Source organism: Capra hircus, chromosome 13 (genome assembly GCF_001704415.2).
Source record: "Capra hircus breed San Clemente chromosome 13, ASM170441v1, whole genome shotgun sequence".
Classification (NCBI taxonomy): Eukaryota; Metazoa; Chordata; class Mammalia; order Artiodactyla; family Bovidae; genus Capra; species Capra hircus.
The window spans coordinates 79,316,681-79,460,859 of record NC_030820.1 but is presented as its reverse complement, the minus strand read 5'-3'; the positions used below and the strand labels follow the sequence as shown (position 1 = coordinate 79,460,859).

The 144,179-nt window shown below is 46.8% G+C and overlaps 1 protein-coding gene across 3 annotated transcripts; it reads left to right on the top strand.

Moving 5' to 3' along the window:
- ZFP64 (ZFP64 zinc finger protein) lies at positions 58,619-134,371 on the top strand. Of its 3 annotated transcripts, XM_018058047.1 has the most exons (9): positions 58,619-58,829; positions 61,781-62,020; positions 75,508-75,669; positions 77,231-77,293; positions 81,275-81,526; positions 120,796-120,945; positions 121,088-121,150; positions 130,485-130,736; positions 133,123-134,371. In XM_018058047.1, exons 1-9 carry the CDS (start codon positions 58,784-58,786, stop codon positions 133,812-133,814), a joined length of 1,920 nt encoding a protein of 639 aa, XP_017913536.1. In that variant the 5' UTR covers positions 58,619-58,783; the 3' UTR covers positions 133,815-134,371. The 3 variants fall into 3 exon arrangements, with proteins under 3 accessions (XP_017913536.1, XP_017913535.1, XP_017913534.1); XM_018058046.1 differs by lacking the exons at positions 120,796-120,945; positions 121,088-121,150; positions 130,485-130,736; positions 133,123-134,371 and adding an exon at positions 87,796-89,711 and having other exon boundaries at positions 58,621-58,829; positions 61,787-62,020; XM_018058045.1 differs by lacking the exons at positions 120,796-120,945; positions 121,088-121,150; positions 130,485-130,736; positions 133,123-134,371 and adding an exon at positions 87,796-89,399 and having other exon boundaries at positions 58,621-58,829.

The following is a 144,179-nucleotide window of genomic DNA, read 5'->3' as shown; positions in this document are numbered from 1 at the left end:
AGATTAAAGATTTTTAAAGAGAAAACTAGAAATGTTTCAAGGTTGACCAATAGAGGAATATTTGCAAAAATTTATGCTTGATCCATTGTTTGTAACAGCAGAATACTGGAAGAACATGAAATGATTATTATTAAATAAATAATCAATTTGTATGAGATACCACACATTACAAATAATAAAGATCTATGGTACTGATATGGAAAGACATACTGGATGATAAGTGGAAAAAAAAAAAAGGAGCTTACGGAACACCATATGTGGTATAGCCAGCAAGTGTGTGTGTGCATTTGTGGATATGAGGTGTATTGGCTGGTTAAAGATTTGCACATCCACTACAGTGCGTGGATTCCCACAAGGGAAGGGCTTTGGCCTGTCTCATTCACCAACATAGTGCCTACATCTCCATATCCATGCCTGGCACAAAATAGAGACTAAAAAATTACTTGTTAAATGAATAAAGGAGTGCGCATGCGCTAGTGCAAGCTAAAAGGTGTGCATTAAGGGATCCAAAGGGAAGGATACAAACCAAGTGCGTGAAGGATTAGAGGAGAGGGATAGGGACGTTTATGTTGATCCTCTACACTCTTGGAGTATTTTTTGAATGAGTATCTTTCAAAAGGATTTATCAGAAAATCAAAAGGATTTCAAGGTATAGTAAAACTGCAAAATGGAAAGGCATGTTGTGGCTCCCATTTGCCATTTTTGTGTGAGTATAGGGTCTGTCACTCTGTAGGGTCTCTTCCGTCGTGCCCCATTTTCCCCTTTCTCGAGTTCCCGTTAGAAAAGGGTGGGTGAGGATGTGACGGGCAGGAGGTAGAAGGAATAAGTTGCTCCCCTAAAGCTCCTGTGGCTGTGCTCCTGGGGAGCTGACCTCCGCGCTGTGGATTCTGACCTTGTGAAATACTCAACAGGAAAAGACCTGAACAGAGCCATCAAGGACAGCTCAATCAAGGTGTCTGACTGTCTGCAGCAGCAGTCGAGAGAGCGGGGGAATGGATGGACATGTTAAACATTAATAGAGAGTATATTAAAGGACTTCCGGTTTAAAATGGCGGGTTGAATTCACCCGTTTATCTTCTCGCCTCAAAACCTTGCTACCCTGACAGTAAAGGGACTCTGGAGCTATAAACTCCGCAAGGACAAAGGAAGAGAGTGGAAGCGCAGACGATGACAGGAGAGAGAGGTCAGCCAACTTTTGAAAGACGGAAAGTGAATGAACCAAGTGATAATTGACTGGGTTCCAGAACCTTCCCATTAACCTAGGACTCTCTGCAACCCCATGGACTATAGCCTGCCAGGCTCCTCTGTCCATAGGATTTCCCAGGCAAGAATACTGCAGTGGGTTGCCATTTCCTTCTCCAGGGGATCGTCCCAACCCAAGGATCAAATCCGCTTCTCCTGTGTCCCCTGCATCGCAGCTGCTGAGCCATCAGGTAGTATTACTTCAAAATACGAATCAACATTCAAGCATCACCATGTATTTGAGCAAAGCCTCTAAAATAAAATTCAGGCATGTAAACAAACGGGAGAAAGGAGGAGCTCTAAGAAAATAGACTGTGGCATGCAAGAGAAAGTTATCAAATGTTCTGAAATACCTTCAGCAGATTATAGCTTTCATGAATAAAATGCATGCAACAATAAATAACTTTTGGAAATTGAAAGATAGAGTGCAATAATTAAAAATTCAAATGATTTAGAAGATGATAGTGAAAATTCTCCCGGAAAGTAGAACAAAGGGGAAAAAAAGAGATAGATGATGAAAAGAAAATATTAAGAAAATTAAAGATACAATATCCAAACAATAGGTGTTTTTTAAAAACAGCAATAAAAATTAGGAGTGAAAAAAGGGGAAATAATATTTAAAAATTATCCAGGAAAAATTCTAAAGCTGAAGAAGACCAGCTTCAGGAACCCATTAGTTACCAGCTCCAAAAGTGAGACAAACCAAGTTACATCATCATAAAATTTCAAATCCTAAAAATTTTGCAGAGAGAGATTGTAAAAGTATCATCGCACATCACAGTAGCCATGATGAAACCTGGAAGAAAATACATGTCTTCAAAATGCTAATGCAAAAGTATTTCTTTCTGGTAATTTCATAACTAGCCAAATTATTACTCAGGAATAAAAATATTTTCAAACTTGCAGTCTCTCAAAAATTGAAATATCAGACCCCCTTTCTCCAGAAAAAGGGAGAGTTTTTTCTTTTTCTCCAGATGCAGGGGGTACATCTGTCTAAGAGTGAGACCAACCAGAGGGAAAAAGAGAGGGCATTGGGCGGGGAGATGGAACCTTGCTGTCATCCTGTGAGCCCTGGACCTGGAAGTGAGGAGAGTGTGGGCATGGGGCCTGACTGCAGCGTTTGGTTCACTCTGACCAGTGCAACCCCAGTTATTAACGGAGCCCTTGTCTCTCTGCCTCATTCATAAGTTTTTCTGAATTGTGCCAAGCAATGTGGATCTCTCTTCTTCCTGATCATGAGTCATCTTTGTTTATAATATTAAACCAGTGAGGCACTTCATTTCTAAGGTCTTGCTTCCTTTGCCTGTAGGTTTTGTGTTTCTCTCCTGCATACAATCCTGTCCTTCCCAAAGGGTTAGTTAAAGCTCCTCTTGGACAGAAAGGGTGAGTTCCTGGATCCACCTCCCCCTCACAGCCAGTCGGCCACCAAGTTGACTCTCGTTTCCGCTGCTTGCTCCTCCCACCTTCTCTCACTGAAATCCCTGCTGATCTCCTTGCTTTCAGATTCACTCCTCTCGGATCAGTCCTCCACACAGATGCTTGGCCATTCTAGAAGGGCAGTCGGACCATGACCTTTCTTCCTGTTTGAAACACTTTGACTGCTCTCGGTGGTAGTGGAGCACAACCCAGCGTCCTTAACACATCCTGCAAGACCTGGCCCCGCGCCCCACCTGAAATCACTTGGAGTTATTTCATACCCTGTGACTGCAAACCCCAAACCCTTAGCCTGGTGTGCCCACCCCTTTGACATGTTCCCGTGCATCCTTCTAGAACCAGCACAGATAATTCCTGCTCTCTGAAATTTCCTCTAGTCCTTCGCTCCCCAAACAGGGACTGCCGGTTGCCTCCCCTAATATCTGTCCTCTATTAGAGCATTTACCATACCTTTTACGATCTCTTGTGACATGGCAGCTTCCCACACTAGGTGATGAGTTCATTTCTGTGCCCCCAGATCGAGACAGGCTCTGTCCTTGGTGGATAATAAATACTTGGTGACGGATCAGTGAGTTCTCTTCTAGAACCTACTTCCTAGCACATTCGTGGAAATACATCTCAATAGGTGTTTAGCAAAATAAATTGAAGCTTCTTTACTCTCAGTAGGGTGCATCTGTTGGCTTCATCTGTCCCACATCTACTCCTCATCATCCTGGTGCTAGAATGATGAATTTTTTAGGAAACTATCTCTCCCGTGGTCTCTGCCGCCTCTCCCTTGTCTTCCAGCTCATGAAAGCTGACTATCAAATTGTTAGCAATCTGCGAAGTTATTGGAGATTGTGCAGGTAAGTTTGAAATCAGCCACAGTGGGAATGTTTGCACATAGAAATGTAATATATTCAGAAAGATTAAAACTAACACATCTAAAGGGATTCCATAGATATCATTACTTAAAGTGAGTTGCTCAGACTCTTTGCAACCCCATGGACTATACAGTCCATGGAATTTTCCAGGCCAGAATACTGGAGTGGGTTGCCATGCCCTCCTCCAGGGGATCTTCCCAACCCAGGTATCAAACCCAGGTGTCCCACATTGCAGGCAGATTCTTTACCAGCTGGGACACCAGGGAAGTCCATTATCTTAGGATGAAGCTAAAACAGGTTTGGGTTTTGTTTTTTTTTTTTTTTTTTTCAAATTTGTCCACTTCAAGGAAAACATTCAGTAAATATACCCATCAGCATTCTTGATTGCAAGCAACAGAAACCGAGTTTGGTTATCTTAGCGGAAGTTTTATTTGTTGGCAGGAAATCAGGAAGTCCCCCCAAAGACAAGAAGACTGGAAAAATGAGCAGGAACCAAGTTATGTCAGAGGAACCACTTCAAGGTCACTGCAGAGGAATTCTACCTCTTGTTAAGACACTATTCTCCAAGTGCCACGGCCACTGCTGCTGCTGGACATTTCTGCCATTGGGCTCACAACACTGTCCCAATACTTTGCCACCAGTCCTCACTAAGGGAACTGCTTCTAGAGCCCCAAGGTTTAAGTGCAAAAAGGTATGAGCCAAGCCAAGACACCCTGAACAACAGGTATCCCCACATTAGTGGGGAGAGGGAAGGAGTACTTTCTGCTGCTGCTGCTGCTAAGTTGCTTCAGTCGTGTCCGACTCTGCGACCCCATAGACAGCAGCCCGTCAGCCGTCCCTGGGATTTTCCAGGCAAGAACACTGGAGTGGGTTGCCATTTCCTTCTCCAATGCATGAAAGTGAAAAGTCAAAGTAAAGTCACTAAATCGTGTCCGACTCTTAGCGACCCCATGGACTGCAGCCTACCAGGCTCCTCCATCCATGGGATTTTCCAGGCAGAGTACTGGAGTGGGGTGCCATTGCCTTCTCCTATAGGGGGTCTCAAATGTGGCTGCTCCTTGGAGCCATCCAAGGAGCTTTACAATATGCTTCTGCCTGATCCCACCCTGAAGGTTCAGACTGCATTGGTCTGGAGTATGCCATGGACATTCGAGCTTTTAAAGCTGGCTAAGAGTGGGACACAACTGAGCGAATTCACTTTCACTTTTCACTTTCATGCATTGGAGAAGGAAATGGCAACCCACTCCAGTGTTCTTGCCTGGAGAATCCCAAGGATAGGGGAGCCTGGTGGGCTGCCGTCTATGGGGTCGCAGAGTCAGACACGACTGAAGCGACTTAGCAGCAGCAGCAGCAAGAGGTTCGATTGTGCAGTCTAGGTTGAAAAACACTAGGCTAGGCCGCCTGACTTTCATAGTGGGCAATTTTCTTCACTGAAAGGAGAATCGGCCTTATCTGAGCCTCTTGCCTACATTCTGCAATTGATTTCCTTGCTCTCCTTATATGCTCTCGTGCTAATGCTGTTTTCAGCTCTTTCAATTATGCGATTTCCTTATCTTTATACTATTGAGAATACCTTACAAGATTTCTTAAACAGTAACTAAATTTATCTGCCTGTCATTTTGTTTTCATTATCCATGATAGCAATCTCTCGCATAGCTGATGAGAACATATCAAGTGATTGGTTTTAAACAAACAAACAGAAATCCACAGAGTCAACATTTATCCCAAGGTGTATAGGATGCGTGTTGCTTCGGTGGCTTTGGCGTGCTCTGCATCCGATTCAGGCGTTCACTCTGGCCCACAAAGACTTCTCCCCTGAGCCTCAGGTTGGTGGTTCTTATCTACTGCTCCCCTCTTATCACAAAGACTGGTGTGCTGTTTTCCAGAGTGTGTTGCTGTGGCCCAAGTTTTGCTCCATAATGAAAGCAATAATTCTGAAAACATGCCGAAGGAATAAAGATGCGTGGTAATTGTCAGAAGTTCTTCATTTTGAACTGGAATTGCTCATCGTGGTTGACAGTTGATGGCTTTTAGCTGTAGAATGCCTATAAAAATAACAAGAATTTTAACAACCTAACTTCTATCTTGCTTTCAGATGAGCTTATCGACAAAGCAGGTGTGGATCCATGGAACACACCTGAAGAGATCAAACTCAAAGCTGTGGTGAACTGCAGCTGTGACTCTGCGTGGTTACCCACTTGGCTCTCTGGGTAGTGTTCATGCGTTTCTGCTTGCCACCACCTGCCCCAGAGTTAAACTCGGATGATGCAACTGGCCAGTCCTCGGAGATTCCTCTAGCCCAGAATTTCTCCCCCTCAGAATTCCTGATGTTTTGAGCAGATGTGTATTCATCATGGCAGGCGCCATGGGCATTGAAGGACCTTCAGCCGCATTCCTGCTCTCTCCCGGTCCACACAGTGAAATAGCACACGTCTCTCCCTGAGCTGTCAAGACCAGAACAGCTCTAAGCACTGCCAAATGTGCCCTGGGCAGGGGCAAAATCGCTGTCAGTTGAAAAACACTCTTCTAATCCTTACTGAATATTAGAATTACCCTTGACGCCATCCCAACGGAATCAGAATCTTTGGGCACGGACCCCAGGTACCAGCATTGGAAAAACTACCCAGGGGTTTTAAACCATAGCCCAGGTTGAGAATTTCCATCCTAAAGCAACTGGTCTAATATTGCTATAGAGCTTGTTAAAGTCCTTCTCAGATATTTTTATAACCGGGCCCTCCACTTAGCAACACATGAGCAGCTACTACGCAGAAACAATATTAGCTATAATGTCAAGTACCATCTCATGGAATTTGCAATTTAATGAGGTCATGAGAGTGTGAGGGAAATAAATTGTTTTTCATGTGTGAGTACGTATGGAAAAATACCTAGAAAAAAGACCTAAAAGAAATGAGAAATGAGTGCTGATCTGTGGAAGGAGGGCAGGGGAGTTAATAGACAGGTGGGACCTGGGAAGCTCATCAGGGGTGAAGAGCCACACGACCTTTGAGAGGACAGGAGAGGGGTAGGGCATTGTGATTTTTTGAAGAGCCCGTTATATTTTTTAATGAAGAGGATTATGAATACTACAATATATGTTCAGCACTGATCTTTTTTAAATACCAGCTTCATTATAACACACACACCATAAAATTCACCATTTCAAAGTGTACAATCCAGTGATTTTTAGTATATACACAGAATTATGCAATCGACACCACTATCAAATTTCAAAATATCTTCATTACCTTAAAAACAAACCCCATACTCATTAGTAGTCACTCTCCATTCACTGCATCCACCCCAGTCCCTGGCAACCAGTAATCTGCTTTCCGTCTTAGATTTGCCAATTCTGGACATTCCGTATCAACAGATTCCTGTAATATACGGCCATTTGTGTCCAGCTACCTAGATAGCATCTGAAAGCAAAGCAAAATGAAAGGGAAAACAGAATCTCCCAAGAGGCAGTTTAGCCTAGAGCCCAAGAGATAGGCTTTGGCACCAGACAAAATTTCAAATTAAATCAAGTCCTAACCCTTTAGCTATTTGATCTCAAGCAGACACCGTTGGTCGACCCCCCAACACCCTTCTCAATGTCCAACTCTCACCATAGAGACTGGAAAGTCTAAGTAGCATTGTCCCAGGTCCTCCAGTTTTGCCAATGGAAAGTCTCAGCTCCTAGGAAGGAGATTTCCTTCCACGGTTAGAGACGTACTGGAGGAAAACACCGTGTCATTTGTCCTCTCCTTCGAAGGACGTGTGAAGGCAGGAAGCTCGGACACACGGCTGCCATACTGTGTCCATGAGGGAAAGGCTAAGAAGATCCAGAAATACCAGCCTAGATTCTGATTCTGTTGCTACAGGTCCGGTAGCAGCAACTGTCTTCTCAGTGATTAGTTATGCCTGGAAAATAAGCCTTTGTATGTCAAAGCTACTGTTACTTGGGTTTTGGTTACTGGAAGCATCAAATTACTGCAACAGGAAGTTACTTCACTTCTGTGCACAAGTTCACACATTGGGGCAGAGCTCCCTCGCCTGTATCTCAAGAACCCACTACCATTTGTTGAAAATTGGTTTCCTTTTGGGAGTGTGTCTTCTTTGGGGAAGCTCATGGGATTTGCATTTTGTTCTCCCTTTGCTAAGATATGAGCCTGTTAGTCAACCTACACTCATCAGAAACCCCTCCTTGAAATTTGGTTTCTGAGATGGAAAGTTATCAGAATCCATTCTTCCCAGTGGAAGCTCAGTGACTAATGAGTCTGTTCCCAGCACAGGGCTGATCCTGTATTTATCCATGCATGCCTCCATCCATTCCTTCTAAAAATGTATTTATTGAGCGCCTAATACGTGGCTTCTCCGGTGGCTCAGCTGGTAAAGAACCTACCTGCCAATGCAAGAGACGCAAGAGACATAGGTTCGATCCCTGGGTCAGAAGGATCTCCTGAAGGAGGAAATGGCAACCCGCTCCAGTATTCTTGCCTGGAAAATCCCATGGACAGAGAAGCCTGGCACTCTGCAGTCCCTGGGGTCTCAAAGAGTGGGATACGACAGAGTACACACACACGCAATTTAATAGGTGCCAGTGTGAGGACATGGAATTAAACGAGACAAATTCAAGTAGTTTATATCCTAAATAGCTGGTGAAAAGTGAAGTCACTCAGTCATGTCCGACTCTTTGCGACCCCATGGACTGTAGCCAACCAGGCTACTCCATCCACGGAATTTTCCAGGCAAGAGTAACTGGAGTGCGTTACCATTTCCCTTCTCCAGGGGATCTTCCTGACCCAGGGATCAAACCCGGGTCTCCCACATTGCAGGCAGACGCTATACCATCTGAGCCGCCAGGGAAGCCCCAAGTAGCTTATGTCCTAGGACTATAAACACATCCCTGTCTTATATAACATGAGGTGGTGATGCGGCTGTGAAGAAAAAGTAGACTGAAGGGGATAGATTGTGAGAGAGATGGGGAAAAGGTGACTTCTAGTTTGGAGGGTGATCAGAGAAGGCCTCACTAAGGAAACTGAACAGAGAAGCTCTGGCAAAAGTGTTCCTGGCAGAAGGTAGAGCAAGTGCCAAGGCCCTGAGGCAGGAGCCTGCTGACTATATCTGAGAAACAGGAAGGAGGAAGTCAGCGTGGCTGGAGCAGAAGGATGGAATGGAAATGCGATTGATGAGCAGGCAAGGGGAGAGCCAGGACCCAGATCAGATCGGATCAAGCCACTCACCGAAACATGAGCAAACCGCTTCACCTTAATCCCTCTGGCTGCTGGATGGCGTAGCCTGAGAGGGGAAGGCAGGGAGGGCCAGCGAGGCGATGGCGGTATTTCCGGCGAGAAATGATGGTGCCTAGGATCAAGGTTGTACCCGTGGGGTGAACGGGAAGTAATCAGATACCATGCCTATTTAGAAGGTAGAGCTAACCAGGTTTTGGTAACTGGATATGAAGCATGAGAAAAATGGGAGAGGGGAGGACAGTTCCACCCTGATGGGCTGAAGAGCCATTTGCCGAGGGTGAGGACCACAGGAAGGACCAGATTTTCGGTAGGCAGGATGATGACAGACATGACGAGGAGGTCATTGCTGTGGGCCTCCTGGGGCTTCCTCGTGGAAAGTCTAGTCCCTCCGCTTTCCCACCATTCAGAGCTTCCAGCATCCTGCCAGTGATTTGGCTGAAATTAACCAGAGTTCGCTTCTATTATTTGACACCAGAACCCCTTAACTGATATAAGGGGCTCCCTTGGCCCTTGAGTGTTAGCACAAGAAACTAAACCCCATTCTGACTGTGGGAACATGTGTTCCGAGCAACAACTAACAAATTCACAAATGAACTTCGGACGCCACCCACTTCTCAGCAGGAGGCTGACTTCCTCTCCCAGTGTCTCTCCTCAGAGAGACAGCTTCTGCCAGTACAAGGTGGGGAAGTGTCAAATACTATTAAAACCTGATTGCTAATTCAAATGCGATTGCGCTTGATATGCTTGTCATGTAAAAGTGTGCAGTGTAGCTTAATAAAATTGATAGAACCCCCTTTGAAGATATTTTTGTCACAGAGGCACTTAATAAGACTGTTTCCATGAGGCTCCTCTGCCTCTTCAATATTTTGCTAGTGACACATGTGAGTGAACTAGTCCAGAACCTAGCAAGGCATGTTTCCCAAAGAATGTTGGAGGGGAAGGGGGAGTACTCAGATTCCTCCTTTTTATTTCTTTTCGTTAGGAAGTTCTCTACCAACTGCCTGATGAAACGGTTCATCTGGTCACTGGGAAACCAAATCAAAGCTGTTTTGCTTCAGAATCAGACGCGATGAATAAATAATCCACAGAGGTTGCTGTCACTAACTCAAAAATAGCTAATTATAAACACCAAGTCCAAAAATTAATCTGTTCAAGGAAATGTTTCTTTTCTTCCTGCCAATGTCCAACAAGTGTTTTCAGCCTGGGACCCAAGAGAACCACAGATTCCCATTCACTAGCAAGATGGTGGGACTTGACCCCCATCTTTGTTTTTCATTTGTTTTCCCATCTGATACTTTAAGTTGATATACTATAGTTTCCTTCTTATTCGATTCAAAATTTTTTCTGGTTTTTTTCCCCCATGTGACATGTGTGATCTTAGTTCCCAGACCAGGGATCGAACATGCGCCCCCTGCAGTGGAAGCTTGGATCTTAACCGCTAGACCACCAGGGAAATCCCAGCTCCCATGCTTGGATGCAGCCAGCATGGAACAGAAGTAAGCAACTTCTTTGTGGTAAAGCTGACCACCTTTGGAGGGATACTGACCTGAGTTCAAAGCTGGGTGGTCTTGGGAAAATTCTGTCCTCCTGGACACTCAGTTCCGCTTCTGTAAAATAGGGATGGCATACTACTGCAGTGAGAGGTGGCGCTCTCTTGAGTGTAAGTGACAGGAACTCCTGTTCAAATGGGTTTAAGAAAAAGGAGATTAACTCAAATATTTGAAAATATTGAAACTAGAGCTGGCTTCTACCCCAGTCACTTTTGGGAGCTCAAAAATCTCATCAGTTCAGTTCAGTTCAGTCTGTGTCTTGGCTTTGCCCTCCACTGTATCAGCTTCACACTCAGGCTGACCAGCTCCAAATGGGGGGCAGGATTGTGGCCGGGAGCTCCTGGCTTTTGTATTTTCTAATGAAAATTAGAACACCCCTCTCCAGCCATTTGAACCCTGGCCCAGTGTCGTGTGTCCATCCCTAAGCCTGTCCCTGAACCAGTGATGCTCTGTTCATCCAGAAACCCGCGATGGAGCCCTAAAGGGGTTGGTGCTGCTCAGAACACGTGACACGTGGGGAAGATGCTGTTCCCCAGAGGGAGAGTGTGTGCTGCCCAGAAGAGCTCGTGCCATGAACCCAAAACCTGGTAAACGTGCATCCTAGATTCTGTCAGGGGAGATGTTTCAGACGCAGTTTATTAAAATGAAAGCTGAAAAAAGACAAGACTGGGAAACAGGAAGTGATTGGTGCACAGCAGCACACACTGTCTAGAGCCAGTATCTACTTTATTAGGACCATCAGGGCGCTCAAGAAGAAAACACTGGCCTAACGCCGGTGTCAGTTAAGAATTACCGTGGTGCAGGGGTGATGGAGATATCTTGAAACTAGACAGAGACGGTAGTTGCACAACACTCTGGATGTGCTAAATTCCCCTGAACTGACCTCACTTTAAAGTGGTTACATGAATTTCACCTCAGTATTTCAAAAGAATACTTTGGGCTGCAAATAAGAGAAAGCCTTAAGTTACTGACCTAAAAAAGAAGAGATTTCTTCATCTTATACAACAGGAAGTCCAGAGGTTTATAGACCAGAGCTGGTCAACGAAGCCCTCAGACCTTCTTCCTGCCTCATCACTCTCAGCGGAAGGCAGTGATCCCCATGGTCACAAGGTGACTGCTTCTCCTCCAGGCCTCACATCTGTATTCCAGATGAGAAGAATAAAGATGGCAGAGGGGCAAAAGGGGGAAGGTAGGAAGGGAAACTGAAGTTTTACAGAAAGGCCGGCTTAGTCTTCCCGACGGGAACCGTGCTCGTGGCCGCCCCTGCTGGCGAGGGAGGTGGGAGAACAGCGCGTTTACGTGGACACGCTGAGCGCTGAGACGGAGTCGGAGCCTGTTGACAAGGAAGAAACGAGAACAGATTGGAGACAGCGAACATTGCCTTCCGGTGCGCGCAGCAAAGCGGGGCTTGCATAGATGTCAGTGGACAGAAAAGGACCAGGGTGTGGTATTGAAATTCTGAAAACAAAAGATACCGTCCTCTATGCTATTACCTCTGAAAGCTCACTGATTTCTAAGTGTGAGATTAATTAGGCTTATTTTTAGTATTAAATACAAACTGATTGAATAGGGGAGAAATGAAAAGGTAAGCGAAAGAGACCAGTAATCCTCTCACACCAATCACTTGCCTTTTTTCTTGTCTTGTCTTTTTTCCCTTTTCATTTTCATGAACTGCATCTGAAACAGCTACCCTAACAGAATCTGGGATGCAAGTTTACCAGATTCCAGGTGCACTGCCTTCACGTCCCCCACAAAGAATCGCTCTTTGTAGAAGCTTGATTTTTCAGTCCCGGTACCTCCGTGTGTCTTGTGTTCACGCAGGATGTTAATGTACTGAGGATGACTTCTCAGTCGAGGTACAATGAAAACGTGAGAAATGGTTTTAATAAAGAGGGTTTGAGAGGGGTCTCGGGGGAGCAGAGGAGGGACGTGGTGTGCATCCAGACACTGAAAGGGCAGCAGAGGGCTTTTCTGGGGATCCAGTGGGGGGCAGCCCGCCTGCCCGCGCAGGAGATACGGGCTCGGCCCCCGGCCCAGGACGCGCCTCAGGGCAGCTCAGCCCGTGCGCCACAGCTCCCGAAGCCCACGCGCTCTGCAAGAAGAGAAGCCCCTGCAAGGAGAAGCCTGCACGGCACGGAAGAGCAGCTCCCTACCCCGCGCCCCGCCGCAACTAGAGAAAGCCCGCAGCAGCGAAGCCCCAGTGCCACCACAGAAGACGACAGCGGAGAACACGCGCAGAGTCCATCCTTACTCATCGTGGACCTGCGTCGCCGGGCCGTCAGTGTTTAGCTCGCTACAAGAGACACTGGCTGTTGTATGACTAGATGTCATTTACATACCGTAAGCATTACACCCTGTTTGAACAGAAACGTCATTTTCTAATATGTTTCAGTTTTTTTCCTCGTGAAAATTAATTATTGTGCATTTTTGAAAGTCCAATAATAACGACTGAAGATTTCCTCACAGCCCCAACACACAGGGAAAAATCCTGATCAAACATCCATCTCAGGCTCATTTTTATACCTATTTCCACCAACATACACACATTTTTTAAGAACAGAAATGGAATCACACGGTGCTACTGGGCCGGGAACGTTTATTCTCCCGTCTCGCGTTTCCCTGAAGAGCGACCACAAGCACGTGGCATGCTTGCTCCCGCCCCCAGAGAAGTGAGTTGCTGGATTGACGGGTGATAGCCATTGGTCCACATTGCTCAGGTGGGCAGGCTAACATCCTAAAGAGCTAATTTGGAACCTGCTGCCTTTCTTCTCTGTCCCAGAACGATGTAACCTGAGGCAACAATCTTTGACAAGTGTAACTTTTCCCCGGGTAAGCTGTGCCCAGGTGGACATACTCCTAAAAACATCCTCAAAAAAAAAATAATTTTTTTTTCATCAGAAGTAAAGCTGACATTTTTATATCTCCATCTATCTGAAAGTCCTCTGGACTCATCTAATTATTTCCCTAAGTAAACTCCTAGACATGAAACTGCTGAATCAAGACACATGGACATATGAAGTTAGTTAGCTAGTTATCGCTAATTTCCTTCTGGAGGGAACTCTGGAATATGATTGAACCACAAATGTCTTATTTTTCACATCTTTATCAGCACTGAACATTTTAAAAAATCTTGCCCATCTCTCTGAAATAAAAATAATGTGTGATTTTTACTTGCAATTCTGTTATTACTGAGACTACATGATTTTTCATGTGCTTAGTATATTCTTTTTGAATTGTCTGAGAAATTAAGTTTTACTATTATAAAGCCAATGTCCTGATAAACCCTTGTTCAGCGTTAAAGTGTTAGTCATTCAGTCGTGTCTGACTCTTTGCAACCCCCTGGACTGTAGCCTGCCAGGCTCCTCTGCCCATGGGATTCTCCAGGCAAGAATACTGCAGTGGGTAGCCATTTCCTGCTCCACGGGATCTTCCCGACCCAGGGATGGAACCCAGGTCATTGCAGGCGGGCTCTTCACCATCTGAGCCACCATGTGAGACCACATCACCAGGGCCTCACGCACCGTCTTCTCTCAGTTCAGTTCAGTTCAGTCCAGTCCAGTCACTCAGTCGTGTCCAACTCTTTGCGACCCCATGAATCGCAGCACGCCAGGCCTCCCCTGTGCATCACCAACTCCCGGAGTTCACTCAGACTTGCGTTCATCGAGTCAGTGATGCCATCCAGCCATCTCATCCTCGCTCGTCCCCTTCTTCTCCTGCCCCCAATCCCTCCCTGCATCAAAGTCTTTTCCAATGACTCAACTCTTCGCATGAGGTGGCCAAAGTACTGGAGTTTCAGCTTTAGTATCATTCCTTCCAAAGAAATCCCAGGGCTGATCTCCTTCAGAATGGACTGGTTGGATATCCTTGCAGTCCAAGGGACTCTCAAGAGCCTTCTCCAACACCACAATTCAAAAGCATCAATTCTTCGGTGCTCAGCCTTCTTCACAGTCCAACTCTCACATCCATACATGACCACAGGAAAACCATAGCCTTGACTAGACGGACCTTAGTCGGCAAAGTAATGTCTCTGCTTTTGAATATACTATCTAGGTTGCTCATAACTTTTCTTCCAAGGAGTAAGCGTCTTTTAATTTCATGGCTGCAATCACCATCTGCAGTGAATTTGGAGCCCCCAAAATATAAAGTCTGACACTGTTTCCACTGTTTCTCCATCTATTTCCCATGGAGTGATGGGACCAGATGCCATGATCTTCGTTTTCTGAATGTTGAGCTTTAAGCCAACTTTTTCACTCTCCTCTTTTACTTTCATCAAGAGGTTCTTTAGTTCCTCTTCACTTTCTGCCATAAGGGTGGTGTCATCTGCATATCTGAGATTATTGATATTTCTCCCGGCAATCTTGATTCCAGCTTGTGTTTCTTCAGTCCAGCGTTTCTCATGATGTACTCTGCATAGAAGTTAAATAAGCAAGGTGACAATATACAGCTTTGACGTACTCCTTTTCCTATTTGGAACCAGTCTGTTGTTCCATGTCCAGTTCTAACCCTCTTCTCTCACTGCTCCTCAAGTGCAGCCCTCCCGGGATCCGGACTCAGAGTGGCAACAGAAACCGTCTCTGGCTGTCTTGAATGGAAAAGGACAGTTTATAGTGAGAGAATCTGCGTGAGGGACCGAGAAGCAGGCTGGAGGCAGCCCAGCCAGGAAGCTCGCCTGAGGCGGCCGTGCAGAGCTGCTTGGGGGACAGACATCCCCTTCAGCCTCAGCCCCTGAAGCCGGCCTCCCTGCTTCACCCTGCAGTGGGCTCTGGACAGCGCCAGAACGCCCCTGCAGCCGCTGCCTCCAGAACCTGGATGGGGCTCCCCTCCACTCACTGGAGTGCACTCCCCGGGGCGCCTGCAGGAATCTCAGGGTCCGCAATGGATGTCTGACTTTCGCTGTACGAGAGCTGCTGGGGAGGCTGGGACAGTGAGCTTTCTAATGACAGATGATGGGTGCTCACGTGTGGCGGATCTCTCATGCCTGGGAAGGATGCAAAAAGGGCTTGCGCTGCCAAAGAAATAGCAAGGGCCCGCCACAATTCTGGAGGAGCAGATCTATGTGTTACAGTGCCTTGGTACCTTCAGAAGCTTCCTTCTGCTCCATCCAAGTCAGACAGCCCAGAGTCCCTGCCCATCCCCCAGTATACCTATCATCCCACTGTCCCTCCCTCTAGGGTGTGCCCTCTTTCTTCCGCCTATCAAAGCCCTTCTGATTCAGGCTGCACTCCAATAAAAATTATGCTTAAAATATATTGCAAGATCTGAAGTTTCAAACAGTCTCTGAAAAGAAAAAAAAAATCAACTTGTCCTCTGCTTCCTTGTTGCTACATTTAGAAGACACTTGGACCATTCTTCTAAGAAAGAGAACTTTCTCCAGGATGGAAGACAAATCCCCTAAAACACACACCCGAAAACAGAGATTCTTATCTTCCTAATACTTATATTATTTTTTTAAGTTTGCTTAATGAACAAATAGAAACTTCTCCCTTGACCTGGAAAACCTGGAATCCACCCGGCTACCCCTTAGCACCATTCCGGCACGAGAACGTCGGAGCTCTAGGCAGAAAAATCACCTCACAGTGTTGACTGACATCTCAACAAGCGTAGAAAGCTGTAGCGTGTTTTGATAGGTACATTCCACATTTTTTACTTTCTCTTCACTACACCGGATGGTGCCTTCTAGAAATGGTGATCAGCCACTTGTATCTCCCAGACTGAGCTTGAGGAAAGAGGGTATTGTTCCCTAGTGTTACAATTGCATCTCCTTTTAACAGGCGATCGGGCCCTTCCCAGGTGCCCTCAGGGTGGTAGGGGGCCTCTACATCTGCTCTAGCCAGCTGAGCCAGGCTCTCTAAGGACACCCACAGTTGAGAAGAGTGGGCCCCCCCCCCCATCACAAAATATGCACTGGGGAAAACTGCTCAAATATGCCAGAATTAAAGCAGTGGTTATCTTTGGAAGGTAAGCTTATGGGATTTCTTTAAGTGGTTTTCTAGATTTTCTATGCATGCATTTCATTTTCACAGTAGTTCATCCACTCCAACTACTCACCTCCTTCCTCTTCATCTTCAGGGGTGGAAAGTCAGCCCATCTTTCAAGACCCACGCCGCCTCCTTCAGGAGCCCCCACAGCTGGGTGATCTCTCAAGTCAGCCTCTCTGTCTCCCCGGCTCCACTGTCTCTCACTCTCCTCGCTGGGATTAGGTTTGGCTATGTTCTCAGTTAACCCTGCCTGCCACTGCTGCCCTCTGTGAGCACAGACTCTGTTTTGTTTTGTTTTTTTTTTTTTCAAGCCATGACTGGCACAGTAGCTTACGTGGATCAAGTACTCAACAAATATTCAGAGTTGAATTCTCATTTTTTTCTTTAACAAAGGTTTACCTTATCAGATTAATGGTCTCAAATGACACTTCTGAGAAATCGAACCAGCTGGGGCACAGCCATATCCTTGAAGAACCAGAGCCTGAGATTTTTCACAAAATCCATACATGGAAGCTCAGAGGCTTTGCCACATTCTCACAAGCTTCGGGTGATCCTGGAAGCCCCCAAACTCCACCCCCACCCCCGTCGGAGATCCACTGAACATACCCACCAACACGGGCACCGAAGACATACAAACCAAGATATCTCCTGCAGAGCAGTGTGAACTATTTTAAAAATTGGATTCAGCCTTAATCTCTGAATATAAGTGAAAGAACATCCACAGAGACTATGGAATATTCTCCAGTGGTTATAAAGACAATGTTAGTTAAGGCTACACATAGTGAAATAAAAAGATCACCAAGACATATTGTTAACTAGAAAAAGCAAGGCATCAATACATAGGCTAAAATTCCACAAAAGTAATAAAAACTAAAAGTTTATTTTTAAATGACAGATACATATAGGAGATGTCTATAGTCTCTACATGGATATGTGAACAGTGATTATTTCTGGGGAAGGAGGAGAATTTTCATGAAGGGATAAAAAGGGATGGTAACGTATACCTCTGGGCTTCCCTCATAGCTCAGTTAGTAAAGAATCTTCCTGCAATGCCGGAGACCTGGGTTCGATTCCTGGGTCGGGAAGATCCCCTGGAGAAGGAAATGGCAATCTACTCCAGTACTCTTGCCTGGAGAATCCCATGGACAGAGGAACCTGGCGGGCTACAGTCCATAGGGTCACAAGAGTCGGACACGACTTAGCGACTAAACCACCACCACCACCGCCACCACCAACATATGCCTCTATGTTAAAAATTATGTCCTGAAATGATGACTGTTTGAATTCTTATGAAAATGTATTCTCCTACATTATATGTGCGATTATAAAAATAAAAAAGGATTGTAATTTTAGGACAAGTTAGAATTCCCAAACATGTTTAGATGAAGGCTTTTGTAGAACACCACGGGCATCAATTTATAAAACTTTGAATAACTACGTTTTGCTGGTCTGCATTATGTCGGTGTCGTTTTGAGTTATAGCCTTAATCTGTAGCAGCTAAAAATGTAACGCAGCGAAACAACTTAAATTGAGAAACTTTTATTGATTATTTTACTTTTCTGAATATTGGGGCGGGGGGAGTCATAATTTATTTTTAAATGTGTGGTTTCAAAAACACCAGAATCTCATACAGTTTGCTTTGAGAACCCCAAATCTAAGGAGGAAGGGACAGAATCTAGAAAAAAAAAAAGTAAGCCATGATTATCAGGGAGCTAAGACAATACAAGGTGAACAGACTGGAATCTTGAAAAACAAATTAAAAGAATGTCCTGGAAAACTGGCTTAGATAACAAAAATCACTCTGGAAAAAGAACAGCAGAATCACCCACCTAGACCACACTGCTTCTCTTTGTCTTTTCACAAAGGATCTAAGCAGACGGTATTAATATTTACAATAAATTTTCTTTGTGCAGCAACATATATAGAGAAACAATAGTCTAAAGACCTGTGGAACTGCAGTCATTTAAACTTACACCTTTGCTTCTATTGTAGCAGAGTACCATGGGGATTTTATACATATTGAAAGACTCAGGATCGTGTTATACTTCTTAAAGTGGAATTTCACACATATAAGCTGAAAATAAAACAATGTCTTGGAGAAAATTTCATAACATGCTCAACAAGAATTGTATCAGAATTCATAGCCCCGTAGTCATTTTTAAAAATTATTTTTACAAGAACGAACGTTAAATATGCAACTAAAGAGCACCCTCTAGTGGGAGATAGTGTTTGTACAAAAACTCAGAATTTGACCTATTTCCGGAAAATACTGCATCTCAGATTTGCTGTGGATAAAACAGACTATCCTTAGAATATATTGCTTCAAATCACAAAATTCTTTGTGAAATCACTGCATTTCACAATTCTTCTCTCCAACTATTAAATTAAATGCAATTGTCTATTCTTTAAAATATCTTGTTTTTCCTTGAAAGCGTATCAAGACCTAAAACCAACACTTTTTCCTATTAAAACACCTTCCTTTGTTTAGAAATCCTTGAACCTTGCAAAGGTGATTCCAAGTGAGTATAAAATGAGGACGCATTTGCCCCTCTTTGAAGCGTATCTCCTTTGGCCTTCAGTGCAAATCTGCTGACGCTGTCCTATGCCCTGATGCAGACAGTGATAACAACCAAATTAAAATCCCTCTTTGGGCAGAATTGAAAGGTGCTGAGGAAGCCTGCCACAGCATATTTCAGCAGAGTACCTGAATCCAGCCATCTTCATACAACCATTTACTGTGGTTTTTCCCTATTAGGTACACACACGTGAATGCGGAAAAGATTTGAAGCCCTCAGATGCTGAGAAGGTTGAACATATGACCCAAAAGATCAGCAACAGGAGTCTCACCCCCAAAAAAAAAAAACACCTAAAAGAAACACAGGTCACTGGCCTTGAATCTGGAGGGCATCTAGAGTTTACTCAGCATCTCACCCTCACAGGTTTTACCAGATTAACGTCCCATCTGTACAGCTCTTACCTTAATGTCTGTCTACAGTCTGTTTAACTTATTTAAAGACCAAGATCACATACCATAAATAGAAACTGACCACAAAATTAATTAAATCAAAAGAAAAGAGCAGTATGTTACATTCTAGAAACTGGGTTTTCTATTGGGGTTTGCTTCCTTCTTAATGAAACAGAGGAGATTGCCAGATAAGTGTTCAGGACAAAGTAACGCACCAGTAGACTTCCTCATCTGTGCTCCTGGAAGGACTGAGCAAATCAGGGTTCCGTGTTGCTGAAGCTGTGTCCATGTAGCACCGGAATCATCTCTCATTCTGGCAGCAGTCCATGTCCACGTTTTTAGGAGGCATTCTTCAAACTCTTGCTTCTCACATGATCAGAAAATAAAACTCAAGAAGGGAAAGTGCCTTGCCCAAGGCTGTTGGAGCGGACCTGGCTGTGCCTGCCCACAGTCCCTCAGGCATTTCCACCACAGTGCTCTCTAGGGCAGCTTCCCACTGCTAGCAGCCCGTCTCTCTGCCTGGGGGCTCCTTCCACGGGGGGGCCAGCCCACTCTGCTCAGGCACTCAGGGCTGAACCAGGAGTCCTGGAGCATTAGCATCCCAGGGGCAGTTCTCAACTAGCGACCAACAGGAACTGATATATAAATAGCCCAGCTCCCTCTCCCTCCTGTCCAGCAGGCATGCAGTCCGCTCTAGCTCCTAGGGTTCCCACGAGGGATGAGGCTCCTGTTACGCACAGAACTAACTTGTTTTATCTTGTTGCTTAGCCACTTAGTCACGACCAACTCTTTAGCAACCCCATGGACTGTAGCCCACCAGACTCCTCTGTCCACGGGATTTCCCAGGCAAGAATACTGGAGTGGGTGGTCATTTCCTTCTCCAGGGGATCTTCCCGACCCAGGGATGAAACCCACGCCTCCTGCATTGGCAGGCAGGTTGTTTGCCCCTGAGCCACCAGGGAAGTCAGCTTGCTTGAAAGCGCATCTTTTATTGGCTGTTTTCAATCCTAGTCTCACTGCCCCGTTCTTTATGGATGTTTCCTGGGGTCACCCCCCAGATAACCTACTTGCACTTGGTTCTGTATCTCAGGGTGTGCTACTGGGAAAACCCAAATTAGGACAATTAAGTAGCAAGTGAGCCATAGAGTCTATTTCTTAAGCCCACTTCCACTTCCTCTTCTAGGATGGTTTTGTCTGTCTCCTCTTCGCCATTGCTTCAAGAAAATTAGAGATACCAAGGGAACATTTCATGCAAAGATGGGCTCGATAAAGGACAGAAATGGTATGGACCTAACAGAAGCAGAAGATATTAAGAAGAGATGGCAAGAATACACAGAAGAACTGTACAAAAAAGATGTTCACCACCCGGATAATCACGATGGTGTGATCACTCACCTACAGCCAGACATCCTGGAATGTGAAGTCAAGTGGGCCTTAGAAAGCATCACTACAAACAAAGCCAGTGGAGGTGATGGAATTCCACTAGAGCTATTTCAAATCCTGAAAGATGATGCTGAGAAAGTGCTGCACTCAATATGCCAGCAAATTTGGAAAACTCAGCAGTGGCCACAGGACTGGAAAAGGTCAGTTTCCATTCCAATCCCAAAGAAAGGCAATGCCAAAGAAGGCTCAAACTACCGTACAATTGCACTCATCTCATACACCAGTAAAGTAATGCTCAAAATTCTCCAAGCCAGGCTTCAGCAATACATGAACCGTGAACTTCCTGATGTTCAAGCTGGTTTTAGAAAAGGCAGAGGAACCAGAGATCAAATTGCCAACATCTGCTGGATCATGGAAAAAGCAAGAGAGTTCCAGAAACACATCTATTCCTGCTTTATTGACTATGCCAAAGCCTTTGACTGGGTGGATCACAATAAACTGTGGAAAATTCTGAACGAGATGGGAATACCAGACCATCTGACCTGCCTCTTGAGAAACCTGCATGCAGGTCAGGAAGCAACAGTTAGAACTGGACATGGAACAACAGACTGGTTCCAAATAGGAAAAGGAGTACGTCAAGGCTGTATATTGTCACCTTGCTTATTTAACTTCTATGCAGAATACATCATGAGAAACGCTGGACTGAAGAAACACAAGCTGGAATCAAGATTGCTGGGAGAAATATCAATAACCTCAGATATGCAGATGACACCACCCTTATGGCAGAAAGTGAAGAGGAGCTAAAAAGCCTCTTGATGAAAGTGAAAGAGGAGAGTGAAAAAGTTGGCTTAAAGCTCAACATTCAGAAAACGAAGATCATGGCATCCGGTCCCATCACTTCATGGGAAATAGATGAGGAAACAGTGGAAACAGTGTCAGACAGTTTTTGGGGGCTCCAAAATCACTGCAGATGATGATTGCAGCCATGAAATTAAAAGACGCTTACTCCTTGGAAGAAAAGTTATGAGCAACCTAGATAGTATATTCAAAAGCAGAGACATTACTTTGCCAACTAAAGTCTGCCTAGTCGAGGCTATGGTTTTTCCTGCGGTCATGTATGGATGTGAGAGTTGTACTGTGAAGAAGGCTGAGTGCCAAAGAATTGATGCTTTTGAACTGTGGTGTTGGAGAAAACTCTTGAGAGTCCCTTGGACTGCAAGGATATCCAACCAGTAAATTCTGAAGGAGATCAACCCTGGGATTTCTTTGGAAGGAATGATGCTAAAGCTGAAACTCCAGTACTTTGGCCACCTCATGCGAAGAGTTGACTCACTGGAAAAGACTCTGATGCTGGGAGGGACTGGGGGCAGAAGAAGAAGGGGACGAGCGAGGATGAGATGGCTAGATGGCATCACTGACTCGATGGACGGGAGTCTGAGTGAGCTCTGGGAGTGGTGATGGACAGGGAGGCCTGGCGTGCTGCAATTCAGGGATGGCAAAGAGTCGGACAAGACTGAGCGACTGAACTGAACTGAACTGCCATTGCTTCCTTGTCCCAAGGTCTTTGGACTAACTGAGCCAAATCTAAAACCATGGTACCTTTCAGTTACAAGTGTGCCAGCTAGAAGGTGCCCAGGGCTGAGGAGTTTCCCAGAAGGTGGAACTTGCAGTGCAAAGTCCTGGGCAAACCAGGACCCATTGGTCGCCCGAGTCAGCAACCCCTTTTCCCTTGTGAAGGGGGCTACGGTTCTGAATTCAGAGACCCTGGCCTCCTATGTGTAACACATAGGCACAATCCATAAAACACAGCTCTAGTAATGAAGCGCCTGGTGTTCCCCAGGGCATTACAGACGGTAAGTCCGCTGCATACAAACCTTCCGGTTGCCAGCTTTAAAAGATGCAAACATGTTCACGTGTCCAGTCACGTGAGTCAGTTCACGTGTCTGGTGCACATTGTCACGCGTGTGCGCCCTCTACAAGTTGCTGTGCTTTTGTGCACTTTACTGTGTAGGTCATGCTAGTGGTAAAGAACCCACCTGCCAGCGCAGGAGACACAAGAGACGGGTTCCATCCCCTTCAGGAGGGCATGCAGCCCGCTCCAGTATTCTTACCTGGAGAATCCCATGACCTAGGAGTCCATTGAGCTACAGTCCATGGGGTCTCAAAGAGTCAGACATGACTGAAGCGACTTAGCACACACAGCTCACGCATAGAGTGTGCTGTTCCCTTTATTTCGTTCTCTTTATTTCGAGCCCAGGATGTCCAGAAGCCAGTGTAACAGCATAGGTCTTGTAGCTGGTACTGCTGTACTTTTCAGGATGTATGTGTTAGTCACTCAGTCATGTCTGACTCTTTGCAACCCCATGGATTGTAGGCCACCAGGCTCCTCTGTCCATGGAATTCTAGGCACGAATACTGGAGTGGGTTACTATTCTCTTCTCCAGAGGATCTTCCTACCCAGGGATCAAACCCAGGTCTCCCTCCTTGCAGGCAGATTCTTAACCACCTGAGCCACGAGGGAAGCTGTTCTATAAGATTAAAAATAGTTTCCTTATTCTTCGTGTGTGTTTTCTGTGTGCTATTTGTGTGAAAAGTGTTACAAACCCATCACATACAGTACTATATAGCTGATTGTGTTAGTTGGGTACCTCGGCTAACTTTGTTGGATTTGCGAACACATTGAGCTTAGGAGCCCACTCTGGGAACAAGGCTCAGTCATATGGAGGGGACTTGCTGCTCAAGTGCCATAAAGGATGGTTCTGTACTCCACTCAGGTCTACGTTTATCTTCTTGTGTATCAGGAAAAATTTAGCACAGCAAATATGTATGTTAGAGACATTCATGTCAAAGAGGATACTCAGTCATTTAAATTTACTTTTCTAAATGAGTTCATTAAATAAAAACAAGTTATGGTACACATTTTACACACTCCTGGCAAAAAGTCTTGTAGAAGTTTGTTAACTATACAGATAATACTAGAAATCATATATTTATACATTTTAAGTAAATTAAATTCACTCTTTTAATTTGTTAAGTAGATATCTTTTCAACTGTCCTTCAGTAGCCATTTCTCTTAACCTATTAAAAATAAAGGTTTCTATGTGTCAGACCCACAGACAATTGAAGCCAACAGTCTCTATCAGGTGGCAGAGAGATTCGATTCCTGAGTAACTGCTGGCTGCCAGTCACTGGACGATGAGAAAACACATAGGGAGCACTCAGGCTTGTGCCACGCGGTCCTTCATCTGATGGAGAGGGAGGCAGACTCAGCCCCCGCCCCTGGGGAGCTGACAGTCAAGAGGGTGAGGCAGACATGAGCTGAATACGCCCAAAATAAGTACGCAATTATTGCAACTGAGGCAAACAAGAAAACAACGTTCAGCAAGCTGTGTTCAGAGGCACAAGGGGAAAATGTATCTTTATTTTCTGTAACAAACCCTGGAGGTCGTGGGGTGGGCGGATGAGGAGACGTGCAGAAATAAAAATCAGAGCTCGCTCCTTAAGGTAGCTCTGTCTTCTGGCTTAAATGCAGCCTCTTTGGGTTCGAAATAGTGTCCTTCAAGTGAACCTCAAAGACGTGTCTCTGAAGCAGAGATCCACACTGTGGGAACGAACTATGGCCCTGCCACGCCCTCACCGTGAGATCTGGGCAAGTCACTCAGGCCCCCTGAGCCCCAGCTCCCAGTCTGTGAACTGGGGGTGGGGACAGTGACGCCTGCTCCTCACTCCAGCGGGGTAGTGAGAGAGGTATATTCTCTCTCCGTCAGAGTTCTTCAGTGGCAGGCAACAAAAACCAACAGGCCACTGCTGTTCGGCCAGCAAAAGCAAAAAGGAGATGTGCTGGAAGGAGATTTGGGAGTCTCCAGAATTTATGGGGGGGCTACAGAATCGGGTGTGAACAGAGGTCAGGACCGAGGCAGGAGCTCGAGCAGAACCACAGACAGGGGTCACTGCCTTTGGACCCTCTTTCCGTCTCTGAGTCACTTCACTCACAATCCAAAGTCCAGGGTTAAGAGAGTCTGATTTACTGACCCTAGTTCACTTGCCCACTCTCGCCTGCCCTGGAATAATAAGAAATTTCTACCTCTTTGGCCTCTGTAGTGGGAAGTGTGAAGGCTTTGATCAACCATGCTCATGAGGGAAAGATAATTTCTAAAAATGAAAACAGGATCCTGTTGATAGAGGGTAAAGTACTGGGAAAGTACAGAAAGATCACCGAAATGCAGAGTGGTGGCTATTCCGTTTTTCTTAGCTTTAGTGGAAGCCTTGTCTCCGCATCTGTGGCAGAGCGCGGTGGGGAGGGAGTATCTGCTCCCCTCAAGGGCTTCACACTCTTGTTCCCAGCGTTACAGCAAAAATACAGACACTTAATGGCAAACCTAGGCACTGAGTTTTGACTTATACTAAATCCAAATTCTTCTCCCAAAAGCATCAACCATAGATAGCAAAAAGATAAATAAGAGTATGTGACGTGTGAGGACATCCATGGGCTTCGTGATTTGTGTATGAAATTACTGATGATAAAAACACGGTCAGATTATCATGCATTTTCAAGGCAAAAATAGTGCGTCATGGGGTCGGATAAATGTGAGGCATGACCATTCAGTTGGGAAGGAAATCTTTTTTAGGTTCAAAATAGAGTGAATCATGACCGGACAGTCCAAGATCATAAATTTTACTATCATCATTTACAAAATATTACTGTTGAAACTAGGCCATTATGCAAAAAATACAGGTAGTTCCTCAAGAGAAAATACTTCAAACATTAATGTAAATAATAATGTTTTAAAGTTTAAAAAGTATAACCACGAATGCAAGAGTTATAGACATAATATTTGACTCTCTTTTTGTTTAAATGCTGTTCTAAGAAAAAATGTCTTCTCTTGGGCACATACATAAAGATTAAGAAATATTAGCAGATCATTTGTATATACTGGTTTTGTTTTTCTACCATAAAACAAGGAAAACATGCAGGACAAATTTTAAAATTTTTAATGCTTCGTCCAAATGATATGTTAAAATATGCCAGAAAGAAAATCTTTTTTATTTTATTTCTTGGCCACACCATTAGGCATGTGGGATCTTAGTTCCCCTACCAGAGATGGAACCCGCAGCCCCTGCCTTGGAAGCTCCTGAACCACCAGGGAAGTCCCAGAGATTTTTTTAAATAAGCAATAAGGTTAATACAGAAGTTCTCCTGCTTCGTCAATGTATTGAAGAAGGAAGAAGAGGGAAGGGAAAACGAAGGAAAAAAGAGAGTGAAAAAGAACAAAAAGAATGCAAATTTATAATGCTAAAAGAACCACTTTACAGCTCAGAAAATTCGTATTGGGTTACACCATAAATGCAACCATAAATGTGGTTTTAGAACCAAACTGGAGGAAGTCACCTCAGAATTTGTTGTTAATGTTCGACTGACAGCATTTGAATGATCTATTTCACAAACACCAGTTGAATTTCCAGATGATTCAACATTGCATGAGGCAAAACTATAAGAGGGACTTAGTGTTTATATGATATGTTACTATCAACATAATTATATCCAACATGTGACTAAATTTTGCCTACACAGTTAGAAAATAACAGATAACAAAAGCTTTTAAGAAATGCATATTTGTGTAAGTTCCATTTTCTATTATCTGTTGACACTGTACCTCACGTTCTAATACAGCGGTTGTTTTGAAGACACAAATTATACGTTAACTCACTATCCACCCCCCACCCCAATTTTACCCATCATTCAAATTCCAAGGCAGAGAAAAATTTCTGAATTGTAGGATTTCCTTTTCCTTCTGTTAATTTTTTAAGGCATTAGGGCACCTAACAAAAGAAAAATACAGTCTATGCATTTTACAGTTGTTTGCAAATATTATGTCTATATCAATACACATCAGCCAGTGTAGAAACCACAGCGCTTTATCTATAATGCTTTGACTGGAGGAACTGGCATAAGATTTGTTGAGTAAAATCTCCACGAAGAATATTACTCTGGGTAAGATTTGGTGTGTATGAGTTAATAAATTTTTTTGTCAGGCTGGCCCTTAGGATTACTCTTCTGTCTGAATTTTGGTTTTGTTTTCTCTCTGGTCTTCCCTCATGGAGTTGAACCTGGAAATAGCATCACTCTTCAGCTCGTTAGTTTGATAAACTGGCCTAAGTGCACAGCGACAATGGGCACCTCCAGCACAGAAGCTTTTATAGGTCTCCAGGGAATTCTGGAAAACACCAGGAAGTGTTTAGGTACTGAATCACAGCCAAGTATTCTGAATCTTTCATTTTTTTTCCTATGAGGATGTCAGCATTAAAATATAGAACCTGCTTTTCCCACTTGGTTTCTATTACTTGTAAAGCATTCAAGAGCTCATAGGCTAGAATTACTTCCTTCCCAGACAAGAGAACAGGCAAAAATTTGAAAATGCGTTAACAGTTCCTCTGCTGGTCTTCTTTAACATTTTTGAGCCAACAATATAATAAAAATGACTAAATACTAAACCTGAGCATTGAGCTTCTAAATCCATCATATTTTTATCATATTTATCCATGCAGTGTTCTCATCTTTGGTGGTTTAGATAATGCATGTTGAAATAAATTTCACACGGTAACTAGTGTGTTTTCAGATATGACGCATCCATCATCCGAATAACCAGGCAATTATGGCATAGCAAACCTTTGAGATAAATGATTTATTTTAAAGGTTGTTTAGGTTACAGTTAAAAATTAAGCTTTACTACAAAGGCAGGAAGAAATAAGATAAAATTAAGGTTTGTAAATAAGAATTTAAAACTGAAATTTGGGTGGAAATGACTTGTTGTTTTTTCTAATTAAGCACATGTATTATTTATGTTAGAATACCTCAGATAACCCTTGGCGGGGTGGGGGTGGGAAACGAGAGATAGCTGTATTTCCTCAAATCTTAGCTTATCTATCTTTGCCTACTGACTGCTTTAGCATTGTTAAAAAATCATCCCAACAATTGAACACTGAGATATTTATCTACAATCAAACAAGCAAAAATATAGGTACAAAGATGTTGAATGCACCAAAATGTAATATTAACAAATTGGAAACAAGTGTCCATCAATAGGGAATGACTAATAAATATTGATTAGAGTCATATAATTGGGATATAGAATGCTTTGCAGGCATTTTGAAAAATTGAGGCGATCTGTGTACACCAGCGTGGAAGTTTATGCATGACTGTGTCAAAGGCAAAAAGTGTTCTACATTCAGTAAGAATAGTAAGATGTCATTTTTAAATAAGCATGCATAGATATATTTGAACATTGCTTGCATTTTTACAGCAAGAATATATTATTTGCTCGCTTTGTTTTTCAAATGATTATTTAAAGGGTCTAGAGGATACCAGAAAACCTGTTAATAGTTGCTGTAGTGAGCATGATACAAGAGAGAAAACACTCACGTTTTTACCTGTGTCCATTTCACTCATCTGAAACAAAAGACCCCACATCGCTTTAAACAGGACTCAGTTTGTCTATGCACTGGCTCAGCAAACAATGAAAAAACATTTCATTTATGTGAGGTATAAGGGGATAATATTAGAATAAGTGCAAGTATCAGCAGCTAGAGAAGGAAAAAGACATGAATGTCTAATGAAAGAAACGTAAACTAGTAATAATCACAGTATCCAACATGGCAAAAAGGATATTTAAAATATTCCAGCTGACGGTAGGAACAGAAATCGGCATCACCTTCATAGAAAGCATGTCTGCATTATATAGCTTGAGCTTCACAAACATTTGTGTTCTTAAATCCAATATTTCAACTTGTAAAAATTTAGCCTAAGAGTTGATGCTAACAGCACCTCTTTAAAAAGCAAAGAGTAGGAAACAGCCTAAACATCTGGTCAGAGAGGATTAGATGACTTATTATTATTTTTATTAATCTTACCTTGATGGATTAGAACTAGGCATTGTTCCATTAAGTTCCAAGAGCTTAATGAACATTCTGTCCTGTACTCTTGGAACAATCCTATACAGTTTCTTTCTACTTTTACAGGTAAGAAAACAGAGACATGAGTTGTTTCATCACTTGTCTAAGATCTGCGGCTAGTTAAGAGGAGCGGAGGGGTCAGAACAGATGGACAAGCTGCCAAAACCTGTGTTCTTAACCAGCATACCCATCTGTGTTCATCTAATGGGATACAGGTGGCCATTAAAGATCACGGAATATCACTGATGAGGAAAAACACTCATGATTTCTTGCTCCATAAAAATATATAATTCAACATAGTATTTATAGTATGATGGTTCTTCAGAAGTGCACATTCACATGTAAACATAGAATTTTCTAAAATTAACATTTCTTTTTATATGAATAGAACACAGACACATTAGACATAAAAGAGGCTATTGTTAATCGTTCTGTGAATGCTTAATGACATAAATTGGTAAGCAAAAGTAGAAAAGAAAGAAAGTGAAGTCGCTCAGTCATGTCCGACTCTTTGCGACCCCATGGACTGTAGCCTACCAGGCTCCTTTGTCCATGGGATTCTCCAGGCAAGAGTACTGGAGTGGGTTGCCATTTCCTTCTCCAGGGGATCTTCCCGACCCAGGGATCGAATCCAGGTCTCCCACATTCCAGGCAGACGCTTTAACCTCTCAGCCACCAGGGAAGCAAAAGTAGAAGATGCTGGAATTCCCTGGCGAGCCAGCGGTTAGGACTCCATGCTTACACTACCGAGGGTGTAGGTTCAATTCCTAGTTGGGGAACAAGTCTCATGGTGTAGCAAAAAAAAAAAACAAAAAAAACTTTTTTTTTTTTAAATGCTAAGAAAATGCCCTGGGACTTCCCTGCTGATCCAGTGGCTAAGACTCTGTGCTCCCAATGCATGGGGACTGGGTTTGATCTCTGGTCAAGAAGCTAGATCCCTCATGCCACAGCTAAGACCTGTATAGCCAAATAAATAAATATTCTTTAAAAAAAAGGAGGTGGCGGGGGCCAGTGTTCACTGCGGCACTGTTTACAACAGCCGAGTCTTGGAAACAACCCGAATGCCATCGACAGAGGACTGGATAAAGAAGATGTGCTGTATGTTTACACACCTGGGAAGTCCACACACAGGCACGCAAAATATAGGGCTGCAATATATAAAAGCATTATCAGGGATCCTCCGAGAGATGAGATCTAATCTTTTTCCTGACCCTTGCAAAGATATTTTCCAAAGTTTTACAGTATAAATGTGGAACCTTAAGAAAAAATGTTATAATTAATACTTACATTTATATGCATAATAGCTTCCCTGGTGACTCAGACAGTAAAAAATTCACCTGCATTGTGGGAGACCTGGGTTCAATCCCTGGGTTGGGAAGATCCCCTGGAGAAGGAAACGGCTACTCACTCCAGTATTCTTGACTGGAGAATTCCACGGACAGAGGAGCCTGGCGGGCGTCCATGGTGTCGCAAAGAGTCGGACACGACTGAGTGACTTTCACTTTTCACATATGTAATGTATAAGTGAAGCAAGACAACAAAGCTTTTCTGTTGCACATATATTAGTATCTGTATTATGTTTGTAAAGTATGTTTTATTGGAAAATTCAAAATACACAATAGTCTGACATTCCGTAAACGCATTATCCAAATTCAGGAATCATCAAGAATCGGTAAGACTGTGCTGCACTTACTTCAAGTCATCAGGAAACAGCTCAGAAGCAGGGCCAAGTCTAGAATGAGGCAAGACACTCATCTCAGGTAAAACACTTAAGGAGGCAACAAAAAGGTCAGTAATCAAAATAATATTTTAATGCAATATTTTTTGCCTTCAGGAAAATCGTGCCAAATGTTACAACCTTGTAATTTCTGGTAAGAAACTTTGAAATACTACCATATCACAGGAGAGAGGAGTTTGAGAGCTAAACTTCAATCTGCCAGGGCCCTTGTCTACATCCACAGACCCCATTTATACCCACAATGTTTTTCACCAAATCCATCTTCAGTTAGGAAGTCTTGTGGGAATACATCTTTCTGCAGAAAGCGGTGGTGGCGGGGGCCCAGGGGGCCACAGGGCCCCGTGCTGTCTCTCTGGAGGCTCAGCTCGGAGTGATTTAGCCTGAGTTTGGCGTAAGATGGCCGCATAGAAGGACATGCAATCAACGTCTCCTGTGAGAACTCCAAAACTACAACTCACTGCTAAGCAGCCATCGACTGAAAAATGTTGGAGCCCACCAAAAGAGGATACCCCACGTCCAAGGGCAAAGGAGAAGCCCCAGAAAGATGGTAGGAGGGGTGACATCATGTTTAGAATCAAACCCCATTCCTGCCAGAGACACTCAGAAGGCTCAAACATACTTTGTGCGCACCAGGACCCAGGGACCCCACAGAGACTGAGCCAGAACTGCGTCTGAGTGTCAGCTGCAGAGGAGCGGCTCAGCAGTGGCCTGCCGCAGGGGCAGGGGCTCTGGGCAGCAGACCTGGGTGCAGTGTAAGCCCTCTTGGAGGAGGTCGCCATTAACCCCACCATAGAGCCGCCGGAACTTACACAGCACCGGGAAATAGACTCTTAGAGGGCACAACAGAACCTTGTGCACCCGGACCCAGGAGAAAGGAGCAGTGACCCCACAGGAGACTGACCCAGACTTGCCCGGGAGTGTCCAGGAGTCTCCGGGGGAGGCGTGGGTCGGCGGGGGCCTGCTGCAGGGTCGGGGGCAGAGTGCAGCAGTGCATCATGGGGCCTTTTGAAGGAGGTCGCCATTGTCTTCATTAGCTCCACCATAGTTTGGCCTCAGGTCAGACAACAGGGAGGGAACATAGCCTCACTCATCAACAGAAAACTGGATTAAAGAGTTACTGAGCATGGCCCTGCCCATCAGAACAAGACCCAGTTTCCCCCTCAGTCAGTCTCTCCCATCAGGAAGCTTCCATAAGCCTCTTACCCTTCTCCATCAGAGGGCAGATAGAATGAACACCACAATCACAGAAAACTAACCAATCTAATCACATGGACCACAGCCTTGTCTAACTCAATGAAACTATGAGCCCTGCCATGTAGGGCCACCCAAGACGGACAGGTCATGGTGGAGAGTTCTGACAAAATGTGGTCCATTGAAGAAGGGAATGGCAAATGACTTCGGTATTCTTGCCTTGAGAACTCCATGAACAGTATGAAAAGGCAAAAAGATAGGACACTGAAAGATGAACTCCCCAGGTCAGTAGGTGCCCAATATGCTACAGAAGATCATGTCCAAACTGCTGCACAATTGCACACACCTCACATGCTAGCAAAGTGATGCTCAAAATCCTCCAAGCCAGGCTTCAGCAGTACATGAACTGTGAACTTCCAGATGTTCAAGCTGGATTGAGAAAAGGCAGAGGAACCAGAGATCAAATTGCCAACATCCATTGGATCATCAAGAAAGCAAGAGAGTTCTAGAAAAATATCTGCTTTATTGACTACACCGAAGTCTCTGACAGTGTGGATCACGACAAACTGTGGAAAATTCATCAAGAGATGGGAATACCAGACCACCTGACTTGCCTCCTGAGAAAACTATATTCAGGTCAAGAAGCAACAGGCAGAGCTAGACACGAAACAACATGGTTCCAAATCAGGAAAAGAGTGTATCAAGGCTGTATATTGTCACCCTGCTTATTTAACTTATATGCAGAGTACATCATGAGAAACACTGGGCTGGATGAAGCACAAGCTGGAATCAAGATTGCCAGGAGCAATATCAATAACCTCAGATATGCAGATGACACCACGCTGACGGCAGAAAACGAAGAACAACTAAAGAGCCTGTTGATGAAAGTGAGAGAGGAGAGTGAAAAGTTGGCTTAAAACTCAACATTCAGAAAACTAAGATCATGGCATCCGGTCCCATCCCTTCATGGCAAATAGATGGGGAAATAGTGGAAACACTGATAGACTTTATTTTCTTGGGCTCCAAAATCACTGCAGATGGTGACTGCAGCCATGAAATTAAAAGACACTTGCTCCTTGGAAGAAAAGTTATGACCAACCCGGACAGCTTATTAAAAAGCAGAGACATTACTTTGCCAACAAAGGTCTGTCAAGTCAAAGCTATGGTTTTTCCAGTAGTCAGGTATGGATGTGAGAGTTGGACTGTGAAGAAAGCTGAGCACTGAAGAATTGATGCTTTTGAACTGTGGTGTTGGAGAAGACTCTTGAGAGTCCCTTGGACTGCAAGGAGATCCAACCAGTGCATCCTAAAGGAAATCAGTCCTGAATATTCATTGGAAAGACTGATGCTGAAGCTGAAACTCCAATACTTCGGCCACCTGATGCAAAGAACTGATTCCTTTGAAAAGACCTTGATGCTGGGAAAAATTGAAGGCAAGAGGAGACGGGGACGACAGAGGATGAGATGATTGGATGGCATCACCTACTCAATGGACATGAGTTTGAGTAAACTGCAGGAGTTGGTGGTAGACGGGGGGCCTGGCGTGCTTCAGTCCATGGGGTCGCAGAGTCAGACACGACTGAGCAACTAAAGTGAACTGAACTGATAAGAATGCATACATGAAAAATTATTCGTGTATAAATTATAAACTAAGTATAATCACAAAAACAAGAGAGAGGTTCAGTTTATATCACTTTAGATGATGGCAACGTATACTATCAAAAGTTTTAAGACTAAACTGGGAAGAATTCATTGAGGATACACATTCAAGGTAATACTTAGAGGATGAAGAGAAACACATGTCTTCTATGTTTAGCCCCATAGGTGTTCTGGCAAACAAACAAAGTTAGAAGAGGGTACAACCTTTATCATGATGGAGGAAAAAAAAAAAAACACCCTGCCCCTTCTCCCAATGAAAAAAATACCACAAAGTTTTCATGAACAGAAAGTTCTCGTAATACTGCCATTGACATGTCCTAGCCACTGGTTTGAAACCTAAGACATTGTCTGGTATTTCCCTAGAACTTATTGACCACCAAGTAACATATTTGGACAAAAAGGAAGCTCCTACATAATACATTTCAGAAGAAAAAGTAAACACCACTTCAGAGGTTGATCCTCAGCTCTGACAATATACTTAATATTTCCTTCACACTTCCCTCCAAATTAATAATTATACATATTAGAAAGGAAGCAGACAAATTACTATTTTAACATAATTAATTTGACATTTATTCATTGTTGTGAAATTATTATCGTCACACAGTCAAACTTTAACGTGCACATGTCAATAAGGCAGGCCAAGGATGAAGATTTTAAATAGTTTCAAGAAGGAAGAGAATTAATTTTTATGATTGTTGCATAAACACTGAGTTACGTGTCAAAGTAACACACGGAAAGAATTCAAATGGCTTTGTAAAATGGAAGAGAAGGAAAGCCATAATTAAATATATCAGAGAATGACTAACTATTCTTTCAAAAGAATTCCTTTGCTGAAGATTAGCAAACTTAGATTCCGCCAGAATGTTCCAAAATGTGCACCTTCAGTGGGATGGGAGATAACCATGATTCTATTTTAATCGTTATTTTAATGTGTCCTAGAAATATCACTAACATGCCAAGCCGGTGATACCCCAGTAGTATTGCTCATGATGAACTTTTGTTTTAAAGGAAGTTCTTATAAATGAAAATAAAGCTAAGCCACAGTGTAAGTACTGCACAGGTGAGAACACATGATGTGAGTACGTCGTGTCCCTGAGCATCTTTTCCCCATTTTCCTGCACACAGACTCCCGACAGGCACCTGCTTCTAACAGCCCCACACTTGGGCTCTTTCCATTTCAAGCTGCCCACGCCAGTCTTGCTTGGGATCAGGCAGACCTAGAGGAGAAGGCAATGGCAGCCCACTCCAGCACTCTTGCCTGGAAAATCCCGCGGACGGAGGAGCCTGGTGGGCCGCAGTCAATGGGGTCACGAAGAGTCAGACACGCCTGAGCGACTTAGCAGCAGCAGCAGACCTAGAAAGGTCCTGTGCTTCCCTAGTGGGTGAGATGGGAAAGAATCCCCCGAAATGCAGGAGACCAGGGTTCCGTCCCTGGGTCAGGAAGATCCCCTGGAGAAGGGAGTGGCTACCCACACCAGTATTTTTACCTGGCTACAGTCCACGGGGTCGAAAAGAGACTAACAGACACCGAAAAATGCCCTAACCAACCCCCTTCACTAATGACCAAATGCAAGGATAGAAACCTGCTTTGTCCAATAGAAACATAATGCGTCCCATCTCTGTCACTTGAGACTTTCTATTGGCTACTTTTTACAAAAGTAAAAATAAACAGGTGGAAATAATTTTGATAATGCACTTCAGTTAGTCCATTACAGCAAAAATATACCATTTCATCATGTAGTCAATGTTAAAAATTACTAGTGAGGTATTTTGCATTCTTTTTTTGGTACTAAGTGTTCAAAATTCAGTGTGCATTCCACACTTACAGTGCATTTCAATTTGGACTAACCGCATTTCAACGGCCTAGTGGCCACATGTGGGTCGGGGCTGCCATCTTGAACAGAGCAGATCTAGACAGCCGTTATGCGCTCAATGCTTGTGTCTTCCTGTTTCTCTCTCTCTCTCTCTCTCTCTCTCTCTCTCTCTCTCTCTCTCTCTCTCTGCAACGTGAGAATTCAGCAAGAAGACATCTACTTATATACAAACCAGATAGACAGCTCTCACGAGAAACCGTATTGGCCAGCACCTTGATCTTGGACATCCCAACTTCTAAGACTGTGAAGGACAAACTGATGTTGTTGAAGTCTCCCCAAGCTATAGCATTTTTATCACAGCAGCCCAACTGCCTTCAGTCAAACCAGTCCATCCTAAAGGAAATCAGTCCTGAATATTCACTGGAAGGACTGATGCTGAAGCTGGAACTCCAATACTTTGGCCGCTTGATGCGAAGAACTGACTCATTTGAAAAGACCCTGATGCTGGGAAAGATTGAGGACAGGAGGACAAGGGGACGACAGAAGATGAAATGGCTGGATGGCATCACCTACTCAATGGACATGACTTTGAGTGAGCTCCAGGAGTTAGCGATGGACAGGAAGGCCTGGCGTGCCGCAGTCCATGAGGTCGCAAAGAGTCGGACACGACTGAGCGACTGAACTGAACTGTCTCCAGAGGTCCCTGGTGGATTCAACCCGCATAACTTTTGGGGTGGTACACAATTCAACTCACAATAGAAACTGTGCCCTAAGCTATCTGTGTGCCTCTTTAAGTACTTCCCAGGTTGGAGGGCTTTAAGAAAAAAAAAAAAAAAAGTGAAATGTGTGCCAGAAAGGGGCTGTCATGAGGCCTCACGGGAATCTTCCTGGTCACTTCTGCTCATTTTTCCTTCCCCTTTTTACTCTAGGCCTGGTCAGCCAAGTATACTCACCAGAGTCATCCTTTTTTATACCTTGAGCCAAACATGCTAGGACACAGGACCAAGGAATGATGATGCCTTGAAGTGCTGAATAAGTTTTTTGGAAAAAACCTTATGTCACATCTGCCAACAAAAAAAGCGAAGCGAACGATGAAATCTCCGGTAAAAATCAAAAAGGAAGTCAGCTGTGATGTTTCAACCATCGAGTCATCTTTGCAACGTGGTAAAAGAGATTAAAGTCAGTGGCCATCCCTGTATAACTTTCTGCCTCTGACACCTCCTGGACGTGGCCTCATTAACACCAAATTTGTTTCCTGTGACTGTAGGCGCTTTCAGGAACCTTTTATGTACTGTGGTCAGACAGAAATGCTGACCCAAGGAGATCCCTGTTTCTCATACTTTTAGCTAAGTTTCTGTTACCGTAAAAGGAGTTTAGGGGCTTGGACGCTTTTTGAAAACCGCGTAAGTGATCCTGATGAAGAAGCTTGCTTTAATTCCGGCTGCGGGGTCCGCTTTAAGTCATCAGCTTAGTGAGCTGTTGAAGCACTCCACACCCACGTCTCCATCTCGGGCACTGGCGCTCGCGTTCCCTTGGGAAAGGTTCCCTTCGCTGCTGTACCGAACGACCACAAACCCAGTGGCTGCAAGCCTCACAAGCGTACTATCTCACAGCCAGGGAGGCCACAAGTCCAAACTCAGTCTCACTGAACTAAATTCAAGGTATTAGCGGGTCTGGCTCCTTGTAGAGGTACTAGAACCGGTTCAAAGGAGGAGCCGAACAAGCCAGGGATATTGAAGGAATGTGTGAAGAGAGGTGCACGGGTCTCCTAATCCTGCTGTGCCAAATCACCGCCATTCAGTGGCTCTGGAACACCAAGAGGGGACTTCCCTGGTGGCCCAGGGGTTAACACTCTGCCTGCTAATACAGGGGACAAGGGTTCGATCCCTGGTCCCGGATGATCCGCCTGCCACGGAGCAACTAAGCCTGTGAGCTGCCGTGATACTGAGCCCACGTGCTGCTGCTCCTGGAGCCTGTGAGCCCAGAGCCTGTGCTCCTCCGAAACAAGAGGGGCCCCTGCAGTGGGAAACCCATGCACCTCGGCAGAGAGCAGCCCCCACTAGACAAGGCCCGCGTGCAGCCAGCAAAGACCCAGCAGAGCCGTAAACAAGCGAACAAACGTTTAAAAACCCCTAAGCGGCTTGTTACCTTGCAGTTCTGGAGATCAGAAGTCCTAGAGTCGAGGTGTCGACAGGGCAGCGTTATTCCTGAAGGTTCAGGGGAAGAATCCATTTCCTGGTCTTTTCCAGTCTCTAGAGGCTGCCTGCACTCCTGGGCTCGTGGCCCCTTCCTCCATCGTCAAATCCAGTAGCGTAGCATCTTCAGGTCTCTCTCTTTCTCTCCCTCTTCTTCTGTCACCGCGTCTCCTCCCGCCTCCCTTATATAAGGACCCTCACGGTTACACTGGCCCCACCCAGACAGTCCAGGGTCATCTCCCCAACGCAAGATCCGTGATTTCATCATGCCTGCAAAGTAAGGTAACAGGTCCACAGTTTCCAGGAATAACGACATCTTGGAAGGGGAGGGCATTACTCTGACTACACAGGAGGAGAAATGGGAAATTAGAAACTGACTTGCCCCCAATACAGTGTCAGAGAAGGAAAGGTGTATGGAAGCTCCATCAACACACACTCCCTCTCTGAACCCCAGTCTCACCCCCACAGAGCCCAGGTCTAGGGGTTCAGATTATACACCTTTTAAGCCTTCCCTATAAAGAAAGCTGAGCACCAAGAATTGATGCTTTTGTTTTTTTTTTTTTTAAGAATGGATGCTTTTGAACTGTGGTGTTGGAGAAGACTCTTGAGAGTCCCTGGGACAACAAGGAGATCCAACCAGCCCATCCTAAAGAAAATCAGTCCTGAGTATTCATTAGAAAGACTGATGCTGAAGCTGAAACTCCAGTACTTTGGCCACCTTATGCGAAGAACTGACTCACTGGAAAAGACCCCGATGCTGGGAAAGATTGAGGGCAGGAGGAGAAGGGGACGACAGAGGATGAGATGGTTGGATGGCATCACTGACTCGATGGACATGAGTTTGGGTAAACTCCGGGAGATGGTGATGGACAGGGAGGCCTGGCGTGCTGCAGTCCATGGGGTCGAAAAGAGTTGGACACAACTGAGCGACTGAACTGAATTGAACTGAAACCTGCCCTTAAATTATTCACTAATTCATTTTTTTTAATTTAAAATGCAGATAGCGATGTTTTTCCGTTAAGTGTGCGATGCTATAGATGTTATCTCACATGTAAACTTGTGTAACCACCACCACATCAGGACACAGAAAGAGTCACGGTTTTACCGTCGTGAGGACCCTCTTGTGTGTGCACACGTGCTCCATCACGCCCAGCTCTTCACAACCCCGTGGACTGCAGCCCACCAGGCGCCTCTGTCCACGGGACTTTCCAGGCAACAAAGCCACAACAAAACCACATTTTAAAAATAAAGAAATAAATAATTGAAAAGAAAACAGAAAAGGAGAGGCGCAGGGCAGGAGTTCCACCGCCAGACGCTGGGGGGCCCGGACGAGAGCAGGGGCGACAGCGGGGACAGGAAAATCCAGAGGACAGGAGTCACTCAGTAATTAGACAGCCAAGATCCACGCAGTGGGTAGAAACAGACCCAAACAATAAATATCATCATTAAAATTCAGATTACAAAGGGACGAGGAAAGGTAGCTGAAAGCTGGTGGGAAAAAAAGACGAAATTTTCATCTAAAATTACAGCAATCATGATGGTACCAGACATACGATCATCAACAGGGGAAACCCAAGGATGTGGAGCTGCCTTGCGCCTTGCGGCCAACATCGGTGTGGTATGTAAACTTTCCGTGGGCTTCCCTGGTGGCTCAGATGGTAAAGAAAACGCCTGCAATGCCGGAGACCTGAGTTTGATCCCTGGGTGAGGAAGATCCCCTGGAGAAGGAAAAGGCTACCCACTCCAGTATTCTTGCCTGGAGAATCCCAGGGTCAGAAGAGCCAGATGGGCTACAATCCATAATATCACAGAGTTGGATATTAAGTTGGAAGTGACTTAGCACGCATACACGCACAATTAACAGTTGGCAGAGTTCAGTGCTAACGCAAAAATAATATATAAACTGTCTTTCAATAGAAACACACAAAATAAAGTTATGTACTGATGTGTTGATGAAACTATCACATCTAGGGGCTCAAAGGAACCTAGCTCTGTGTTTCTCCCAGAAACAGGGATTCGGTACTTGCTAATTCGGTGGTCATGGTGACTGCAGGACACACCACCTCCAACAACAAGAACCAATCAGAATCGTAGCTTGGAGTGTCTCTTTTGTTTTTGCTTTCTGATACAGATGGTGACCTTTCCTGTCCGTGTGCAGTTCTGTGAGTTTATTTACCTGCTGTTGGCTGTGCCGGGTCTTCGCCGCTTTGCGCGTGCTTTCTGTACTCGCGGGTGCTGCTCTGCAGCTGTGTGCAGGCTTCTCATCGCGGCGGCCTTTCTCGTTGTGGAGCACAGGCCCTGCGGCCGTGGTGCATGGGCACATTGCCCTGTGGCATGCGGGATCTTCCCAGACCAGGGATCAAACCCATGTGCCCTGCCTTGGCAGACAGATACTCATCCCCTGCACCACCAGGAAAGTCCAGGCCCATGAGTTTTAACACATGCATAGACAGAGGAGCCTAGTGGGCTGCCATCTCTGGGGTCGCACAGAGTCGGACACGACTGAAGCAACTTAGTATAGCATAGCATAGCACAGACTTGGGTGACCAGCGCCACAGTCAGGGTACCGAATATTTCCATCCCCCTCTAAATCTCCCTGGTGTTGTCCGTTTGTACTCACAGCTTCCCCTCACTCTTAGACCCTGGCCCTCACTGATCTGTTCTCCACCACCGTCGTTTTGTCTTTTAGAGAGTGTCGTACAAATGGACTCCTGCAACATGTAACATTCTGAGACTGGCTTCCTTCACTCAACCTAGTGTCTTAGGGATTCACCCAAGTACTGTTTTTGGTTTTCTTTTTCCATTTAATACTTATTTGCTTCTCTGGTCGCACTGGTTCTTGGTTGTGGCCCACGGGGTCTTTACTTTGGGTGCCCAGACTCCTAGTTTCAGCGTGTGGGATCTAGTTCCCCGACCAGGGAGGGAACTCACACCCTCTGCGTTGGGAGTGTCGAGCCTTAGCCACTGGGCCATCAGGGAAGTCCCCAGAACTCACCCGTTTTTGCACGTATCCGGCATTTGTTCCTTTTCCCTGCTGAGTTATAGTCTGCCCAGCCTAGAATTTTAAACTCAAATCAATGAAGTAGGAGGATACAGACCTTAAAATGTGCTTTCCTTCTTCTTTGTCATAGGAAGCTTCTATACCAAAAAAAAAAGTGGAAGGTCGGGAATAAACCAGGAAGTGAAGACGTAAGATCTGTAAAACCAGGGCCTCTGCCATGGGGAAGAAACGTAGGAAAGCCCCAGGATGACGTGAAGACGTCCTAAGACAGTAGCTCCTCAGCGGCTCCAGTCTGCATCGAAGGGCTTCTTCGAAGGGTAAAATCAATAGGAGTTGTCAAGGGTTTGAATTCATTGAGAAGAGATTTACATAACTGGTGGTAACTCATTCAGATGAATTAACACACACATAAGTAAGTAGATAGACAGAAAAGGAAAACTTTAAGCTCTAATGAAAACAAAGGTTGTGCAGAACAGGAAAGTTAATCAGAACATCCTATGGTACAGCTATGACCACTGAATATTTGTCTAAACATAATTACACCGCAGTTCCTTTGCAGTCTGGGAAATAGGAGTGGGGAGATCACTCTCACTGATAACAAGCCTTGCAGAATTATCTAGCTCTTTAATATATGTGCCTTAATAACACAGATGAAAAAGCTAAACTCAAAACGTTAGCTTGATGAAATAATTTTTTTCCTAAATCAGACCAGAGAGACAGAGAAAGCCATTCCTGATAACACCATCCTTGAAGTGGAAGTCATTTGTTCCCATCTTTGTTTAAAGCCAGTTCAAATTTGGATTTCTCTCTTTAACGACCAAAAGATAACGGACAAATACCCGAGCCGTGGACCCACCCTACCAGGAAGCACCGTGTCCTCATTCTGGTCCTCCGCTGAGCGGCCCGGATGGTGCGGGAGGTGCTGAGTGTGGTCAGGAAGGTGCTGCCCAGCTAGACGTCCACGTCAGCTGCAGAGCTCGCGGCTACCAACAGTGACCAGGGCATCCTGGGTGCTGGCGGAGCTCGTGTTCCTGATGCCCAGGAACACCGTGCCCCGGCCAACCAGCGTGGAGCTGGTGGGGGTCTGGCCACAGCTACTGGTGGGTTGGTTTCCAGGTATGCAGCGGTCCTGACCTGCCTTTCTATAAACTGGGCACTTCACGTCGTCCTCAGCTGTGGCCCTTTAGTGGCTGCAGACTCCCTGCAGGGGATTGCTTGAACCACGCCTCTGTGTCCTGCCAGTGGTGGTTCATCATTATTGTAAAATACATGATGTTTTACCTCCAAGTCTGACCGGACTTGAAAGCCATTTGTACTGCCACAAGAAATTCCAGCATTTACCAATGGCAGGAAAGGATATGTGTGCTGGCTGCTAGACCCTTAAAAAAAATGTTATTATTGGAAATTTCTGAAAGTTTGTTATAAAAATAGCATGTTTGCACACAGCTTCCGTGTGCGGACAGAGCTTGTCATGGCTGGCTCTTCCTGCGCCGGTAACCCAGCGCTGAGAACTGCACCGCACTGAACCGAAGTCGCTCAGTCTGTCCAGCTCTGTGCGACCCCGTGGGCTGTAGCCCGCCAGGCTCCTCTGTCCGTGGGATTTTCCAGGGAAGAATACCAGAGTGGATTGCCATTTCCTCCTTCAGGGGACCTTCCCAGCCCAGGGATCGAAGCTGCGTCTCCCGTATTGGCGGGAGGGTCCGTTACCACTAGCGCCAAATGTAACACGAATGTAACGCGACCACAGGTGGCATGTCGTTGTTCAGTCGCCCAGTCGTGTCCGGCTTTTTGTGACGCCATGGACTGCAGCACGCCGGGCCTGCCTGTCCTGCACCACCTCCCGGAGTTTGAGCCAGTTCATGCCCATTTCATCAGTGGTGCCATCCAGGCATCTCATCCTTTTTAATGAGAATCACAAAACATGATCCTCATTAAAAAGACAGGAATTGCATGGAGCCACTTAAATCGTAAATCTGATACACAGACTTTATGGATGCAAACTCAAGTTTCTCATGTAAAGAACCTGACATTTTGTAACAAAAAATTTTATAAAATTATAATCGTTAATTATTTTCTAAAACTTTCCATTTTATTTTCTATATTCTAAGGAAATAACATAAAGAAATGGGATTGATTTTCTTTTCCCAGCCTGCATATCAGTGCCTCAAAATTTCTGCCATTTGACTCCAGTGTGATAATAACTAAGTTATTATCATTTGAATGATCATGTACCCTGTTGTGAAAAAAGTTGGAGAGAACTGGCTGAAATCATTAGGACATCTGTTATTACAATTAATGAAAAGTCAGGAGGTAGGCAGCCTCAGAGTAGGCTCGATGGCTCAGTAACACCAGCAAAAACCCCAGGCTCTTTATGTTTGTTCTCCTCATGCCTCAGCACCGCCGCCAAGCCTGGCGTCCACAAGGTGGCTGTCAGAGCGCTGGAACCCAGGTCCACTCCTGAAAACACTCAGAGAAAAGAGGATAACGCTGGGAAGGAGGTAGGAAGGAACTTTCTCCTCACGTGCCACTTTCGGTTCAGAATGAGAAGTCTTTCTCAGAAGGCTCCAGATTTCCTCTGCCTCTTACTGAGCAGAGCTTAGTCACATGTTCGGGTGTGTGTGTGTGTGTGTGTGTGTGTGTGTATTTTAAGACACAAGCAAGTCTCCCACACCAGCTGGGTGCCCTGCTCAATTCCACAGGTAGGTAGTGTCAGATCCCACAAGTCAAGGGTTCAGTCCTGCAAGATGGCCTCGCCCTCTCCTTCAGAAGCTGGTGACAGGCCCATGTTGGCACCAGCTTCTGGCAGCAGCTGGGGATCTGCATGTCCCAAGACACGCCCCACCCCACCCCCGGCCGCTGCCTTGAGCTCCGTTAACCCTCTAGAGTCACTCACAGAACTCAAAGAACATTTTACTAATTTCTCACCAGTTTGCTATAAACGGTCACAACCTAGGAACAGCCGGGTGGAACAGGGCACAGGGTGAGTAGGTAGGAAGGGGCCCAGAGCCTCCCTGCTCCCCTTGAATTCCTGGCCAGATGTTCACCAGCCCGGACGCTGTCTGCAGCCTGTCCTTTTGGGTTTTCGTGGAGGCTCCCTTACCCTGGCAGTGTTGATTAAATCCTGGCCATTGGTGGTAAAACCAATCCGAGACTGCAAGTTCCAACCAGGGCTAAACACAGGCTGGGTTTCCCTGGCAACCAGCACCCTTGCTTAGGTGACTTGGGGTTCCCAAAAGCCACCTCATTAACATAACAAAAGACGTTTTCATCACTCTCATCTCTGAGGAAACTCCAAAGGGTTTTAGGAGCTTCAAACCAAGAAAGGTGGAAAACCAACCACACGTGTCTCATAAATCACAGTATCAGAGTAGGCTTGTCACTAGCGAGGAAACGAGTATTTTCCTGTATAGCTTAGACTGAGGCTAGGCACCCAGACCAAAGCTAGTCTTGACCACCGTAACCAGCCCAGGAGCTCCAGTAAACCCACTTCTGTCCATCTGCCGATAGGATTGCGGTGACCTGTGCATGAGGCATAACTGAGAAAAACTCCGCGTAAGACGCTGGCAGCCAAAGGCGTCCTAACTGAGACAGGCCACGACCAACCAGCACAAAACGCTCCCGGTGCCTCAGCTGGTGAAGAACCCGCCTGCAGTGCAGGGGACCCCAGTGTGATTCCTGGGTCAGGAAGATCCCCTGGGGAAGGGATAGGCTACCCACGCCAGTATTCTTGGGCTTCCCTGGTGGCTCAACTGGTAAAGAGTCTCCCCGTAATGCGGGAGACATGGCTTCAAACCCTGTGTTGGGAAGATCCCCTGGAGGAGGGCATAGAAACCCACTCAAGTATTCTTGCCTGAAGAATCCCCATGGACAGAGGAGCCTGGTGGGCTACGGTCCATGGACTTGCAAAGAGTCGGACGTGACTGAGCGACTAAGCACCGCACAAGTGCTAGGGCGTGGCCACACAGAGGGACCTGCAGGAAGAGGCTCACAGATCAGCCAAGATTTTAAAGAGCTTCTGTAGAAGGGGACCTTGAGCTCGTTCCAGTGGTCGTGTACTGTGAAGAAAGCTGAGCACCCAAGAATTGATGCGTTTGAATTGTGGTGTTGGAGAAGACTCTTGAGAGTCCCTTGGACTCAAGGAGATCCAACCAGTCCATCCTAAAGGAGATCAGTCCTGGGATTTCCTTGGAAGGAATGATGCTAAAGCTGAAACTCCAGTACTTTGGCCACCTCATGCAAAGAGTTGACTCATTGGAAAAGACTCTGATGCTGGGAGGGATTGGGGGCAGGAGGAGAAGGGGATGACAGGATGAGATGGCTGGATGGCATCACTGACTCGATGGACGTGGGTCTGAGTGAACTCCGGGAGTTGGTGATGGACAGGGAGGCCTGGTGTGCTGCGATTCATGGGGTCACAAAGAGTCAGACACGACTGAGCAACTGAACTGAACTGATCCTGATAAAGTGAGACACAGAGTTTCAGATGGAAACAGGACAGAAGGTATACAGTGCAGAAGCTTGGAGGAGCTTCAGGTAATTCAGGATGATAGAAGCTGTCTCTGCAATGGCAGCCCACTCCAGTACTCTTGCCTGGCAAATCCCATGGACGGAGGAGCCTGGAAGGCTGCAGTCCATGGGGTCGCTGAGAGTCGGACACGACTGAGCGACTTCACTTTCGCTTTTCACTTTCATGCATTGGAGAAGGAAATGGCAACCCACTCCAGTGTTCTTGCCTGGGGAATCCCAGGGACGGGGGAGCCTGGTGGGCTGCCATCTATGGGGTCACACAGAGTCGGACACAACTGAAGTGACTTAGTAGTAGTAGTAGTAGAAGCTGTCTCGGTCTGGATCACGTGAACATTTTGGTTGACAACTGGGCTGGGGGGAGGGGGGTGGCTGTGACTTACTTTATGTGGAGTCAGGGCAGTCATTCTCAAAGGAAGTCACAGAAAGAAGTAGTCTTGTTCTCAGAAGTAAGAAAGAGATACTAGGAAGACCAAAACAACAGCTCCTCCGTCCATAGAATTCTCCAGGCAAGAATACTGGAGTGATCCTCCAGGGGATCCTCTCAAACCAGGGATCAAACCCAGGTCGCCTGCATTGCAGGCAGATTCTCTACCATCTGAGCCACTAGGGAAGCCCCTAAATGATAACAAACTGAACTAAACCCTAGGTTCTCCAATCTCCTGGGTGATACACCATCTGAGAAAAAGCGGAGAATCCTTTCTGCGGCAGACAAGCTACTTGTACATCAAAAATACACCTCCTCCAGTCTAGAGGGTCCATATTTCCTTCAAGGAGACCCCCTTTCATAGACGGGAACACCCATCTTAGACTGCAAAGAATGAGAAATTAGTTTCTATGACTTTGAACCCTTGTATCTTGGAGACTGTTGATTTCAATAGCACACGTGGCCCTAACTAAAGTATTAACACTTCCTGGGACACCTTACTGAAAATCTGGATTATCAGCACAGTTGTCATATGACTACCTTCTGAATTGGCTGTGATCTTGGATGGGTAAAAAGCATTTAAAAGTAATAAACATTTCAAGATGTTTTTGTTTGTTTGGTAACTCAAAAAGAATATGCCATTGTCACTGGGGAGAAGGTAATATAAGAACTTACTGTTTTCACAACTTCTTATGAATCTTCAATGATTCCAAAATTTAAAGGCATTTTAAAAGATATTCAAAAAGATTTTTTTAAACATGTTTACCAACAGTTTTGGATTCTACAAGGGAAGGGTCTCAGTTTTGCACTCTGTAAAATGAGGGTTTTGTTGTTTAGTCCCAAAGTCATGTCTGACTCTTGCAATCCCGTAGACTGTAGCCTGCCAGGCTCCTCTTTCCATGGGATCTCCCAGGCCAGAATACTGGAGTGGGTTGCCATTTCCTTCTCCAGGGGATCTTCCTGACCCAGGGATCAAACTCTCACCCCCTGCAGTACAGGTGGATTCTTTACCACTGCGCCACCTGGGAAGCCCAATATGGGGATTGCTGCTGCTGCTGCTGCTGGGTCGCTCCAGTCATGTCCGACTCTGTGCGACCCCATAGATGGCAGCCCACCAGGCTCCGCCGTCCCCGGGATTCTCCAGGCAAGAACACTGGGGTGGGTTGCCATTTCCTTCTCCAATGCATGAAAGTGAAAAGTGAAAGTGAAGTTGCTCAGTCGTGTCAGACCCTCAGTGACCCCATGGACTGCAGCCCACCAGGCTCCTCCATCCATGGGATTTTCCAGGCAAGAGTACTGGAGTGGGTTGCCATCGCCTTCTCCAAATATGAGGATTAGATCAGTGATTTTCAAACCATACCATCATTTAGGGTTTCAAGATCTTAGCAAATAACTGATTGGAATTTTCTGTCACATATTAAAACCATTTGAAAACACACAAGCTAAAGTATTACCTGCTAATTTTTAACACACTGGGGACCCCAGCGAGCTGAGAGCCAACCCCAGCAGGTTAGCTCTTCGGCAGTCACATTTGGGGACAAGGTGTCTCCTTTGCCGTCGATGCGTTATGTCTGAACCTCTCTGAACTCGTAATTATACAGACTGTAACTGCATTGTTCTGTTTTGTTGGAGACAGGGGTTAACTTTGCTTTCCTTTGATTAAATTCAGAGGTATATCATAATAAGAGAAATGCAAATTAAATCTCTGACACAGCATTTTTTTTACCCACCAGATTGACAGAGATCAGAAACCTGATAACTATGTGAGTTAGAATGTAGGAAAGAGATGCCTTAACAAGTTACTGATGGGCATTCAAAGTGCCATTGGAAAGCATCAAAATTTGAAAGGCAGAGTTGCCCCTGGTGGTCCAGTGGTTAAGACTTCCCCTTCCAATGTAGGGGATGTGCTTCAGTCTCTGGTCGGGGAGCAGAGGTTATACATCCCTCCAGGCCAAAAAAAAACCAAAACGTAAAAGAGAAACAGTATTGTAACAAATTCAGTAAAGACTTTAAAAATGGTCCATATCCCCCCAAAAAAACTTTTTTAAAAACCCACTAAATGCCCATAGCCATTGACTTAGCAATTCTACCTTAGGAAATTATACTACGGATATACATTCTCCCCTGTACAGGTATAGATACAGATATAGATACTCATTGCAGCTTTGTCAATGGTAATAAAACCCTTGAAACAAACTAAATGTTCATTAACAGGGATTGTTTAAGTAAATTTTAGTATATGTATACACACAATGAAAAACTGAACTCTTCCTAAGGCAGGGAGGAAAATCTAGATTCACTTACAAGCGATATTTTCCAAACTACATTGTTATGCAAAAAAGCAGGGTGTCGAGTGTGGCTTACATTGTATTTTCATTTGGAAGAAAAAGAAATGGAGGGAGATATGTATATAGATCTGTATAGATAATACTGCTCTGAAGAACACCCCAGCAACTGGCGATAATGACTGTTTCTTGGAAGGGAGACAGGGGGAGCTGTGAGAGGCTGCAGAGGCACGCCCTTTTCATGACACACCTTCTTAGACTGTTGGAGCACTCTCGTCTTCAGACAGTAACCATACAAAAAAGTGAAAAACCTCAGGCGTGTGTGTGCTTGCTCGCATGGGCTCATTTGCGTGAAGCTGCTCTGAAAGCGCAGGCGTGCCACCCTCAGACGCCAGACAAGTCTCAGAGCCAGCTCTCATCAAAATGATTGGTTGTATAATCACCACCTAATGCCCAACAGGTTGAGTCTTGACTATATCCTATTACAGAAGGTTTCAGTGGTTATTTTAACCTTCAAGTGTTTCTTCGTTGACTTGTATGTAAAGATTATGTAAATCTTATGTAAAGATTGCAGGCCGTCGTTAAATACTGTTGGCAAATCAGTTCTGGAATATAAAAAATTTCCCCCTGGTCTGTTGCCAAGATTTTAGATCAGGTTTCACCGAGAAGGTCAGGAGGGGCTAGTTCGTGTCACCCATGACGTTTCTCCAGGCTTGGTGCCTGGAACTCCACGCCTCAAGACTCTGTTCCCGCACAGCTGGGTGTCGCCCAGGTGTGTGTGTTTTCAGCAAACTCCCTTGGAGATTTTAAGACACTCTCCAATTAAGAATCACCTGCCATGTCCAGGAAAGCCAGAAGAAAATTATAAGCCCTACACACCTTAATCCAAACCTTAAACCAGAGCCCAACCAGGAGAAGAAAGCAAGTCTGAGGATTTAAGTTAAGCTGACATCAGGAATTGATAGCTGAAAGGCCAAATGGGGATGTTTAGGTAACCAGAGATTATAGCATCAGCTGGAAGTCACCGGCCCATGCTCCCCAGGGAGGAAGCCGTATTTCAGAGACCAGGAACCAGAGTCCCTGCCTGAGGCCACAGTGGGCCCATCTGGGATCCGAGGCCAGAGCAGAGACGCAGACCCTGCCACCCAGAGGGGAAGACCTGGGCAAAGACTCCGGCTGCTTCTCCCGCTTCCTTCCACCCACTAGCAAACTCGACAGGAAGCTAGAAGCCCCGGAAGCCTGGAAGACAAGACAGGGGTCAGCTCCCCTGCAGAGCCAAGCAGGGGAGGCAGGGAAGCGATCAGACGACAAGAGGCTCGGAGCCAGCTCACCCACCTCGGGTAAATTTATGGGTGGACACTTAGGCCAGAATTTTCTGTAGTTCTTTTGAGAAATGGAGAAGTGGAGAGGTTGCTGACACAAGTACTTTTGAAAACCGCAAAGCCCTGGGTTAGCCATTCTTGTTAGCCTTTGTCTAGAAAAATAAGGAAGGCTATAAGGTATTTGCATATCAGTGACTACACAACTTAAATGAAATCTGTAATTTTTCTAGATTCTGTCACTGTACCACACTTCTGTCTGTATGTTTTACTGAAAAGGGAAAAATGCTTTCCTATAATTGTCAAAGATTTGCTTTAATAGTTGTCTTCCAAAGTAACCATGATACGAGTCATGCCATCCGTCCATCCATCATCCACCCATCCATCCATCTGTCTGTTCATCGTCCATCTATCCATCCCTTTTTAGATACCAGACACTATTATAGACGCTGGTGTAAGCAAGGAAGAAAATGAACAAAAGTTTCTGCCCTGAGAACTTCAATTTTAGTGAATTGTGCATGGTTGCTATAGGAAACTAAATCTGTTAAAATGGTTACTGTCAAAAAAATTTTGATCACTTGAAATTATAAACCATTTTGTTAGGACAAGGATATCTTTGCTTGCAGAACTTACAACAATCAAGCCAGTGACTGTGACCTCAGTCTTCTTGTTACGATTAATAAATACTGCCAGCATAAAAATAGTGTGCTTTTTAATTTATTTTTGGCTGCGCTGGGGCTTTGCTCCAGTGCACTGGCCCTTCGTCGCTGTGTTCAGGCTTTCCTAGGTGCAGCCGCGACCGAAGCGACTCAGCAGCAGCAGCAAGAGCTACGCAAGGCTCAAGAGTTGTGGCACGTGGGTTTCAGTGGCTCCAAGCATGTGGGATCTTAGTTGCCCAAGCAGAGATCGAACTCATGTCCCCCGCATTGGCAGGTGGATTCTTAACCACTGGACCACCAGGAAAGGTCCTATGTATTTTCTTAATAACTGAAGAAAGTATCTGAAAATCTCCTGCCAGAAATCACTTAAAGAAGGATAGAATTCTAATTGATTGACTGTAACATATGCAAATCTCCATTCTTCTTACAGTGTCGGTTACTTGTCCTCAAGGAGTCTTAACCGTGCTGGTCTTTTATCAGCCTTCCATGCAGATGACATTTATTTAACTTTTAGGAGACTCAGTTTCCACATCTGTAAACGAGTGTGACAGTGTCTACCTATGTGTTGTTCTAAGGATTAAATGACATAGCACAAGTAGCAGAAGTAATTCCAGGCAAGAATCCTGGAGCGGGTTGCCCGGCCCTCCTCCAGGGGATCTTCCCAACGCAGGGATCGAAGCCGCTTCTCTTATGCCTCCTGCATTGGCAGACGGGTTCTTTACCAACAGTGCCACCTGGGAGACCCACATACACATACAAACATACACAAAAAGAAAGAAAGGCTTTATGTAGATTCATCAACCGAAAAGTTATTTCTGGGTACTGAATTATATATGGGTTTTCTTTTCTTATATTATTGGGTTTTTTCTAAACTACTAACCAAGAACTTGTAATACACCTATAATAAATACATGTATAGGAAGAAAAAAAGAAATAAAAAAAGGATATTTTAAGACCTTGAAAAAAAAAAAAAACCACTGCAGTGACCTACAGTTGCGGTAGAGAAAGTCTGGCTGAGCATAGTAGCAAGTGGTTAATACGGAGCTGTGGAAACATACGTGAATTCATTCAGCAGCAACAACTGTACTCAGGTCTCATGTGTCAGGCCCTGTTCTAGGCTCCAGAGATGGAGGGTTAATGAAAGAAATCAGGCCCATGCTCTCCAGGAGCTTATCGTCTGGAGAGGAGACAGCAACAGGAAGACATAATAATAGCGGTAAATAGGATTTGGACTTCGCTGGTGGTCCAGTGGTTGAGAATCTGCTTGCCGATGCAAGGGTCACGGGTTTGAGCCCTGGTCTGGGAAGATCCCACATGCTGCGGAGCAGCTGAGTCCAGTGCCGCAACGACAGAAGCCCGTGGGCCTGGAGCCTGCGCTCCACGAGAGGAGAAGCCCCAGTGAGAAGCCAGGAGCCACAGCCAAGAGGAGCCCCACGCACTGCAACTGGGAAAAGCCTGCGAACAGCAGGGAAGACCCGGCACAACTAAGACTAAACAGTGTCTACACATTTAAATGGTGACTTCAGCTCAGCTCAGTCAGTCAGTCAGTTGTCCGACTCTTTGCGGCCCCATGGACTGCAGCACACCAGGCCTGCCTGTCCATCACCGATTCCCAGAGTTTGCTCAAACGTGTGTCCATTGAGTCAGTGATGCCGTCCAACCACCTCATCCTCTGTCGTCCCCTTCTCCTCCTGCCCTCAATCTTTCCCAGCATCAGGGTCTTTTCTAATGAGTCAGTTCTTCACATGAGGTGGCCAAAGGATTGGAGTTTCAGCTTCATCATCAGTCCTTCCAATGAATATTCAGGACTGATTTCTTTAGGATGGACTCGTTGAATCTCCTTGCAATCCAAGACTCTCAAGAGTCTTCTCCAACACCACAGTTCAAAAGCATCAATTTGTCAGTACTCAGCTTTCTTTATAGTCCAACTCCCACATCCATACCTGGCTACTTGAAAAACCATAGCCTTGACTAGACAGACCTTTGTTGGCAAAGTAATGTCTCTGCTTTTGAATATACTATCTAGGTTGGTCATAGCTTTTCTTCCAAAGAATAAACATCTTTTAATTTCATGGCTGCAGTCGCCACCTGCAGGGATTTTGGAGCCCAAAAATATAAAGTCAGCCACTGTTTCCACTGTATCTCCATCTATTTTGCCATGAAATGATGGGACCAGATGCCATGATCTTCGTTTTCTGAATGTTGAGCTTTAAGCCAACTTTTTCACTCTCCTCTTTCACTTTCATCAAGAGGCTTTTGAATTCCCCTTCACTTTCTGCCATAAGGGTGGTGTCATCTGCATATCTGAGGTTATTGATATTTCTCCCAGCAATCTTGATGCCAGCTTGTGCTTCTTCCAGTCCAGCGTTTCTCATGATGTACTCTGCATAAAAGTTAAATAAGCAGGGTGACAATATACAGCCTTGACATACTCCTTTCCCAGTTTGGAACCAGTCTGTTGTTCCATGTCCAGTTCTAACTGTTGCTTCCTGACCTGCATACAGATTTCTCAAGAAGCAGGTCAGCTGGTCTGGTATTCCTGTCTCTTTCAGAATTTTCCACAGCTTATTGTGATCCACATAGTCAAATGCTTTGGCATAGTCAATAAAGCAGAAGTAGATGTGTTTCTGGAACTCTCTTGCTTTTTCCATGATCCAGTGGATGTTGGCAATTTGATCTCTGATTTCTCTGCCTTTTCTAAAACCAGCTTGAACATCTGGAAGTTCACAGTTCACGTATTATTGAAGCCTGGCTTGGAGAATTTTGAGCATTACTTTACTAGCGTATGAGATGAGTGCAATTATGCGGTAGTTTGAGCATTCTTTGGCATTGCCTTTCTTTGGGATTGGAATGAAAACTGACCTTTTCCAGTCCTGTGGCCACTGCTGAGTTTTCCAAATTTGTTGGCATATTGAGTGCAGCACTTTCACAGCATCATCTTTCAGGATTTGAAAGAGCTCAACTGGAATTCCATCACCTCCACTGGCTTTGTTTGTAGTGATGCTTTCTAAGGCCCACTTGACTTCACATTCCAGGATGTCTGGCTCTAGATGAGTGATCACACCATCGTGATCATCTGGGTCGTGAAGATCTTTTTTATATAGTTCTTCTGTGTATTCTTGCCACCTCTTCTTAATATCTTCTGCTTCTGTTAGGTCCATACCATTTCTGTCCTTTATTGAGCCCATCTTTGCATGAAATGTTCCCTTGGTATCTCTAATTTTCTTGCCGAGATCTCTAGTCTTTCCCATTCTGTTGTTTTCCTCTATTTCTTTGCACTGATCATTGAGGAAGACTTTCTTATCTCTCCTTGCTATTCTTTGGAACTCTGCATTCAAATGGGTATATCTTTCCTTTTCTCCTTTGCTTTTTGCTTCTCTTCTTTTCACAGCTATTTGTAAGGCCTCCCCAGACAGCCATTTTGCTGTTTTGCATTTCTTTTTCTTGGGGATGGTCTTGATCCCTGCCTCCTGTACAATGTCACGAACCTCCATCCATAGTTCATCAAGCACTCTGTCTATCAGATCTAGTCCCTTAAATCTATTTCTCACTTCCACTGTATAATCATTAGGGATTTGATTTAGGTCATACCTGAATGGTCTAGTGGTTTTCCTTACTTTCTTCAATTTAAGTCTGAATCTGGCAATAAGGAGTTCATGATCTGAGCCACAGTCTGCTCCCAGTCTTGTTTTTGCTGACTGTATAGAGCTTCTCCATCTTTGGCTGCAAATATAATCAATCTGATTTTGGTGTTGGCCATCTGGTGATGTCCATGTGTAGAGTCTTCTCTTGTGTTGTTGGAAGAGAGTGTTTGCTATGACCAGTGTGTTCTCTTGGCAAAACTCTATTAGCCTTTGTCCTGCTTCATTCCGTACTCCAAGGCCAAATTTGCCTGTTACTCCAGGTGTTTCTTGACTTCCTGCTTTTGCATTCCAATCTCCTATAATGAAAAAGACATCTTTTAGGGGTGTTAGTTCTAGAAGGTCTTGTAGGTCTTCATAGAACCTTTCAACTTTAGCTTCTTCAGCATTATTGGTCGGGGCATAGACTTGGATTATCGTGATACTGAATGGTTTGCCTTAGAAACGAACAGAGATCATTCTGTCGTTTTTGAGATTGCATCCAAGTACTGCATTTCGGTACTGCTGGAATCAAGATTGCCGGGAGAAATATCAATAACCTCAGATATGCAGATGACACCACCGTTATGGCAGAAAGTGAAGAGGAACTAAAAAGCCTCTTGATGAAAGTGAAAGAGGAAAGCGAAAAAGTTGGCTTAAAGCTCAACATTCAGAAAACGAACATCATGGCATCCAGTCCCATCACTTCATGGGAAATAGATGGGGAAACAGTTGAAACAGTGTCAGACTTTATTTTGGGGGACTCCAAAATCACTGCAGATGGTGACTGCAGCCATGAAATTAAAAGATGCTTAACTCCTTGGAAGAAAAGTTATGACCAACCTAGATAGCATATTGAAAAGCAGAGACATTACTTTGCCGACTAAGGTCCGTCTAGTCAAGGCTATGGTCTTTCCTGTGGTCATGTATGGATGTGAGAGTTGGACTATGAAGAAGGCTGAGCACTGAAGAATTGATGCGTTTGAACTGTGGTGTTGGAGAAGACTCTTGAGAGTCCCTTGGACTGCAAGGAGGTCCAACCAGTCCATTCTGAAGGAGATCAACCCTGGGATTTCTTTGGAAGGAATGATGCTAAAGCTGAAGCTCTAGTACTTTGGCCACCTCATGCGAAGCGCTGACTCATTGGAAAAGACTCTGATGCTGGGAGGGATTGGGGGCAGGAGGAGAAGGGGATAACTGAGGATGAGATGGCTGGATAGCAGAACGGACTCGATGGACGTGAGTCTGAGTGAACTCTGGGAGATGGTGATGGACAGGGAGGCCTGGCGTGCTGCGATTCATGGGGTGGCAAAGAGTCGGACATGACTGAGCAACTGAGCTGAACTGAACTGAACTGCATTTCGGACTCTTGTTGACCATGATGGCTACCCCATTTCTTCTAAGGGATTCCTGCCCACAGTAGTAGACATAATGGTCATCTGAGCCAAATCCACCCATTCCAGTCCATTTTAGTTCACCGGTTCCTAAAATGTAGACGTTCACTCTTGCCATCTCCTGTTTGACAACTTCCAGTTTGCCTTGATTCGTGGACCTAACATTCCAGGTTCCTATGCAATATTGCTCTTTACAGCATTGGACCTTGCTTCTCTCACCAGTCACATCCACAACTGGACGTTGTTTTTCTTTGGCTCCATCCCTTCATTCTTTCTGGAGTTATTTCTCCACTGATCTCCAGTAACATATTAGGCACCTACCAACCTGGGGAGCTCCCCTTTCAGTATCCTATCATTTTGCCTTTTCATACTGTTCATGGGGTTCTCAAGGCAAGAATACTGAAGCAGTTTGCCATTCCCTTCTCCAGTGGACAGTGTTTTGTCAGAACTCTCCACCATGACCTGTCCGTCCTGGGTGGCCCCACACGGCATGGCTCATAGTTTCATTGAGTTAGACAAGGCTGTGGTCCGTGTGATGAGATTGGTTAGTTTTCTGTGATTGTGGTTTTCAGTCTTTCTGCCCTCTGATGGAGAAGGGTAAGAGGCTTCTGGAAGCTTCCTGACAGGAGAGACTGAGGGGGAAACTGATGGGCAGGGCCATGCTCAGTAACTCTTTAATCCAGTTTTCTGTTGATGAGTGAGGCTATGTTCCCTCCCTGTTGTCTGACCTGAGGCCAAACTATGGTGGAGCTAATGAAGACAATGGCGACCTCCTTCAAAAGGTCCCATGATGCACTGCTGCACTCTGCCCCCGACCCTGCAGCAGGCCCCCGCCGACCCACGCCTCCCCCGGAGACTCCTGGGCAATCCCGGGCAAGTCTGGGTCAGTCTCCTGTGGGGTCACTGCTCCTTTCTCCTGGGTCCGGGTGCACAAGGTTCTGTTGTGCCCTCCAAGAGTCTATTTCCCAGTGCTGTGTAAGTTCCGGCGGCTCTGTGGTGGGGTTAATGGTGACCTCCTCCAAGAGGGCTTATGCCGCACCCAGGTCTGCTGCCCAGAGCCCCTGCCCCTGTGGCAGGCCACTGCTGACCTGTTCCTCTGCAGCTGACACTCAGATGCAGTTCTGGCTCAGTCTCTGTGGGGTCCCTGGGTCCTGGTGTGCACAAGGTATGTTTGAGCCTTCTGAGTGTCTCTGGTGGAAATGGGGTTTGATTTTAAATGCAAATTCACCCCTCCTCCTGTCTTGCTGGGGCTTCTCCTTTGCCCTTGGGCATGGAGTAAATATTTACATTTTTTTAAACATTTGTTGCCCGATCATGCTACTGTTGCCCTGGCGGTATTCTAAGCTCAGTCGTGTCCGCCTCTTTGCGACCCCATGGACTGTAGCCCACCGGGCTTCTCTGTCCATGGGATTCTCCAGGCAAGAGTACTAGAGTGGGTTGCCATTTCCTTCTCCAGGGGATCTTCCCGACCCAGGGATCGAACCCGGGTCTCCTGCACTGCAGGCAGACGCTTTACCCTCTGAGCCACTAGGGAAGCCTTATATTCTAAGCATATATGGACTCCCAGGTGGCTCAGAGGGTAAAGTGTCTGCCTGCAATGCGGGAGACCCAGGTTCAATCCCTGGGTCAGGAAGATCCCCTGGAGGAGGAAATGGCAACCCTCTCCAGTACTCTTGCCTGGAAAAATCCATGGATGGAGGAGCCTGGTGGCCTACAGTCGATGGGGTGGCAAATAGTCAGACCTACTGAAGGACTTCGCTTTCACTTTCCTCTGGAAAGACCTTAGGGAAATAGGTACCATTACTATTTCCAGACTATAGATAACTGAGGCACAGAGAGTTGAGTCTCCCACACAGGTCACCCAACTGGTTACAGCGAAATAGCTCCAGGGTTTACATCACCTTGGAATAGTGTGTGTCCAGGATGGGCAGACTTAAGCACTGATTCGTAAGGCCCCTAAGCATATCGTGGTAAGAATTACCTGAAGCACTTGTGAAATACATGCAGATCACCAGGTCTTGCCTTAGGAAATTTGGGTGCAGTCGATCTGGATTGGAACTTTAGGATTTGTTCCTTAGCAAGCCCCCTTGGTGTTTCTCCTCTTCCGACAAAAATAAAAAATACTGCTCTCAACAAAAGGAATCTGCAGCAACAGAATTCTGTATGGCGTTTATCTGTCTGGACTTGGGGAGCTGGGGTAACACTGACTGGGAAAGGGCATGAGGCTGGAAATGTTCATCCAGGTGGGGATTCAGTTATCAACCGTTAAAAAAATAATCATCGCCCTATGCTGCGGTGCCTTTCTGGGTCATATAGACTAGGAGTGGGTGTAATGAAGGTGATGTACAGAGTGTACCAAGCGGGGGGTAAGGACTTCAGATAAGAGACAGAAAAGGTCTCCCCCACAAAGTGACCTTCCATTTGGCTAGTCTTGCAAAGACCAGGGGAAGGCAATCCAGGAAGCAGGAGGAGGAAACACAGAGCTGGGCGTGTCTGAGCAGGAGCAGTGAGGGGGGTCTGGCTGACCTGAGTATCTGGGGGAGAGCAGTGAGACTCGCAGTGGGACCAGTGGACGCATTGTGGCTGAGGGCTCCCGCGCCTGCCAGTGACCCAGGCTGGAACTGCCCCAGACGCAGCGGCCTCATTCACATACTGCTTGCTCAGATAGGCCAAGGAAGCCACTATCACATCCTTGGTTCGTGTCTTCTGAGATCATATTATTCTCAAGAAATTACACTGCTGATCTGACTGTTTAGCGTGGACTGCATCGCCAGCCACCAGCCAAGTTCTGTTAGAGCAGGAAGTAAATAGTCGGGATCGCCCTTGTACCTCCAGGGGCTAGCCCACTGCCTGGCACATGGCAAACGCTTCTAAGTAAATTGCTGCTCGAAGAATGAGCAAACCCTCAATGGAAACCGCAGGATAAGTCCATCAGTTATAGTCACCCTATTTACTGTGGGCCTACTATGTGCCGGGCACCAGGCCAAGTCACTGGGGATAGATGTATCAGCAAGGCAGAGGGGTTTTTACTATTCATTCCAGGTCATTGAGGACTTATTGAATGTAAGGGGCAAGGGAAGACAGGTAATAAACGAATAAATCTGTGTATCTGTCTGTAGAGATTGACTAGATAGATCGATCTGCAGATAGATGGATAGACTGGTAGATACAGAGATACTCCAGATTACCAGGTTAGATTTGATCAATTCTAAGATACAGCAGACCAGAAAGTAACAGGGGAGCCACTGGATGGAGGGTCGGCAGGATCAGAACGGGGGGCTAGCCAAGGGCCTCTCCATGGACGGCAATTGACCTGAGGGCGTTAGGCAGGGTGGCCGGTGGATACAGAGCGAACAGTGAGCACAGAAGCCTTGAGGCTGAAAAGAGCTCGGGGCTGACGCCTGAGGGGAGCAGGGAATGGCAGGTGAAGTCAGCCGAGCACGGGGTCAGATCGGGGGCAGCAGCGCCCACCGGTATCAGGAACCTCACCTTGCCACTTAGAATGCTGGTCCTCGGGCCTCCCCCCCCCGCCCCGCCCCGGACCCACCGAGTCAGAAACTCTGGGCTGGCCCCGCGGCCTCCATCCTAACAAGCTCTCCGGGGGTGGTGATGCACAGAAGAGTTGGCAGACCCCCGGAGCCAGGGGTCTTGCCCCAGCGACCGATCCCAGTTGCCACCCAAGCACGTGAGCACGGTCCTCTTTATTTCACTACTGGGCAGGGGTCCCGCCCAGCGCTCTGCGGATGCGCTCAGCCGGCATTCCCCACCCGCCAGGCCGGTGACCAACCCCCTCACCCCACCCCCACGCACCCACCCAACTGCTGCCTGGCTCGGGCCTCATCTGCAAACCCCTGGGGCGACCCGATTGCCCGGACTCGGCGGGGACCAGATGCCCAGAGCGGCAGGTGCAAAGGCGCCAGAGCCGGGGTGGGGAGGGGGGGGGTGCCAAACGCCCCGGCCCAGCCCTCCGGGGTGCGGGCAGGGCGCCGGCTGGTGCAGCCCGGGGGGTTGGGGGGGGGCGCGTCCCTCGCTGCCCGCGGCCGCCCCTCCGCTGTGCGCCGTCCGGACCCCGGGGAGACCCCGCGGCCCGGGCGCCGGGATTGGCCGGCTCCTTCCCCCGGGAGCCGCAGCCGCGAAGCCAGGTTGGTGCGGCCGGGCCGGGCCAGCGCCCTCTAGGCAGCGGAAGTGGCGCTCGCTGTACATCCGTCCTCCCCGCCTCGCGGAGTTGGGAGAAGGAAGGCTGGGGGGGTGGGTGGAAAAAATAGAAGGAAAAGTCCCTGCACCATGTAGACCCGCGCGCCCCGCGCCCTGGCACCCCGGCCGGCCGGGGACCACCCCCTCGCCCCCAGTCTGCGGCCATGAACGCGAGCAACGAGGGCGAGAGCTTCCCGGGCTCGGTGCAAAGTAAGTGCTTTTCCGGGCGCAGTGCGCGCTCCGGGGCCCGGGCCCAAGCACGCCTGCGACGCAGCGGGCAGGCCCGGGGCCCCGAAATCGGGGTGACGGCCCCGAGCCGGCGTCTCGGGGACCGCGGCGGGCGCGCCGGGCAGGAGGCGCCGGGGTGGGCCGGGGGCGCGCGCACCCGACCCGGCGCGAGGCGGGGGCGCTCGCCAGCCTCCGGAGAGCCCCCGGGCAGGGGGTGGCGGGGGAGGGCTGGCGGCTCCCACCGTCGCCCACCCTCTCGCGGCATTCCCCGCCCCCGGCGCAGCCTCAGGTGGATTTGGGGTAACCGCGGCCACGCTGATGGGAAAGCTTCTGTCTCGGTGGCCCCGAATCCTTGAAGTCTGGGGTTCGGAGGACTGCACGAGGTCTGGCTGGCTGGGCTTGCCGGCTTCCTGCAAAGCCTTGTCCACGTTCAAGGTGGAGATCTGAATGGGGAACGGGGCCGTGGGCGTTTTCTTTGAGTTTTGAGTTTGAGGTTCATTTTCATTATGATGACAGCCTTTTTCAAGCCCGTGGTTTCGCCTGGCTCGTTGTTTCCCTAAGTGTGGACCAGGGGCTGAGCGCGAACCAGCCACCTGGGAGCTCCAGCGCTTATTTTTTATAAAGGGGAAAAAAAAAAAAAAAAAAGCTCTCTGAGCCCCACCTACCAGGTGGTGGGGCCGGGATTGAGGGGAGGAGGATGGTCTTGCCCTGGGCGATTCGGAGGCCCAGGAAGTTTGAGAACCCCTGGCACTTGTTAGATGTTACTGTTAACGACTCGGAATATACTGGCTCCTAAACTTGTCTGTATGTTCCTTGCATAACTTGTGAAAAGCGCAGATTTCCCTAAACCTCAGTCCCCATTCACCCCACCTCCGCTGGGACTCTCTGAAGTGGGGCTCAGACGTGTCCGTGTTTAAACAACCCACCCCAGCCCTTATTCTGATGCCCAGACAGGTTTGGAGAACTTTGGAAGGATAAAGAGGCTTCTCAGGCAGCGCCAGTGGTAAAGAACCCGCCTCCCAGTGTCGGAGACGGAAGAGTCACAGGTTCGATCCCTGGCTTGGGGAGACACCCTGGAGAAGGGCACGGTAACCCACTCCAGTGTTCTTGCCTGGAGAATCCCATGGACAGAGGAGCCTGGCAGAGATAAAGAAATTCTTTTTGTTGATGATGCAAAAAAAAAAAAAGACCCAGTGTATTCTATTGGGTCTCAGTTCATTACAGATTTTCAGAAGGGATATTTTCAAATTCAACTAGAACACCTCAGTAATAACCCCATCAGGTGGTATGCTGGGGATCCCTGTGGTGGCCTTTTACAAGCACCATCTCATTTAATTCTCGTAACCATCTTACAAAGCAGAAACTTCACCCCATCTCCTCCCCGGTATCAGTCCTGCCGTTAAGGAATCTCAATGATGCGGTCACCAAGTCCCTTGGATTCCTTGTCTTCCTCTTAGCTTGGGCACCTCAGTAGCTACAGGAAGATAGTGAAGAGAAATGTCACGTCCTTCCATCCACTGATTTCAGTGTTTGCAAGATGGCTTATAAACCTACCTTGCTCAGTGCAGAGTATCTTTTCTTAGAAGTCAACCAAATTGTATTTCTGCACAGAGATGTCTTGGTTGTAACAGGACATTGAACATAATGCAAATATTTTATAATTTTTTTAAAATTAGGAAGCAAAGATGCCAACTGTTTATGCACAAAGGTGGTTTAAATACTATTTAGACTCAGGAAAAATTGGGAATAATATATAAACCTTACAGTTAGAAATTATGAGGCTTAAAAAATATGGAATACTGTATTGCTATTAAATAATTATATATATATAAAGAGATTTTAGTGATAGAGCATAATGCTTATACAGCAGTACTGGGGAAAAGGTTAATAATTTACAATGCACTATGATATAAACAATCTTTAATTGAACGAATGGAAGAAAATATTTTGTAATGTTCATGGTAGCCATAGGTGGAAAGACTGTAATTTCCCTCCTTGTTTCTTCTCTTCCAAGTTTTCTGTTATAAATATGAATTTCCTTGTAATAAGGCAAAGAAAACTTTTTAAATAAAAATTCAGTTTGTCTTATTAGTTGGAGACTTAGTCATTGTATTTCTTTATTTAACAAACATTTATATAGCAGTTTCTAATATAGTGCCAGGACTGTGGTAAGCACTTTGCAAGTGTTAAATACAGTATTAATTCTTGATATTATTACTATAGTGAAATAATGCCTCTGTCAGGAATTAATTTTGCTTACAAGTAACAAAAGTGAACTATACTGGCCTAATTAGAAGTCTGGAATTGATTGATTCTAGGGTTGATTTAGGGGATCAGTGAAGTAAACTTTTGTAGAGATCGTACTATTTACCTCATGTTACAACATGGCTGCAGAAGCACCTGGCCTCACATCTGAATTCAAGACTGAAGGGAGAGGTGAACAGTGCCAACCATGTCATCTCCTTTTTATCATGTCTTTCCCTGGAGCTCCTCCAGCACTGTGCTGGAGGGATTCCCAAGTATGTCATGAACCAAAATTATTCAGGCTAGTGGTTCTCACGATGGGGGAGAGGGTTGGAATAGTGGGAGCCTTGGCTCTCATAATGACTGAAAAGTACAATTACGTGTTACTTGAGATAGGAGATGGTCCTTTGAAGTGCAAGGCAGCCTTCTTGAAGTGCAGGGAAGAACCTTCTTGCATGAAATACCCCTAGTGTCCCCACAGGGAATAATCAGGAGCATTACTTGGGTGGGTATGTTGCTGCTGGGGCAGAACTGGGCTTCTGTGTGCGAGAAGAGGGGAGTGGAATAGATATTGGGCCAGCAACTAGCCACGTCTGCTATCATGCCCGTTTTTCTCACCGTGGTCTGGTTTGTGCTGTCATTTCAAACTGTCTGAAATTAACCTGTGACTCCCACTTTGTCCCATGGAGTTCCAGGTGGCACAACCGTGCTGGTGGAGCTGACTCCCGACATCCACATCTGTGGCATCTGCAAGCAGCACTTTAACAATTTGGACGCCTTTGTGGCTCACAAGCAGAGTGGCTGCCAGCTGACCGGCACGTCTGCGGCAGCGCCCAGCACGGTCCAGTTTGTATCGGAGGAAACGGTGCCTGCCACCCAGACTCAGACTGCCACTCGAACCATCACTTCAGAGACCCAGACGATCACAGGTATGGTTGAGGGGTGGGGTAGTCACTCAGAGTCGGCCTGGTTATGTCCCAGACGCCTCTTCAGATCCTGTTAAAAATATAGACAGCAGGGCCCACCCCCTAGGATTGCTGATTCATTTTTTTTAACAAGCTCCATGGGGAAGCTAGCTGCCTGGCCAGGACTGGGAACTGCTAGGTTAAAACATTAAGTGGTAGTAGTTATAAATTGTTGTCACGTGCTAAACAAAACTAACAGACAAAAACCAGGTTTTTAAAACAAAACCAAAAAAAAAAAGCTATATACTAAGGAAAAAATACTTGCAAGAAATGGTAAAAAAGGAAAAAGTAGTTATTTGGGGGTGGTGGAAATATGTGTGTGATTCCTGAATTTGCATTATTTGTGTAAAGGACAAAAAAAATGTTTAAGAAACTTTTAAAATCTATAAACAAGTATTGATGACTCCCCTTCCCTGTGCCGCCAATTGGAAAAACAGAAAAGGTCATCCTAGTTCTTGGTCACGTCCAAAAGAAACCGCAGATGGATCCAAAAGTTAAATGTGCACATAAATGAAGCTGTCAAAGTTGTAGAGTAAAAACTATACACGTGCGAAAGAAAAAAAGTGAAGGTGAAGTCGCTCAGTCGTGTCCGACTCTGTGACCCCATGGACTGTGGCCCACCAGGTTCCTCCGTCCATGGGATTCTCCAGGCAAGAGTACCGGAGTGGGTTGCCATTGCCTTCTCCCGGGGATCTTCCCCACCCAGGGATTGAACCCAGGTCTCCCACATTGTAGGCAGATGTTTTACCGTCTCAGCCACCAGGGAAGTCCACACATGCAGAGGGACCCGAACACTCACATACCCCTATGCTTATTCCGTTATAATCTGCCTTAAGGGACAAGACAGATAACTTTAGTAAGTCACCCATTTATGAGATGGTTGGTAAACACACTGTTTCATCCTGTGGGAAAATAGAGGATGTATTTGTTGGCAAAAGGCATTAAAAGTTTTAAATCAAAAAATATATTAATACTGTGCCTTCCAAAGAAGGCAGGTTATAGGATTGCTCCCCCAAAAGAAAAAGAATTGTTATGTGGTGGCAAATAAAATTACCATTTTTCCAAAGTAAAAACAATGTATATAAAAAGCCTAAAGACAACTGGGAAAAGAAAATGCAGTACATGTGACTGAGGCCTAATATCCTTCATATATTTAAAAAAAAAAAAAACAACTCCTAAAAACCAATAAAAGGACTGGATGGAAAAGTCAGCAAAGAGCAGCAGTTGCTATTCAAGAGCCAGTAAATATACAAGGATGTGCCCTTGACTCATTATCCCTCAGTAATAAAGAAATGCAAATCAAATACTGCTTTCCTTTCCTTTCTGGAGATATCCATTCAAAGCCGGGCAATCTTGTGATATCTTTCAAACTTTAATTTTTACGTGTAAAATATTTCAAATTTTAAAATGTATACATTTACCCAGTATGTGCACTTCTGGGTATTTATCCTATAAAACTTGACAAGTGAAAATGCACAAGGGTGTTTACTGATATACTGTAAAGAAAATGGAACTTTTGTAATGTATATGTCAGGAGGAGATTAGATAAATAAATGCCACAATGGATAATGAATAATCTAACAGTTAGATGAATAAATTCAGACAGTGGAATGTGACTTAGCTCTGAAAAGGAAGCTAGATCTGTGTGCCCACATAGAGTCTCAAGGTAAATATAAACAGGCATATATATGCATACGTATTATATTGAAGGAAAGCTTCTAGAACAGGCATGAGGCAAGTAATGTTAATGAAAGAGGTCAGCTCTGCAGAAGGCATTAGGAGATGGTGGGGACTCTGGTGAAGTAGAGAAAGTTGCTCTTTGGATTCAATCAGTTAGATATTTGTGTTTTTCTGAGAAACTGAAAAATGTAAAATTTCCCAAATTTTAAAAGTTTGTTAGGAAACTTCCCTGTCAATTCAATGGTTAAGACGGTCCTTTCACTGCAGGGAGTACAGGTTCGATCCCCAGTCAGGTAACTAAGATCCCACATGTCAGGCGACGAGGGGAAAAAAAAAACTTTGTTGGTCAAACAAAATACATCTGTAAGCTTGACCGAGCCCATGTGCAACTTCTGACTTGTTTTCAGTGTAGTGCAAACAGTTAATTTGGAGCTAAGATGGGGAGAACCTCCGAAGGGTACCAACTTTTACCTTTTCATTTGAACATTGATGTTGTGCCTGAATTTTTTGGCAGCGGGCAAGTTTGTGGTCATTTCCTTAATGCATCCAAAATAATGTTTCTGCTGAAATTTGTTAAGCATTAAAATATAATTGATCACCTCACAGACTTTCATCAGGTTACCTTGAGGTCTTCCCACGTTCTCCCAAGTTGCTCTTAATCTCATCTTAGAGGAAATCACCGAGAAAATGTTCAGACTGAAACCCACCTTAGAGATGGGCCTGATGCCACCTTCTCATCTTACAGCTGGACAAAGGGAAGCTGCGAGTGGAGATGAGAGATGGTCAGGATCCCAGCACCGGTTCCAGACAGTCCTGGGACTTACGTCCCTTGGCCCTGGCCCTCGTGGTCTTCTCCCTGAAGATTGAGTGTCGGGTTCTCTGTTTTGAGAAACAAGCTCCCAGTCACCCCGCACCCCGGTGTGAAGCCTGGGACCCGAGGCCCCAGCGCAGGGAGGCCTCAAGACCCTTCATTTGTGGCCATTGCCTCTCTCTTGGCTCTGAGCCTCCCCTGCTGCCGTCCCCCCTGCCTTTCTCGCCTTTACCTGGCTGACACCAGCCCACCCTCAAAAGCTAAGGTTCAGGACCATCTGCACACAGGACCTGGCTGCATCTCAGGACACACCGCTCCCCTCTGACTCACAGTAGCCGTGATGACGTCCTTTCTGTTTCCCGAGCGGGCCACTCTTCCTTGAGCCCCGGGGCGTTTGTATGTGTTGCCCCGCTGCCTGGAGCTGACTTAATGCTGGTGTGTGCGTCCGAGCTGGGCTTAACTGCCTCACCCCAGAGAGCCCCGCTCTGAGACCACACACGCTGGCACTGTTCTCTCAGATCAGGTCCCCGTAATTAAAGGATCTTTTGCAGAACAAACTTAGGGCCTGTCCCACTGCTGAACCGTAAGCGCCACGAGGTCAGGGGCTGCATTTGACCCGCAGCATCATATTCCTGGCACTGGTTCAGTGTGGGGTACTCACAGGGGCCCACGTCTCACGTCATTGATGAAGCTGACCGCACACCATACAACCACCCCTTCCTCCGTCCTAGTTCTCGGCTCGGAGACCTCCCCCCTGCCTCCTGGCATCTCCACGGCCCCGCCGTCGTTGACAGTAGCTGTGCCTCAGCTTTCCCAACCACCCCATACGCCCAGGCGCCCACTGCACAAGGGTTCCCCGCCGCACAGAGCTGACGGGGGCACCATGCGCCGGAGACAGGCTGCTGGGCCTTTATCCCAGTCAGCAACCCTGGGCTGTGGGCATGTCGCTCACTCAGATTCCTCGTCTGTAGAAAGGGATTGTTAAAAAGGGGCCCTAATACTAGCAGGTGTGCCTCCCAGGTGCCTGAGGGGTAAAGAACCCGCCTGCAGGTTCAGTCCCTGGGTTGGGAAGGTCCCCTGAAGAAGAAAATGGCCACCCACTGCAGCATTCTTGCCTGGAACATCCCATGGACAGAGGGGCCTGGCAGGCTATGCAAAGAGCTGGACGTGACTTCATGAGTAAACAACAAGTACTATTAGGTTGTAGAATTAGGTGCCTAATAGGATTGGGTTATTGTGAGACTCTGCAATAATCCAAATAAAGGACCTATGACAGTCACTGGACTCAGTAAACGACCGCTTTTATTAACATGAAGGCCTTCCCTGGGGCTCAGCTGGTAAAGAATCTGCCCGCAATGCGGGAGACCTGGGTTTGATCCCTGGGTTGGGCAGATCCCCTGGAGAAGGGAAACGCTACCCATTCCAGTATTCTGGCCTGGAGAATTCCACGGACTGTGGAACCTTGGGTTGCAAAGAGTCGGACACGACTGAGCGATTTTCACTTTATCGACATAAATGACTGAGCGACTTTCCCTTTCTTAACATCAGGATGCATGCCCAGGTGAGACTGGCAGGGCGCTGAGTCTCTGCCCGACCCAGCTGCTCTCCCAGCGTGTGCCTGCAGCTCTGCTCCCAAACAAGCAGCATCTTGCTTCCCCCCCACTTTCTTTTGCACTGTTTATTTTGGTTTGCTGGGTCCAGCTTCCCCAAAGTTTGGGCTTCGGTGTTGCGGCAGCGGCAGTTTGGACCAGGGTCCCTTGGGATCTCGTTAAAGCTGCTGGTGCCAGGGCTGCGCCTCTGAATCTGCCTGGCTGAGGCTCAGGTATCTGCAGTGTTAGCAAGCTCCCCAGGGGATTCCAGGCCTCGACCCCCACCCTGGCAGACTCCTCTCTGCCCACACCCAGACCTTGTCCAGGGCTATTGGTGCCTCTTCAGTCCTTGATTAAAACAGACCCCCCACCCCCGCTCCTGCTCAGTCGCTTCAGTCTTTGTGACCCCATGGACTGTAGCCCACCAGGCTCCTCTGTCCATGGGATTTTTCAGGCAAGAATACTGGAGTGGGTTGCCATGTTGGATATAAAGTAAAATTTATTCTCTGCCCGCTAGCTTTGAAAGCTGCCTATCATTTGGCATTTGATTTGAGAACTTTTCTATAAAAGCAGTAAAATTAGATCTTGACGCTGGTGAAAAAAACTAGCATCCTATATGCATTTTCTAAGTTCCCCGCTTGAAGTTATGGGGCTTGGGGTCAGGCCCCTGTGTTAAAGTCTTGCCTGCAGAGGGCCTTAGGAGCTGTGTGAGTGATGCAAGTTATCAGAGCTTGCGTTGTCTCCTTTTTAAAGTGGGGACAGAAATACATAGAAAGGCCATGGAACTTGGTTGTGGAGAGAGTCTAGGTTCCTGAGTCAGACTGCCTGGGTTCAGAGCCCAGCTACGTCACTTCCCATCCAGGTAACCTCAGGCAGGTGACTTAGGGTCTCGGGGTCTCCACTTGCCCAGCTGTAAAATAGGAGAGTAATGATAGTACTCACCTCAGAGGGTCGCTGCCAGGGGCTCCTACATGGCAGACACTCAAGCTGTCAGGGTTAGTTCTCATTACTTACTTACTGAATCAGGGACTGCAGAAATTAAATGAAACAGCTCATGGAACATTTTACGCAGGCCCTGACTCATGGCAAGCCTCCAGACAGTACTAGTTGAATTATCACTGACTTTTCCCACCTCTTCTGGTTCGTTCCGACTTTTTCAGGACCCAGGTTAAAAGTCACCTACACCTAGAAGCTAGCCGTGATTTCTCCCTCCCCTCCTCACCCCGAAGGCTAGGTTCCTCACCACTTCCTCAGCTAGCCCTTATCACAGTTGCCATCAGTTTGTTTGGTAACAAGCAGTCTTTAGCCAGAGCAGTGAATTCAGATGCTCCTGGGAGCAGGCAGGGGCAGTAAATACAGCAGCAGATGGGCTGTGAGGGGGAGTGGGCAGGCGCTGGACGACCAGCAGAGGAGAGCCAGGGGGCATCGTCAGCCGGCCTTGGAGTCCCGGGGAGCTGGGTTAACTCCCCGGGGCGGGCTGTGCTGTTCCCCTGCTGAACAGAGTCACAGAACGTCCACATGGGACAGGGCAGCTCTGACTGTGCTGGGGCAGGCTGGAAACAACTCCTCTGTCATCATGCCTGAGCCTCAGAACCCCCGCTGGCCTGCTGCTTTATCGATTTTATCTGCTGCTCTAGCCTTCTCTGCAGCTGAGCACTAGTCGCTAAGATATCAAGTCATAGGATTGTCCCCACTTCCTGGCAGCCTCCAATGCAGGCTTCCTTGAAGCCTCCTCGCAGAATCATCTAACATGAGCCCCAAACATCTAAAACTCTACATGCTTCCAGGCACCCTCTTATGAGACCCTCCACAGCCCCCATGGGGTGAGGATTCCCTTACTGGACGGAGTAATCAGTTTATTCAACTACAGGTGTATCCCTAGTGGTCTTTGGCCAGAGGTCATTGACGTGGGGAAGACCCAGGCCACCTAACTGATTTTGAAAGCCTAAAAAACAGAATTATCTGAAGGCTCAATTTGGCCTGTAGGCCTCCAAGTAGTGGGTTGTTTTCTTAACTTTAAATGACCCTTATTCTGTATTTGCAAAGCAACTAATTAGTAGGAAGCAAGGTAGTGGTTTAACTTCCAGTTCACTAGACTATAATCTCCCTGGTTTAGTCATTAAGTCGTGTCCGACTCTTCTAACCCCATGGACTGTAGCCCACCAGGCTCCTCTGTCTGTGGGATTTCCCAGCCAAGAATACTGGAGTGGGTTGCCATTTCCTTCTCCAGGGGATCTTCCCGACCCAGGAATTGAACTCAGGTCTCCTGCACTGCAGGCAGGCTCTTTACTGACTGAGCTATGAGGGAAGCCCATAACCTCCCTGGAGCAGGGACTAATCAGTCTTGCTTTCCGGCCGCCCAGCCCCAGGCCTGGCACATCCTAGGCGCTCAGTAAAAGTTACAAGTAAATGCAGAAGGGGGTGGAGTTCCGGTTAAACTCGTTCAAGTCCGTGATGTTCATGGCGTGGCGCCGGCTCCATCATGAGGGCCCAGTGAGGGCGGCTCTGGGACTGGGGGGTGCCAGATGCTGGAGCCAAGATAATGGAGATGCTTCCCTTGGAGGAGTCCAAGCTCGTCCGGGAGCGGAGGAGAACTTAGTTGTAAGACATAGAAGCCCAGCCGTGTGTGACCAGCACCCCCTCGTGCAGAGAGTTCATAGAGTAGGTTGGTCTCCACGGGGAAAGCCACGGGGAAAAATGATGAGTGAGATCACACGCATGATAGACCTTGAGAATCTCACCTGCCTTTGGGAGGAAGACAGCAGGAGGGGGGTGTTTCCTCCCGCAGGTCTGGAGGTGGAGAAGCTGGTCCCTGCTGCTGAAGGGGAGATCTGACCACAGTGGCTGGTATGGAGTAGCAGCCCCTGCTTTGATCTGGCCTTTATTCTGGAGGAGCTAGGGAGCCACTGAAGGCTGTTGAGTGTGTGAGCAATTTAGTAAAACAAACGAGGTAGTGAGTTGCCAGGAGAATCTGGCAATAATAATAGTAATAGCTAATTCTTGTGTGAGTGTTAGTCGCTCAGTCGTGTCTGACTCTTTGCGACCCCAGGGGAGCCCACCAGGCTCCTCTGTCCTTGAGATTTCCCAGGCAGGAGTGCTGGAGTGGGCGGCCATTTCCTCCTCCAGAGCGTCTTCCCCACACCAGGGATGGGACCCACGTCTCCTGCACGGGCAGGCGGCTTCTTTACTGCTCTGCCCGCGGGGAAGCCCAGCTAATTCTTGCGTGCTCCTTATTGTGCCAAGCAGTTTTCTCAATATGTGAAGTAGGTTTTCACAACTTCAGTTGTTAATGAGTTTAACGTTGAATTTAAAAAAATTAAATTTTTGCAACATATATCAGCTACTAATAATTATTATCCCTGTTTAACCCATAATGAACTAAAGCACAGAGGCGTTAAATAACTTGATCGAGGTGACAGAGCCAGAAAGGGGCTTGAAGCCAGACCTGGGGCTGGAAGCCAAGCTCTCAGGCTGCAGAAGCTGTGCATCCGACCGCCCCTCAGCACCCTTGGTAAAGTCCTCATTGCAGCCTTTCTCAAAAGAACCCCCTGGAGCTTCAGTAAGATGGAGATCCCCAGCCCCCTCCCTTAACAATCCCATCTGGGTAGTTCTGAGCAGGGTCCTGGGAGTCTGGGCCAGCCAGCGAGGGCTTGGGTTAGTTCAGATGCTTTCGGTTGCTCTTACTAACACTAAGCTACAAGAGGGCTGGACTGTGAGACACTGCCTATCTCAGGATAAGAGCTGGCAGGGCAGACCCAGGGTTTGCGTCTTGCTCTCCCAGGCAGTAATCCTCCTCATGGCCACAAGGTGGCTGCTTTCCTCCTCAAGTCTTCACTCAGCCCTGCTCAGGGATGGGGAAAGGGACCTTCTCTTTAACAGAGAGGAAACGCTTCCCTAGGAATCCCAGATGCCACTGGCTAGGATGGGTAACAGGCTCAGTTCCACTGTCTTGGTGTAGCCAGGCCAGCAAGGGGTCACAGAGAAGGGGCTTAGCAGTGGAATCCAGCCCCAAAGCCCTTCTGGTCAGCCACTCCTGCCAACACCCTCCTGGAATAGTCCAGAGCAGAACTTCTGAAAGCTGGTATGCAAAAGAACGGAAAACGTGAGTAAAATACAGCTGTAAACACACCCAGACTGTACCCAGACCTTGCATCAGAATCTCTGCTTCCTGATCAGTTTTGAGAAGCCCTGGGCTGGGAGAAAGGCAGGAAAGAATGGAACTCTATCGGTGGCAATATCTGGCACATGGGTGCTTCTTTTTTCAAAATAGATGTCCACAGCAAACCGCAGTGTCTTTGTTCCAGTTCGTAACCACAGGGCAAGTGGGTCTGATCAGTCCAGCTTCTGTGCCCGTGTCTGCCCCCAGACCAGCCAGCTGCCGCAGAGAGAGGGGCAGGGTCAGGAATCAGAGGCTGGCATTGGGCTCAGCCATTGGAACTGGGACTGTTGGGCCGACCTGAGGATCAGGTGTGGATCCCATGAGGGGAAAACCCTTTAGAAGAGCATGAGATGACCTTTCCTTACAGAAGTCCTTACAGAATTCTCCCAGGAGGTGAATGCTGAGTTTGCACTCGAATCAAGTCCCCTAAATGTGAGCTGTAAGCATGGGCAATATGGGGAAAAACAAACAGATTTAAATATGTGGCAATGAAGGAATAGCCTTAATTTGTAAAGATCATTTACAAGTCATGAGGAAAAAGTAAAAGTTTAATAGAAAAAAAAAAAGCGCTAATAGCCTGAACAGGCAGTTCATAAAGAAGGTATGTGAATGAATAAAATATAGTGAAAAGGGATTTTTTTTACCAATTAGGAAAGAAATGCAGATCACACTAAAATGATCTCATATTGTCCTGTCAAGGTGAAGGGGAGAATATATGTTGATTTAGATTTTCCTAAAGGATCTTATAGTTATGGGTCACCAAGCCATAAAATGACCATTCCATTTTGACCCGGTTCTCCAGCTTACAGGAAGGTATGCAGAGAAACTAACAAGATAAGTTAAAATTTTTGGATAGGTGTTATTTATAAAGGTAAACCCCTAGAAACCAACTCAATGCCCAGAAAAAGAGGAAAGGGTTAATTTAGCTGGGACAGCCCGGATGGTGGCGTGTTATGTAGCCAGAAGAAATTGTGTTTTGGGTAAGCTGGTAACGTGGCAGAATGCTTTCACAGAGCAAAATTGTTTAATCGTTTAATAAAAAAGAAAAGAATACAAAACGATTTAAGCCATGATCTTAGTTCTGTATTTTTAAACTCTGTGTAAAAAGAACACGTTGGCCATCTGACCAACAGGTGTACTTTGAGCCCCTGTGCTGTGCCAGGTTCCACGCGCGGTTCTAGCAAACAGTGATGGAGAGAAATACATGTCCTCACTGGGCTCATCCAACCGAAGGGCGGAGAGGAAGGGCCTCAGATGCTTTGCCACATAACTAATTACAGCAGAGAGGAGTGCTTCAGAGGAGAAGTGCCGGATTCAGCGAGCACACCCTGCAGGGGCACGCTGCCACAGCTGGGCAGCGTTGGTCAGGTTTTCTCCACGCCTTTCCGTGCTCCCGGGATTTTCTAGTCGCTTTTTCTTTTGTTTTGACAATATAATACACTTTTAATTTTAAAAAAGAGAAAAGGATTAAAACTGGAGTTTTTAAGTTGAAGACGAGAAAGGAGAAGCAAAGGGCCTTGGGAGACGTGGACGACTTCAGATGTTTGAAGAGCAGTTTCGTGGGAAGAGCTGCAGCCGGCCCCTGTGAGCTCAGTGGGTCTAAGACATCCAATGGGTCCTAAGCTCAGAAGGCGGTTTTGGTTCCCTATGGAATTCACGTGACAGTCTTTTTAAGCAACATCATGGGTGAATAACTGAACACCCGAGGTGCTCCTGCTACAAACCGAGACTGCGCCTAACAAGCTGCGTGTCTCAGACGTGCGGCTGGGTACGCTGGCAAGCCAGGGAGAGCCAGAGAGTCCAGCGAAACCGAGAGCAGGTGTGAGTGTGAGCTGCTGGGGGTGGAGGGGGAGGCGTGGGGGCTGATCCAGAAACACTGGACCTGATTGTTAGAGCCGTACCCACGGGGGAGACGAGGCCTTGAACTCTTGCAGAAAGTTAAAAGTGAGACACCCGCATCCCACCCACACCCCCAGAAAGCAGCAGCTCATGCTACAGATCACCCCAGAGGAAAGAAGGGTTGAGAACATTCTTCCCTGGGGGTAAGTCACATCTCTGCTAGAAGCGCTTCCCCAGCTCAGCAGATCTGGGTGCTTGGGGTTATCCCTGCTGCCTTCACATATGCTGAACACTCAAATTCCACTATTTATGCCAAATCTGAAGACAGACACGGGACCGCCCCCCACAAATGACCCCTCCAGTTGGGTGCCTCCCCTGAGGACGCCAAAAGCTCGCGCGGCAAAGGCCAAAATAGACCAGCAGGACTGCGTCGATTTCTGTGCGCCTAAGGAGACAGCCAGCGGGATGTGAAGACAGCTTCCTGGGTGGGGGGAAGTGTTTGCAAACCGGACTTCTGGAAAGGAGCTGCCACCCGGAACACTCTCAGGGTTCCCCTTTGCTGTGTCTCACCACAAAAGAGATGCTAAGGCTTGTGGCGGCGGGGCAGGGGGCGGTTAGCAGACAGGCCCGGCCATCTCCAGGGACGGTGGGAATCCCAGGCTCAGGACCATTCCGAACCCAGGACTCGCCTCCTGGAGGGTCACAGACTCTGCAGCCGGGCTGTAGGGAGTGCCTGGCCACCGTCACAACCCCCAGCCCTGTGCCCCCCACGTCTTCTCTCCCACGAGCCGGGGGGTCACGGTGGCGTGACCAGCCCTCCTAGTTTTATGTCGAGTCCCGTGACCACGGGAGCCCCTCGGTCCCAGGCCAGGGGAAGCGGTTGCTCCCCTAAGCCTTGATCATTCCCGCTAAGAGTTTGGTGGCCAGTTCTGTTCAGCTGTAGGAATTAGTGTTTATTAAGACTCACTGTGCCCATATCCTGCACTACTGATGCTCTCATGAAGCTTTGTGATATCCTTGTGAAGTGGGCACAGTGATTATCCCCGCTGACGGGGCGGGGAAACAGGCTCAAGGGAGCTCCTTGACTGGCCTGAAGTCCCACCCGTGGGAAGTGGCTGAGCCTGGACTCACATCAGTTCCCAGACACATAACACCTGACACGGGGCTGCACCTTGGAATCAGCGAGACGGCTGCCGGCCCGGAGGCAGTCACCAAGGAATTGCCTTTGCATGTTTGTGAATAACCTGGATTGTTATCAGTAATCACTGTTTTACTCACTTTGGCAGAGAAGTGTGCATTTTTTTGGAGCTCTGTGTGTTGGGTTTAATTGCTGTTTGAAATGTCTCCTGAGAAACTGCAGGATGACTCAGGCTGAAGATGAAAAGTAACTCTACCCAGAAATACCTGGAAATAGTAGTAGGGGGTCCGTCTGATATTGATGAAGCAAATTTTGTTGCTGGAGGAACAACCATTGGTTTTTGCAAAGCAACAACTGAGAGATGGAGTCCCTCAACTAGACAAAGCTGAATTAAGGTTACTGCTGAGCTGCGTGGAAAAGCATGGTCTGTACCATTAGTTCTCAAACTTGTGTTTATCAGAATCATGTGGGCAGCTTGTTAGACCAGATTGCTGGGCCCACCCTCGAGTTTCCGATTCAGTAAGCTGGGGTGGGGCCCAAGAACTTGCCTCTGTAGCAAATTCCTAGGTAAGTCCATTACTGCTGCCTGGGCACCCAACACTGCGGGCTGGGGACCACACTTTGAAAACCACTAGCTAAATCCCAGAGTAGATGAAGCATCTCAACAAGAGGCGGGGCTGGTTGGTCATGTCATCAAAGAGACTTGGCAAGAAGCTGGAACATCAGTTTGTCAGAATCTTTTGCCAGCTTTAAACAAAAGCCACTTAACTCCTCCCGACATATTTCAGCTGAGAAGAAGGGGAAACCATGAGTTTGCTCAAACACCAAATGCCGATCCACCTGGGTGTTCTTTGACACACATTGGGGTGAGGTTGTCATTGCTCAAGGCGCCCAAGAGCTGCATGCCGGGAAGGTGGATTTCCTGCCAAATGTTCAGTGAACTCTTAGAGAACTCACTCAATACATATACAGTCTCTAAGGAATATCAGTATATGTAAAATACCTGAGGAATATGAAAGCAGTGCATTATCATGGTTGAATTGACAGCTTTTAAAAATTCATTGTATATAAAATAATGTGACATCTTACGGTCTATAACATCTTAGCTTCAAAGAGGGAGAATGTTTGTTTTAAGAGAAAACATAACTGGCACCTCAGACCTTTGGAGTGGGTATTACTGCTTCAGGCAAAGCTGAAATAGGGAGTGATGTCAGGCCTGTGTTGATTTAAAGAAGTGTACTTTGTAAATACAACGGAGAAATGTCAAAGGTGGTGCCTCCGTGACTGAAGTTTGGGAAGCAGAATATGACATTGGCTCTCAAAATCATCAGGAGGGCCTCTCAGCCTGACAGATTCACCTGAAAAAGCCCTCGAGGCCGTATTTACTCCTGTCTGAAGCCAGATCTCCATGTGACGATTACATATAATAAAGGAGGAAAGAAAATACATATTCCCAAACTGCAAACTATAAACTTAATTAACAAAGCAGTAAAAACAGTTTTAAGAAAAGACATTTGGGACTGCCTGTTTTACCTGTTATAATGAGAAAAGTTAAAGACAAAGATGATAATGATGTTTGGTCTTCTTTTCATTTATTCTTTTTTCCTCAAAACTTCCGTGAGAATATAAGGTTGGTTTTTGGGCTGGTTGGTTTTAGGAGTGCTTGAAGAGTGTTTGTGTTTAGAGAGTATTCGTAGTTTGCCCAGAATTCCTTCAGTCAGCTCCTTTCTGGTTTTTGAAAGGATTTTGTGATAAAGCTTCTGAAAGTACAGGACCTAGTGCATTTGGGTGAAGTTAACAGAAAACCTACCTGGTATAAACGATAGGACATTTTTTGTTTAATGAGTGTGGATTTGAACGGGTTTCAGGGCTCTGGCTCAGCAGCTCCCTTTATGGTTACAAAGTGGCTGCCTAGATCCAGACATCACATCCTCATCAGCCATGTCCAAAGACAAACAGGGCAACCAGGGCAGCAAGAATGAGTTTTCCTCAACTTACGTCTCTTTCTGCCCCCACCTTTTTTTTAAACCAGGGAGAAAATCTTTCCCAGAAGCCCCCTCAGTGGATGTTCTCTAGTGTCTCATCAGCTAGAACAGGGTCGCGTGATCACTCCTAAGCAGCAAGAAACAGTGGAAAAACAATCTAACATAATCATTCTCACAAAGGAATATAGGCAAAGGGAGTAAGCTACTGGGTATGCATATTAGGAAAATTAATAATCATCCTATCTTTTAGTTTCAGCTCCAGAATTTGTTTTTGAACATGGCTATCAAACTTATCTGCCCACGGAAAGCAACGAAAACCAGACAGCCACTGTTATCTCTCTCCCTGCCAAGTCGCGTGCCAAAAAGCCCACAGCCCCACCTGCTCAGAAGAGGCTCAACTGCTGCTATCCAGGTAAAGGCGACGTTGAGTCCTGCTTGTGCAGAGAGTGTGACATTCACCAGGTCCCGGGCTCGAGCTCCTGGGTTCTCGACAACTGGGCAAAGAAGTGCTGCAAACTGCCTGGCTTAGAAATCAACCCCACAGAATTTCCACCATCACGCATGGCGCACCTCTCACTGCCTCTGCTCACCATGCACTTGGGCTCTGAGACTTTAACAGCCAAGGACCTTTGAATGGGAACAGTGAGAATTTCAGATTTCTGTGAATTTTTCTTGGTGCTACAGCTTAGGAAGATATCCAGAAAAATTGTCCCTTACCTACTTTAAAAAAGGAAAACAAAAAAATTTATTTGGAAATAATTTCAGACTTAGGGAAAAGTTGCGAAAATAGTACAGAAAGTTTCTGAGCAGTCTTCTGTTATTGTTGTGTCTGACTCTTTTCCACCCCATGGGCTGCAGCATGCTGGGCCTCCCTGCCCTTCACTGTCTCCTGGAGTTTGTTCAAACTCATGTCCATTGCAGTCGGTGAAGCTAACTAACCATCTCCTCCTCTGCCCGCCCCTTCTTTTCCCTTTGACCTTTACCTTTCATCCGGATTTCCCAAATATTAACATATCACATTTGCTTTGTTTTTTCTGGTGGTTGGTGGGTTAGTCACTTCAGTCCTGTCCGACTCTTTGCAACCCCGTGGACTGCAGCCCGCCAGGCTCCTCTGTCCATGGGATTCTCCAGGCAAGAATGCTGGAGTGGGTTGCCATTTCCTCCTCCAGGGGATCTTCCTGATCCAGAAGTTGAACCGAGGTCTCCCGCATTGCAGGCAGATTCTTTACCAACTGAGCTACAAGGGAAGCCCCTGTTTTTTTCTAAATGAACATATATTCCCCTCAAAGTTGCAGACATGACCTTTACCTCTAAGCACCTTAATATAAATTTCCTAGAAACAAGGAAATTCTTTTATATAACCACAGTACAATCATCAAAATCAGGAAATTAGCATTGATAAATGCTGTTATCAAACTGCTGACTTTATCAAGAGTTTGCCAACTGTTCTCATTAAAGTCCTCTGTATCAAAAGAAAAATATTTTTCCCTTGGTCCAGGACCCAAGTTGTGATCACACATGGCATTTAGTTTTCATGTGTCTTTAGTTTCCTTTAAGCTTTTGTCTTTCATGAACTTGATATTTTTGCAAAGTAACAGGCCAGTTATCGCATAAAATGTTCATCACTTTGGGTCTGTCTGATTAGACTTAGGTGCAGCACAGAAGTGATGTTACATGCTTCTTGATTCCTGGTATCAGGATTCACACTGATACCTGTTGGTCCTGCTGCTGCTGCTGCAGCTAAGTCGCTTCTGTTGTGTCCGACTCTGTGCGACCCCATAGACGGCAGCCCACCAGGCTCCCGTCCCGGGATTCTCCAGGCAGCGCACTGGAGCGGGCTGCCACTGCCTCTCCGGCTCGTCCTGTTGCCGTGCTGTTAATGTCCATCCGTCGGTTAAGGAAGTTGCTTTGCGGCTTCTCCGTTCTAGAGTGACTGTGTCCCTCTGTCGTTGATCTCTCCTTGCCTTTTTAAGGTTGCCAGTTCAAGACTGCCTATGGTATGAAGGACATGGAACGTCATTTAAAAATCCACACTGGTAAGTGGTCACACACGTCCCTCCTCTGCTGGGAGCTGGGGGTCCAGACAAGTCAGACACTTGGTATGACTCAGACCTCACTGGCCGTCACGGGAACACAGACAGAAGTGAAATAAAAACAAGATGCTGTTTCTACACATGATTTTGGCAGCAAATGTTTAGAGCAAGAAAACTCAGTGCTAGAATTGATAGGAGCAAACTTAGGAGAGGAAATGTGAACAGGTATGGGCATTTTGAGTATTGATCTGCCAGAATTAATTACAACTTAAATGCACCTGCTCTTCTCATCTGGAGGAGAATATCTTGTAAGTGTGTGTGTGGTGTGTGTGTAATGACCGGTAAACAGAGCAAGAAGGGGGAGAATAGCAACTTTTCACTTAGGTATCTTTACACTGGTCATTGGACGGATACCTGAGTGTGTGATTTTTGCAGTTTCCAAGGGGAAATTTAACACAAACTATTTTCAAAGGAGAAAAAAAAGACTGATGCATGGGAAAAGAGAACCACAGTGATTTCTGGGGATTTAATTTCCTTTGATGGATCATTTTTGTGTCTCCTAGACTTTACGCATGGAGAAGGAATTGCTTTTAGGCCATTTTAAACAAAGTATTAGGTGCTTATAAGTCAAATGGTATAGTCATGTATAAGTTCAATGAGTATCCATCTATATATGGGAGGGACACTGAAATTTGTCTTGGGCATCACTAATTGCCCAAAATCTGCTACTTAGCCTCAGATAAAGTATCTATAAGGGAAAATGAAGACAATAAGATATCCAGCAGTTATCTCAGATATTTCCTTGGCCACAGGTCTAATCAGCCTCACAGCATCTCATCATTTGAATTTCATCGAGTTATCAGACTCTGAAATTATTATGTTTCAGGTATTGGTAAGCATTCTCAATGTACCAAGCAGTAAATCTCTCCTGGGGGTTTCCTATGTTGAAATTCCATCAGTCACATATAGCATATTCATCATTGCAAGAGTACAGTGCTATGATGACTTACGAAAATTAGGGAAATATTATAAAGTATAAGTGAGGACAGTGGCCTGAAGTTCACTGCTGCAGATCCTCAGGGAGTGTCCTCTCCTCCCAGTTAACCAGGCTTGGGTTTGTAAGGTGGCTTCTGTATAACTGTAGCGTCTCCATTAACATCTTCAAGTCGGAGAGCTGACAGAGTGTCCTTGCCTTAGACGAGGGTGTGGCCAGGACCAACGGGAGCAGGACTCTGTGCCAGCAGAGCTGGCCCAAAACCACCCGCCCGGCTCTACCACTGTCCAGCATCGGAGTACGCAGGATGGCAACCCACAGCTGTAGCAGCTGACAGTAACGAGAAGTGATGGTTGCTGGATTTTCTGACCATGAACATTTTTAATAATAAAATTATAATCTTTAATTCACTTCTGTAGATGTATTCTTAAATCCCAGATGTTTATTCTATGAAGATAGTGATGACCTTTGACTGACAATTGACTTTAGCACTTAGCTATTTAGGATTTGGTCAAAATATGTGTTTGGTATGTAAAAAGTGAAAATCCTGACTCACTGCCTGCCTCCTTCATATCTGATACATGCCCCAAAGTCATCAGCCTTTATAGTCCAGCGTGTCTCATTCTTAAATTTTGGCATGAGTCGCTCAGTCGTGTCTGACTCTTTGCATCCCCATGGACTGCAGCCCACCAGGCTCCTCTGTCCATGGGATTCTTCAGACAAGAACACTGGAGTGGGTTGCCATTTCCTCCTCCAGGGGATCTTCCCGACCCAGGGATCAAACCCAGGGATCAAACCCAGGTCTCCCACATTGCAGGCAGATTCTTTACTATCTGAGCCACCAGGGAAGCCTATACTGGGCTTTAACAGACACAAAATGTACTTTTTCCATTTCTTATGAAATTAATATTGTAGACACTCTCACTGCAGCTTGCTGTTTCTCCCTTAATGCTGGAGGTCTTTCCACATCCATATGTAGGTGTATCCACTTCATTCTTTCAATGGCCAAGTAGGAAACTGGTTCATTAATTTACAGTACATCCATACAGTGAAATACTTCACCCTTAACAATTATGTTCTAGAAATTTAATGATATGAACATGATTGAAATTATTTCAAGTATAAGAAAGTAGCCAATAATAGGGAGACAGTGTTGCATTTGGCTAAGAAGGCAAGGCCATCCTGGATTCTAATCCAAGTTGAAAGTGTTAAGTAAAATCATTGAGAGACACAGTACCATTCAAAAAGTATTTAAATTGATATTGGTCAGGAAGGCTTTTGTACCCCAAAATGTACACACACATACAAAAGTCATCAGAAAAGCATACATCAAAAAATTGGCAGGTGTTCAAGGGTGGCAGGGCTTCCCTGATAGCTCAGTTGATAAAGAATCCGCCTGCAATGCAGGAAACCCCAGTTCACTTCCTGGGTCAGGAAGATCCCCTGGAGAAGGGATAGGCTACCCACTCCAGTGTTCCTGGGCTTCCCTTGTGGCTCAGCTGGTAAAGAATCCACCTGCAATGCAGGAGACCTGGATTCAACCCCTGGGTTAGGAAGATCCTCTGCAGAAGGGAAAGGCTACCCAGTCCAGTATTCTGGCCCGGAGAATTCCATGGACTGTATAGCATAGTCCATGAGGTCGCAGAGTCGAACACAACTGAGCGACTTTCACTTCACTTTCAAGGGTGGCAAGACGACAGGTGTGTCAGTGAGTACAGATTAAGCTGCTGTAACAAAGGAGCTCACATGCCAGCTCACACACGGCAGGGGTCTGTGTCTGTCTGGCGTAACCACACGGCAGGGGTCTGTGTCTGTCTGGCGTAACCACACGGCAGGGGTCTGTCTGTCTCGCATAACCGTCCAGAGGTGAGCAGGTGGTCTAGGCAGACAGGCAACGTGTTCTGGGAGGCCGTCTGAGGACTGAAGTCCCGCCTGCTGTCACAGTGCGTTGGGCACGTATCCACCCTCGGCAGCCGTGATGTCCTCACATGTTTGCTCACTTCCATGTCATGGTAACAGCTGGCAAGACAGGTGGAAAGAGAAAAAGTAAAAGTCAAGCAATTTCCTTTTAGGAAAGGAACCATCTACCTCCTCTGCCGTTTGATTGATGGTGACTTTATTGCAGAATCACCCCTGGCTGCAAGTGAGGCTGAGAAATGTATTCTTAGGCTGGTCAGCCATAAGCTCAGAGACTCTTGAGTTTTGGGCTGTGTCTGTTATGAAAAAGAAAAAAGAACAAATGGGTATAAAAGACAAAGTTTCTCATTTTTACTTAGCTGCACTTTAAAATTTGAGCTGCTTTCTATTTTTAATTGATAAGGAATTCATATTCACTGTCAGAAAAATTAGAAAATCCTAATCAACAAAATAGAAGCAGTTCCCCGTCTCCCAAGATGCCAGCTCTCTGCTGATTACGCATCTAGCTTTTTTCATTATTATTGTTTCTTTATTTGACTGCACTGGGTCTTAGCTGCAGCCTGTGGGATCTAGTTCCTTCACCAAAGATTGAACCCTAGCCCGTTGCATCGGGAGTGCAGTCTCGGCGACTGAACCACTAGGGGACCCCCATCTAGTTTTATGTTTTAATTGGAGTATAATAGCTTTACAATCTTGTTTTAGTTTCTGCTGTACCACAAAGTGAATCAGCTATGTGTGTGTATATATTTAAGCATATATATATATACACATATATATATATACATAGCCCCTCCCCCTTGAACCTCCCTCCCTCCCCACCACCCCGCCCTCTAGGTCATCTCTAGGTCATCACGGAGCACCAAGCTGGGCTCTCTGCGCTGCACAGCAGCTCCCCACCAGCTGTCTATTGACAACTAAAACCCATCCGTCTAGTTTGGGCGGCGGAGGGGGCGGGAGGGGGCAATTTCCAAATATTCTTGGGCGACTGTGCCTTACTCTTTTCTTAAGGCCGCGGGGAGTAAGCCTTTCTCTCCTTTCGCTTTTTCCCTGCTGCCGCGCCTGCTTGTGTGAAGGCGACAAGCCCCACAAGTGTGACGTCTGCGGCAAGTGCTTCAGCCGGAAGGACAAGCTGAAAACCCACATGCGCTGCCACACGGGCGTGAGGCCCTACAAGTGCAAGAGCTGCGACTACGCGGCCGCCGACAGCAGCAGCCTCAACAAGCACCTGCGCATCCACTCGGACGAGCGGCCCTTCAAGTGCCAGCTCTGCCCCTACGCCAGCCGCAACTCCAGCCAGCTCACCGTGCACCTGCGCTCCCACACGGGTAAGTCCCCCGTGCGGCCCTCGCCCTGCGCGCCCACCGGCCTGGCGCTCAGGCACCGGCACCTTCCCGCGCTGAGTCACAACCTCGGGCAGGGAACTGCGCGCAGCAGTTCACCCCCCCAGGGTGCCGTCTTGCTCGTCAACTGCTCAGAAGCATCTTTCTCTGAACAACAGGGGAGAACAGTCAAGTTCCAGCTTTATGCATTTCTTTATATAGCTCTGTAACTCACCCACTAGCATTTCATCAAGAAGGTGCTCTAAATGAAATTTTGATATAAAATGCATTTTTAGTAAGTGTCTGCACAACATGTGGTTAGACATTTCGATGATTGTTTTAAAGAATACTCATCACTTCATCATGGGACAGCTTGATGGAAAAACTCAGCAGAGTAGGTAACTTAACAAATTAGGTACGTTTTCCTTTTAGCAAGTGTGTGTCTGTTAGCTTTCGATTCACTGACGCTGTGTAACAACCACCACAAAATCTCCGTGGCATAATATATTAGTAAAAGCATTCATTGCTCACATACTTCAGGTCAGCAGGCAGTTGGCTAGACATTCCGTTGATCTTGGCCGGGCTTAATCACGTATGTGGGAAAGGCCGGGTGTCCACTGACCTTGGCTGGGCATCTGCCGGCTGTCCCCCTGCTTTAGCTGGGGCAGTCTGGCTGTGTCCGCATACCTCATGGCCTCCTTCTGGGCCCAGTGGGACGATGGCAGACAAAACGAGTATGCCCCTCTGTGTAAGCTCATGGCAAGCCTCTGCTTGCATCCCGTTGGCTAAAGTCAGTTACCTGATTGGACCTGGTATCAAGGGGTGGGGCTGAGCTCACCCACAGTGGAGGGTCATCAAAGGTTACATGGCGAAGGCCGTCTTCACACCAACCGGAGTTCACTCCACCATCATCCACTTCTCTCTGACAGGCAGGTGGGTTCTTGCTCTCCCCAGACCCCCATAAGTCACATCTAATCATAGAATCAGCTTTAAAGGCCAGGATCCTATGATCTCCATCAGGCATAGATATGGCTTCTCTTGACCTAGAGCCTTTTGAATTTGAAATAGAAAGACAAATTGTCTGTCCCCACACTCCCAACCAATAGCAGTGAAACACAGTCAGAATACTTGGAATAATCCTGCCATTCCAAGGGGGAGGAACAGGAGGCACTTGGAAGTCACTGGTCCACAGATTTCTGAACTCTCTCTGGAAAGATGCTTCTAGGTCCCCCAGTTCTGAGGACAGGGAGTGTTTCTTGAATAAGCGTTGGCCCAGCTGCCTGGCTTTCGGCTCTGTCCCCTGCAGCGTCCCCTTCCTTCTCCACTTCTGAAAAGGAGTGGAAGTGTACTTTTGAGAAACTTTCTCCACCTGCTTCCATCCTAGAGAAACTTGGGGTCTTTTATTTTTCTCTAGACTGGTGACATCGTTGCTAGTAGAGCTCCCTTAAAACTCTGCACTTCCTGTGTGTCTGTGTGCCAGAAGCCACACCCATACTCCTCTTGGAGGCTTGCCTTCTTCTAAACCTAATTATAGACACTTTTGGCGTGTAGCCTTCTGGAGGTTGAAACCAGTGAGACTTTTAGGAATCCTTGTCCAGCTGAGAGGACTTAGCCGGCACCAGCTTTATTCTTCTGGAGATTTTAAGCAGGACCCTTATGCTTTCACCCCTCTTTCCCTGTTTGTTCTTCCCTCTGCGATCAGTTCCCTGGATGTGATCTTTGTCTTCCTTTGAAAATCGTTTGCTGGTTGGAGATGAGCAGCTTCATCCCGACCAGCACACCTTTGACTTTCTGTATCATCTCTAGATTTCTTTTGAAATGGCCTGTTCTTGTTTGAGTTTGTCTCTTTCTTGTGGGACCTTATCAGACACAGCGTGTAAGACACTTTGACTGTTCTGCTTAGAACTAATCTCTTTGCTCAGATCCAAACTTCAGTGGGTACACTTTCTATCTTCTGAGTCACAACAGGTAACAGTTTTGCCAAACATCTGCCGCTCAGTTCTGACCGTCGCCACTATTCCCTGCCTCTACCTGCCGCCCAGGCGCTCAGTCAGCGCCACATATTGTACTTTTCTGCTAAGGCAGCACTGTGATTCTGGATGCTAATATGTGTATCAGTCATCTAATGTCACAATGATGCTGTGTAACAAAAGGCCCCAGAAAGCCTCAGTGGACTCAGCAGCATGCCTTCTCTGCGTGTGTTTGGGGATCAGCTGAGTGTCACCTGGTCAACTCTGCTGGTCTTCGCTGGGCTCACTTACAGATGCAAGGCTCTGCCGGCTGTGGGCCGGGTGTCCAGGGGCCTTGGCTGCAGCAGCCCAGCTCTGCGGGCAAGGACAGCATTGGCCTTCTCATGGGAGCAGGTGACAGAGGCACACGTGGGCAGAGCCTGACTCATGGGCCCTGGTTCAAGCCGCTACTTGCATCAAGTCTAGTTGGCACACCGTCTGCCAAACCCAGCGACATGATTGAGGCTATCATCTGTGGGGTCATGGAAGGTCACCCTGCCCCTGCCAGGAGAGCCTGCATAATCACTTACCTGGGATAGGCTGTGGGTGCAGAGAGGGCCAGGAGGTGGGGACCTCTGGGAGCATTATGATACTATAGCAAGTTAAGATGCTGGCATGACTGCTGTCCATTTGCTTTTCTTCAGAAGTCTCTCCCACCTAAGTTAGGGGCACTGAAGGATGCACTTAGTGAAGTGGGTCAGAGTCAACTTAGGAGGGAAAGCTTGCCATTTATAGTAGCATATTTAAGTTGGTCTAGTGCTCTTGCCTGGAAAATCCCATGGGCGGAGGAGCCTGGTGGGCTGCAGTCTGAGGGGTCGCTAAGAGTTGGACACGACTGAGCAACTTCACTTTCACTTTTCACTTTCATGCATTGGAGAAGGAAATGGCAACCCCCTTCAGTGTTCTTGCCTGGAGAATCCCAGGGACAGGGGAGCCTGGTGGGCTGCCCTCTATGGGGTCGCACAGAGTCGGACACGACTGAAGCGACTTAGCAGCAGCAGCAGAAAAGGTATATTTTCTAAAGATTTAACTGTATGCCACTTATGCAGGGTCTCCATGGAACATTCATTTCCGTTTTATAAATCTGTGACACTTGTAATTTCTTTAAGTTGTAGACTTAATAGAAGTTTGTTTTTACTTTTTCCTCTCTTGGATCAACTACCTTGTCTTAGCAGCAACCTGAACTCAAGAAAGCTCTGTCAGCTTAAACACATCAGTTGCTTATCCATTGAGCACCACTCATTGAGTCCTACCAGGTATCAGATACTGTGGGAACCAGGTAGTGGGCAGGAACAAACGTAGTCGTTAGCTTTGGAGAATTTCTGGTACTATGGGACTGGTACTAACATTTCTGCCTCATTTAAGAAATTAATTTACGGTTAAAAGGAAAAGGATTTCCCTGGTAGCTCAGCTCGTAAAGAATCCGCCTGCAATGCAGGAGACCGGATTCTATCCCTGGGTCAGGAAGATCCCCCTGGAGGAGGGCATAGCTACCCACTCCAGTATTCTTGCCTGGAGAACTCCATGAACAGAGGAGCCTGGCAGGCTTCAGTCCACGGGGTTGCAAAGAATCGGACATGACTGAGCACCTTTCACTTTCACTTTAAAAGGAGAAAGAAGGTATAAAAGTTTTTTAAAAAAGGAAAAAGATGATGACGAAGAGATTTAAACCCTCTGCTTTCATGTCAGAAAGTGCTGTTAAGCTCTGCAACTCAGCTCTGAGACTTGGTTACCTGGTTTTTCCAGGTTTGACCTTTGCTGGTTGCTTAAAAAAAAAAAAAAAGGCAAACAGATGGTCACAATTGGGGCAGTGATGTAATTGGAATGCCTCGTAGAACATTCTGAAGCAACAGTTCTTCCTCTGAATTCACAGACATCTCCACCCCGAGATCCATGAGTAGAATTTAGGAGGCCCATGAACTTGGATGAGGGAAAAAATCACATCTTCGTTCTCACTGATCTTACTGGAGCGTGATGTGTCCTTCAGTTATGAAAACAGGCATCCAATCTGATTCCAGTATGTGTGACCTTGTCAATAGAAGTCACAGATCTTTTTATAGCGAGTATTTTTGATCGATCAAAGTAAAGTTTACTTTCTTCTCTATTTAGAAAGTATTGTAGTCCCAGAGGAGCCTGGTAGGAGGCCGTCTATGGGGCCACACAGAGTCGGACACGACTGAAGTGACTTAGCAGCAGCAGCAGCAGACCCGCCTCTGCAGCTTGTCACTTCATGCACTAATAAAGCACACACATCGCCAAATCACAGGCTTTTTTCTTTCGATTTTTAATAACTTCCAGTGCAACTAGTTTCTCTTGTCTTCCTATTGATTTTTTTTTAGTTTACTTTGTGCCTTTAAACGTTGTCCTGAGAAAGGGTCCACGGATTTCACTGCCAAAAAGGGGTCCCGTGGCATGAAAAAGGTTACGAGCAGCATTCTAAGGCAGAAGTCAGCAAACTTTTTCTTTTTTGTTTTGATGGTTCTATACATTCACTTATGGCTGTGCCGGGTCTTTGTTGCTGCACGTGGGCCTTCCCCCGGTGCAGTGAGTGGGGGCCGCCCCACAGTCGGGGTGCTGGCTGCCATTGCGTGGCGCCTCCCAGTGGGGGGCATGGGCTCAGGGCTCGAGGGCTCAGCAGTCACGGCTCCCCGGCTCTGGAGCCCAGGCTCGGCAGTCACAGCACACAGGCCTAGTTGCTCCAAGGCACGTGAGATCTCCCAGACCAGGGATCGAACCAGCATCTCCTGCTTTGGCAGGCGGACTCTCTACCACGGAGCTAACTTTTCCATAAAGGGCCAGATAGTTAATACTGTAGGCTTTGTGGACCATACAGCATCTGTCACAGTTACTCATCTCTGCTGTGGCGGCATGAAAGCAATCGTCAGCAACACATTATCAGATGCACGCAACTGTGTTACAATAAAACTTTATTTACAGAAATGAACTGTGGGCCGGATTTGTCCCATAGTCTGTATAGCTTACCATTCCTTGTTCGAGAGTGTCGTGTGAATGACCTTAGTGGCATTTTAGTCATGCAGAGCGTTGTTTGGTTTGGAGCGTCTTCATTTTCTCAAAGCTTATTTAATCTGCTCCCTGCCATTGTTAATTGCATTTATCAAACATCTCACGATGATGTTATAGGTCTTGTACCAAAAAGCTGGAACACAATCCCACTCTTTTAAGTTTATGGTAAGAAAGCTTTGGTCGTATGTACAGATAATCACCCAGCACCTAAAATACCAGCTTTGGAATCAGCCTGGGTTGGAATCCGAGCTCTGCCATGTACTACCCAGTGATTGTGAACCAGTGATGTAGCCCCTCTAGGCCTCAGTCTTCTCATTCATAAATAGTACTGAGAATAATATTGACAGTGGTACCCACCTCATAGGAATGTCGGGATCTTCAAATGAGACCATTCTTGTGGAATGCTCAGCAGGGCACCTGCCTTCCCAGAAGCCACCGAAGACTCTTGGCTGCTATTTCTCTTGCTCAAACAGCATTGCAATGGGTGGGCTCTCCAATTTGCTTCAGTTATCAGATGATTGGGACTTGGCATTCACTGAGGAAATAAATTTGGAATATCCATGTCCTTTCAGATGTTTGCAGTTTCGCTTTTCCTGTTCATCTTTCACCGAACATGAATCTTAAAAAAAAAAAAAATCAAGCAGCTGGATTTTGTAACTCCAAGAGTAAAGAACGCAGCTGGCGATGTGGGATAAATAAGTTGCACGCAATAAACACATCTTTAATGATAAAAATCGACACGAAGTATAAGCGGGGCGTCTCAATCACTGTAAAAAGAATATTCTGATGAGTGAGCACGGAGCTGACTGATTTGAAAATGTACCCTTGAATCTATTACAACACGTAACTCAATCAAAATCAACGGATTATGCAAAATTAGACATCTGTGAATGGTTCGGTAGCAGAGCAAGCACATTAACTGTAGGAAGAGCTAGCCTGATTGTTTTAAAGGATACACTGAGCATATTCACAAATCTTATTTTACGGGGGACGATTAATTTTGATTTTCAGGCTCCATTTTCCTTCCGGGTATTATGATGGTGGTGGTGGGAAAGTTTGGGGAAAGGAAAGAAGCCCCGGACCCCTCTTTTTTTTTTTTCCCTCCCAGGGGCCGCTAGGAGCCGCAGTTAGAAGGTCTCCGCCGCCCGCCTCGGTTGGAGCGGGTTTCTGGTGTGTGCTTCGGGGGGATCCGCTGTGGGTGTTGCCTGCCTGTTCTCATCGAAACTCACCTTGTGTTGACAGGGGACGCCCCCTTCCAGTGCTGGCTCTGTAGCGCCAAGTTCAAAATCAGCTCGGACTTGAAAAGGCACATGCGCGTGCACTCGGGGGAGAAGCCTTTCAAGTGCGAGTTCTGCAGTGTCCGCTGCACCATGAAGGGGAACCTCAAGTCGCACATCCGCATCAAGCACAGCGGGGACAGCTTCAAGTGTCCGCACTGCGACTTCCTGGGGGACAGCAAGGCCACGCTCCGCAAGCACAGCCGGCTGCACCAGGCCGAGCACCCCGAGAAGTGCCCCGAGTGCAGCTACTCGTGCCCCAGCAAGGCCGCCCTGCGCGTGCACAGCCGCGTGCACTGCCCCGACCGGCCCTTCAAGTGCGACTTCTGCAGCTTCGACACCAAGCGGCCCAGCAACCTGGCCAAGCACGTGAAGAAGCTCCACGGCGACGCGCTCAAGAGCGAGGCGGCGGAGCGGAGAGAGGCGGGTCGGTCGAGCGGCCGCCAGGCGGCCAAGCTGGACGCCAAGAAGACCTTCCACTGCGACCGCTGCGACGCCTCGTTCATGCGCGAGGACTCGCTCCGCAGCCACAAGCGGCAGCACAGTGAGTACGGCGACGGCAAGGGCGCCGACGGGACGGTCCTGCAGCTCCGGGTGGACGCCGGCAAGCCGCCCGCCGCGCCGCTGGCCGTGGGGCACCTCCAGGTGCCCCTCCCGCCCACCCCGGCGCCCCAGTTCGGCGAGGGCAGGGTCAAAATCATCGTCGGCCACCAAGTGCCCCAGGCCAGCACCATCGTCCAGGCGGCGGCGGCCGCCGTGAACATCGTGCAGCCCACGCTGGTGGCGCCGAACCCCGAGGAGCTGCGGGGCAACAGCCGGCTGCAGATCCTCCGCCAGGTCAACCTGATCGCGCCCCCTCCGCCCTCGGGCTGCCCCAGCGAGGCCGCGGCGCTGCCCCAGCCGGCTGTCCTGCTGACCACCCACGACCAGACGGAGGGCGCCACTCTGCACCAGACCCTCATCCCCACCACCCTGGGCGGCCCCCAGGAAGGCTCTGGCAACCAGACTTTCATCACCAGCTCGGGCATCACGTGCACTGACTTCGAAGGCCTGAACGCCCTGATTCAGGAGGGGGCCGCCGAAGTGACCGTGGTCAGCGACGGAGGCCAGAGCATCGCAGTGGCCACCACGGCGCCACCCATATTCTCCACGTCCCAGCAAGAGCTCCCCAAGCAGACTTACTCCATCGTCCAAGGAGGTGCCCACCCAGCCCTGCTCTGTCCCGCGGATTCCATCCCGGACTAGTGCTTATAAAACAAAGGAAGGGGGGAAAGGACTGACAGAAAAAGAAGTCAGAATTCTGTGAGAGGTTTGCCTTTACTGTTTTCAAGGGCTGCTGTGAAAAACGCCTCGCCCCCATAATAAATTGCAATTTTATACTGCTCACTGTAATTTTTTTACACTGTGATGATTTTGAGACCTCTGGCTCACCATATGGTAACTGCTGTAGTCTCCAGTGATAGGGACATGATCCCATTTAGGGGTTGGAATGGAATGAGTAGTGAATACATTTGTTTGCTTCCAACTTGATTTCCCAACTCTAATAAAGGATTTCTCCATCTCATTAAATTTGTGTAGTAGATGGTACTTCTCAGCCTTTTGTAAGCTTCCATTCTGAAATCCCTCGAGTGTTTGGGGTAATCGTGTTTTAATACATGGATACAAATCTGTTGGCATGAAGGACCATTTTCTACATAATGTTACATGGATATTTGACTTAAAACAGTTTAGTGCAAATGTGGGGGGGGGGGGCGAAGGAATGGTTTCCTAATAAGTTGATACATGATTCAAGCATAACAAATGTTGATGATTCTTTAGAGTCACCGTATGATTTGGGTTATTGGGGGGTGTGTTATATAATTGAGAACTTGAAGAAGCAAAGATTCTTAGTCCTCTCTCATGAGTAGTATGTAAACGTCTTACCTTCTTCACAGTCTAAATATGTGTGGTGCCTAAAGTGACCCAACTATCGTTTTAATTTTAAAACTTCAGAGTGACGAACCTGACATTTCTGTTTAGATGCTAATATAATACAGGTTCCTATTAGCCTTTAGGACAACTTTCTAGGATACTGTTGTGTTAGATACTAACATACATGCAGTCCCAGGGATCAGACAAGCGAGATTGAAAAAGCATCTATGTTTTTCCAAAGTGTGGGCTGTATAGAGAGGAAAATTCAAATTTTACTGTTTTGAATTAAAATGCTGTGTGATCAGTAGGTGGCGCCAGAGAGTAGTCTCAAGTTTCCCGTACTTTGAAGACCTGAGGCTTCCCTGGGGGCTCAGATGGTAAAGAATCCACCCGCAATGCTGGAGACCCGAGATCGATCCCTGGATCGGGAAGATCCCCTGAAGAAGGGAATGGCTACCCACGCCAGTATTCTTGCCTGAAGAATTTCATATACAAAGGAGCCTCGAGGACTACATAGTTGATGGGATCGCCAAGAGTGGGACACAACTGAGCAAATAACACGTTCATTGTCAAAGATCTGAATTAGGGTCTTCATCTCTGATTTCCAGCTTCTAGCATTATCTTCAACTCAGGATGGGCTCTTAATAAATCCTAAATGAATGAAACATGCTGGCACAGAGCATCAGCAAGGATTGGTCAGGAGGGGAGGTTACACTTGTGAGAGAAGCATATTTAAAATGAGAGAACACTTTAGATACATTTTTACCAGGGTCATCAACACTTTAATTTCCCCAACGCAGGAATTGATTAAAATTCTCATGCATATCAACTCACTTTTATATAAAGATATTATCCCCCTTTTTTTGTAATAACAAACTAAGAAACTGCAAAATGGAGATGCCGGAAACCTTGGGGGTTGCCTGTTAGAAAGCCAGCTTTCCATAAGACACACAGAGTTCGAGCTGGGTTTTGTCTTTTATTTTTGATCCCTTCTATTTGAACACAGTCTTGATAATTCATTTATCTTCTTTGCCAGAATTTATGTTCATATCAGCAATGGTAATAATGCATCATTAACTGTGGTTTGATAAGAAATCAAAAAAAACTTGCAGTTTACTCTGGTAGTATTTGAGTTATCACTTTAGGATTATTGCTTGCAGCTCTTTGAGAAAATATTCAGCCACTAAATTCTACCTGGGAAACTCTCACAAACCTATGTTCTACATGTTTCTTTTTTCCCAGTATGCCCCTTGTTTCAACTTTTAAATGATATTTTTCCTGCTGATAAATGTTATATAGTCAAGATAGAAAATATGGGAACCATGTTACAACTCTTCCTCCGACATACAAATGGGTTATGTCCTGATGAAGCCATCATTAAGTTGAAAATATTGCGAAGTTGAAAATATCATGAAGTCAAAAATTCACTTAATGCAGCTAATCCACAAACATAGCTTAGCTTCACCTTCAACACGCTCGGAACATTTCATTAGCCACCAGCTGGGCTGGTGCAAAGCCCATATGTAGCAGGATATGGGATATCCCATGTAATGTATTGACTGCAGAAGCTGACAGTCATGGATGGTAGGGGTACAGAATAGCTGTAGGTGTATCACTTGTTCGTCTTCGGGATCCCATGGCTGAGTCACTGCCACTGCCCAGCCTCCGGGAGAGATGGTCAGACTGCAGAGTGCTAGCCGGGAAAAGAGCGAGATTCAAAGCGCGGTTCCATTGAATGCATACTGCTTTTGTACCATCGAAAAGTTAAAAAACTGTAAGTTGAGCCATCGTATAAATTGGGGGCCGTCTGCATATATATTAAGAAAAATTCAAAGACACAATTCTGACTACCCAGATGTAAACACTGTGACCATTTTCCTGTACTTTCCTCTCATCTCTGTTTTCTGTGCTCGTGTGTTTCCTGCTCCGGTTGCAGAGCTGGGGTTGAACTGAGCACACTGGTTTCTTTTTATACACTGTACTTGTCTTTATACCATCACATCTCCACAAAGCTGCGGCTCTCCATTTATACGAATGAGGCACATACACGCATGTGCATATACTCACGTGCATATTTGGATTTTTTTTAACAAACTGCAGTGGGAAGACTTGTTCTTCATGATAAACTATATAGAGAGCTGAACAAACACCAAGACCATAATCTCCAGCCTGTTCTTGCCCCACCCAAGGTAAGTGAGTTCTCCGTGTTCATACCAACTCAGAAGATAACTAGGAAAGGTTTGTCCTTATTTTTGTAGTAGGGCACTACCTACATTTCTCTCTGATGTGAAAAATGAAAGCGTTAGGCGCTCAGTCGTGTCCGACTCTTTGTGACCCCGTGGACTGTAGCCCACCAGGCTCCTCTGTCCATGGGATTCTCCAGGCAAGAATACTGAAGGGGGTTGCCATTCGCTACTCCAGGGGATCTTCCCGACCTGGGAATCGAACCCGGATCTCGAGATTCTTTACTGTCTGAGCCCCAGTAAAGGTCTCTCCTTATCTTTATGGCGCCATGCTGTGTACGTTTCCTTCTACCTGCTCTCACGATCCCACTTATAACAGTACTGTGTGTCAGGACAGCAACGCCTAACTTTTTTTAAGCAAAAGCTAGAGTATGAATTACCATGTTATAAACACCCAGCTCCGTATTCGTGGATATTCGGGTCGTCTGGGGCTCTGTTTACCGTCAGGAACTGCCGCAGTAAATGTCCTGCATAATTCCTTGTATTCATCTGTGCTTCATTTTCTTTCTGTAGGTTAGATTTCTCGGAGTGAGGGTCAGTGAGTTTCTCTAGTTTGCACTTGCATAGCTTCAGATGCTTTTTCAAAATGATAGTCTCACTGGGATGTGAGCCCCAGCCATCACCAACCTCGGGTGTCACTGATCTTTTGGGGTTTAGTGACCTGACGTGTGAAAATGGTAATCAGGACTCTGCATTCCCTGAGCTTGTGCTTTGATCTGCGTCTCCCTGATGCCTCCGCACAGGCTTCTGATTATTTGCATTTTTCTTACCTATGAACTTTAAACTCACACTCTCTCATTTTTCTCCTTGGGTTGTTGGGCACCTGGGACATGAACCCCATGTCTGTCCCTTTTTCATTGTACATTCCTGTGAAACTTTCCAATTTTTTTCTGTAATTAATGTTCTGTTTGGATCCTGATATATTTTGATACTACAGACTTTGCAAAAGGAAAAAAAAGAAACATTCATTTCACTCTAAATTTTCAAATCTGTAGTATGTAATTCCACTTAGTCTCTTAAAATTGTTTAGAACCCGGTATTTTTTGGGTCTGACAGCTTTCTGATTGCCTTTTTTGCTTGTTTGTTTGTGGGGTTTGGTGAAAGGTTTTGGGGATTTTTGTTTGACTTTTGATCTGGCTTTGTTGTCATTGATGGGTTTTTTGGGTTCTGTTTTGTTTGTTTGTTTTTGGTATTTTCCGTTCTCTCCTTAGGGAGTCTGCCAAGAGTTTATCTTGTTGTTTATGTAAAAGGAAATCTTTTGCTTTTTTTAATTCTTTCTTTATTCCTCCTCCATTTTATTCAGTTCAGCATTTATCTTTATTTCAGTGTTGTCTTTATTAATTCTTTCCCCTGTTTTTCTTTCAGTTTATTAGTCTAATTTCCTGTATTAAGGTCAGCCTTATTTTCAGCCTTTAATAGTAAAAGCATTTAAACCTATATATTTTCCAGTATGACTTAAAGATCTTTTATTTTTTTTTTACAAAAAAAGATCATTTTTTCGAAGTTTTAAAATCATGACTGTCATACAAATATAAAGTGAACAGGCATTAGCAATTTTATTTAATTCATTAAGTAATGAAGGAATCAGTAAGATGTTACAACAGATTCCAAGGAGAAGTCAATGAATGAACACTTAAAAAGGCAATCAGGAATACTGAAGTGAGTTCACGGACAGATGCAAATTGGTCAGTGTCTACTGGGCAACCACCAGGTGCATTCCACCCACAAAGTTTGCATTCTTACATGGTTTTTGCATTATCGTATGTTTCTGTAACTCACAAAGTTGTAAAATATCTCAAAAACACTGACAGGCATTGACCCCTATAGAATTAGGGAACCCAGGGCTGCGATCTCTCAGGACCAGCCAGTAATCTTTTTTGCCTATTTCCAAGTCTTTCAGAAATTTTCTTGACATCCATATCTCTACAGATTTTTATATGAAGCGTCTTTTCAAAATTTTCTAGATTCTTTGTTATTCCAGTTTCAGGGTGGGTTGGTTGGTTTGGTGGGTCAGGGGGATAAAACCCAAGAGGTTTATTTCTTATTTTTTTAAGTAAGTACAATTTGTGAAACTAATTTTGGTTTTTGATATTAATGTTTTGATCTGGGAATATGACCTATAAAATATGTGCTTTGGGTAATTTATTAGTTTTCTTTATGGCCGTGCACATGACCAATTTTTGTAAATGTATGATGGAGATCTATGAATTAAGCATGTTGATTTTGTTACTCAGATTTTCTGAATCCGTCTTAGTTTTTGTCTATTTGGTAAACTTTGAAATGAGTATTTTTAAGCCCTTCACTGTGTTTTTTTATCGAGCTTTGCTTGTGTTACTGTGTTTTATTGTATTTTGTCACATGTTTGATGCATATAATTCTGTGGCTGTGATGTGTTCTTTGTCAATTTTACAATTTATCCGTTACGTCTGATCTTTCCATTTAAATTATACTTCATTTTGTGACAATATTCTAAGACTTATTTTATATTTTATTATATTTGCTCCATTTATCTTTGCCCACTCTGTGGTCTAATATCTTTCTTTAATAGCATCTCTTCGTCTTTGGTTGGAGAATTCAAACTGTTTGCATTTATCATAGTAACATATGATAACTTACTATTATTCATTTCTGTCTTATTTAATATTTACTACTTATTAAACTTTGTGATTTTCTTCTTTTCCCTTTCTAGCTTTTCATTTTGTTCTCAATAGTTCTTAAATATGTCTCCATTCTGCTAATAGTTTCTTTCTAAACTTTAGGGATTATTCTTAAATTGCTTCCTCTACTGTTACATCAAATGTAAATATTAACCAGGCGCCAGCCTTTCATTAAGAATCTGCGTCTTCCTCAGAGGAGACTGTGGGACCACATCTCTTTCTAGGAGCCCCTCCCCAGATCCTGGGTTTTGCTGAGATAGCTTCTAGATTACCTCCAGGCTTTTGTTAAATGTTACCCTGCAGAATGTCTCTTATAATTCCCAAATTACCATCATCCACTGAGGTATAATCAAAGTTACAACATTCATTATTCACCATAGTGTCTTGTACTCTTTTTCCTGTATTTCATATCTTTACTCTGATTTTTATCCTTATTCCATTAATCTCTTGAGTATATTCCTCAGAAAGGTCACATAGGTTGGTATTTCTTTTGTCCTGGCAGAGGAATAATACCTTTGGACAGAGGGTTCTTTTAAGTCATCTTTAAAATCTGTTCTCATGGAGAGGACAAGTTTGATACTGATCTGATCCAGTGACCGGCAAAACTGAGGTAGAATGGCAGTGTTGATGGGGGAAAAAGTTGGGAGGTCTCTCATCTCAGCCAATCAGATTGAAAGAACCAGTCTCTGAAACTTCCAGATCTGAAACTAATCATTTCATCCAAATACTCAGCAATAAAATTATGGTTCTACAAATTGAAACACATTTTTTTTCCCTTTGACTATAGGGCTCCAAGCTTTAAACATTTCTTTACATCAAATTATCATTAGAAACAACTTTTTGTTGTTGTTATGTTGTAAACATGTTTTGATAATTAAAATTTTTTAAATTTACTGATAGGCCTAGTTTTTAGTCAGCTTATATATCTGTGATGAACATTACTTAAAAGTTTTTATCAGCTGCTAGAATGAGGTACAGATCACTTGCAGTTATATTCTCAGTTTTCTTTTTTATTGAGGTAAATGAACCCTGAGAAGTCTCAGTCACATAAGTAAGAATGTGGACATAGAAAGTGTATTGTTCCAGCAATGCTTCTCAATCATTTAAATTCCTTCTGAGATAAATGCCAGAAAATCATACAACAGTCAATCATAATTAATTGGGTCAATTTTGTTAAAAGCAAAGAACTGAAACCCACCTGAGATTTCCTTCCCAGTGGAGCACTTACTCTCAACCTCGGCACCATCAGCCACCTTCTGGGTGTGTTCTTATCAGTTTTAGGGAAACGTACCCTTAGAAGTGGAGGATCTGAGAATTGATTTCCTCAGTCATGCCCATACACTTCTTGAGAAATCTTTCTATATTCCCCAAACACAAGAAGCCCAACTAAAGGCCCTTGCTATGGAGCAGGGTTTAGCAAACTTCTGTAAACCAGAGACAATAGTGAAGGAGAGGGTATAGCTGTGTTCCGATAAAACTTTATTTATGGACATTGACATCTGAATTTCATATAGTTTTCAAGTGTCACAAACTATTATTTTTCTTTCTTTTTTTTTCAACCATTTTTTAAAAAAATGTGAAAACCATTCTTGACTCACAGAAAAAAAACAGGTGTGTTGGGTCATAGTTTGCCAAACCTTGCCCCACTACACCTGCACATAGTAGGTGCATAACAGATTTTTATTAAACAAATAGCAATAATGATTTTCAGTGATAAAAAGCTAACATTTATTGACTCAGGATATGCCATGCATGCATGCTAAGTCACTTCAGTCGTGTCCGACTCTTTGCAACCCCGTGGACTGTAGCCCACCAGGCTCCTCTGTCCAACACGTGCTAAATGCTGAACGCAGTTATCTCATCCTCCTAACAGCCCACAAGGGAGGCACAATTATTACCCATATTGTGCAGAAACAGATGTTTCCCAACTTGCCTGGTGTAAGAATCACCTGGAAAACGTGTTAAAAAGGCCCACAGCCACAGCCCAGCTTTGCAAATGCTAATATAGTGCACCTGTGAGGGGGTCTGAGACTCTGTTTTAGAAATAGCACTGCTGACTATTTTTCTGACCCAGACAACATGGGAAATACTAAAGAATCAAAGGCTCAGAAAAGGTAAGAAACCCACCCAAGGTCACACAGCAAATTCCCTTGTAATGTTTCAACCAACAGCCAACACTCAAATCACCTACCCCCGTTCGAATCAGCGTGTTTTCTCCAGTCACGACCTTCATCCAGTCTGGTAAATCTGGGATTCTTCTCTACTCCCACCCAGCCCTGGACCTCCCTGGAATATTAAGTGGGTTAGGTGTGCCTGCCACCCCCACCCCCAGTTGTGAGTGACAGATGTGTTTGTTGCATGTTGGCTTACAGCTATATTTTGGGAAATTCAAAGGTAGAATCTTTGTTCTGAGCTTCGCACACACACCAAAATACTTCAGTGTTGTGTTTCATATTGTTCTGTGTTTGATCTAAGAGGGTAAAATAGAAGCCTGTTAGCATTCTTCCAAAAGGAAAAAGCCAAAAAAGTAAGGAAGTAAATGGTGCTCCTCAGGGAATGTTAGCTCCTGGGAGAGTTGTTTATTTCTAGAGAAGCAATACGACATTTATACCATGTATATAAAGAGTCCGTGTAGTCCATCATCCGGCCTGGGTAGGACAGGAGAGCAGGTCTAGGTAGCTTCCAATATGCCCTTAGCACCCATTCCAATGGAAGGCCAAGCCCAGAGGCTGCAGAATAACGCCTAATGCTTTGCCCTAGCAATGGAAGACAGCAACATAAGGCAAAGGTCAGAGTTTCATATCCCACGGGTCCGTTCTCCAAGAAAAATAACAAGTCACATGCCGCAGAGCTGATGGAGTTTGAGTTTTGACCTAATGCTTTAGAGATAAATGTACTCTTCCTATAAATGTACCATCTTTAGCTGTTTGTTCTTCGCCATGTGACTCTATTCCTACTTCCAATGTTAGTAGGCATAGTGGATTAGATTCCTATTTCCAACCCGGCACCCCCTCCCTGGGACTTACCCACCCTCGCCCATCATTATCACGGTGGGTAGAGTGGCTGCCTGGCCCCGTTGACTCTGGGCAAAGCTGTGTGATTTGCTCTGGCCAATGAAGCTGATGGGAAGAGGGGTTTTCTCACTGTTCCTGTGCAGTTTGGCTGATCCTGTCCCTCTCACGTGACCTGTCATGAGAAGAACATGCCCTGTGTAGATAAAGACCCAGGGAAAAACGAGCAGCCACATGGAGTTGACCTAAACCCAAGCCAACAGAGCCACAATGATTCCCAGATCCGGAAAAAAGAACATGAAGATTTGTGGTCAAAAGCCATGGAGATTTTGAGGTTGTGACACAGCGAAGCTAACACAGGAGGCTATTTGTGAACGTCCTCAGTTTACGATTGTCTACTGAATTGCCGTATCCCGTGTTAGCATTTACCTGAATAAGTAAAACAATGTTTTCCCTACAATACCACTTTAAAATCACTTTCAACACAAGTATGATGAAAAAAGTGTTTGTCCTTATAAACTGTGAATGCAAATCCAGCTGGTCTCTTTTTCGCATCTTACCTCCTTTTCCTTTTTTTTTAAATTTTTGTCAGTTCCCTCTTTTCAGAAAGGGAAGGAAACCTGCCCACAGGACGTCCCACTCGGTCTGCCCAAGACCTGTTGGTCTCCCTGTGGCATCTTTGGTTCGAAGTAGCGTTTTCCCTGCCTGCTCTGAGACTCAGCACATTCCAGAAGATATATAAGAGGGACAAAGTTCTGGAGATGCTTCAGCTTTTAAGAGAGTTTACACCTTTTCTCAAAAAGGATTCCATTCATTTCTACCTGACTCTAAGTTACTATGTGTCTTCAGAAAGATCAGCAGAGTTCAGGTTAATTTGAAAGACTTTTATGTTGAAGGATCCATGAGAACTTAAAATTTTTTCAGTATTAAAAGTTCTTGCAAGTTAGTAAGTTGGCAATCATCTTTACAGAGCTTCTTTCCACCTAATCCAGTGTAGACAGCATGTGTGCGTGCTAAGTCACTTCAGTCGTGTCAGACTCTTTGCGATGCTATAGACTGTGGCTCGCCAGGCTCCTCTGTCCATGGAATTCTCCAGGCAAGAATACTGGAGTGGGCTGCCATTTCCTCCTCCAGGAGATCTTCCCAACCCAGGGATCGAACCCAGGTCTCCGCGTTGCAGGCAGATTCTTTACCATCTGAGCCACTAGGGGTTAAAAAAAAAAAAAAGTGGGTTCCATGAAGCAGTTTGTTAGAGCTGGGTCTATGACAAACACGTGGATATCATTCAAAGCCCTCACAAGCCTGGGTTGTACAGCAGGCCCATGGAGAAGTGGAACATGGATGGCAGTGGTTAGGAAGAAAGGCTCTGGAGTCAGATCAATGTGGGTTAGAATCCCAGCTCCGTATTATCCCAGAGAATGAAAATGACCCAGACAAGTGACGTAACCTCTCTGAACCTCAGTTTCGTCTTCTGCATAATGTGAGGTAATAACCATGCCTGCCTTATAGTACTGTAAAGAAGAGTTAAATAAAATAATACATGTTAAATAGAATAACGCATGTTAAGATACAGAAAATTAGCAAAGGGGAGAAGCAAGGGAAAGGGGACACATTAGGAATATGGGATTAACAGATACACATACTATATGAGAAACAGGTAAGCAGCAAGGATAAACGGTATAGCCATATCCATTATCTTATAATAACCTATAATGGAATATAATCTACAAAAATACTGAATCACTATACTGTATACCTGAGACTCACATAATATTGTAAAGCAGCCATACTTCAATTTAAAACGAAAAACAAAAAGAGTAATATACGTTAGGTACCTAACACATGTGAAAAGCGCTCAGTCGTGTCCAACTCTTTGCAGCCCCATGGACCATGCAGTCCATGGCATTCTCTAGGCCAGAATACTGGAGTGGGTAGCCTTTCCCTTCTCCAGGGGAGCTTCCCAAGCCCAGGGATCGAACCCACGTCTCTTGTCTCCTGTACCGGCAAGCGGGCTCTTTACCACTCACGCCACCTGGGAAGGCCAGTGCAAACCAGAGGAGGTCTGAGAGCTCACTCCGAAGAGCAGCATTTCCGCAGAGGTTTCAGCAGAGCGCGATGGCAGCTTCTGGGAGCAGCGGGGCCCAGCTTAGGCGTTTCCAGCTTCAGCACCGCAGACACCCCTGCAGCATCCCGAGTGGACGAGCCTCATCCGGTCCCTTGTTCTGGCCCGTCTGCCTGTCGCCCAAGCTGTGCTCTCAGCCCCCTCACACGCTGCCAGTCAATCCCTGATCTGCTGCAGTTGGCCAGCAGTTTCTGTTGCTTGTAATCAGTGAACTCTAATTGATTCACTCCCAAAGAGAGAAGCTCTGATGGGATCTGTGGTCGTGGTCTGTACTGAGGACGCCTGTTGGGCAGAATTTGGGGCCGTATCAATGTACACGTCATTGCTTAGACTCAGCCCTCGCACTTAACTAAACAGCCAGCTCGGATGTTTTCGGTCTAATAGTGCAAACCTTGTTTCCTTTAAACAAAAAGATGCCCCTACCACCACCAGGGGAATTCTCCTTCCTCCTGAGAGCTTAACGGGCTCCAGTGTGTGAGGGCTGGCCTTCATGAGGGGAGGCATGCGTCCCATGCCTGGCCAATCACAGTGCCCTGTGACCTTGGTCAAAGCTATCCGTCCAATAGCAAAGGTTAGTAAGTTTATCCTATAAGGCAACAGAAAGAGTTGCTGCTTTCAACAGAAATAATTGACAATAAACATTCATCATCCCTACTGCAGCTCATCAGTTCTGTGGTTCTAGCACAAGAGCAGCCATGTGAAGTGAAGTGAAAATTGCTCAGTCAGGTCCGACTCTGTGCGACCCCATGAACTGTAGCCCGCCAGGCTGCTCTGTCCATGGGATTTTCCAGGCAAGAATACTGGAGTGGGTTGCCATGCCCTCCTCCAGGGATCTTCCCGACCCAGGGATCGAACCCAGGTCTCTCACATTGCAGGCGGGTTCTTTACCCTTTGAATTACTCAGGAATCAGCCATAGATAAATATGTAAATGAGTGGAGCCATGTTGATAAAACCTGATTTACAGAAACACGCAAATGGGCCAGATTTGGTCCATAGACCATAGCTTGCCAACCCCTGGGCTAAAGGGTGGGTATATGACCCAAGGCAAGCCAATCAGGCACTTTGTAGATACTCAATAAAATCAATAGATTATAATTTGTATTTTAAAGTATTTTATTTAAAATATTTTATTTAAAGTATTTATTGCATTTTAAAGTAGTTTTTAAAGTTATTATAGTGTAAGAGTAGTAGGTAGATGGCTGTCAATAAAAATAAAAATAATACCTAATATACTTGATTCTTTACTGTCGACCCCTTTACATATATTTCCCTTTTAACACTCAGAAAAACCATTCGAGTTAGGTAGAATTATCATCCTCATTTTACAGATGAGGAAACTGAGGCTTGAGGAGGTTAAGTTCAGTTCAGTCACTCAGTCGTGTCTGACTCTTTGCGACCCCATGAACTGCAGCACGCCAGGCCTCCCTGTCCATCACCAACTCCCGGAGTTTACTCAAACTCAAGTCCATTGAGTCAGTGATGCCATCCAGCCATCTCATCCTCTGTCATCCCCTTCTCCTCCTGCCCTCAATCTTTCCCAGCATCAGAGTCTTTTCGAATGAGTCAGCTCTTTGCATCAGGTGGCCAAAGTATTGGAGTTTCAGCTTCTGCATCAGTCCGTCCAATGAACACCCAGGGTTGATCTCCTTTAGGATGGACTGGTTGGATCTCCTTGCAGTCCAAGGGACTCTCAAGAGAGGAGGTTAAGAGACTTATTCAAAATCACACATCTCTGAAGAGCTGGACTCAGGTGAGATAATGCATGTGAGATGTGTTCACAGATGCTCACACGGCAAGCCTCTGTGATCACTCTTCACTGACAGCATCGCAGCCACCACTCCTGATGCCTCTCAGGTGAGGGAGCTTAGGTAACCTTCCCAGGCCAGGCCTCGGACCTGCTCTGGAAATGTCCACGTTCAATAGGGAGAGGGGAAGAAGAAACAGGAGCTGGTTTCGCTACACCCTGTTGCCATCAAAGCCTTCGCGTCTCCTCCCTACCCACCTCCTGCTCCAGCGTTCCGCCCGCCTCCAGCCAGCCAGGTTTCTCGAAAGTGCCGTGATTGATCTCTGCACAGTCTGTTTCCTCTTGGCCTCATTTCTCGGTCTGCCTGAGACCTGCTCTTCCTACACTTCTGGGGTTATGAGTCTGCCTCCTGCGTGACGCTTTGCCTGGCCACTGGGTGAGTCTTTATCCTACTGTATGGAACCGTTTACTTATTTTTCCTCTTTCCTACTCTGTGACTTCCTTAAAGGCTTACTGTGGCGTTCCTAGAGGCCGACACAGCACCTCACACTCAGATGGAATCAAATTAATTTTTGTTAAACAAATGAATGGTTCTAGAACAAGTGCTAGCAGAATATGTCAGAGTCAGGGAGACTGTGTGCCATAATATCAGTTCAGTTCAGTCGCTCAGTCGTGTCCGACTCTTCGTGACCCCATGCAGTGCAGCCCGCCATTCCTCCCTGTCCATCGCCAACTCCCGGAGCTTGCTCATGGACTGACTCATGTCCATCGAGTCAGTGATGCCATCAAACCGTCTCATCCTCTGTCGTCCCCTTCTCCTCCCACCTTCAGTCTTTCCCAGCATCAGGGTCTTTTCCAATGAGTGAGCTCTTTGCATTAGGTTGCCAGAGTACTGGAGTTTCAGCTTCAGCATCTCTCCTTCCAGTGAACACCCAGGACTGATCTCCTTTAGGATGGACTGGTTGGATCTCCTTGTAGTCCAAGGGACTCTCAAGAGTCTTCTCCAACACCACAGTTCAAAAGCATCAATTCTTCGGCGCTCAGCTTTCTTCACAGTCCAACTCTCACATCCATACGTGATCACTGGAAAAACCATAGCCTTGACTAGATGGACCCTTGTTGACAAAGTAATGTCTCTGCTTTTTAATATGCTATCTAGGTTGGTCATAGGTTTTCTTCCAAGGAGCAAGCGTCTTTTAATTTCATGGCTGCACTCACCATCTGCAGTGATTTTGGACCCCGAAAAAGTAAATTCTGTCACTGTTTCCACAGTTTCCCCATCTATTTCCCATGAAGTGATGGGACCAGATGCTATGATCTTCGTTTTCTGAATGTTGAGCTTTAAGCCAACTTTTTCACTCTCCTCTTTCACTTTCATCAAGAGGCTCTTTAGTTCTTCTTCACTTTCTGCCATAAGGGTGGTGTCATCTGCATATCTGAGGTTATTGATATTTCTCCCAGCAATCTTGATTCCAGCTTGTGCTTCATCCAGCCCAGCATTTCACATGATTTACTCTGCAATAAGTTAAATAAGCAGGGTGACAATATACAGCCTTGACGTGCTCCTTTTCCTATTTGGAACCAGTTTGTTGTTCCATGTCCAGTTCTAACTGTTGCTTCTTGACTGGCATACAGGTTTCTCAGAAGGCAGGTTAGGTGGTCTGGTATTCCCATCTCTTGAAAAATTTTCCACAGTTTGTTGTGATCCACACAGTCAAAGGTTTTGGCATAGTCAATAAAGCAGAAGTAGATGTTTTGCTGGAACTCTCCTGCTTTCTTGATGATCCGGCGGATGTTGGCAATTTGATCTCTGGTTCCTCCGCCTTTTCTAAATCCAGCTTGAGCATCTGAAGTTCACGGTTCACGTACTGTTGAAGCCTGGCTTGGAGGATTTTGAGCATCACTCTGCTAGCGTGTGAGGTGAGCGCGATTGTGACGTAATCTATGGATCACTCACAGAGCCTGGAAGTGACAGCGGGGCTGGGTGACGTCAGTGCCACCGCAAAGGAACCGAGATGCACTTTTCTCGAGAGCACGTAAGGTAGCTGAGCAGTCCAGGCCTGCCACACCCAGCCCCACATCTAGAAGTTTAGAATGCTTATCCTGGGAAAACATTCCTTTAGCATTCAGGAACTTCCATAGCTGTGGGGCCAGCCAGTGAACTGGAGGCTGTTTCCACCATAAAGGTCCTGATCCACATTGTTGCTTACACAGTACCCTCCTCCAATATTTCATGCTCATCATTTCAAATTCTAGTCCATGCAGGGGAGGGGCTGGGGTGATGGAGGAGAAAGGAAAGGGGAGGAGGAACTGAGGATCTATTTGTTTCATGGTTATTTCCATTTTCAGCTAAGACTGTGTCCCAGTGACTGCGGGCTGCCCGAGTGGCGCTAGAGGCAAAGAACCCATCTGCTGAGGCAGGAGACGCCGGAGATGTCGGTCCAGTCCCTACATCGTGGAGGAGGACATGGCAGCCCACTCCAGTATTCTTGCCTGGAGAGTCCCACGGACAGAGGAGCCTGGCAGCCTGTGGTCCACAGTGTTGCAGAGAGTTGGGAGGCAGACACGACGGAAGCAACTTAGCACCAGTGGCTATTTAACTAGCTGCTGCTGCTTTTTTTTTTTTAATTTAAAAAGTTATATATTCTGACAAAGTGAAGTGAAGTTGTTCAGTTGTGTCTGGACTCTTTGTGACCCCATGGACTATACAGTCCTGGAATTCTCTAGGCCAGAATACTGGAGTGGGTAGCCTTTCCCTTCTCCAGGGGATCTTCCCAACCCAGGGATCAAACCCAGGTCTCCTGCATTACAGGTGGATTCTTTACCAGCTGAGCCACCAGGGAAGTCCAGTGGCTCAGCTATATATGCTATATATCCCATATATGGTGCTAGGGTTATAAATTAGAATGGCCACATTGAAGTAGTTAGCATTTCCTAGGAAATTTTAACATAAGCGTATGTTCTGATCCAGGCATTCCTCCCACACTACATTTCTCAAACTTACCGTGCATGAGACTCACCAGGGGATTTTGTTATTAGTAAAATGCAGATTCTGGGCATAGAGAAACTTATACATATGAATCAGGAAACCAGTGCAAGAATGTTCGTAGCGACATTGCTCGTGATTACAAATTGGAGACCACCCGTCAGCAATGAAGGTGTAGATGAAGCGTGAATATATTCACAGGGCAACAGTGAACGAGCCCCAGCTGCCTGCAGTGACGTGTTGAATCTCACAGGCTTAAAGGAGCAAGGGAAGGAAAGTTAAGTCATACCATTCCACAAGTGGCTATACTAAGCAACATATTTAGGTGATGAAGCTATTTTTAAATAATGCACAGAATTAGAGATTGTGGAAGCAGGTGGCTAAAGGAAGGAGAAGCTGATATGGAACGCCTGAAGGGCTTCTTTAGTGCTAAGAATCTTCCCCATCTTCCCATGTTGATGGTTGCTACTGCTGCTGCTAAGTCACTTCAGTCGTGTCCGACTCTATGTGACCCCATAGACGGCAACCCACCAGGCTCCCTCGTCCCTGGGATTCTCCAGGCAAGAGCACTGGAGTGGGTTGCCATTTCTTTCTCCAATGCATGAAAGTGAGAAGTGAAAGTGAAGTCGCTCAGTCGTGTCTGACCCTTAGTGACCCCATGGACTGCAGCCCACCAGGCTCCTCCGTCCATGGGATTTTCCAGGCAAGAGTACTGGAGTGGGGTGCCATTGCCTTCTCCGATGTTGATGGTTATTCAGGTGTTATGCCTTTAATTGCACGTTTGTGTTTTGTACATTCTTGTACGCGTGCCAAATTTAAAATTTTCAAACTTAAAAGAGTGTGAAAAGGCATATAGCCAAGATGCCCGTCACTCAGGCAACTGCGCCACAAACATTGCTGTCATGTCACCAGAGATAACTCCTGTTACCAGCAGCCGGGTCTCCTCTGCATCACAAGTTTATGCAAGAATGTGCGTATATGTAAATGTGTTAAATTTTATCACAATACTATTGCATGTGTGCGTGCATCTTGAAGAATGTTCCATCCGTGCACAGGGAAACAATTTTTGTGGTCACAAAAAATTTATTCCATTGTGTGATATAGCCATAATTTAGTAATTTTAATTATTAACTTTTAACCATAAAGTGGTATGTGAACCCGCGCCTCCCTATTGAAAAAAAATATTACTGAGTATAATGTACTCTTGGGCACATCCGTGGATATTTTCAGCTCTCTAATCCTTCCCCTTCCAAAGTACTCCCTGCCCACGTCTCCCTGAACTCACAGCCAGTACGCATGTGCACTCAGCCTCAGTCATGTCCCACTCTTTGCGACCCCATGACCTCTAGCCCACCAGGCTCCTCTGTCCATGGGATTCTCCAGGCAAGAATACTGGAGAGGGCTGCCATTTCCTCCCCCAGGGGATCTTCCCAACCCAGGGATCAAACCCGCATCTCCCGCAGTGGCAGGCGGATTCTCTACCTCTGAGCCACCTATGGGAATCCCATAGCCAGTGTGCATTCTGCCAAAACATTTTGCCCCTGGACATTCATTTTTCACCACCGGAAACACGTGAAATGGAAGATGTGTTCCTGGCTATGTGGGCTTCCTTGGGGGCTCAGCTGGTAAAGAATCCATCTGCAATGGGGGAGACCTGGGTTCAGTCCCTGGTTGGAAAGATCCCCTGGAGAAGGGAAAGGCTACCCACTCCAGCATTCTGGACTGGAGAACACAGTCCATGGGGTCACAAAGAGTTGGACACGACTGAGCGACTTTCTTTTTCACTTTCATGTCTTTGTAGGACTTGTTTTTCCTCTTCATGCAGTCTATCTAGAGCTCTCAGTTCAGTTCAGTTCAGTCGCTCAGTCGTGTCCGACTCTTTGCGACCCCATGAACCGCAGCACACCAGGCCTCCCTGTCCATCACCATCTCCCGGAGTTCACTCAGACTCACGTCCATCGAGTCCGTGATGCCATCCAGCCATCTCGTCCTCTGTCGTCCCCTTCTCCTCCTGCCCCTAATCCCTCCCAGCATCAGAGTCTTTTCCAGTGAGTCAACTCTTCGCATGAGGTGGCCAAAGTACTGGAGTTTCAGCTTCAGCATCATTCCTTCCAAAGAAATCCCAGGGCTGATCTCCTTCAGAATGGACTGTAGCCACACCTATAACCGTGAATCTGCCTGAGTACTTTTATTTGCTGCCTGATGTGGTAAGGCACAGCTGGATCTAACCATTCCTCTGCTGCTGCTGCTGCCAAGTCACTTCAATCATGTCTGACTCTGTGCGACCCCATAGACGGCAACCCACCAGTCTCCCCCATCCCTGGGATTCTCCAGGCAAGAACACTGGAGTGGGTTGCCATTTCCTTCTCCAATGCATGAAAGTGAAAAGTGAAAGGGAAGTCGCTCAGTCGTGTCTGACTCTTAGCGACCCCATGGACTGCAGCCTCCAGGCTCCTCCGTCCATGGGATTTTCCAGGCAAGAGTGCTGGGGTGGGGGCCAGCGCCTTCTCCAACCACTCCTCTACTGTTGGCATTTAGGCCGTCGCCCAAGGGTTCTTGCTGTGACAGTGGTTATTGCAGCGAACATCCTCGGACCTGCCCCCTGGCACGTGTGCCACCGTTTCTCTGAAGCGTCGCCGGAAAGTAGCACTGCCAGGCCCTGGCAGGGTGCATCTACAGACTCACTGCCCAGCTGCCCTCCAGAGGGACATAAATACTCACGCTCTCACTGGCAATGCACGAGAGGACGAATCTCCCTGCACTCTTGCTAAAAATAGATGTTGTCAGCATTCTCAATTTTTATCTAGCTGATAGGTTAAAAGAAAAAAGGACTTTGTGGTTGATATTCATTCCAGTAATCGGGCTTAGTCGGTAAAGAACCCGCCTGCAGTGCAGGAGACCCAGGTTTGATCTGGGTCTCAGGAAGATTCCCCTGGAGAAGGAAGTGGCAACCTAGTCCAGTATTCTTGCCTGGGAAATCCCATAGACAGAGAAGCCGGGCAAGTTACAGTTCACGGGGTCTCGAAGAGTCCGACACAACTTAGCAACTTCACCATCACCACCCTTATAGTTAATGATGCTGAACACCGCTTACACATTTCTCGCCCGGAATCTGCATTTAGCATGATCCCCAGGTCAGTCTTCTGCAAGTTAAAGTTTGAGAAGCACTGGAGTCAGAATCTGCTTTTGAACAAGGTCCCCAGCGATGCCCACGCACACTTTGAGAAGTGCACAGTGGGGACCACAACATACACTCCCCTCCACTAACATGGGGTGTGTGTGTGTTTATCTCTTCTATTCAGACAGGATATAAAATAGTACTTCAATGTATTTTTAACTTGTATTTCTTTCATCGTAAGTGACTTTGGACCTTCTTTTCAAATTCTTATGAGCTATCTTTTTCTTCTCTGGGAACAGTCAGAGAGAGAATTGTGTTTTTAATTTATTTCTCTTAAAAAAGAAATTACTTGACTAATTAAATGAGTACTAGTACTTATTAACAGAGAATGCAGTGGCAACCCACTCCAGTACTCTTGCCTGGAAAACCCCATGGACAGAGGAGCCTGGTAATCTGCAGTTGATGGGGTTGCTAAGAGTCGGACACGACTGAGCGACTTCACTTCCACTTTTCACTTTCCTGCATTGGAGAAGGAAATGGCACCCCACTCCAGTGTTCTTGCCTGGAGAATCCCAGGGACGGGGGAGCCTAGTGGGCTGCCGTCTATGGGGTCGCACAGAGTCGGACACGACTGAAGCGACTTAGCAGTAGCACTTATTTACCAGGGAGAGAAACTGGCACGAAGGCAGCTCAGAAGGGTTGATGACGTCAGCACACGCTTGTTGGCTTCCTGTTTATTCCCACATAAAACGAGTATCTGCCTCAAGTTCACTGGAACCGCCAATTCTTTTTTTTTTTTTTTGGTCATACCACGAAGCTTGTGGGATCTTAGTTCTCCAACCAGGGATCAAACCCGGGTCCCCAGCAGTGAGAGCTCAGAGTCCTAATCACTGGACTTCCAGGGAATCCCAGGAACTGCCAGTTCTGCATAAGCATTAGCTACTATCACAGGAGCTCTAACTCTCACCCTGCTGTCATGAACACCTGTTACCGTTCACAGTCCCGCCTCTGTAGCAGACCCTGCTCCCTGCACTTTACGAAGTTCATTCACCCTCGCTACCACCCTGGGTGTATTAGCATCCCCATTTTATTGATGGGAAAACTGAAGCACAGGACAGCTTTCTCAAGGTCACGTGGTCTCAGAACTGGGATTCTCACCCTGGCTGGCCCCAGTACATGTGCTTAGCAATGATAGGATACTAACTCTGGAATCTTTGCAATGCTTTGTAAGGAGATGCTGAGTGGCCAGGAAAAATCTCCTGTATAATTCAGCAGTATGTGTTATCTCTTGGCAAAATGCTTGCTTAAATTATCAAAATTACAAATATACTCCATTTTTCTTTTACAAAGTGACAAGCCTTAAAAATTCACTTTCTCTGTGAAGAAAGGGAACTACCTAACAACTATTTTTTTTAAAAAATCAAGATAAAAGTAATATATATAAAGAATGAGAAGTAACTAGGGACTTCCCTAGCAGTCCAGCGGATAAGACTCCACGCCCCCAGTGCAGGCACCACAGGTTTGAACCCTGATGGGGGACTTCCAGATGTTCAAGCTGGATTTAGGAAAGGCAGAGGAACCAGAGATCAAATTGCCAACATCAATTAGATCATCAAAAATGCAAGGGAGTTCAAAAAAAAAAATCTACTTCTGCTTTATTGACTACACCAAAGCCTTTGTGTGGATCACAACAAACTGTGGAAAATTCTTCAAGAGATGGGAATACCAGACCACCTGACCTGCCTCTTGAGAAATCTGTATGCAGGTCAAGAAGCAACAGTTAGAACTGGACATGGAACAACAGACTGGTTCCAAACTGGGAAAGGAGTCCGGCAAGGCTGTATATTGTCACCCTGCTTATTTAACTTATATGCAGAGTACATCATGAGAAACGCTGGGCTGGAGGAAGCACAAGCTGGAATAAAGATTGCTGGGAGAAATATCAATAACCTCAGATATGCAGATGACACCACCCTTATGGCAGAAAGTGAAGATCTAAAGAGCCTCTTGATGAAAGTGAAAGAGGAGAGTGAAAAAGTTGGCTTAAAGCTCAACACAAAAAAAACAAAGATTATGGGATCCGGTCCCATCACTTCATGGCAAATAGATAGGGAAACAGTGGAAACAGTGACAGACTTTATTTTTTGGGGCTCCAAAATCACTGCAGATGGTGACTGCTACCATGAAATTAAAAGACACTTGCCCCTTGGAAGAAAAGTTATGACCAAACTAGACAGCATATTAAAAAGCAGAGACATTACTTTGTCAACAAAGGTCTGTCTAGTCACAGCTGTGATTTTTCCAGTAGTCATATATGGATGTGAGAGTTGGACTATAAAGAAAGCTGAGTACTGAAGAATTGATGCTTTTGAACTGTGGTGTTGGAGAAGACTCTTGAGAGTCCCTTGGACTGCAAGGAGATCCAACCAGTCCATCCTAAAGGAGACCAGTCCTAGTGTTCATTGAAGGACTGATGTTGAAGCTGAAACTCCAATACTTTGGCCACCTGATGTGAAGAACTGAGTCCTTGGAAAAGACCCTGATGCTGGGAAAAATTGAGGGCAAGAGGAGAAGGGGACGACAGAGGATTAGATGGTTGGATGTCATCACCGACTCGATGGACATGGGTTTGCGCAAACTCCAGGAGTTGGTGATGGACAGGGAGGCCTGGCGTCCTGCAGTCTATGGGGTTGCAAAGAGTCAGACATGACTGATTGACTGACCTGAACTGCGGGTAACTAAGATCGTGCATGCCCAAAGACAAGAGCAAAGAAAGAAAAAGAAGAAGTTCTAAACCAGAAAGTAACTAGTTTCCAAGAGGAACATGATATGGAGTGAATATTTGAAATACAGTGTTCAGCCAGGATTCCTTTGTTAGGCAATTTTGTTGCTGAAAATAAAGAAAAGTTGTCACCTGTAAAAACCTCTATCTGCATGTTTAAACTTGGCAATAGAATTTCCTAATCTTTTTAAATATCTTCCACCTACAGAGCTTCAGTGGGTTTGAAATCCACTTGTTACACAGATAGTGGTGCATACTCTTTAGTTTAGTTTGTAGAAGCCCCAGGTTGATTATCAGGGAATATGAAAATTTACATGCTGGATTTCAAAGAAAATGAAGAGTCAATCTATATTAACTGGTGAATGGGATTAAAAAGGGAGAACCGGAACTTAAGCATAGCCAATGGTACTTTGCTTTTTTCTATATATTCTGTGAGGTTTTCTCCTCTTCTGTTTTTCAGTGATGACCCTGAAATTAAGCCGTTAAAACCAAACATGGTATGGAACTTTATTTAGGATCGTAACTCTGAATGGATGTACTACGAAACACTAAAACAATGCCTTCAAAGAAGAAAACAAATTTTAATCTGTTGCTGTCATGATACTTGTAGAAAACATTGCTATTTTTCACTTTTTTTGGAGTAGAAATATGTGCAAGGATAATTCAAGTCAAAATCTTAGTGAAATATCTTTGTACGTCAACTTGATTGGCAAAAATTAAAACATCCAATGAGATGGAGTGTGGGAAAGACGGTGGCTCCACGGTCCCTCTCCCTTCGCTGGGAAAGTGAGGTTGATGCCTCTCCTGCTTCATCGTGCCTTAGTCTCTTACAGTCCAACCAATGTTCACATTCATTTAAGAAACTGACACTTTCCAGAAAGACCGTAGCCACATGAGTCACGAGGCAAAGACTGGGAAACAACCAAGTGCCCGTCAACAGGAAAGCAGATAATCACAGTGGAATATTACACACCCGTCAAAATGGTTGAACAACAGCGACAATGTGGGCGACCTTAGCAATATAATAAATGAGGGAGTGATTCAGACCCGGATACTGGGAAAGACTGAGGGCAGGAGGAGAAGGGGACGACAGAGGATGAGATAGCATCACCGACTCCATGGACAAGGGTTTGAGCAAGCTCCAGGAGATGGTAAAGGACAGAGGAGCCTGGCGCAAAACGTCAGACACGACTGAGCGACTGAACTAACTAACTAATTCCTGGGAGATTACATTCCCATTTCTTTTTTCTTTTCAGTATTTGTTGATGTGGACCATTTTTTAAAGTCGTTGTTGAATTTGTTAAAACACTGTTTCTGTTTTACATTTTGGTTTTTTGGTCCCAAGGCATGTGGGACTCTTGGCTCCCTGACCCGGGACCAGAGACACCCACCCCCTGCATTGGAAGGCAGAACCAGTGCGCCGCCAGGGAAGTCACTACGTTCCCTTTTAATGACCTTCTTGAAAGATTAAGATTTAAGGAATACGTGTAGGTGCAAAAAAGGAAAAAAAAACTTGTCAAGGGGGAAAAAGGGCAGAGAAATGAAGAATGGAGGGTTTAGGTTGATGGCAATTAAATTGGGGGAGGGGCTAAGGGAGGTATATGAGAAATGGTTAAGGTCTGTGGGGGTTGCAGGTTCCCTGGTATTAATTATATCACAGTAAGCCAAGGAACAGATAAGCACCCAGACAAATGCGCATCAGGGATGGCAACGGGACATGTACTAACACCAAAGATCGGTTAATCCAGTTCTGTGCACCTGACCTGAAGAAATGACCTCTATCCACAGCAGATACAGACACAGGCACACACCTGTGGAGTGGTGTCAGACCTCTCCCAGCCTCTGGGCTACATGCGTTTCCTCCTTCAACTTCCCCAGAGGCAACCCTAATGGCAGAAAGCAGAGAGGAACCAAAGAGCCTCTTGATGCAGGTAAAAGAGGAGTGTAAAAAAGCTGGCTTAGAACTTAACATTCAAATAACTAAGATCACAGCATCCGGTCCCATCACTTCATGGCAAATAGATGGGGAAACAATGGAAACAGTGACAGACTTTATTTTCTTGGGCTCCAAAATCACTGCGGACAGTGACTGCAGTCGTGAAATTAAAAGACACTGGCTCCTTGGAAGAAAAGCTATGGCAAACATAGACAGCGTATTAAAAAGCAGAGACATCACTTTGCCGACAAAGGACCATCTAGTCACAGCTGTATTTTTTCCAGTAGTCGTGTATGGATGTGAGAGTTGGACCATACAGAAGGCTGAGCACTGAAGAAAGGATGCTTTCAAACTGTGGTGCTGGAGAAGACTCTTGAGAGTCCCTTGGACTTCGAGGAGATCAAACCAGTTAATCCTAAAGGATACCAACACTGAATAGTCACTGGAAGGATGGATGCTGAAGCTCCAATATTTAAGCCACCTAATGCGAAGAACTAGCTCATTGGAAAAGACCCTGATGCTGGGAAAGATTGAGGGCAGACAGAGGGTGAAGTGAGATGGTTGGATGGCATCACTGACTCAATGGACATGAGTCTGAGCAAACTCTGGGACATGGTGAACAGGGAAGCCTGGCGTGCTGCAGTCCATGGGGTCGCAAAGAGTTGGACACGACTGAGACTGAACAAGAGGCAAGTGCCACCTAATAATCCTTCTGAGACATTTCAAAAAGACACACAATAAGCACAAGCACCAGGATGTTCTGAAACGGCTTTACCTGTGCGTGTACCCCGAGGGCTTCCCTGGAGGCTTAGTCAGGAAAGAACCCGCCTTCAGTGAAACGCAGGAGGGCGGGTTCAGCCCCCACCCTGGGCCGGGGAGATGCGGGTTCAGCCTCCCCTCCCCCCGCCCCCAGGCCGGGAAGATCCCCTGGAGAAGGAAAGGGCGGTCCGCTCCAGCATCCTTGCCTGGGGAATTCCATGGACGGGGGAGACTGGCAGGCTCCAGGGGGCCGAAAGAGTCGGACACGACTTGGCGCCTACGCCGCCGCCACCACCACATGTGCCCGTAGGCACACATCCCAAAGAAAGCTTTAAGAGTTGCTTTTAATAAACGTCGTGAAAATTCAACCTTGAGTGGCTTCATCCGGCTTTACACAGACATGTTTACAATCAGTCTACACCTTGAAAATCAACAGGAAATTTGAGGAAAACAAGCTCTGTCTTTGAGAAATATAAAAATGCGCTGCGCGCAGGCAGTCCCCTAGGGTGTGTCAAGGCTAAACGTCACAAAAGGTGAATGAATGACAGGGTGAAGCGGAAGCCGCGCGGGGCCGGACCAGCCACCGAAGAAAACCGCACCGGCGGCTCTGTGAGAAAATACGGGCTCCCGGGCCCCGCCCCCGCGGGTTCCAAGCTGAACCTGGCTTTTTACCCAAAGGCACCGCGTGACTCTCAGGTTCGGGCAAGCTCCGGGTACAGCCCGCCTCGAGTAACTCCCCAACCGAAGAGCGCAAACACCTGGGGCTCGTAGGTGGCTTTCTGCTCCCAGTTGGATGTCGTTTACCTGGTGCCAGGAGGGGTCCCCTCGGGTCTCATCAAGACCCAGCCAGTCTGAGCAAGAACGCCAATTAGCTCAACCGCCCCCCGCTCCCTGGACCACGCCTCGGTCACCTGCCGGGCGGGGTCCGCCCCGTTCTTGGCCGCAGTCTCTCTCTGTGTGGTCTTGGACCCCGGGCGTCGGGGTCCCGGGGTCCCGGGACCGGGCGGGGAGTGGTTTGGGGATCGGATGGGGAAGACGGTGCACAGAAATACAGATTCCTGGGCCCTGGTGCCTGAAGCGAAAACTTGCGGAATCTGCATTTTTACCCAGCTCTTCCAGGACCAGTGGGTTCACCCTGCAGTTGTAGCCTAATTTAAATTTTAAATTCGAATACGCAGCCACGAGTGGAGGTCGTGCTTCCCAACCTTGGCTGCACATCAGAATAACCTGAGGGACTTAAAAATATACATATACACACCAATGTCCAGGGTTCAAGTCCAGACCAATTAAGCCAGAATCTAAAAGCGCTGCCTGGGCAGCAGCCGCCTCACCTGGGAGCTCGTTAGAAATACAGAAGCTCAGGCCCCACCCCAGACCCACTGAGTCAGAATCTGCATTTTAACGAGATCCCCAGTGATTCGCGCGCACATTAAAGTTGGAGGAGAGCTGTACTTCTAAATTTTAATGGGCAAACGAATCACCTGGGGACCTCGTTAAAATGCAGACACGGTTTCTCAAACTTTAATGTGCATGCGAATCACCTGGGGAGCTTGTTAAAATGCAGATTCTGATTCCGCGGGTCTGGGGTGGAGCCCGAGAGTCTGCATTTCTAACGAGCTCCCAGCCGGTGTGGGCTGCCCGAGTGCGCCCCGCGCTTCCCAGGGAGTCCCGAGGTTTGGCTGCGGGCCAGTCCGCCGCCAGGGCTCCTGATAAACCGTCCTGCTGGGCTGATGAGCAGGATTGCCGGGACGTGCGTGCTGCGGCCGCGCCGGGTTAATTCCCGAACTCCGGGAACTGGCTGTGTGAGGCTGGCCGCTCGCAGGGAGTCGCCAGAGCCCCGATCCTCACGCCATGTCGCGGCGCAAGCAGGCCAGGCCCCAGCATCTCAGCTCCGAGCAGCCGCAGTCCGCGAGCCGGGAGTTCGCAGAGGCGGCCTCGGAAGCGGCGGGGGAGCCGGGTGAGTGGCGCCGGGGACCCCGGGTGCTGGGGGCGGTTTTCTCGGACTTTCCGCAGACCCGCGTGGGTGCGAGGTCTCGGCCATCGGGCTGGAAGGGGGGGGGGGTGTCGGTGAGGCTTCCAACTTGAGTTCTGGGGCTCAGACCTTGTTACCCTTGCCTTTGTAAGTTACACACACACCCCCTTGTAAATTAACCTTTCTCGGGTAGATTACGTCGCTCCCCGAGTCGCTCTCCTGCAACCACTCCTGCCCCCCAGCCCCCCAAGCGCTATTCGATGACGGTTCGTCTCTCGCACACCTTGGAAGGATGCTCTGAGATCCCTCCGGAGGCAGCCTTCGGCGTGCCCGGCCTCCTTGGCGCCGGGCTGGGGCTGTGCGCCTCGGAGGTGGGCGTTCCGAGATCCAGGCGTCTCCCTGGGTGTTGGGGGTGGGGGGAGCGGGGACGGAATTGAGGAGGGGGGGGAATATCCGAGCTTCTGCCGGGCCCTGGAGAGAGGTGCTGGAGCGGAGGCACTGCGACCGGTTCCCGTCCACCTGGAGCTCGAGGCCTCTGGGGACCGGAGCGATGGCCCCCGAGATAAAGCGGTGGCGCGTGCAGCGTGTTTGGGGTGAGCCCTGGGACAGCACCGATCTGGGAGGGGCCGGGTGCTGCCCGGGGAAGGCCTCTCGGCGGAGGGCACCATCGAGGAAAACTCCTGAGGCTTTGAGCGAGCGGTAGAGGCGGCCGAGGGCATCAACGAGGCTGGAGCTGGGGCGGGGGCGTCTGGCTGAGGTCTGAGAGGGGCCGGGGGCCCCGGGCTCCAGTGAGGGTGTCGACTCTTACTCTGAATGAAGTGGCGCCAGGGTTTAGGGCGGGAGCGGGATAAGGATGGTGGTGGGGTGTAGGGTTAGAGGGGTTCCGGGAGAAGCTTGGAGACCCTGGGGAACCCTGAGTGCCCAGAGGCAGCCTCTGCTTCCGAAGACTGCGGGTGGAAAGCTTTGAGAACTCGCTGGATTCCTCCGGCTCCCACCCCGCGCTCCTGGAATCCCAGGGGTGGAGCGGAGTCGAGGAATCTGCATTTCTAAGGCGCTTCCGCTGTGATTATCTTGTCCTCTGATGAGACCGTGTAGATTCCTATTTCAGGTCTCTCCACCCCACCCAGCCACCCCCGCGATGAGTTGCTGCCTTTTGCTTAGCCAGGAGCTGGTGAGAGGAGCCCTCACTGGAACTTTGTCCCCTTCTCCCTCCCCCCGCCTCTGCATTTTCCTAGCTCCGAAAGGGAGAGGGAGGATCTGGTCTCTTCTGTGAGAAGGGGCAGACCTCCAGCAGCAGGTGTCCGGTGGGCTCTGATGACCGCACTGCTCCCAGGGAGGCAGTGGAGGAGAGAAGCAGCTTAACAAAGCCACTCCTAAACTGGTGGTTTGTATATAAAAGTAAAGCTTGGCTGGGTGAAACTTCTGCAACCAAAATGCCCTGTCTCTGCCTCGAGGTATAGAGTGCGGATAGGTAGGTAGAACCAGGGTCTTCCTGGGGGCGGGGCAGGGCTGCGGCTCCTCCGTAAAGAATTGGGGTGGTACTGGGGATGTTGAGTCTTGTGGGGGGAGCGATAATATTAGACGGTTCTTGAAGAAACGCAGGCTGTTCAAAGTGAGTGCTATGGGCTACTTTTTACTCCTGCAAACAGCGCTTGGAGGGCAACCTCCTGGAGCCTTGCTCCGTGTTTGGAGGGGTTGGGGAGGGTGTTGTGCGGCACTGCGGGGTGGCCACCGCTGCAGAGAAAAACAGCCTGTAACTGATGTCCCCTACACTTGTCTCAGGTCGGTTATGATGTGAACTAGAGGCCTGCCTTTTTTTTTTTAAGGTTGCACGTGTATGTGTCTGTGTGAGCACATGCGCGCTCTCAGTCACTAGGTTGTGTCTGACTCTTCTCCGACCCCATGGACTGTAGCCCACCGGGCTCCTCTGTCCGTGGGATTTTCCAGGCAGGAATGCTGGAGCGGGGTGCCATTGCCTCCTCCAGGAGATCGTCCTGTCCCAGGGACTGAACTCGCATGCCTGCATCTCCTGCATTGGCAGGTGGATTCTCTCCTGCTGAGCCACCTCGGAATCCCATTTTTTAAGGTTGGGCTGCTCTTAATTTGCAGATGGCTTTGCAACTGATGTAGCTTCTGGAGGAGACAGAATGACACAGGTCAGCTGGGAACTTCAGTCACCACCAGAGAGAAGCTAAGAGAGGCAGGAAAACGACCTTAGCAAAAGACACCAGCAGTTTCTCAAAAGGCTAGAAGGCCACTGAGCCACTCTGAGTTCCCACCGTCAGGTGCGGCCCACCGCCGCCTCCAGCCTAGGAGGGTCTCTGCCCCAGCTGCGCCTGTCTCAGGAGAGCAGGCTTCCCGCCTTCCTTCCTTTCCTGGAAGAAGGAGGTCGCCTCTGAAGCTCCGCCGTTTTCTGCCTGGGTGACCCTTTATAGCCTTGGGCACAGTTTTCTGAGAGCTTTAACCCAACAGTCTCCTTTCTGCCTGCCTTCACATTGGCCCTGTGAACTGTTTCCCTCTCCCTGAGAATTTGATGGTATGTGTGTGTGAGTGTGTGTGGGGGGGGTGAGTGTGTGGTGTGTGAGTGTGTGGTGTGTGTGTGTGTGCACGTGCACATCAGGGAATATAACCAAGAGCATCTATAGTGCTGACTCAGAAGGTTCTTTTACGAAGTATGTTAAGAAATTTAATCTTCGTCTAAACCTGGGAAATGGGGACCAAAATCCTCATTTTATAAATGTGGAAACTGAGGAACAAGGAAGTTGAGGAACTCAACCAGGGTCACACAGCTAATAAGTTCCAGATTCCAATTCTATTCTTTATCAGCTGGCTTCCCAGGCGTAAACCACTGTGCTTCACAGCCTCCTACTTAGCTTTCCAGTTTTCTTGGTTTCAGTGGGATTAAAAACCCTCAGGAGTTTAATGGCTTGCTTTCTTAACACGTGAATTGCTAAGCAATGCAAGGTTTTGTCTTCCTCTGAGAGGCACAATGATGGACTTCAGACGTGCCAAGTTTTCTGATTCCCTGAAAACTCTTGCCCAGCAGCCTTGAGCAGCATCTCTGAGCCAGGTTCTCTTCCTGCAAGCAGAAAGTCTCAGTGTGGTCCCCAGACCAGCAGCATCAGCTAGGACTTTGTTAGAAATGAAACACCGCCAGCTCCACCCTGGACCTCCAGAGGGGGGGCCACGCCACCTGTACCTTAACAAGCCCTCCAGGTGACTGTGATGCGCGGGTAATTTGAGAAGCTATGGCTTGGAGCTGTGCTTCTCCCCATTTGATGTGCGTGGGCCTCACCTGGGGATCTTGTTAAAGCGCAGATTCTGTACGTCTAAGAGCTGAGGTTCTGCCTTTCTAACAGGCTCTTGGATCATGCTGGTGTTAGTGCTCTGAGGACCACCCCTTGAGTATCAAAGGCTTAGAGAGTAAGTATGAGGTTGGCGTGCTTTAAAACACAGGTTCCTGGGCTCACCCCCTCCCCAGTTAAGGTGGATGAGGCTTTGGAGACTACATTTAACCCACAGTTGAGGTGATTCTGGTGTGGCGGGTGGGGGGTCCTGTGCATCACTGGATGCTCAGCAACGTCCCTGGCCTCCACCCACTAGATGCCACTGTCACAAACGTGAGCACACGATCATGATGATCAGAAGTGTCCCCAGGTATTGCACAATGACCCCCAGTTGAAAGGCATGGGCCTAGGTCCCTTGTTCAGCCCCTGTTAAGGGGCTTCAAGCATCGCAGCTCCTTGGATGTGACGCCTGCGGCCCTTTAACTGAAGCCCTGTAATAGCATTGACGCGATGGAGGCTGGATGCCCTGCTGGGAATTTACATAGTACATCTCTTCTTACTCGGAGGTGGGTCAGTGATGCCTCTTCACAGCGAAGTAAACCGAAGCTCAGAAAGGATGAGTAAGTTGCCGGTAATCGCACAGCTGGCACATAACCAGGCCAACCCTATGCCCTCCTCAGCGTGTTCTGCAGCTTCTGTGGTGAGAAGGTTTGCTTTGACCAGCCTGTCGAGGAAAGCGGAATCCACCGTCCGCGTTTTTCGTTCAGTCACTGAGTCGTGTCTGACTCTTTGGAACCCCACCGTCTGTAGCCTACCAGGCTCCTCCATCCATGGGATTTTCCAGGCGAGAATAACGGAGTGGGTTGCCATGCAATTTCCTTCTCCAGGGGGATCTTCCCAACCCAGGGATCAAACCCACATCTCCCACTTGGCTGGCAGATTCTTTACCGCTGAGCCACCTAGGAAGCCTGGGATCAAAAGTCCCTGACCCTGGGCTGATTAATTCATAAACTGTTTAATACATTTTTTTCTTTTCAGATCTAAAATATTGACAGCACCTCTTTTTACCCAGGTCTTAAATCTATTCGGAGAGAAATCACTTTACAGTCTTTGAGGAGCACTTGGTCTTTGTTATAGAAGTTCTTAAAGTTTCCTGTTAGATTGAATTTTATGAAATAATCTGGCCATTTTGGCTGACAGAAACCACAGTTATACCTGGGTCAGCCTTGCTAACAGAGGGTTATGCGATGAACGCCATGAACCAGAGGCTCAGTTTCAATCACTGGTTACAAGTGGCTGATCTTGTTTCTTCATACAGCCGTTGCCCTGCCCTGGATTATTTTGACGCACATCAAACATGTACAGTCTACAAATAGCCGTCCCCAAACTACTAGAACACGGCTTCCCATGTGGCTCAGTGATAAAGAGCCCGCCCGTCCATGCAGGAGAGTCCGATCCAATCCCTGGGTTGGAAGATCCCCTGGAGGAGGGCATGGCAGCCCCAGTGTCCTTGCCCAGAGAATCCCATGGACAGAGCCTGGTGGGCTACAGTCCGTGGAGCTGTGAAGAGCTGGACATCACTGAGCATGAATGCCTGCAAACAACTAGAATCCCCTTTAAAACTTTAACTTCATCTTCACGCCTTAAAAACGTCCCTTAAACGTTCATTTAGTGTTGGTGCATCCTGGGGTTTTAAATGCATTTTGCAGTATGTTTGGTCAGGATCCCAGAAAGTCCTGATCCTGCAGACCCATCTCAAGTCTTCTAGTCTCTTTTTTTCTTCATGTTTCAGGTTGAAACAGTGGCATTTTAACCTGGAGAGCAGTGACGCTTGAAGTGTGGTCTGTGACTTGTTTGCTGAGTTGAGTTAAAATAAGTTCAGAAACAGCATTTAAAAGTAACTCGGCAAACATCCAGCTTTATGTCACATGGGAAACGTTTGGGCTTTTATTGTCTTATTCCATTTTTCTCATACTTTGTGTTTATTTTACTAAAAATGCTAGTCTGATGGGTTGGAAGTTGTTTTACAAATCGGGTCTTCCCCACGTCATTTGCGAGGTGCTGTTGCAAAGTCTGGATCTTGACAGTCGTGTCCCTAGCACACTTCCATTTGCTTTGTCCCCTCTGCTTCCTGGAAGTTGGTGAAGAGGATGGTTGAGACCAGAGAGTGCATGGCTTCTAATCTGTAATGTTTGGGGGTTTTCTGGGGGGAGTGGGGGAAGGTAAAATAAGCCCAAAGCTGCTCTAAGGCCTGTGCGCCCAGTTGTGTCCGACTCTGTGACCCCGTGGACTGTAGCCCACCAGGCCCCTCTGTCCATGGGATTTCCCAGGCAAGAGTGTTGGAGTGGGTTGGCATTTCCTCCTCTAGGGGATCTTCCTGATCATGGTGCTTATATTTGAGAAATCAAGTAATACTTTCCATTGTCTCGATTTCAGCTTCAGAACTAGATAACGATGTTCCCAAACCACCTTGTCCCTCCGCTGACAGCAGTGACGCCCAGAAAGCCCCTGTCGCGGCTCTTCCCTCCGAGTCAAAGGAACCAACAGCGACCCTTGGGGAGAGGACCTTCAACTGCTGCTACCCAGGTGAAGGGGAGACTCGATGTGCTGAGCCCCTTCCCTGTACCCGGCGCGGTCACGGGAGCTCAGGCACTGACTTGCCAGAATTTCAGATTCTTCGTAACTTCCTCTTTGAGGTCCTGTTAAGGGAACCTTTTTTCTTTTCTAGGTTGCCACTTCAAAACTGTTCATGGCATGAAAGATCTGGACCGCCACCTAAGAATCCACACTGGTAGGTACCTGTTCGTTTGTTCCAAAGTCGCGTGTTGGAAAAAAACCGAGAACACAAATGTATGATGGTGAGCCCGACATGGAAGGTCTCTGCCTCAGGACGCAATCTAGCAGGAGAGGCTGGGACCTGAAAAATCTCAAAGGCATTGATGGTAACTGACAGGCGGGGGGAGCCTGTCGCAGGCTGGTGATGGCAGACTCTTTGGAAGAAGAGGCTCTTCAGGTAGGAGAGATGGCTGAGGAATCAGGCAAGGAGAGGGAAGGACTCCAGGGGGAGGGAATTGCGGTGCAAAGGCGTGGACGGAGCAGAACGGGTGTGGGATGCAGTTGGAGAGGCGGGCAGAGGGAGGGTGAGCACAGAGACCCTCTGGCCGTAGAGGTTGTGGATAAGACCAGTGAGGCTGCTTCTGGATGGAAGGTGCCTTCTGCGCAACCACGCTGTTGAGAATGCAGAGAAACCAGATGTGCTGGAGCAAAGGAATGACCTAGAAGCAGGCTCTGCAAACTGCGTACGGCCTGTTGTCTTGGCAGGCTCGCCTGTTTCCTGTGGCTGCTGTTAAAAATAATAGAAGAGTAAGCCCATCATATATTAACAGCTGGCATGAAAAATAGCTGTTTCCTGGCCCTACAGTGGGATTACTGAATAGTCCCCGGAGACACACTGTCTAGCTCATTACAGAAACTTTGCCACCCTCTGCCTGTATGAGTTGAGATACTGATGTCTCTGCTCTCAGAGAAACCAGACTAAACGACTTAAACACAATCAGTGTTCTTTTTCTCAAGTACAATTTAAGAAGCCAGGTAGTCCCCAGCTGGTGGGATATAGCTGTCATTCTAACAAACAGCTTCATCTCCTGGTCCGAGGCAGCTGCTCCAGACCTCGGTCTCTCAGCCAGTGGAGAACTGAAGTGGGAGGAAGGCTCAGAGCCTCCCCCAGGCCAGGCCCCTGAAGCGGCCTCCCCGGTGACTAGCCGGATGACGAGCCAGACTCGGTCATCGCACCAGGCACAAAGCGGAGCTGGAAAACGGCTCCAAGATGGGCAGCTACATGCCCACCTGAAACCCTGAGGCTCCAGCGTCAAGAGGACAGCTTTCTGGACACCTAGTCTCTCTTGGAAACGGACAGTGGGCTGTGGAAGCTAGAGAGCAAAGGGCCGGCTTTGCCTGGGAAGGGTGGGTCATGAACGGCCTCCTTGTGAAGCCTCGGGAGGTAGGGCTGCCAGGATGATGGTGGTCACCCACAGACCACGGGAGCCATTTGAACAAAGATGAGAGACTCCCTATCAAGGTGGCCGGGTTAGGCAACTTCCCAGGGGGCGACTCCGTCCTGAGGGTAACCAGGCAGTGCTGCTCCGTTGGGGCAGTGCCACTCTGGTGGGCGGAGGCTGAAGGTGCTGCCCGATACCTACAATGAACAGGATGGGCCCTGCAAAGAGTTGTCAGGCCCCCATGGCCACAGTACCAGGAGGACCTCGAGAGACAGGTGGGGGCTGAATTAATGTCTTATTGGAGTAATACAAAGCATGAGGGGGATACGGAAGTACACGGTGAGGCCATGTCCTTGGTGGGGCTCCCTGAGTCGGCGGGGAGATGCTGGGCAGGCCCATGCTACCTCTGGAAAGCAGGAATGGGCCCTGGGGCGCTGTTAGCATTTTTCCCCAGGGTTACATAAAGCCAACATATTTCCGTCCTGTTGGCGAGTGTGGTGGCCAGCCCCATGGTTTCAGGGACTTGGGGTCCTATTTCGTTGCTTGGATATCCCAAGGATTGGTGTGGTCTCAGATGGCTGGTGTTAGTTGATCAGTCGTGTCCAACTCTTTGCGACCCCATGGACTGTAGCCCACCAGGCTCCTCTGTCCGTGCAATTTTCTAGGCAAGAACATTGGAGTGGGTTGCCTTCTCCAGGGGATCTTCCCAACCCAGGGATCGAACCCGGATCTCCTGCATTGCAGGCAGATTCTTTACTGTCTGAGTCAGCAGGGAAGCCCTACTCCTACCTTTTAAGGCAGCATCCTGGAAGTTACACACGTCATTTCAGTTGATGCCCAATTGGCCAGAACTTAGTAGCGTGGCGATTCTTAGTTGTGGAAATGAAGTCCGGGAGCTTGAAGTCTTGAATCTGTGTGGTAAGTGCCCAGCTACAAAGAGACGGTTCTATTACCAAGAAAAAGAGCTCACATATAGACCACATGGCCTCTCAGCGCAGCTGTAAGGGGGGTGGCAGTGTGTGTGCAGGGGGTCGCTTGAGGCGGAAGCTGGACCTTTGCCAAATGGGTAGAACATTGATTTTCCAACCACCGTTTTGAGATCCTTCACACTTCAAACCTGAAGATCCCCCGAAGAGTTTAATTGACAGTTACTGCATTAGAAGTTAAAACCAAAACTTTTACTTTTAAATGAATAAATTTACAGTAAGCCCGCTATATATAAACACTTCTATGAGAAGAAACAATGTGTGTACATTTGCAAATATGTCTTATTTCATGGTCTAGCTGAACTCTCACCCCTGTATCCCAGTATCCTGCCTATTGCTGTGTGTTCCTTTGGTTGGAATATAAGAGGAAAATCTGGCTGCTCACATAATGTAATTGGAAATGGAGTTTCGATAGCCTTTTCAGGTAACACTATACCAAAATACAACAAATGGTAGTTTGTTAAATATTAGTTGCTGTATAGAATTTGCAGTCATTTCCATAAAATTTTCAAACTTGTTAAATTCCATTTGTTTTCAACTTTGGCCCTCACTCATGCTTGACTGGCTCTCAAACCACACTTGGTTTGACAGTCCTAGGCCAGTCGTTTGGGAAAACGTGGCTTTGCCAGCTTCTGTAATTCTTCTAGATGCTCATCCATTTCATTGTACCATAGGAGAAAAATCGTGCTTAATTATGAATCTCAGTAGAAAGACCTAAAGCTAGGATCCTGCAGGCCTGGGATAGTGAGGGATATGTTTTGCAATCCAAACTTTATAGAATCCAAAAGTTTATCCCAGTATTTCCAGTAACTTTCCTTGATATGACTGGCTCACTTAGTTCATATTTAAGGAAACATCTGCCAAACACCAAATCTGAAATACCCGTGGTTTTTTTAGTTCTTTCAAGTCAACATGGTACAGAAAACACCCAGTGCAGACACCCCTCAAGCACTTGTTAAGACAGCCAAGTATTTCGGTTTACAGCACGCTGTGTAGTGTAATTGACATCTTTAATAGGGAAATTTATCATTCAAATTCCAAGTATGCTAAATAAGTCAAAGTCTATAACTTACCAGGAAATACAGGAGGACAAATTTACGGTGAAAATAGACAGGTAAACACAATTAGCAAAGTCCACCAAGAAGACAGATTAAATATGACTCAAGTTAAAACTTCCACTAAGACATCAAGAAGTTAAGAAATCTGCCACATGGGGCAGGGTTCATCTTCTGAACACACAAGGATGCCTGCAAAGCAGTGATGACTCCAATAGAAAAGGACCTGAACAAGCAGTCACTCAAACAGAAGTGCCAATATTCAGATGAAAAGCCCACAGGAATAAAGTCCAAAAGAAACACAAGAACTGTATTTGCCTCAAGGTGGGCTAGCTGAAAAGTACTCAGTTAAGACTGTGAATCACGGAACACGACACTTAATTCAAGCATCGCCGCACTGGGCCGCCCCACCGCCCGAGTCAGGGTGTGGGTCTCTTCAGGGAGAAGCCTGGGAGGAAGGGTGGGGGAGCGATGGGGTGTGTGGGGACTTATGAGCATTGACGGCGGCAGAATGAGCTTCAGAGAAGTTTTGCACGTTCTCTCCAGGCCCCTGGCTGCTCTTGGATTGCTCTGGTAGATTGTCATATGCAGATCGTGTCTGTCTGTCTACTCGACCCAGAGGGCCTTGGTGCTCTGGGCTAGAGCTGAGTAGTGGTGAACCAAACCATCCGAATCTTACTCCTGACTCTAATGAAATATCTTGATTTCCCCCCGCCCACCCCCTCTGGCCCCTCTGCAAGAGCAGCTTATGGGATCTTAGCGCTCCAACCAGGGATCGACCCCAGGCCCTCGGCAGTGAAAGCACCCAGTCTTAACCACTGGACTGCCAGGGAGTTACTTGGATTTTTTTTTTAGGATCGACCCCAGGCCCTCGGCAGTGAAAGCACCCAGTCTTAACCACTGGACTGCCAGGGAGTTACTTGGATTTTTTTTTTAACCACCATTTGTGGTTCAAGTCCTTAGGATCCTTGTGGAAGTCATTTTGTCATGTTTGAGAAGTTTTTGTCTGTTTTTATTCCAAGTCTGCAGAAGTGGGTTTGGGTCTTGGGATGTGTATTGCTTGGCTTTGGGTTTTTTCATCAAGGATGATGGTTGAGGGGCTTCCCTGGTGGCTTGGTGGTAAAGAATCCACCTGCCAACGCAGGAGACACGGGGGACGCGGATTTGATCCCTGGGTCAGGAAGATCCCCTGGAGAAGGAAATAGCAACTCACCCCAGTATTCTTGCCTGGGAAATCCCATGGGCCAAGGAACCTGTCGGGGTACAGTCCTTGGGATAGCAAAAAAGTTGGACAAACTTGGCTACTAAAGTATAAAAAAACAAGTGACGTTTGAATTTCAAATGTTTTGCACTTAAGATAATTGTCTGGCGTTTAACCTCATAGAGGACGTTGTCTCCCAATGTTTGTTTTATCCCACTCTGTATTTCATCACTTGGTATTGATATCAGGGTTAATCTGTCCTGAAGTGAGTTGAGACAGTTTTTTCTTTCCCTCTGCTATTAAACAATTGAACATGGAAACACTTTTGCTGGAAAATTGGGTGAACGTGAGCACAGTACTCCGTTTACAACTTTCTTTTCCCAGAGGCTGGAGAGTGCATGGACTAGGCTGCGATGGCGGTGTCCATCTCAGTGGCCGCGGAGGCCAGCTCCGCTGAGCCCTGTGTCCCCAGAGCCAGTGGCAGCTCCACGCCTCGTGGTCTCCCCTCCAGGGCCCAGCTGGTGGGGCGGCCTGTCTGGAACATGCCACCTAAAGGTGCTCTTAATCCTTTTTTCCTGCTAAGACTCCTGGCAATTTTGTGAAGCTTATAGAGCCCTCCCAGAATAACATTTTTAAAGATCATAAAATCACATTAAACTATATGTAAGTACAGCTGCTATCAAAGTGTTCATTGTGTAGTATTTTAATAGACTACCCTTGCTTTCCTGAAGAGTGAAAGTGAAGTCGCTCAGTCGTGTCCAACTCTTTGCGACCCCATGGACTGTTGTCCGCCAGGCTCCTCCGTCCATGGAGTTTTCCAGGCAAGAATGCTGGAGTGGGGTGCTGTTTCCTTCTCCAGGGGATCTTCCCAACCCAGGGAGAGAACCCAGGTCTCCCGCGTGGTAGGCAGACGCTTTGCTATCTCAGCCAGCAGGGGAGTCCCGAAGAGTGGTACAGACCGAAAAGGTCATGGCCACCTGGGAGCTCACTAGAAATACAGGACCCCAGACCCACTGACCCCGACACTGGATTTTACTCCTTGTTTCTATGAGTTCGGTTTGAGAAATGGGGAGATAGCGATCGAGGGTACGAACCTGCAGTTCTTGTAAGAGGAGTGAGTTCTCAGAATGTCTGGGAATGGTAAATTCCAGTTAGAGGTAAAAGAGATAAAAACTTAATCCCTTCTCATAAAAGGTCTGCTGCTGCTAAGTCGCTTCAGTCATGTCCGACTCTGTGCGACCCCATAGACGGCAGCCCACCAGGCTCCCCCGTCCCTGGGATTCTCCAGGCAAGAACACTGGAGTGGGTTGCCATTTCCTTCTCCACATACAAGGTCTGGAACTTCCTAAATTTTACCCACAGGGCCCAAATTAAGAATCCTTGCTCTTGCCAGGAAATAAATCCAATATTTTATGATAACCATGGTGTAATTTTTAAAACTGAATCACGTTGTACACCTGAAACAGTTCAAAAAAACTATAGTTCAAAAAAGCAAACTCAACCTCTGATCTAGAATGTTACAGGTCATCTTGGATAAGAGTGGCATGTGTAGCCAACCAGACACTGGTTGGTTGGGGGTTTTTATTGGTTGGTTGGGGGTTTTTATTGGTTGGTTGGGGGTTTTTCTTGGCCATACCACATGGCTTGCAGGATCTTAGTTCCCAGACCAGGGACTGAACCTGTGCCCCCTAGTGGAAGTGCAGAGTCCTAACCATTCCACCACCTGGGAATTCCCAAGGTACTGGCTCTTAAGAACGTTTGCTCGTCTCCATTGTGCAGAGCCAGTCCCGTGTCCGGGCCGACAGTGATGGAATTTTGCAGCCTGATTCTCCCGAGAAGGACAGCAAATATTTGCGCAAAAAACGGTTTACCTTGGGGCACATCTCTAACAGCAGTTTTTCTAAATTTGTTATTGCTCTGTTTTCTTTCTTAATTCAGACTGTAATTTTGTGTCTTCCTGGACCACAGCCATTTTATTGAGTCATCTTAATTGATTGTCGGCTTCCCTGGTGGCTCAGATGATAGAGAATTCACGTGTGAAGCAGGAGACACAGGTTCTCTCCCTGGGTGGGGAAGATCCCCCAGAGAAGGGAATCGCTAGCCACTCCGGTATTCTTGCCTGGAGAATTCCATGGACAGAGGAGCCTGGTGGGCTACAGTCCATGGAGTCACAAAGAGTCGGACACAACTGAGCGACTAAGCACACACGTGCGCAGAAACTGGTTGGGGTAAAGTCTGACTTAATAGTCATGATTAAGTTTATCCATCTGTCCCTTTTCTTTTTTCCCGCGTCTATTAAAATGGATCGTAACCAGGTACAGTGTTGTCCCCTTCCCCCCCAGGACATTTGGTAATGTCTGAAGACATTTTTGAGTCTCAGAACTGGAGAGGAAGGTGCTACTGGCATCTTGTGGGGGAGGGGTAAGGGATACTGCTAAACATTTTACAACGCACGAGACAGGGCACAGCAAAGAATTACCCGGCCCCAAACGGCTGTAGTGGCAACACTGAAAACACTGGTCTGTTGGTGTCTTTTCTTTGCGCAAACCTCCCTTTTTAATAGCTATTCTTTTGTTTTTATTGATCAAGTGCTGTCTGTTTTCACTTCTAGTTGGTTTTTTGGTGGTTTTTTTTTGTTTATTTTTTAGTATTTATTTGACTGTGGCACGTGGACTCCTCGAGTTTCACTGCAGCATGAGGCATCAAGTTCCCTGACCAGGTATCGAACCTGGGCCCCGGCACTGGGGGCACAGAGTCTTAGCTGTGGGGCCCCCAGAGAACTTCCGTTTCTCCCAGTTTCTCGAGTTGCACATGGTTCACTTGCTTTCAGCCTTTGGACCTGAAGTTCAGAGATTCTTCTGAAAAGTGGTTAGGCCCTGGGTTTTGATAGCGTGGGGCTCTCACTGTCCATCTCTTAAGAGCCTGTAATCCAATTGCGACTCTCGAGCGAAAGTTGTTTTAAAATATGTCCTACAGGTTTCCTCGGAAACCCTTTTGTGAAACCACGTTAGTTTCATAAGTTTGAGTCACATCTACTTGGTGAGTTCTGTCTCTTCCATATGGAATTTGTAGTGGTTTTACCATGATGTGCTTTGCCTAACATTGATATTTCTGATGCCTTTTAGCATTTTCCTAGAACACTGTGTATCAGTCCCTACTTCTCTTTCATTTTTATTTGTGCACCTCAGACAGTAAAGAATCCGCCTGCAATGCAGGGGACCTGGGTTCAGTCCCTGGATCTGGCAGATCCCCTGGATAAGGGCACGGCCACCCACTCCAGTGTTCTTGCCTGGAGAATTCCATGGACAGAGGAGCCTGGCGGGCCACAGCCCATGGGGTCACCGAGTTGGACGTGACTGAACAACTAACACTTCCCTTTTCAAGAGTATTAAGCTGACTTTTAAAAAAATGTGATTGACATCTTTAACAGGAAATTTAATCCATTTGTACTGAACGTTTAGCTTGACTTTTACCTTCTTTTCTGTTCTGCCCCTTTTTTCATCCTTGCTCCTCTTTTCTGGTTTGAAAGCAGTCCTCCCCATTTCATTACTTATATCCCGCATCTTATCCGGTTTCCTTTTGTTGTGGTCTGATGTACACGGTTCAAGTGTGATGCCTTGTGTCATCTGTCCACTGGCTTTATTTTCTCTTCCCACTGAATGCGAGTTCAAGTGTGTGTGTTAGTCGCTCAGTCGTGCCTGACTCTGCAACCCCGTGGACCGTAGCCCTCCAGGCTCCTCTGTCCATGGGATTCTTCAGGCAAGAATACTGGAGTGGGCTGCTATGCCCTCCTCCAGGGGAGCTTCCCAACTCAGGGATTGAACCCAGGTCTCCAGCACTGCAGGCAGATTCTTTACCACCTGAGCCACCAGGGAAGAGAGTTAAGTATGGGGTTTTATTTCAGTAATTTCTGTGGGACTCTGCAGGTACTTTTCCCATCTTGCAACCATCTGGTGTTGTCTGAGGAGTTGTGTGCTCATCTGGGCCTTTTTTTTTTCCTGAAAGCTTTTGGATGTCGTCATTCTTAGGCTTCGGACATTGTTGCACCCTGCCTCTAATTGAGCCATCTTAAGACCCATGTCTGAGAAATCCCCCGCAGTCCAGTGGTTAGAACCCAGCACTGCCTCTGCCTCTGCCGGGGGCCTGAGTTCAATCCCTTATCAAGAGACGACAATTCCCCAAGCCTCGCACAACCCAAAACAGCCTTTTAAAGACCCTTATGTAGTTTTGGTGTTGAAAGAATGATTTTCTCTGAGTCTGGGTTCTTGGGTTGGGCATGCCTTCTGATTCTGGCTTTCCCTAAGCAGTGGGTTGTTGGGTAGGTCTTTGTTTGGATGTGACCCGTCTGGAGTAGTCGTGGGAGAAGGAAGAACGCAGTTTGGTGGTGATGCTCTGGGCATGGGGTTCTCTGCTCTCCGGGAACCTCCACGTTCTTGGAGCCTTGGCGATGCTTCTCCAGCCTAAGCAGCCTCCCTTCCTAACGGCCCGGGAGAGCAGGCGCCTCTACTGCTTATGGTTTAGCACACGTAAGAGTCACCCTGACTGTTCTCCAGGTGGCTCATCAGCTAGAGAGCCGGAAAGCCGTTCCAGATATCCGCCACCTACCCCCTCCAATCTTGACAGCTTCTAGGAAAGCTCTCATTTTCTCAAACAAGGTTTGGCCTGACTTCCTTTCAGCCTGATTTTATCTCTGCTCCTCGGGAGTCTGCGAAAGTTCTGAGCCACGAACGAGTCAGCACACCTTCTTGTTCCACGATGCTTGTCTGGACCTCAGTGTCTTCCTGTCTCCGGGCATTTGGTCAGAAGGGAAAGGCAGAGCCCAGGACTCAGACCGCCTTCTTGGACAAAAGCCCTGAAGCCGCGACTCTTGCTTGTGTGTTTGCAGGGGACAAGCCGCACAAGTGTGATTTCTGCGACAAGTGCTTCAGCCGGAAGGACAACCTGGCCATGCACATGCGCTGCCACACCAGCGTGAAGCCCCACAAGTGCCACCTGTGCGACTACGCGGCCGTGGACAGCAGCAGCCTCAAGAAGCACCTGCGCATCCACTCGGACGAGCGGCCCTACAAGTGCCAGCTCTGCCCCTACGCCAGCCGCAACTCCAGCCAGCTCACCGTGCACCTGCGCTCCCACACGGGTAAGTCCCAGGCCTCTCTGCACCTCCGACCCCTCGGCGCTCATTTAGTTAAAGCACAGGCAATGGAAATGACTCCAGGGTGTGAGTAAAGGAAATTGGAGCTTCTCTGTTGATATGAAGGGTGTGGTTTCTCCCACCGGGACAACAGCTTCTAGTAAAACCCTGGAAGTCTGACAGCTGAGTTTTCTAACTTGCCTGCACAGAATACAGCTGGGGGTGATTATCCACTTCAACACGCAAGAAGCAAAGGGTGCATCTCAATAAAAGGCTGATGAATAAACTAGGTGTTTGTCATTCAACGTCAACTCTGATTGTGTGGCTTAATTCAGAAACATGTAGCCACGTGTAAAACGGCTGGCTAGTGGGAAGCTGGTGTGTAGCACAGGGTGCTCAGCTGGTGTTGTGTGTTGGCCTGGAGGGGTGGGAAGAGCAGGGTGGGATGGAGGCTGAAGAGGGGGGGATATGTGTGTTCATACAGCTGATGCACTCTGTTGTACATGACGTTGTGAAGCAATTATACTCCAGTAAAAAAAGAAACATGTAGCAAAATTACCTGAAAGTAATCACAAACGTCTAGAAATTAGGCTTTGCAGAAAAGCTTTTCCCTCCCTGTGTGAGACCCTGTTGAAATAAGGAGACAGAACCAACCAACCCATCACGGTGCAGAGAAAGGGGGATTGGGAAGCCCATAAGGAGAGTCAGAAAATCAGAATTTCCAGTGAATTCATGGCAAATGGCAAGCAGACCGGCATATGCTGACATCCAAAATTGAGTCAAGAAACCTGTGTCCCAGCAGACAAGTGGGAGGCAGCCAAAGAGCTGGGAGCTAATCTTTGCAGCTCGCATCTGACTGCCTTGGGTGTTCTGAACTTGGAACTGATATAGGCTGCAGAGGTCAGAGGAGCAGCTGAAGCCCCTTGGCATGATGGCCCAAACTGTCCAGTAACAGGTAAAACCCACCTAATGTCTCGTCCTTAAACCGATCTCCTCTTCCTAACTGTGAAGTGTCATCTGTGGACTGTGAGTCATCTGCAGGAAATAAGTGGTGTGAATGTGCCAAGTCTAACAAAAATCCTGGAGACAACAGAGCACTTGCATAACTTACCAGAATTTTTCAGTTCTCATTGGTACCAACCTACTGGCAGGAATGTTGCATCCAAGAGCTCTGTTAGAAACGGTAGTCAGAACAGAGCAGTGTGAATTGGAACTAGAGTTGCTGGCTATAAGGTCCAACTTCTCAGAGAGCATGGAAAAGGCTGCAGAACTGACAATCAGAAGATAGAAGTCTGGTTTCTGACAAGATCAGGAAGAAAAGTGAGAAAATCAAGTGAAATAAAGCCGTTTCTCAAGCAAGGAGAGGTAGTGTGGCAAAGAGAAAGGCATCCTTGAACCTCTCAAGCTGATGAACTAAACACTGAAGCTACTACTCGTTTTAGAGAGAGATGCTAGATGAGCCAAAATCACAACCAACAGAATGCAGGAGAAGTTTGGGGAAAGGATGGTTGTGTAGGGTATGTAGCAATCTCATCTTTGCCTGTAATCAACTGACAGGGATGTTTAAAGTAACAGCCTGCAAAGAACTAAACTCCTAAGCCATCCCTCCAGGAAGTACAGAGGAGGCTATGGCATTTCAAGGTTTGTCTTCTGCTCCTGCTGCCATATTCACGGGTTAATTTCATAAATAAAATTCAGTCTGTCAGTGTGAAACTGCAAAACTTTGATACAAGCCAGTTAACTGATGTAATAATACAACTTAAAGTGAAAGGTAAAAAGTGTTAGTTGCTCAGTCGTGTCCAACTCTTTGCAACCCCATGGACTGTAACCCTGCCAAGCTCGTCTATCTATGGAATTCTCTTGGCAAGAATACTGGAGTGGGTTGCCATTCCCTTCTCCAGGGGATCTTCCCAACCCCAGGGGTCGAACCCAGGTCTCCCACATTGCAGGCAGATTCTTTACTGTGTGAGCCACAGGGGAAGTCCAAACACCAAAGTGAGCATGTTTATAAATCTTGATTAGAAACAGTTTTGTATCACATAACCACACATCTTCCTTCTGTGTCCAAATCTGGGATGTCAAGTGAGTTTAGATCTGGACCTGAAGTGTCATGGAGAGGGCGGATGTGGATGCCACAATGCTGTTTGGCCGTGGTCGAATAATGTGACCTCTCTGAGCCTCAGTTACCCCATCTGTTAAAGTGGGGGTAGTACTCACACGTGGGATTGCCCTGAGTTAGTACACAGTGTTCCCAAGTGGTGGTGGTAGGAGGTGGCAAGGAACTGGAGTTTTAAAGACCTGGCTGTCTGCCACCAGCCATTCTGAACGCATGTTTGGGGGGAGTTCTGTGTTGCCTGCCTGCTCTAATGGAAACGCCCCTTCCCGTTGCCAGGGGACACCCCCTTCCAGTGCTGGCTCTGTAGCGCCAAGTTCAAAATCAGCTCGGACTTGAAAAGGCACATGATCGTGCACTCGGGGGAGAAGCCTTTCAAGTGCGAGTTCTGCGACGTGCGCTGCACCATGAAGGCGAACCTCAAGTCGCACATCCGCATCAAGCACACCTTCAAGTGCCTGCACTGCGCCTTCCAGGGCCGGGACCGGGCCGACCTGCTGGAGCACAGCCGGCTGCACCAGGCCGAGCACCCCGAGAAGTGCCCCGAGTGCAGCTACTCGTGTTCCAGCGCGGCCGCCCTGCGCGTGCACAGCCGCGTGCACTGCCCCGACCGGCCCTTCAAGTGCGACTTCTGCAGCTTCGACACCAAGCGGCCCAGCAGCCTGGCCAAGCACATCGACAAGGCGCACCGGGACGAGGCCCGAACGGAGAACCGGGCCCCGCCGGGCCGGGAAGGGCCGCCCGTGGCCAAGATCGTGACGCACAGGGCCTTCCGCTGCGAGACGTGCGGGGCGGCCTTCGTCAGGGACGACTCTCTGCGGTGCCACCGGAGGCAGCACAGCGACCATGCTGAGAACCAGAGCTCGGGCCTGGTCACCTTCCCGCCCGAGAGCGGCGCCCCCGGGCAGCTGGGCGCGCTGGTCTCCGTCGGGCAGCTCGAGGCGCCCCTGGAATCCAGCCAGTGCCTCTAGCTGCCCCAGAGAGGGTGGTCAGCCGGCCGCATCTCCGGACGCAACGCCGCTGCCCAGCCCTCAAGCCAGGCTGGACTCGCTCGCTCTGGGGATGCCTGCTTCCACCCTGAGGCCTGCAGATGCCGTGGCTGCAGTCACCGTGGGGTGAGGGCAGGCGCCGAGGCAGCCCTGTGGAGACACCTCCCCCGACCTCACCCCTTGTATCTGTCTTCCCTCCAAGCATCGTCTAAGCAGGTTTCCTCGGTTCCAAGATCGGAGGGTCCACTGAGCACTGCTCTATCCGATAGCGATAGTACCTTCACGATGGATTCCAGTTCTAAAACTGATCCACCCCTGATGGGATTATGAAACAAACGAATTAGACCACGTGGGAAAACTAACACTACACTGATCCGTAGAGCAGGTTAAGGGGATGTCGGAGTATGTGGAGGGTCAGCTGGCCGGAAGAGTTCTACTTCTTAACCTGGGTGGTGGTTTCTAAGAGTATCCGCCTTATATGTTTTCTGTGTGGTTTCTTTTATCTGTTGTCTTATAATAAAAAGGCAAGCTCGTCTGTAGAATGGTGTCAACGGGACACTCCATTTTTGTGGTCTACACAGTGTAGGGTTCTCCAGTGCCCTCCACCCGGTGGTAATTTCAGTGTAAACGCACCTAGGATTTCTGAGCGTCTTCGTGCCAAAGTGAAGCAAAATGCAGTTTGACCTGTAGGTGGCGCCAGAGATTAAGCTAACACTAGCTCAGCCAGTAACTTGTGAAATTCAAGATTTGTGTATCTGTGTTCATAAAAAGAGAGCAGGGGGCCCGTGGGTCCTGGGCTTCGTTGTGGTACATGGCAATGCGTGGAAAAGCCTGGGACTAGTGTCTTTCATCATAGTAAGTACTTGGTGTTTGCTGAACCAACAAATAAGGGAAATCCCAAGCCTCTTGTAAATGGACATTTAACTTGACTGAAACTTAAGAGGTCTAGGAATGCCAGCAGATATATAATTTATCCAAAGTTTCTTTCTTCTTTTCTTCAGATACAGTCTTTGTTTAATACAGATTCTTGTGTGGTCTCAACAAACTAAATATCTGGGCCTTTGAAACACTGAATAGATCCATTGTTTTTTTATAAACTAGGAACAGGGATGTGAAAAAATTTCAATAGATTGTAAAGGTGACTATTTCACGTATGAAATAAAGACACAGAGCTTATTTAAGAAGGTTACTTTGAACACATCTGATTCCATTTGGCTCAAGGCAAGCGATAACGACTGTAAGAAGAAAAGGTAGAAGTGATGGCAGAGAGAATTAATCCTTTTTTGTTTTAGAGCTATCTTTGGTTGTTCAGAAGTGTTTCATTCCTGGTTGCTGGTGCATTGTACAGATTCTATTGTCACTTTTTGCCGTTTGTCATGAGTCTTATCTATGTTTCTGTTCTGGTAACAGAAGGGCTGTTGACGTTTCAAGTGGGAACCCATAGATTGAAATCATATAAAATTCCTTTTACTTCTGGTGTCATAGCTCTTCAGAGAAACAGGGACAATATCAGCCTCTTTAGAAGGCTTTTTTTTTTCACAGCTGTATGGGCATCAAGGATCTTGGATCCACACTGGTATCACCTAGCAAATTTGGATCCCCAGTAGAGTGGAGATTAGCAAAAAGCTTGGAACCAGATAGTAAGTATTTGAGGCTTTAAGAAGCCGTAAGAGCTCTTCCGAGACTAAACTCTCTTCACAGAAGCAGCCAGTCTGTCTGTGTTCCAACAAAACTTTATGAAATGAGGATGAGACTTAAAATACACAGCTATCACCAAATGAAACTGGAAACAGCCACAGTAGTTAAGAGGTCCTGAATTGGTTTCTGCACCCAGCTCTGTTTTGCAAGGTGCGCATGGATCGCAAAGGAGACGCTGATTAATGAACGTTTGCAGTTTGACATTACATGGACCAGGGGCTGGTGAATTTTTTCAGTAAAGGGCCATACAGGAAATATCTTGGACTTTGCTAGCCTCGGTCTCTATTCAACTCTGTTCACCTTCGTAGCACAATCACTCAGCTCTGCCATTGTCATCGAAGCAGCTGAAGATAACAGGTAAGTGAATGGATATAGCCATGTGCCAATAAAACTTTGTTTACAAAAAGCAGGCCATGATTTGGAGGGCGTTCTTGCTGATTCCTGACCTGGGCTGTTGAGTACAAGCAACAAGGTAATTGATATGTCAAAACACAGGACAAACACAAAGAATGCCAGGTTTCCTGGGGTCCCTTTAGCCGGTACAGTTTCATGCAAGAGACAGGTTCAGTTCAGTCATTAGGTTGTGTCTGACTTCGCAACCCCATGGACTGCAGCATGCCAGGCTTTCCTGTTCATCACCAACTCCCGGAATCTGGTCAAACTCATGTCAATCAAGTCGGTGATGCCATCCAACCATCTCATTGTCTGTCGTATCCTTCTCCTGCCTTCAATCTTTCCCAGCATCAGGGTCTTTTCAAATGAGTCACTTCTTTGCATCAGGTGGCCGAAGTATTGCAGCTTCAGCATCAGTCCTTCCAATGAGTATTCAGGACTGATTTCCTTTAGGATGGACTGGTTTGATCTCCTTGCAGAGACAGGTTAAATTCCAGGTTGTGTACATGTGTGCTAAGTTGCTTTAGTCATGTCCAACTGTTTCTAACCCTATGGACTGTAGCCCACCAGGCTTCTTTGTCCATGGGATTCTCCAGGCAAGAATACTGGAGTGGGTTGCTGTTTCCTTCTCCAGGGGGTCTTGCCAACCCAGGGATCGAGTTCTTTACCACTAGCACCACCTGGGAAGCCCAAGTTCCAGGTTATGAGTGAAAGTCGCTCAGTCGTAACCAACCCTATACAGTCCATGGAATTCTCCAGGCCAGAATACTGGAGTGGGTAGCCTTTTCCTCCTCCAGGGGATCTTCCCAACCCAGGGATTGAACCCAGGTCTCCCGCATTGCAGGCAGATTCTTCACCATCTGAGCCACCAGGGAAGCCCAAGAACACTGGCGTGGGTAGCCTATCCCTTCTCAAGTAGATCTTTCAAACCCAGGTGTCCCACATGGCAGGCAGATTCTTTACCAGCTGAGCTACCAGGGAGGTTGCTGCTGCTGCTGCTAAGTCACTTCAGTCGTGTCTGACTCAGTGCGACCCCATAGACGGCAGCCCACCAGGCTCCCCCGTCCCTGGGATTCTCCAGGCAAGAACACTGGAGTGGGTTGCCATTTCCTTCTCCAATGCACTAAAGTGAAAAGTGAAAGTGAAGTCACTGAGTCGTGTCCAACTCTCAGCGACCCCATGGACTGCAGCCTACCAGGCTCCTCCATCCATGGGAGTTTCCAGGCAAGAGTACTGGAGTGGGGTGCCATTGCCTTCCACCAGGGAGGTTAGGGACTGGGAAATGCTAAGTCCTTTGGATGTCTATTCAGTGCAGCTATAAAATGTCCAGTGAATTAAAAAATCAAGGAGATACCCTCTTACTTTCCTCTGCTTAAGACTTCCTGCTGCCTTCTAAACAATGGAACATGAATTCATTTGTCCCTGTGATTAATTTTTTAAAAAGAATGAGCCTCAATTCCTGCTGCGATGTTGATGTGAGTCCTTACTCTGAGCCAGGCACTGTGATAAGAACTTGACCTGTGTTGACTCATCTCCTGTCAGTTGCTATCCAGAGCTGGAGCTAGGTGAGACGAGGAAGGCACTGGCCTAGGGCACTCAAAACTCAGCAATCACGTTTTAAAGCAATCTAGTTTTTAAATTGGCAAACTGTGGCCTACAGGTCAGCTGCTTTGTTGGTTTTGTTTTTGTTGTTCTTTTAAGTTTTATTAGAAGTTGGCCTGGGAATTGAGGCAGGACTTGGTCCTGTCTTTAAGATTGTGATGTTTTTGTTCATTGTGGATTTTCTGTGGTGTTTGGTTTTTAGAAAAATTGCATTAAAATACTTTCCTTGATCAGTGAGATTTTGGGCACCCCTTTCCGTTTGCACTGAAGGGGTGTGCCTCAACCGCTTCACCCTCGTCCCTGCCTCTTGTCCAGATGCAGAAACTGAAGCATGAGGGTGACAGAACTTCTAGCACAGAGTTGGGTTTCAGCCTCAGGCAGAGTAGCTCCTGAGTCCACATTTTTAACCAGAGAACTGGGCTGGCTCTCCAATTTTAAACTTTATATTTTGTTAGAGTAATAATCTGAGCTGAGCTTGGGGCGATGACAGACTCATCCGAAAGGAGCCTTCTTTTGTTAAAAGGCGTCGGGGTTGAGGAGGGAAGGGGTCCAAACGGCCCTGCTCCGGCATTGCTGTGTGGCCAGCATCTGGCCAGAGCTTGCACCTTGGATTCTCAGTTTGCTTGTCTGTTCATGGAGCGCTCAGCCGCTTCAGTCGTGTCCAGCTATTTGCAACCCCATTGACTATAGCCCACCAGGCTCCTCTGTCCACCGGATTCCCCAGGCAAGGATACTGGAGTGGGTAGCCGTTCCCTTCTCCAGGGGGTCTTCCCAACCCAGGGATCAAACCCTAGTCTTCTGTGGTGCAGAGTCTTGACCCACCTAGCCACCCAGGAAGCCTTTCGCTTATCTGTAAAATGGGCCATTTCAGGCATTTGGCTTAATGGTGACGTCAACAGGTTTAAAACAGCAAAGCAAAAATCGGCTCACCTGTGTCTTTTTCTCATTTATTTTGTCGGAGCTGGGGCATGGGGATAACCAAGAACTAGCACTGTGACCTTATGACTTTGGGCATCATGTTTTCTGTCTTCCTTCCCACCCCACCCCGTATCTGCAACACGTGGTCCAAAATGCTGGCCACTGAAGCTCCAGCCAGGGTAGGAGGAGGCCTCCCCTTAGCATTGCAGACGGTTGCACATAAGCTTCTGTTTCCATCCCCTGCTACCTGGCTGGTCATACGCCATGGCCGTTCAAAGGGTGCTGGGAAATCATGGCACTAGAGTAGCTCTCCCGAGTTAAAACCTGGAAGGAGACGCTGGGTCACGTGTATCCTCTGCCCCTGAGCAGTCATGCAGCGTTCTCGTGAAGGCTGGAGGTGACTTTGCTACGAGACACCTCGCACTGGCCTTGCACACCCAAGGTATTCCACTCAGGAATGTCTGTTTTATGAGGCCCTCACTTGGGCTCCCTCTGCTGCTCTTTGTGATATAGGCCCATGGTGTCCTTCCAAGGTTTTCTGTCACTCCAGTCTGGTGGGTCCAACTGGCTCCGGGCTGAAGTATGTGGGAAGCTCCTGGGTAATTGGAATCTGCCTCTGCAGGGAGGCCGTGGGCATTGGTACCTTCTAAGGTTGTGCACGTGATCCTAACATACAGCCAGGTGGGAACAGCTGCCCCAGTGAACAAGCAGGGCTGTCTTCATGGATGTTTGCCACCTATATGGTCCTGGCGGGCCCCACACTCGAGTACCCGCTCTGCTGACACTGTTCTATAATTCTTAGTTTTTGAACCAGGGGTCCTGAGTTTGCATTTTGCATCAAGCCCAAATTACATAGCCAGTCCTGTGAGGAAAGGAAAGATGCCTAGGAAGGGAGCCAGTGTACGTTACTGGTACAGAAAAGGTCTCAACCTTTGTGACCAGTACTCCTGTCTGGAGTCGGCCAGCCAGGGCTCCAGATAGGAGGGGAAAAGCACCATGAATCATGATGGTCTAGAATTTCCCTACACAATTCCATTCAGATGTTACAATGAATGCCATTTGCATTTGTTATTACGAACAAAGCTGATTTTCGGAGAAGTTAAACCTGCTCAGTGCAGCTGGTACAGGAAAGGCAAGCCCACGTGTGCCAGACTCCTGTGCTTGTGAGTTATTTGCAGCTTAGGTGGGGCTGTCGTCCACTGGCAGAAGTGGGGGAACTGGGGAGGGAGCCACTTGAGTTCTAAGTGTCGAGGCCGGAAAAGGACGTGATCTTTTGCAAGAACGGTGAGGTCTGTAGTTGGCTTGGAAAGTATTTTGAATGTGGGTATTATTGGATAATTGGAAAATGTCCCTAGGCTATGCATCCACCTACGGGTAAGTATTGCAGGGATGACTGATGTTGCATTCCCCCAGCTCAGGCAGGTCACAAAATGGTTGAGCAAATTTTGCTTTGATACTGATCTTGATGATAACTACACTTGAACTCCCAGCAGTGTGTCAGGCCCCCAGAGCCCACGCTCAGCCACTCTCAGAGGCCACTTAGATAGGATCTCATTTATGTCTCACACCTTGAGACGCTTCCGTTTTAATAGAGAAGAAAATGAAGGTAAAGAATCCAAGTCCAGCACATGGTCAGAATTAGAACCTGTATCCGTGTCCTCTGAGTGGGACTCCTTCTATCACCTAACGCCACCTGCTCGAGAGACCTAATGCCAGTTCTCTTCATTGCTTTGCCAGTCCAGCCAAGCCTATGAATCCTCTCTCTGAATGACGTTTAAGAAAATAAAGCAAAATATATAAGCTTGCAGAGGAAAACTATTGAAATCGTTATCAAAATATTTCTTGGTTTAAGTGCATTGAATTAGCATTATATTAAAGGTTGTAGCAGCAGACCTCTAACATAACTATCATTTATAGTCAGCCTTGGGCTTTCCACGTCCACAATTCCTCCATGGATTCAACAAACTGCAAGGTGTAGTCCTCTAATTATTATTGAAAAAAAAATCTGTGTGGACCACTTATGTGGCCCAGTGCATTTCAAACCTATGCTGTTCAAAGGTCAATCAACCGCAATCCTATTTTGAAGGAGAGATGCTCATAAATGGTATTTCAAGATAGTTACAGCAACCGGGATGTTATATGAAACTTGGAAGATAGGAAGCGTGTGAGTGTAGTTGTGTCCCACCTCTCGGCGACCCCACAGGCTGTTGCCCGCCAGGCTCCTCTGTCCATGAGATTGCCCAGGCAGGAATACTGGAGTGGGTTGCCATTTCCTCCTCCAGGGGATCTTCCTGGCCCAGGATTGAACCCACATCTCCTACATTGCAGGCAGATTCTTTACCACTGAGACACCAGCGATATGAAAATTACTGGTCTCTTTTGACCCAGTCACTGGTCCTGTCAACGCTTCTGTGTTCTCGTACCTACATCCCAAACTGACAGGCGCTCAATTTCAGTTAGAGATGAGTGAAATAAGATTCATCTTCTTTCCCATGCAAAACTCTGGACCTTAAAAATTCTACCCATGGTCCCTTGGTTAAGACCTCTGTGCTAATGGAATTTCTGGGGTCTGATTTTCTGGGTAAAACTGGAACTTGCAGTTATTTCTATCATTACTAGGTCTAGTAGCATCCGTGCTTAAACAGTTACCCCTGCTTCACCCCACCCCGAAGAAAACCGTGCGTTAGAAGGGATTCATCAAACAGGGCTCTTTGTAGTAGTACCTATGTACAGCCCTTTTCCAACAAGCTCTTCTTAAGATGGCTCAATCCTCACCTGTTAGTTTGAGGGACGTTGGCTTATAGAAAACAGACACTGTATGTTCATCAAGCAATTCTGAAATTCCCAAGTGCTCTCTTGCTGTACCACCTGTTTCTTGCAAGGTCACAGCAGACTGGCTTCAGCCTAACACGGAAGGCTTTTGACCCAAGGCTGGGAGCATAACCCGTGAGTAACAACAGCGGATGATTCTAGTATTCAGCCCAGGGTCGTCTGTACTCACTCATCTTAGGCATCCTAGGAGGAAAAGGATTATCTCAGCTGTATTGGTGGTCACTTGTCCATCTGCAACAATCTACCTTCACTTTTTTTTTTTTTTTTTTTTGTAGTTTTGATAAATGATCCCTTTGGATTTAAAAGAAATTCATGTCCTGTGTGTAATTCTTTCCAAACGCATAGACATCTCTGGATTTGGAGAGGAACTGGTTATCTCCGCCTCTTTGTCAGTTGTCCGTTTGTCCCTTGTTGCAAGAAGACGTTTCTAACAGCAAGACCTGAAGGAGTCAATGGTGCAGATGTCATTTGGGAATGTTTTGTCTTTAAAAGAAAAATCTTTATTCCAGATACTCATTTCTCTCCTGACTCCAGCCTCGTCTCCAGCCCAGAGGCCGGCAGACTTTTTCTGTAAAGCTGGTAGGAAATATTTTAGGTTTTGCAGGCTGTACAGTCTCATGCAACTGCTCAGCTCTGGCCTGGAAACACAAAAGCAGCCAGGGATGGTACTTAAAGAAATGTGTGTCGTCGTGTCCCTGGAACGCTTTACAGACACCAAAATTTGGATTGCATGCAATTGCACATCACAAAATATTTTTAAATTTTTCGACCATTTAAAAATCTAAAAACTGCTCTCAGCTCGTAGGTTGTACAAAAGCAGCTCATGGGTTACTGTGAGAAACACTGGGCAAAGTACATAGGGATCTCTCACTGTAACCTTTACAACTATACATGGATCTTCAGTGATCTCAGTACAAATTTTAATTCAAAAAACTAACAGGTAGTTGGCTGGATTTAGCAGCCACTACCCCAGGCTGTGGTTTACCACCCCTGCCAGTGAGAACAGCTTATGAAAATATGATGCATAATTTGAACCTGCTCTCCTATTTCTGAGATTGTTTTTGACATGAACGGAATGCTTGAGTAGGATTTTTTTCTGACATGGGTTGTCCCCAAATATTGGTTTTATATTACAGTTCAAATACAAAAGCCTTAGCTGTTAGCTGTTAGAATTAAAGATTCTAGTGTGGTTTGAGTATGTTGATAAGTAAATTTACATTTGTGAAATGTTCACTTAATTAAAAAGCTCACCGTAAAGTCCTGCAGTCCTAAAATGTTTTCTTTTAAAATAATAATCTATACATATTTTTTCTAATCAAGCAATACCAGGGGATGTACAGTGAAAAGTCTCTTTCCCATCACAGCCCCTCATTTTCCCTTTCAATAGGCAGTCACCATTAGCTGTGTCTATAAATTCTTTGGTTTAAAAATTTGTCTTCAGGAGTTTCCTGTCGGTCCAATCATTAGGACTTCATGCTGTCACTACTGGGGGCCCGGGTTCAATCCCTGGTTGTGGAACTAAGATCCTAAAAGCTGCAGGAAGTGGCAATAAATAAATGATGCACCATGGCTGTCTTTTGGCTGCAAAAATCATGATTATAGCAGCTACCCGGGCCAGATGCGCTCCGAACCTCTCAAAGGTCTTGACCGCCTGCAGCAACTCTCCATCGTAGGTGATGCTGGCCCCATGTTCCACACTGAACTCTTGCAGGCAGAGTGAGTGGACATCAGCGGGTCATGGTGTCTGTGTGATTTTATGAAATGAAACCTGATGCCGAGTGGCTGTTGGTACAGGGCTTGAATGAGACATTTGAAAGATGAGCCACTTTCTGGTATTGAAAGTGTTCTGTTCTTAAGAACTGTCACTGGGGTTCTCTTAGTACAAAAGCAATATATGGTCACTGGAGGAAATGGAGAAAAGCAAAATAAAAATTAGCCTGTACTGCCAGGAGCTGCTAGAAACTGAAAGAAGCAAGGAGGAATGTTCCCCTCGAGCCTCCAGGGAGCATGGCTCCACCAGCACCTTGAGTTTGGACTTCTGGCCTCCAAACCTCTGAAATAATACTTTTCTGTTGTTGTAAGCCAAAAGAAATTAACCCGTGCTTCAGCCATTGCAACACCTTGGCGGTTGGGACATCTCCACCCAAAGGCAGGTAAGGAAGTTTCCATTGTCGGTGCTATGATAGAAAGCTTTGCAGAGGACTGTGGAATGCATCCTTATTTCCTGAAGATGAACTTTGAATAGAGAATAGTAGTTAAGAGCCCAGAGGCTGCAGTCCTAGTGTCTGGTTTGAATTCTGGGTCTGTCATTTTACTAGCTGCGTGACCTTGTCATATTAGTTAAGACCCTCTATGCCTCATTTTTCAAAATCTATAAAATAGACATAGTACCTACCTCATAGAGCTGTCATGAGAGCTAAGTAAGTTAGTCTACGTAAAAGAACTAGAACAGTGCCTGGCACGTGCCAAGCCCCAGATCAAACTCGCTAACTAGAATTTATACTTTTTAATGAGCCATTAAGAGCTGCCAACAATTCTCAAATATCCAGGAGTGTCCTTAATCCTCAAATCAATTACGTGTGACTTTAGAATGCATTATATATGTTGCATATTGGGTTTACTTTGTTAATAGTAACTCCCGATGTACCTGCTTAAATTAGAACAAACCTGCACAGACTTTGTCCTCGTGCTCTTCTGTTTGGTTCAAATACAAAACTCCTCTCCTTTGAAAATAAGTGGACAAGGGACTTCCCTGGTGAGCCAGTGGCTGAGACTCCTCACTTCCAATTCAGGGGACCCAGGTTCGATCCCTGGTCAGGGAAGTGAAGCCCACGTACCGAAGCAAATGTCAAAGGTCTCGCGTGCAACAACTGAGATCTGACGCAGTCAAAAAATAAATATATT

Bases quoted from the DNA above. Each gene is read 5' to 3' on its own strand.
- ZFP64 (XM_018058045.1), top strand. From the start codon at position 58,784: ATGAACGCGAGCAACGAGGGCGAGAGCTTCCCGGGCTCGGTGCAAA. The intron at 58,830-61,780 runs GTAAGTGCTTTT...TGTCCCATGGAG, and splicing joins CTTCCCGGGCTCGGTGCAAA to TTCCAGGTGGCACAACCGTG. The intron at 62,021-75,507 runs GTATGGTTGAGG...CCTATCTTTTAG, and splicing joins AGAGACCCAGACGATCACAG to TTTCAGCTCCAGAATTTGTT.